At 28.7% G+C, this 144179-nt stretch overlaps 3 protein-coding genes, 1 non-coding gene and 1 pseudogene across 5 annotated transcripts; 3 read left to right on the top strand and 2 right to left on the bottom strand.

Moving 5' to 3' along the window:
• Window positions 1-21668: 21668 nt before the first annotated feature.
• LOC114182588 (trihelix transcription factor GT-2-like) lies at window positions 21669-24612 on the bottom strand. The gene is made up of 2 exons (XM_028069484.2): window positions 24220-24612; window positions 21669-23453 (listed from the first exon to the last, which is right to left on the bottom strand). Exons 1-2 carry the CDS (start codon window positions 24516-24518, stop codon window positions 21935-21937), a joined length of 1818 nt encoding a protein of 605 aa, XP_027925285.2. The 5' UTR covers window positions 24519-24612; the 3' UTR covers window positions 21669-21934.
• Window positions 24613-68071: 43459 nt separating this feature from the next.
• Window positions 68072-107243, top strand: LOC146887156 (uncharacterized). The gene is made up of 4 exons (XM_085672048.1): window positions 68072-68471; window positions 68667-68861; window positions 69993-70360; window positions 107013-107243. The coding sequence occupies exons 1-4, from the start codon at window positions 68072-68074 to the stop codon at window positions 107241-107243; spliced, it is 1194 nt and encodes a 397-aa protein (XP_085528174.1).
• TRNAI-AAU (transfer RNA isoleucine (anticodon AAU)) lies at window positions 72249-72322 on the top strand. Its single transcript has one exon. It is a non-coding gene; the product is annotated as a tRNA-Ile (tRNA).
• A 3342-nt stretch (window positions 107244-110585) lies between the features above and the next one.
• On the top strand, window positions 110586-115388 carry UMAMIT22 (nodulin MtN21 /EamA-like transporter family protein). Its single transcript, XM_028068206.2, has 7 exons — window positions 110586-110862; window positions 110962-111024; window positions 111179-111295; window positions 111405-111648; window positions 112081-112242; window positions 114502-114653; window positions 115121-115388. The coding sequence occupies exons 1-7, from the start codon at window positions 110660-110662 to the stop codon at window positions 115257-115259; spliced, it is 1080 nt and encodes a 359-aa protein (XP_027924007.2). The 5' UTR covers window positions 110586-110659; the 3' UTR covers window positions 115260-115388.
• Window positions 115389-125640: 10252 nt separating this feature from the next.
• LOC114189723 (uncharacterized) lies at window positions 125641-127113 on the bottom strand (annotated as a pseudogene). Its single transcript, XR_014994208.1, has 2 exons — window positions 126177-127113; window positions 125641-126102 (listed from the first exon to the last, which is right to left on the bottom strand). The product of XR_014994208.1 is annotated as an uncharacterized LOC114189723 (transcript).
• Between the last annotated feature and the right edge of the window lie 17066 nt (window positions 127114-144179).

The raw sequence follows: 144179 nt of genomic DNA, 5'->3' as shown, positions 1-144179 counted from the left end.
GTTGTGCCAACATTCATAGGAATAATGGCCAAACTTATCACACATATAGCATTGTACCTTCCTTTTATCATATGGTTTCTTGCCTCTACCTCTACCATGTCTTCCTCCTCCTCTGGTACCATCATTTTGGCTAGTACCAGATTCATCCACTGACTGCTCAGAATACTCTCCAAATCTGCCTCCACTCCTGCCACCCCGTGATCTCGCTCTTCCTCTTCTGCCACCACATCCTCGAAAACGTTGATTATCAACCCTAGTACTGAAGGCTTGATCAGTACTTTTCTCATTGTTCTTTCTTTCAATCAGCCGCTGCTCATGAGCTTCCAAAGAATTTTGCAATTCTTCAAGACTCATCGTCGTAAGATCCTTGCATTCTTCAATGGCGACAACGATGTGATCATACTGGGGTGTAAGTGTTCAAAGGATTTTAGCCACAACCTTGCTGTTCTTCACAGGTTCATCACAGGCTCTCATGGAATTGACCAAAACTTGCAACCTTCCAAGATAGTTTGCAACTGATTCTTGATCTTTCATGCACAGTAATTCATACTGTCGTTGCAGAGACTGTAGTTTAACTGCCTTAATTTTTCCAGCATTACCATATGTTTCTTGCAAGATGTCCCATATCTCCTTGGATGTTGTGGCTTTCGAGATTTTCTGGAAAACAGTGGCAGATACACACTGGTGAAGTAACATCCGAGCTTTGCAATCCAGCCTTCGACTCTCCTTGTATGCATTCTTTGTTTCATCTGTAGCATTCTTGGTTGGTTCTTGCAGTCCTTTCTTTACGATATCATCCACCTCCTGGAAACCAAGAATGGCTTCCATCTTAACACACCAATCACCATAGCTTGTGCCATCGAACACAGGCAAGTTGCCAGAAATCACGCCTCCAGCAGCCATGAAGCTAATACACGCAGCAAGCTTCTATCACACTAAGCCACACCCTCAGATCCTCCTGGGTCAGAAGGGCTCTTGATACCACTGTTAGCAGAGAGAGATGGAGAGAAGAGTATAATGCATACACTGATAGAGAGTTGGAGAAATTAGAATGTATTTCTCATATCACTGAAAGTGGAAGATACAAAGTATTTATACAAAACAGAAACGTAACAGGAACTATTAACTGCCACACTGATTGATTTAAGTGGTTCACTACTACCGCAACGTCTTTATTTATAGTGGAACTCTCAAACCAAAAATTCACTTGTTTTATACTAGATTGAAGAAAATAGTTTGGAGATATATTCATATATTTATGGGATCCAATTTAGTTTATACATCCATTATTACCACTTTATTTCACAGGAAACTTGTTTAATGTATTTTTAATTGAATAATTATTGACCAAATCTTATCCCTTAGAAAATATTTTAAATAACATAATTTTTTTTAAACTAATAACCTATTTTATCTCTTATCATAATCATTAAAATTAAATAATTGATAAACCACATTGGAGATATTTTTCCTAGATACTATAATTTTTTAGGGTCTTACATTCTCCTACCAATACAAAATTTTCGTCATCTAAGATGAAAATTCTATATTAATCGTCTAACTTTACAAATTTTAAAAAAACTCCCTAACAAAATAAAATTGACCTACAACTCAAAAAATTTATTACTCCTTAATAGTAGGTTGAGACGAATCACATGATCTACTAACCATTGTAAAATTAACTAACATAAACTTAACAAATGGAAAACACAAAATCACACAAAATCAATATACAACATAAACACAACAACACATTCCAACTCCGAAAAATGATGCACAACTAACACATTGTAAGCTCACTCCCTACAAATCACCTAGTACTCAACGACTTTACCAAAATGTAACACTACATTTTTTTCGTTGGTTTCCTAAGTTTTATAACTAAATGAATAATCTATTTAAAAAAAATAGTTTTACAACCAAATTATCACCACTTTATTAAAATTCAAAATAAAAAGAAATCCATGTCTTACATCTCAGAATTTTATTAACTTAACAAAATTGTAAAATAAATGTGAAACAAAATTTCTAAGATTGCTCAATATCTATTGGTGTTGACCAACTCATCCTTTAGTATTATTCATCACCACTTGAGATATCATCTAAGATTGCCCAATATCTACTAGTCCAATTCATACTCACAAGAATCCTACAACCTCTCCGACCAATGAAAGAAACTCAAACTCACACAAGGTCTTACAATCTTCTGACCAACAGAATAAACTTAGACTCACAAAGTCCTATCACCTTGTCGACTAATGACACAACTCATACTCATAGAGTTCTACAACCCTGGCTATTTTAGAACAAAATATCACAATACAATATTTATATATTAACACACATGTTTTCGCAAAACTGACATTTATTAATCATGCACCAAAAATATTCATACAAATAATAAAATATAAGTTAAAATACTTTGTTGGTCCTCGTTTTTGTACCAAAGTATCAATTTGGTCCTCATATTTTTATTAGTCTCAATTAGGTTAACATTTTTGTAAATCAGTAACAATTAGGTCCTTTCTGTTAGTATGGAACTAACATCGTTAAGTAGGTGCCACATGTTAACTCCTTGTTTTATTGAATTTTTTGATTTTTTTTCAATTTTTTCAATTTTTTTTGAGTTTTTTTTTTAATTTTTTAATTTAATATATATATATATATATATATATATATATATATATATATATATTTATGCCACGTGTCACGTCTGTAGTGTGCCACTTGTCAATCTAATATGGTGATATGTGTCACATTATTATATGAATCTCAATTAGGTCATCATATTTGTTAATTTAATTTGATTTCAGTCCCAAATATTTTTAAAAATTTTCAATTTCATGTGTTCCAAATTTCAACCAAATTTAATTTTTATATAGATTTTATGATGATACTTTTATTACAAGCGATATTTCTATTACATATTTTAAACAATATTAAATTTATTTAAATTTATATTTTACATTAAACTTTATTTAAATTTTATTTTAAAATTATAAATATATATATTTATAAATTTATATTCAAAATATTTGTATAACATTAAATATCAACTATTTTTTAGAGTTGGCTTAAAAATAAAAATTTTATAAATTCAAATGTAAAATTTTAAAACAATTTTATAACAAGTTAAAATAAATATATTTAAAATTTTAATATTAAATACACTTAATATTATTAAAATATTTAATAAAAATATCAATTTTAATAAAAATAATCATAACATTATATAAAAGTATAATTTGCTCTAAATTTGGAATAAATGAAATTGAAAAGTTTTAAAAAAAATTTGGACTGAAATCATATCAAATTTACAAATATGAGGACCAAATTGAGATTCATACAATAATTTGACATGTGTCACCATATTAGATTGACATGTGGCACACTATAGACATGATATGTGGCATAAATATCTTTTAAAAAAATATAAAAAAAATTCAAAAAAATTCAAAAAATTTAAAAAAACGTGGAGCTAACACGTGACACCTACTTAACGGTGTTAGTTCCATACTAATGGATATAACCTAATTGTTACTGATTTGCAAAAATGTAAACTTAATTGAGACTAATAAAAATATAAGAACTAAATTGAGATTTTAGTATAAAAACAAGCACCAACAAAATATTTTTATCGCAAAATATATCTAAAGTTTTCGTTTATTGTCACGAGTATAGAAGGAACAAGTTATAATAACCCCACAAAACCTACCACCCAATTAAAATCATCATCTTTCCCAATTTTTAAACATATACATTTAAATTGTAAGTACCCCAAATTAGTCATCAAAAACCTCAAAATCTCAACAGATTACACAAAACTTAAACACCATGAAACAATAAAATCAACACTATCAAACTACAAATCAAAATAACTTATCCTATTTCACATAAAGAACCATACTCCACCCACACCTTTACTCAAAACTCTTGAAAATCAAACCAACAACTAGTATTAATAGAGTAATTAAAAAAAAAATTCACTCATCAAGTTTATTGGCCCTTAACTCAAATTTTTAGGAAAAACAAATATTGTTTATTAATTTTTTTTTTTCACTTTTTCTTTTCAATCTTTGTACTTTTTTTTTGATTCAATTATGAAAATATATTTTTAACCCTTGTTTCATGGAAAAATCGTACATTTAAAATTTCTGCAAATTACAAACAGCCAATAGGCACGTAACTTCTAGTAGTAAAAGTTATTTGAAATGAAATCATTATAAATGCTATAATAGAATTCAAAGAGAAATAAATTTTTTAATCGATACAAAATTAAAAAAAAAAGACATAACATCTAAAAACATTTATGATATAATTTTTTGTAAATAATTTATTTTATATTATATAATATAATTTCTAATTTAAATATTTAATTATTTTTTGAAGAAATATTAAATGATAAACAGTTTAAAATTGATAAAAAAAAGAAAAAAAGAGATAAGCCTGCGTGACAGGATTTATCCCCTGCACCTATCCCAAAGAAGCCCACACATCTCTAACCAATCAAAAACATCAAAACTACACTGCATTGTAAACGAAAGTTAAAGGCAAAATAGTAGATTAGAAATATGCAGTTATTGCAAGGTTCCCGAGAAATACCGACATCGATAAATCCGAATCTGAGAGGGAGAAAACGCACAGTAAAAAAGAAACGAGAGTTATATGGAGAGTAAAAGGGTAAATGAATTTGTAAGAAAATAATCTTCTATTATTTTATAATCTATGATAAAATTTATTTATACGGATGTAAAATTAATTCAAACTTTTTAATAAAAAAATAAAAATAAAATCCAAAATTATTCTGATTACAACCATAAAACTAATTTAAATCTTTCTAACATAAAAGAAAATAACACATATTAATAAGAATCCAAATAGAAAGCATCCTTAATTTTGGGAGAGAAAAAGTTATTTAAACCATTTTCTAATTTAGCTTTCATATAAGAAATTTATCTATTTATTGGATAACACCCATCATTAGAATGCATAATTTATGAGTTCACATTAATACCTTTATGCATATCTAGTTAGATAGATAGATATACAAAAATAGAAATAGATAGATAAATGGAGTTGTTTCAAATTTAGTGATGGTGCGGTACAGATACAGAGGATGTAGGTTCAGATTATAGACAAGACATACATAGAATTTAGGTTGTTGCAACAACAGTTCTCTTTTCTTTCACTGTCTCAGAGACCAAGCTAGGTCAAAGTTGGGTGTCTCCAGAAATTCTGGGTTTAATAATTTTTTAGGAAAAAGTCAATTAACATATGATGTGTGTTGCCACTTGGGATGCATCTGAGATTGAAAACGATGTGCATCACTAAACTATCATTGAGGAATTGATTAACTTTTAATGAGTTCGTTATTATGCACTTAAACTATCTTTTTTTGAAAGATGCTGCAAGTTTTACCCGATAATTAAAGCTAGATTGACCAAATCATAGCCATAAGCACACGCGTGCCTTTGACATGTTAATTGCAATTATGCATCAAATAGTATGATCTTGCTTATCATGTGCTTACCACACTGTAAAGGAATTAAAAGATTTTTCTTTATCTAAAATCATATAAGGGTGTATTGAAAACTTTTTTAAAATATAATCGCAACAGAAAAATATATATGGTAACCAATTAATGATTAAAATTATTATAATAACTAATTTAGATACCAATTTATAAAACTCAAAATTATTGGTTATTAAAATAGTTACTATTTTTATAAATAAAAAGTTATAATTGGTTTATAAATTGGTTTCTAAAATTAGTTATCAAGATTTTGGTTACCAAAAGAATTAGTTTCTAAATTAGTTCCTTGATCACTCAATATTTAAGCATTTTCTTTTAAGTTTATGTCATTAAGATTTTGCTAGATGGTGAGCTTGCAAACCTCTACTGGTATCATGGTGATAATGTCGTATGTAAAGTTGAATGGGGATTCTCCTATAGGACAATTGGTATGGGCTTTGTTGAGAGAAGGATGTATGATGACATTATTCAAACTTTGAACAACACTTGGTATATCCTGAAGTTGAAGTAAGACCATATATCCATTAAAGGCATAGATATGAATGATTATAGGTGCCATGTTAAGGGTGGAGTGATGTTGATCAAGAGAAGAATTGGTTTGTTGTTATGCAAGGAGTCGGGGAAGGAAATTATGTTTCCTTTAGGGGTCGTTTGTAGTAATGTTTAAGACTAGAACTATCAATTTGTTTGAAATATTATCTGATACTCGTGTCGAATGATGGAATTGTTTGAGAGGTTAGTGAAAGTGAAATCAGATGTTGTGTTTGATAAAGTCTCAATGATCTAAAGGAATTATGAGGAGATACTAAGGAAGGCATGTGAATAGTTGGAGAGAGTCTAGAAAAATATGGACTTCTCCTTGAAAGATTTCTTCGATAGACTTATGATATCTTTAGATAAGGCACTGAAACATCTAATTCACCAGTGTAATAAGGGCTTTTGGTCTCGGTTATTTTTGTCATTCTGCCTCGATTTTAGAACCGAGGCATATTGGGGTGAGGCCAAAAGGGAGTGTGCCAAAAGGGGGTGCCTTTTGGCCTCGGTTATCACCCGAGGCCGTAAAAACACTTTTCTGCCTCAGTTGCAGAGGGACCGGAGCCATAGGTTCAACAATATTTTTTTTAATTAAAAATTTCGCAAAGCCTTTGGCCTCGGTTATGGTAAGAACCGAGGCCATATAATTGAGATTGATTTGCTTTAGAAGAATGTCCACGCTTTAACCCCGTCAGTACCCATAAGCAACCATCCATCATCAACAAACCCATTCTCTTCAGATTCACCCACTTTCCAGTTCAGAAGCCTCCATTTTATACGAATATTAGACCCAAATTCTAAGCCTTTGTTATTGTATTTCTTTTTTATCAAACTCAAGAGAGGATTTGGAAGATTCTCTTCTCCACGAGCCACCAAATTCACTAAGGTAGTATTAATGTTCTCACATCCTGAACAGCAAAACCAATTCCCTTCTGGTAATTCCTGGAAGAAAACAACACTAGTTAACAAGAATATGAAAAACTGGACCAGGGAGAACCTTCGTGGCTACCTTCACGCTCAACGCACTCGCTGTGGAAGCTGTGTTCGCATCAAGGGAGAACCTTCAGCTTCGCGCCGTCGACAAATGCACCGGAGGCAGATGCAGCACTCCGACTCCTCCGCCGCCGCGCGCTGGTGCAGGATGATCGGTAGGCGCTTGATCGCGTCGGCGTCGAGGCCGTCCTGAGAAGGAAGCATCGGCCTCGCCTGGTGCGGTGGGACGGCGTCGAAGAGGAGGCCGTGGTGGCGGTAGATCTGTCGAGCGAAGATGAAGAGCGCGGTGAAGAGGAAGACGATCGAGAAAATGACGGTGATGAAGAAGAGCTTGTCACGACAGTCACGACCTTGCAAGCTTCCCGGTCCGCCAGAGCCACCGACGACGGCTTGCGGAGACGGTGGCCGGAGCAGCGTAGTGGCAGCACAGCGTGGTTGCAGAGCTTCGCGTGGTGGTGGTGGGTGGCTGGAGCAGCAAGTTGTAGAGAGAGAGAGAGAGGAGAAATGCACCACGGGGAAGAAAATGGGGTTCGCGAATTTTTAACCCTAATTAAACTATATGGCCTCGGTTCAATTAATAATCGAGGCATATAGCCCTATTTGGCCCCGGTTCAATGACACCCGAGGCCAAAGATGTAATGGTGAGTGGCATTTTTGAAATATCCAGCCACATTTTTGGCTTCGGGTCTTTGGAACCGAAGTATATAACCCTCTTTTGGCACCGATTTTTTTGAACCGAAGCATATAACCCTCTTTTGCTTCGGGTTATCGCTGAATCGAGACATAAAAGTTGTCTGAAATTGCAAAAATGCCACCGTGCCATTATATGCTTCGGTTCCTGACCAACCGAGGCATATAAGGCGAGGTAAAAAGCAAAATCTGCACTAGTGATTGTACCATAATAATCATCTAACCCTTAAAACTTTGTTCAAAAGTCTCAAAGGTAGTGAAAATAATCTAAAAGATATGGGATTAATAATATTCTTTCCTATATGCTAGTCACAACAAAAAAGTTTAGTCATTTGATCTAGCTATTTTTCTTATGAGCAATCACTTATCCTAAGGATGATAAGTGAATTGTGTGACTATACATGAATAAAGTCTCTATAGAAGCCACTTAATGGAAAGGAGCATTGTTTGATGCAAGTGGATCTTCAAAGAAAAATAATCTTTGAAGCGTTGAATGTAGGTTATCTAGTGAGGCTATTGGAAGTCCCACATTAGCTAAGGATAAGGTGATTTCATAGTATATAAGTGAGTGCAAACCTCACTTTACAAGCCGATTTTGTAAGGTTGAGTTAAGTTTAAAGTCCATTTCTAATGGATCCCATTCCTCTAATATCAAAGATTTTTTCATATGTTTCTCAACAGGAGAGACAAATGAATGGATATTCTCTTCAGAGTAATTAAAGGGTTAACAACACTAACTCAGTTAATTCCATTGTTTCTCACACTCATGTCCATCAAATAGGCTTTGTAAATATTTACATTGGACAAGGACCGAGGTTGAGTGGTAAGGAACAAGGTAATATGCATTCTGTTAATAATTTTAAACAACATAAAAATAGAGTTTCTTGGATTATTAACTTTATACCAATAGATCATGTTTTATGTTCCTTAAATAATTTTGTAAATTACAGTTCTATTATACCTATTATTATTAAATTGCCTAATGGAAAACATGTAAAGGCCACTCACAAAGGAACCATGAAATTTTCTCGAAACTTGGTCTTGAAAGATGTTCTATATATTCCTGATTTTGATTACAATTTGAATTCCATTTCTAAACTTGCTTTAAGTCACAATCTTGAGCTTATTTTTGTTTCAAATTCTTGTATTATTCAAGATTTAAAGACCAAAGAGAGGATTTGTATAGTTGATGTTAGAAGTGGATTGTATGCTTTGTGTTTGGAAATTGATATTTATTGTTGCGTAAATACCATACATGATTTCTCCACTACACTTGACATGTGGTATTTGAGAATGAGGAATCTTTTAGCTAAAAGACTTGAAATAATGAAAAAGCATTATCCTTGAATCAATAACAAGTGTTTTATTTTCAATACTTGTCACTTAGCTAAACAGAGAAAATTTCCTAATTAGTAGTAAAACTCGTATTGCTTATAGTTTTGATATGCTTCATATTGATATATGGGGTCCCTGTTCCCCTATTTCTATGAATGGAGATAGATATTTTCTTACCATTGTTGATGACCACACTTGTTTTACTTGGCTTTTTCTTATGCATACTAACTTTGAAGCTAGGAAGATTTTTATTGATTTTGTTCAATATGTTGCTACTCAATTCCAGAAAAAACATAAAATGCATAAGAATTGACAATGGTCTAGAATTTAATATGGATAATTTTTATGATTCACACGACATCATTCATCAAACTACATGCATTGAAACATTTGAACAAAATGCCATTGTTGAAAGAAAACATCAATATATCTTAAACGTTGCTAGATCTTTATTATATCAAGCTGATCTTGGTAAGCAATTTTGGTGTTATGTTGTGAAACATGTTATTTTTCTGATAAATAGAATTCCTACACCTTATCTTGATAATATTTCACCTTATGAAAAACTTTATGGAAAATTAAGCAATATTGATAATATAAAAGTGTTTGCATGTCTTTGTTATATAAGTACCATTAATGCTAAAAGGAATAAATTGGACCTGAGAGGTAACCCAACCATATTTTTAGGTTTTGAAAGGAATACTAAAGGTTTTCTAGTGCTTAATTTGACTAATCATAATAGAAGTATCTTGGAATGTGATTTTTTATGAAAATTATTTTCCTTATAAAGAACATCAAGATGAACAGACTAAACATCCCAATCACGCTATGTTTGCCAATTTTGAAAATATTCTCGTTGATGATGATCCTATTTTTCATGTTTATGATACTACTCAAAGTAACAATACATAAACAAATTGTGGTAGAAATGTTCAGAACGATGCTACTAATGCTTAATATGATATTAACACAAATGGTGTTCAGGAGACTAATGATGAGCCTACGCATAACAATACATGTGGCATTTGTGCAAGGCAGCCTCCAACTTATCTCAAGGATTACCATGTCACTATTAATTTCGTAAAAATTAGAAAAGCTTTGAGCAGTAAGTACCCTATCTATACTTTTATGAATTACGGTAGGTTATCTCCTAGTTTCAAACATGTTATGCTTGCTATTGAAAATGTTAAAAGACCAAACTCTTATGGAGAAGCTTGTAAATACTCTCATTGGAGAAAAGCTCTGGATGACGAGATAAGTGCTTTGAAAATAAAAAACCTAGACCCTTAGTAATTTTCTTAGTAATAAAATTGTTACAGGATGTAGATGGATATATAAAATTAAACGTAAAGTTGATGTATAAGGCTATACTTGTTGTAAAAGAATATACTCAATTAGAAGGTTTAGATATTTTTTATACTTTCTCTCTTATAGCTAAACTAACAATTGTGAGATTATTACTTTTTGTTGCCTCTATAAATAATTGGTACCTATAGCAATTAGATGTTAACAATATTTTCTTACATGGTAAGTTGTATGCGGATGTATACATGCAAATACCTCCAAGTGTGCACAATAGTTATTCTGGACAAGTTTGCAGGCTGAATAAATTTTGTATGGGCTTAGACAAGCCAATGGACAATGGTATGGAAAACTATATGCTTTTCTTATTTCACATGGGTATAATCTGTCTGCAGTTGGTCATTCTTTGTTTCTGAAAAATAATTATCATCGTAGGACTATTGTTTTAGTGTATGTGGATGACATCATATTAGTTGAAAAAAATATAACTGAGCTTGAATACATAATTGAAATTCTTGATAAAAGTTTTAAAATAAAATATCTTGGAGATTTAACTTATTTTCTTGGCCTTGAGGTAGTTACAAATAAAACTGAAATACATTTTGTGTGAAAGAAAATATGTGTTACGCCTTCTTGAGGATGGAAGAGTGATGGAATGTGCTTCTACCACTAGTCCTATGAACCATAAGGTCTCTACTAGTTTAGGAGTAGCTATGCTCGAACCTTCTTCTTATAAAAGGCTTATAGGAAGACTCATTTACTTGACCAACACCAGACCAGATATCACTCAAATTGTTCATCACTTGAATAAGTTTGTTTGTACTCTAACCACCTTACGTCATTAAGCTGCATTGAGAATTCTATGCTACCTTAAGCAAACTTCAGGAAAAAGAATATTTCTTGCTGGCAATAGTGAAATCCAACTTAAAGGGTATCACTAGTGCAATTTTGCCATTTTAACTCGTGTTATAAGCCTCGATTATCACTTAACCGAAGCATAAAATGGGACGGTGACATTTTTGCAATTTTTTCCAACTTTTATGCCTCGGTTCTAACATATATCCGAAGCAAAAAATGCCTTTCTGCTTCGGTTCTCAAAAAACCGGTGCCAAAAGGTTTTATATGCCTCAGTTTTGAAGACCTGGAGCCTAAAAGTTGGTTAATATTTCAAAAATGCCACTAGGTAGTGATCTTTGGCATTAGGTGGAATTGTACCCGTGCCAAAAGTGGTGTTCGGGTTTTTCGTGCATGAAGAACATGGAGGTTCCATGGTAGTGGTGTGATTCATGAATTGCTTTTACAATGAAGGAGAAGATTGCAGTGGCTGCGCATCTTTGGTAGTGAGTTTCAGATGTGGCGGTGGCTGACGAAGTTATGGTAGAACCATGGTGGCTGCCTCGAGTTTCTAGTGGAGAAGATGGAAGGTTGAAAATGTAGAAAGGTACATATGGCCTTGGTTCTCAGTAGAACTGAGGAAGAATATGGAGTTTCTGCTTCGGTTGAGACCCGAGACAAAAAATTGACATTTTTTTATCTCGTCATAATATGCCTTAGTTCTAGAATCAGGGCAAAATCACAAAAATAAATGTTGCCAAAAGCCTTTCCTACACTGGTATATAATGATTCTGATTAGGCAAGATGTACAAACACTAGAAAGTTTTTCATGAGATACATCATATACCTTGGAAACTCTCATATTTCTTGGAGTTCCAAGAAGCAACTGTCTGTCTCAAGAAGTTTGTCCGAAGATGAGTACAGAGCATTAGCAACTACTACTTGCGAAATACAATGGTTAACCTTTCTGTTGGATGATTTGAAAGTCATCTACAAAAGACATGCTTTACTCTATTGTGATAATCAATCTGCAATCCAGATGACATCTAACCAAGTTATGCATGAAAGGACCAAGCATGGTGAAATTGACTACCACATTGTTAGAGAAAATATTAGTGTTGGGCATCTTAAACTTCTTGATGTTGCTTCCAACTTGCAACTTGTAGATATTCTTACAAAAATTTTATCTGCAACTATGTTCTAGAATATTTGTTCCAAAAGTTAGGAATGTTTAATTTGTACTTTGAGCTTGAGAAGGGTTGTTAGCTTTTATGTTTTATATTTTATGTTTTTAGTTTTTATTTTTATATATAAGTGGGTCCTTAGGTTTTATTATGTACTGTACACCTTTACCCTTTTCCTCGAAGACATTTTATAATACATGTTTTCTCCTTTGCGTTGTTGGGTTGCTTTCATCTCAGTTTTTTATTTTTATCTTTGTTTGCTTCCATGGCACCACGATTTCATTGTGATTAGTAGATTCTAATTTTGATACGGTATTAAAGCCATGAGTTAGAGCCTATCCTAGCGAGAATTCTTGTTTGTTCGACCTATTGTGTCACCCACTATCGAAATATTTATTGATTGTTAGGCATATTATTCCACCTGTTATTAGACCACCCATTAATGTCTAGTCCCACGGTTGAGATGTATATACCTCGACGTGAGGAGGTATGTTGAAAGTCTCGCATTGACTAAGAATGAAGTGATTTCATAATACATAAGTGGATACAAACTTCGCCTTAAAGTTCACATAAACGCTTATATCATTGTCTAAAGGTAAATCGTATAGTGAATGTCTATGCCATAGTCTAGTCTGATGGTAGGTTCTCTAAAGAACTAATGTCTAAAGGTGAAATATCTAAATAAATCACTCTCTTTCTCAATCATAATAAAAAAAAAAATATTTTAATACAATCATTTAAAAAATTAATATATTTGTTATTATTATTTATTACCATTATTATTATTCGTGAAATAACATTAGTCGAACGAATATAAGAAAGTGATTCTTGCATTTTATTGAAACTAGAAAGTCATTAAAAAAAATAAAGTTAACTCTTATGGTCAATAAATTCCTGTCTATACAAAAAAATAAAAAAAAATTATGTTAGTGGGTTTAGACATATGGTTGAATTTTCTCGGTTCATTTTGTCATTGATAGACACAATTTTATGTGATAAGATAATCCTCTTCAAACCAATGTGATCATTCTCCCATTAATAGTATTTTGTCAGTTTGGGCAAAACGAAAAACCCAACCACCAGTCTTGATGAACTATTACATTTCATTTTGAACTTTTTCACATGTTTTATGTTTTTATACAGTTTTCAGTCACGGGCCTCTCTGCTTTAGGCCTCATTTACTGCAATCTTGTGCAAACTAATGTATAACTCTATCATCAAGCTAGGGCAACCAAGAAATTTTCTTTTTAATTTTATTCTATCTTCTTTTGTTGTCTGGGCTCTGGTGCACTATATAAAGAAGTTTCTCAAATAGTTCAAAAATTGAGCAACATATGTAATGATGAAACTCAAAAATTTATTTTCAGGTTTTGGTTTTGTGGTAGTATCATTCTTTCATGTGGGTTAGATTTAAATAAATATATGAAGCGAGTAACAATTATTTTTACTATAAATACCTAGTTGTTGATTGTGCAATAAGGTGGAATGTCAATGTTTTCAACCTTCCCTATCATCAATAATGAAGTTATTGATCTAGAGAACACCAATACACATAATTGGTATATACAAAAGTCAAAAGAGATGAGCATAGGTAGAATATTGTAATAAAATGGCATAATTTTGTGAAGATACAGGTTTCCTAACAGTGGACCCAGATGGCTTTTGTAAAATTGTCATTTAGTGGCCAATATTTGGACCGTGATAGTTAGGAAGCAATGGTGATAAATCATATTATTTACATTGACCTAAAATTCGTCTCTCATTCACACCTATCGTTTCACATTATTAAACTACATTATTCTTGCTTAACGAATTATAATACAGTATATATCTTAAGTTTAACCTTTAACTGTTATTTTTAAAGCATTATGAATTATAATAAACTTAATTTTAGATCTAAATTTTTTATTATCAATTATTTTTCACAGAAAAAAATGCTTAAAAATAACCAAATTAAAAATAATATATATAAATATAATAAAATTTAGGAATAACAACGTGAACGGGTCATGTAGGCCGGCCCGCAAGCTTATAACAAAAGGTGCGGGGCGAGTTGAGTATTTTAGCTCGCTGGTTCGTTGAGGTCTGTCCGACATAACACACGCAACCCACATGGACAACCAATGGGCTAGCCCACATTTGGTCCATATAGCTTTCATTGACTAATTAAATTCTTAAAATTCAACTGCACGAGCACAACACATTTGTGTGTTTCTTCTAAGCTACTTGCTAATTTATGTTTCTTCTTTAATCCATCCAAAGTAGCCCGTTTATTCGCATCCGGTCCATTTAAAATTAGCTCATCATTCGTGTTTTTTTTTTTTCTTGTTTATGCCTAGTTCAAAATCACTTCTATTTTCAATATGTTTGTACTTAAAAGTTATAAAATATAAAGTTATGAATATTACTTATTTTAAGAATGGACCTATGAAAATTATTATTTCTACTAATTTAATTAAATAAAGATACAATTATTAAAAACTTTATGTGAGCCGTGGGCCAAACATTAAGTCAGGCGAGCTAGAGAAATTAGCTTTCATTTTTTATGCAGTTTGGCTAGCCTGACTTACTTTTTGAAAGCCAAATGTGGGGTGGGCTAAAATGGGATGGGTCGACTCCTATTGTCATCACTAATAAAATAAAGGGTTAAATACGTTCTTGGTCCCTTAACTTTCAGTGCAAATTGGAATTAGTCCATCTTCAAAACTTTGACCTAATTTATTCCCCTAACTTGAAATGTGTGGATTTAATCATTTTAATAAAATTTTGTAAAGTTTATTCGACCTTTCAAATACGATTCATGATAGCATTTGAGTTATTTACAAGGTTTGACACTTTCACTTTAATTTTAGTTGAGAAACCTATTTGAAATGTAAAATAAACTTAATAAAATTTGATTAAAAGAACTAAATTCATGCATTTCTAAAGATGAACGACTAAATTGATCTAAAATTTTGAAGATTGACTAATTTTAATTTATACTAAAGTTAAGAGACAAAAAATATATTTAACCCTGAAATTAAGGATTAGGTATTGTTTAATTTTATGTTATTAATATAGTACTTTACAAAACAGTTACAAAAGATGTTATTTTATCATATTTATTAATATAATATATAATTAATTTTGAGAATATTTCTAGATATCATACTAATTCAATGTAATTTATTTATTCTACCTAAGAAATCTAATAAAAATATATGTATATTAATTAAACATATTATTTTTAAATGAATATATTCATAATGAAAATATAATACCAAATAAAATATTCATTTCTATTATCTTTCCTAAAATAAAAAAGGCACATTGAACATACATACTTAAATATTCATATATTTACATTCATGTACAACTAAAATTACTCATACACGGCTTATAAAATAAAACATAACATAGGTTTATAACAATAAAAAAATAAGAATAAAGTCTTTCATAAACAACCTAATAAAATATGTGTGAGGAGGGCCTCTAGTCAAAAATATGTACTACTACGATCAAAAGATATTCATTATTATCCAAACAAGAGGAACATTAACTAATATTCTTAGGACACTCTTTAAGATATAACTAATAAATATTGAAATTTGTAAAAGTTTATAGGTAATTATAATATTAAATGAATCATAATCTTAGTAATTATTAGTGTACTTTAATTTTATTTAGAAGATAAAAATATACACAAATATTATACATTTGTAATTAGTAATTTATTTGATAAAAAAAAGTTAAAAAATAATTTAACTATATTTTAATGTTTCTAAAAATTAAAATATAATTAAACATAAAAAATTGATAGAAAATAAAATATTTTTTGTTTTTTTAATAGAGACAATATTATGTTAACTAATTTTTATTAAAAAAACAAACAATATTTTATTTTTTGTTAATTTACTTTTTATGTTTAATTATATTTTAATATCTAGTAATATTAAATATAGTTTTTTTTGTGTGTGTAGTAATTAAATTATCAATTATAGATGTATAACATTTATGGACATTTTTATCCTCTAAATTAAGTAAAAGTGTACTAATAATTATTAAGATCAGAATTCATTTAATATTTAAATTATTTATGAATTTTTACAAAATTTAATGTTCATCAGTTATACCTTAAGGGCACCGATTAACATGACCTCGAAACAAGCCTAAAATGCTACACTAATATACATTTAATTATAAAATCTCAAAGATCTTAGATAGTATTACATAATTTATTTAATAGATAAATTAATTAATTACACTTATCCTCGGCCAAAGACATCAAACAACCCTTTAAACATTTACAACATTTGATGATTTCCAAAAAGTTTGTATTAAATTTTAACATTTATGACTAAGATATATCATTTTTATCATGGTTTACTTGCTTAACGAATTATCATATAGTTATAATCTAAACTTGTAATTAACATAGGTTAGTATAGCTTCTCATGCATCTTTATCGAATTTTGGTGATATCAAATAATTGACAAAAAAATATGAGTGATAAAACGGGCCAATCAACTTTTGTTAAAGGGACAGGTAGGGTTGAAGATTTCAACCCATCAGCCCGTTATGGCCTGTCCTGTCCAACCTATCAATTTAACAGGCTAAAATACGGGTCAGCCCATCATGCTCCATTGTCCCGATTTTAAAAGATAAAATAAATTAAAAATAATTAAAAAATTATTTTTTATATTATATTTTTTAAATGTTCAAGTATATAATAATATTGTAATTTAAATAATTAGTACCTACAAATTAAATTTTAATTATTAGTTATAATTGAGTAATTTAACATGTAAATGTAATAATTATTTTCATTTGTCTAATTAAAAACATTAACTAATTAATTAAAAGTTAAAAAAGTATTTTATTTGATTAAATATGCTTTTAATATTAATTTATATGTATATATAAACAAATTTTAAAAATAAAAAATTTAAAAAAATTTGTACAAGGAAGATTATAATTATTGGTCCGTTTTTATTTGACGGGTTAGACCCAATCTGCCTTTATAGGCCACAAATAGGTCAGACAAAAATAGGTTAGACTGATTCGTTTTACCACTCTATACAAAGCACCATTAATTTTAACGTTATCATTAAAATTAAAATATCTCATCAACATGTCACATATCTTACTAATTACATTACAGAACAAGGATATATTAGTCTCCTAATAACCACCTCTAACATATTACACACTGTACATGTTACTTTTATACTAACCTTACATATATTTTCATCAATATCATGCAATCAAACTTTTGCATTAGTAATGATATCAAGTAAATTCTTTAAAAATAAGTTAACCAATCTAAAAAATAATTTATTTAGAACAAGAAAGTGTTATGTCTCCTCACTTGAGAATTTCCTGTTAAGTAAAATTCAATGACTCTCGAGTAGGTCATTTAAGTTAAAGTACTTCTTTTTTGAACGAAAATCACTCCACGGTTGAGTTATGAGTTCATAGATGTAAATGATCTTTATTAGATTTAAATAAATAAAAAAAAGCACGTACTTAGAGTAGAATTTACTTTCATTTTATATTTCTAGTGTTAGAATTTAATTTTATTACAATTTTTTTCATTTGTAAAGTCAAGTGCAGAATGTGTTCTTCACAAAGTTGGTTTTCTTGCAAATTTTTGCAAAAATTTTATGTAGAGATTGAAGGGCTTAAAGATTGAATTAAGTTCATATAATACATTTCTATCTTCTAGTGGTGACAAAATGGTCGGTACGAGCTATTTTGGACCGAAGGGTGGATTAATCCGCTAAATTGAGGTAATGGGTTAGCCCGACTATGGAAAACGGGTTGAAGAGTGTAACTCGTTCCGTCACTAGACAGGCTAGCCGACTGGCCCACCAATCTTTCATTTTTTTTTCTATAGTGTGTTTTTATGATGGAATGAGTTAGCCTTTTTTTTTCTTTTGTGGCTATATTTTTGTTTGAGTGTAGTTTTTTAAATGCCTTAGATATACATTTTGTTCTTTCTAATGGGAGACACTTGTATCCAATCTTCTCCTCCCAAATTCTCATAGTAAAAAAAAAAATAATAATATAAAATTGATTGAAAGGCACCACAATATGGAGTCACGGGCTGACAGGTTGGATTACTTCAGGCTGTTGGGTTCAAAAACCTGTCTCGACCCACCTTAACCGTCGAGCCCAACCCACTTTGATATCGTCAATGTTATCTTGTGCTAAAATGTCTTTTGATCTCATGTAGAATAAAGCCTTAAGAAGATCTATATCTCACAGAAAATTCAACTAAACAAATGGGCTCCATCATGTCAAATGATATGTATAGATGAGGTCTTCTAGATTATACATATAAGATGATATTAGCAGACGATAACATCTGACAATATCATTAGACGAGTTCATCATATGATTTTTTAGACGATTCTGGAAAAATATTAGGTAGATGAGTCTAGCGAAATGCATTAGACAAATCCAACAATGTACTAACTAGATGACTTTAATCACACACTACCTAGACGACTTGTTCTTTATCTTTTTTTCTTCTCTGTCTTCAAGAATACTTTATTTTCTTTATTAAGTTTGCAATTTTAGGTTCTTCTCGACCATTATAAATTCTCTAATTCAATCATGATTGAACCATTTTATGGGGCCATTTGTCATGAGACAATTCATCCCTATATCATTTATAGACAATTTATGAGCTTGATTTCACTTAAGAAAAAAAACACATTAAAATGCTTAAGGAACATATATGCAATTATTTAACATCATTAAAACTCGGTTCATAAATGATTTATCATATCGCTTAGGCAAATTTTAACATATTAGACTCTCTAGTTAGACTCTTCTAGTTAGACCTAGTACAAATTATCTACCTAGAACAACTATCTTTTAGCAAGGCTTAAATGGTTGATTTTGGCACATAACTTATTTTAAAGATCATATTATCTCAATTAGACAAATTTCAGTTAAAACAATATATTTAAATTCAATTAAAGTTCAAGAAAGCTTAGATTAAGTGTTCTAAAAGTACTTAAAAACACAATCATCAATTACATAATATTTTTGTGTTGAAATGTTATATAACATGATGTTGTTCATTTATTGGGTTGTCTCTAGTTTGTCTATCTCTTTAAATCTTGAGTCATTTGCTCATCTACTTCTTCTATAATTTCCAATTTTCTTCTATTCTAATTCTTAAGCATATGTTGTAAAGGAAGATAGCAAACTTTCTATCATACCTTCATAGATTTGCTTCCAATACAAATTTTTGTTAATAGTTTGAATTGATTGATTTACATAATGTGAGTTTTAGAAGGAGGTACACTTAAAGCTCCAACAACTTTACTAGGAGTCACAAAGTGTCAATAGATACTATAAGGCCATGAAATTACCATGTTAAAAACCAACTTGAATGATGAGACTCTTAATGAAACAATTCTAAGTTGTTTTGACACATGCATAAGTGTGTGTGTGTCTACACACACAAGATGTAATAGAGTTACATGAATTCTATGTAAAGTTTTGTTCACCTAAAAGATATACGAAGAAGAATCTTTCGAGGATATTCATTATGATACCAAAATAAAATCCAACACAAAGATCTTTCAACACAAAGATCTTTAGAGGATAATCAAAGTCCTTTTAAGTTCTCTAAAAAGACCTCTTCTAATTTTTCACAAAGATCTACTCTTTAACACTTTCTTTTTCTGAAAAGACAAATTTAATTAGATATTTTAAATGTTAGGAGTATGAACATATTATCTTCAACTATCCTAATATAATAAATATTGTCTTTAGGAAAGGAGAATTAGTTGATAATGAACATTCTTCTTCCTCTTCATCTTAATTATTCACCTTCCTCTAAATATGATGACTATGTTTTCTCATGAGAAGGAAACTTATTAATACTTAGACACATGTTGCACAAATCCAAAAGAACTTTAACGCAACTTAATGAAAATAAATCTGTTTTCACACAATGTGTCCAACCAATAACATGTTTTATTCTCGCAAAGAGAAAACTGCGTTAATGAGACAGTTAAAAATTGGTTGAGAAACTTGGTTTAATTGTTATTCTTCCTATTAAACCATAAGAAAAAATTTACATTGTTATTATTTTTAGCTACTAGTAATTCTTTTTCTTTCATAATAAGATACATAATCATTTTAAATATATTTTGTCAACCACCTTTGATCGGGATGATTTTAAGTCTTAGAACTTCCAACTTTAATAATATTTGTTTAAGTTAGACCAGCTATAAACTTATCTGATAGTTTGATTCTCGACCCAAATAAGTTTTCTGGTACATATTTTTAAATTCAAGAGAAAGATAAACATAATTAAAGATAAATTAATTATACATAATGTTAAATGCATTCTCAGTTATCTAACGTTTAAAATAATATAAATTATCTTCACAAATCTGGCGGCATGTGAAGTCAATGGTGGAAAATTAACCAAGTTTTCCCTTCTCACACGCAATCAAAGCCTCCAAAAACACAGGAAAAAAATGAAAGTACAACTGTGACTCTCTGATAGCTCCCATATATCGCCAACAAACATAGGAAAATGAAAATTACTAGACTTCATGAATGCATGTGACATTAATTTTACAAATAATTCATGAATAATTCTCTTTAAAAAAAACCCTCAATATGAGAAAATTCTGATAGAAAAATGTTAAAATTTCTAGTAAAATTTATTTGTGTAGTATACTCTTAACCTAACACATTCTTAATTTGACTCCTATACATTTTTTTTTTAACTTTGATCTTTGTAAAAATAGATCATATAAATATTAATATAACGAGGATTAATTTAATAGGTTTCTACATATCAAAGTAATGGCAAAAAATATCAAATTTGTAATATTTTTCAGTACAAGAACTAAATTAAAAAATCATGTAGGACGTTCAATTGAAGATAGAAAGAGAACAAAAAATATAGGGTAATATAGGAAACTTAAGAAGAAGAAAAGGGTTAGTGGAAAAAGATGTAAATGAAAGAATTTAAAAAAGAAAGCATTATTGATAATTTATCAATCCAAAACCACATTGCACACACCCACTAGAGTTGCTTTGCTGGCCCATGTGGGTGTTTTTGAGTTAAATCTCTGAATCTAGTTCATGGCGGCAGAACTCTGACCCACTACCCCAATCATCACCTTTTATGATACCCCATGCTCACCAAAAGTCTCTCAGATAGGGTATGTTATGTGAAGCCACTGATGCCCCATGCCTTTAGATCCTCATGGTTCATGATTAAAGAATTGAATTTTCTGGCACAGGTGTTTCTGTCATGCTTTTAATATCAACAAATCTATCACAATTTCTGTTTCTTATCAGTAACATGTTACAACCCCATCACAAAAATTTAAATTGAATCACTATACCCAAGAATTGTTTCCTCAATAAGTAATCACATTTTCAAGTTTGAAAAAAAATGATAAAAAAAAAATAAAGGCTATAAGAAAAAGTAAATTGAACAAACACTTAATATTTCTTCATTCAGAAAATTCCTTATCTTGTCTCCTTCAACTGTGTCCACTGAAGCAGTTTAATCATTTGTCCCAGTCTCACACGCTTCATCTTCCACACCATCTTCATCTTCTTCAACAACAACGTGATCATCATCATCATCATCATCATCGTCGTCACCACCGTTTTCTTCTTCTTTTTCTTGATATTCTTCGCTAGAGTTCTTCTCCATACCCTCTTCCGAGTGAGGTGGAGGCCTCCATTGCTGCTCCGGTTGCACCATCAATGGCTCCATCATCATCATCTCGTTCGGCTTCATGTTCTGGAACACGCCAAAGGGGTTCTGGGATAAGCTCTTTTCCTTGTATATAGCATCAAGCTCGTGAAAATAAGGACATGTTTTGCTATTTTCACGCCTCTCTTTGTTGTTCTCCCTCACTTTTTTGAAGTACTTGTTGATGTTCTCCCACTTTTCCTTGCATCTCTTTGCACTCCGGCTATAACCAAGCCTCTGCATTGCGATCGATATATCTTCCCACAACGGAGCTTTTGGTCCATTTTCTTGATACTTAGTGTCAAGACTCGTCCTCAACCTTATCAAAGCGTGAACTTCAGCCTTTGGCCATCTAGAAGAAGAAGAACTCGCGGGAGAAGTAGTGACAGTAATGGTGCTAGTACTTGTAGCACTGTGGTGACCATTATTCAATTTCTTGATCTCAAAATTATTGTTCAGTGTTGGAGGCTGTGATTGTAGCGTCGTTGTTTGATTTTGTTGTTCTGGTGGCTGTGCTTGAACATGTTGTGTGGTGTTTTGCTGGCCATACATCTTCTGCAATAATGCAATAACTGCAGCATCTTTGGCTGCTGCTGTTGATCTTTCCTGAACAAGAATCTCATGTTCCCTGTTCATCCTTGCCATTTCTTGCATCCTCCAATTGTCTTGTTGTGCCACTCTTTCCCTCTCTCGTTTGTCCATGGCTTCCAAGAACTTCATCTGCATTTCCTCTTGTTTCAAGAGGACCTTCCTAGTGAGCCTCCTGAAGTAGTCCTTCCACTTTCTCTTCCTCCGGTACCTCTCTTCCAAGTCTTCATCAGAAGCTGTGGAAGAAGAGGTGGAGGTGGTGGTGGTGGTGGTGGTTGAGAAAGGGGTGTTCATGTTTGGCAAAGAATATGTGACATTGTCGTTGTTGGTATTGTTGGTGTTGGTGGCGGTGGTTTGTGGTGGTGATGTGTCTCTACGGTTGGTTGTGGATACTGTGGTGGTGTCGGTATTGGGTTGTGGTGAAGGAGAAATGTGTGTAGGGTTTGTGGAAGGAAAAGGTGTGACATAAGAGATAACGTTGTTGTTACCATGATCACTTTGTCTAGCTGGCAACGTTAGTGTGTTTGTTGTTGCCAAAGTAGGTTGTGGTTTTGATGGGTAAGAGATCGTGAACTGGTGATTCTCAAGGGCTTGTAATTGATCAAAGAATTTATAGGTTTTTCCATGTGATTTCCCACTTTTGTTCTCTTTCGTTCTCTTGTTGTACTTGTACACGTTCTCAAACTTTTCCTTGCACTTCTTTGCACTTCGATGATATCCAAGCCCTGCCAGTTTTCTGCGCGCATTCATTTATGCATAAAATTGGAGACAGATGTGTAGAAAGAGAAAGAAAAATCAAAATTCAACATTATCCAATACAAAAATAAAAATACTTGAGATAAATAAAATCATATATAAATAAAAAAATAACGAACTAATGCTTTCAAATAAACAAGGTAGAATCTCAGACAACGAAATGTACTTGCCTCGATGTACTAAACTAACAACAGAAGAGATGGTTTAATATTTCCTAAAGAATCTAACAAATAAGACAAAAGAAACTAAACAAAGATTGAAACGATGAACCTAATTGAATGAAGAGTGGCCTTAAAGGTAGAGAAAGTCACAGGATGATTCATTTCAAACACGGATCCATTTTTTACACATGTCTTTATCTTTAAACAAAAACTGAAACTTAGATATGAAAAACTGAGGTAAATTATGCAGACCAAGTTCATATAGAGAGAGTATTTACTATCTCACTGATACTGAGATACAATTTGGTGCATGAAATAAAATAAAAACAAAGTTTTGGAATAAAGGGAAGTGATATTTAATTGATTGAACTACCAATTGAAAACCAATTCAGAGATCTGCATGCATGATCCGGAGGGAGATATTGAACTTTACAGTCTCTTCAGAAGCAATGAAAGAAAGAATGAAGTGACTTGAAAAAGCAAAAAATGAAAGAGATGAATAGAGAGAAAAGATGTATTGAAATTTGAGTTATATATTTATATAAATATAAAAAGTATATATTTATTATATATAGTTTTATCTACCTTGAAACTTCTTCCCATAGTGGACCTTTAAGACTTGAATCACGAAACACTGCATCCATATCCGACCTTATCTTCAAGAGAGCCAAAGTTTCTTGGCGGGGCCACCGGTTCCCTCCAAAGCTCATCTTATTACCTTCATTTCCTTCACCTGAATTTGCATCCACATCCACCCCAATCATCTCATCATCACCACCGTCGTCCTCGCCGCCGTGAGCAGCTCCTTCCGCCGCCGCCGCCACCGCCATCTCGGGCTCGCTATGGGAGGAGATCTCCAACACACTTGAGTCTCCTAGCTGCATATAGCTACACAGATATTGTGTCCCTATGCAATTACAGCTAGAGCAAAAAAAATGAATAATAGAAGACAGGGTGAATACTATATAAGGGTTTTTATGAGTATGGGATGCTTCAGGTTATTATATATTTTTTTATTTTGTGGAGTTTAATTTATTTCTATTTCATAGCAGAGAAAAAAAAAATGGACTTTAATTAAGGTGAAGCAACTTTCATTCCATGTGATGTACATGGGTGCTGTTTATCTTTTTAATTTTATTATGAGTTTAATTAATATACACCTGTGAAATGCTTTAAAACAGATATTTGATGAATTGTATCACTTGGTTAATATGATAAGAAAAGTAATTTGTTATTATATGTTTAATAAAATTAAATTTTCGGACAATATATATATAATATAATAAATAAATTAAACTCTTTCATTATTAGGGCATGGAATCTTCACTTTTTTTTTATTGGGTTGAAAATAAAAACGACAGAAAAGTCGCTTTGGTTCTCGTATCTGTGTGTCACACGTAAGTGCCAGGAAAAGAAAAAATGAAGGTAATAAAGTATGAGATATTATATATATGATTATAGGAAAAAAAAATATCAGAAACGTAAAAGATTTTTAATTTTTAATTTTTGGTTTTTGCGATAAATATTTTGGAAAAAGAAGATTAACAGTTGTAGTGGGAAATAGACCACAGAAGCGACGATGGAGATAATAAGTGGCCCATTGTTGTAGGTCAGCTTTTGCGTTTGGGGATTTTGGATTTCAGTGGCCGTTTTCACAAATGCCGTTATGGAATTACTAATTTGCCCCTAGGGTTGATATCAATTATCATTGCCTTCTAATAAATTCGTGGAACTCATTCTATCAAGGGAACTCATATAGTTAGACTTTTCCAATATGTGTGACCATGGAAAACATTTTTTTTTTTAATCCTTCAAAATTTTATTTAACATTTTTAAATATTAACCGATTCTTCAAAAATTAGTTAAAATATATAGTAGTAAAAGTTAAGTATATGGTGAGTATGAAATGGTGTAATGTAAGCACATATATATACTTTGGATAATAAATTGGAGGAAACTAGGGTGATAATGCGACCACGTGGTGTGAGAAAGTAGAGTTTGAAGCTTGGTTATGAAAAATAATAATTTGAACCTAATTTGTTGATAATGATGAATTAATGGTTTTTTTGTTAGATATAGGTCACTATGCATAGGCAAAGTCTATTTATGAAATGGAAGTAACCGGTGACAAATTCAGTTATATTCGACCTAACATAATAAATAGAATGAATATTTTGATGGCTAACAACCTTCTAAGGCTTTATGATGACCAATTATTTGAATTTTTATTAGGGACCATTTTGCAATAGTGTGGGTAATGAAGTGACTTGCCGATGAATAACATGCTAGTACAAGTTACAAAGAGTTATTGAGTCGGTTTTTCTGTTTTATTTTTCTCGATGTAAATATCAAATAATTTTCCAATTACATGTGGAAGAGGAGAAAGTGATAAAGTTGCCTTTCGTTTTTCTTATTTTGTACTCTGAATTCAAGAATTCCATTAATTTTTAGTGACCCCACAACGTGCTTCAACGTGACGGACTTTATCAACCAATAATATTATTATTGTATATATGCCCTTTACCAGAGAAAAAGAACACAACATGGCTTTGGGATTTTATTTTAGCTGAGTTTAATTTTTCTTACTTTTTATATGATTCACATGACTTGATTTTCTTTTTCTTTTTCTTTTTTGTCTCGTTTAATTAACCTCAATAATTATCCGGGTTTATATGTGATTCATATAAAAAAGTTGGAGATTATTTTGTAGTTATCTATTCTGACAAAAAGAGAGTTACTGATTAGGGAGATATTTTTAGAGGAATGAGTTTTCAATTCATATTGAAAATATTTCGAAATTTTCAAAGATTGGTATGAGATTGTTTTCGGTTTATAAGAGCGATGGATGGTTGGCTCCTGCCAGTTCATTTACTCCCCTTTTCTATGGTCAAAATATAAACACAAATTTTGGTGTGCTTTTAATATTATGTTTTAATTAAAATTACTTTTGCCTGTAATCGTACTTATATACTTATGATAGCACATAAATCTGAAAATGTGGATATTGACTCAATTATTGACTTTAACGAGAATTATTTGTTTTACTAGGATATAATTATAAGTATAGATAATATACGGAATGAGAATAGTATCCCTATATTTGTAACATATTTGTTTTTGTTTTAAATTGCAAAAACATCATAATTTATTAAGTATTAATTGATATAACTATAAATATAGATATTCAAGTTCATTAGGATATTTAAGGCACTTTTTCTATCAAGACAACATAAATTACATTTTTTTTTCTTTGTGATATTTTTTTTTCAAATGGTGTATTGTATTTCAAGAAATTCAAATCTAAATTCATCGAATTAAATCATTTTTAAGGCACACGCTTCATCGTTTAGACTCATCTTTATTATTTTGATTTGCTTATTTTGTTCTTAAATATGACTATTTGTAAACACAAAACAATGACTATGTAAATTCTTAAATATTCACATTCCAAAGATCTACCAAGAATTGAATCTTCCATTCATGAGTAAACACAGAATTATGAATTCAATTTGTGCAAAACGAACACATAATTTAATTCAATATGTAATTCAATTTTCAGCGAACAATCGATTACAACTTAATAACAATGTAATTTGAACATTTAGAACCATAAAACGCCAAAAATTTGTAACATAATAGAAGAAAATAATATTAAATAAAACATTAAATACTTTAATATAAACAAACAAACATAGAATAGTATACTAGATAACCTATTATAGTTATCCAAATACACAGAAGTATACGTGATAACTACGGGCATAAAACAACCCTAAGAGTAGATTGGGAACATAAACAGCAGAGTTTTTTAAAAAGATGTTAAAAACAATTTATAACCTCTAATCTAAACAACAGCCTCTCCCTCCACCTGATCAGGATCAATAAAAAGTCTCCTCATCTGCTCACTCCAAATTATAGTGATCATAACAAAAGAAAAGACAAACAAGAAAACTGAGACAAAAAGAAAAGGGAAAGTGAATAAATTTAAATTAACAAATACTAATCAAGTCATTGTAACACAAATAACATGTAATACCAAACATAGTAGACACTCTCACTCAATTATCTGGATACATGTAATGAAATCAGATTCACTAGAAACTTGCACTTGTAGTGGCCTCTACTGTTATACAAAGTCATTGCCAATAGGTTTTTCTGTTGGAAATATTTTATTATAATTTAAAAAATAATGGTTAAAATACTCCGTTGGTCCTCATTTTTGTACCAAAATCTCAATTTGGTCGTTATATTTTTATTAGTCTCAATTAGGTCCACATTTTTTTAAATTAGTAACATTATATAAAAGTAAAATTTGGTCTAAATTTGAAGTGCATGAAATTGAAAATTTTAAAAAACAATTGAGACTGAAATCAAATCAAAGTAACAAATATGAGGACCAAACTGAGATTCATACAATAATTTGACATGTGTCACCATATTAGATTGACACGTGTCACCATATTAGATTGACACGTGGCATAAATATTTTTATTAAAAAAAATTCAAAAAAAATTAAAATTCAAAAAATTCAAAAATTCAAAAAAAAAACGAGGAGATGACATGTGAACCTACTTAACAGTGTTAGTTCCATACTAACGGAAATGACCTAATTGTTACTGATTTACAAAAATATGGACATAATTGAGACTAATAAAAATATGATGACCAAATTAAGATTTTGATACAAAAACGAGGACCAACGGAGTATTTTAACCAAAAATAAATAATTAAAATAAAAGTTCTATTGTTACTGAAGTTTTTATGAAATTTAAATCTTATAGGTTAATATTATTTATGATTAACGACTATATTTCTTATTACAATTTACTCTTGTGCCTCCTTTTGCTACCTATAAGTAGGGATGGCAACGGAACAGGGCGGACACGGGTTTCGCTGTCCCATACCCATCCCCGTAAAAAAAATTAATCCCCATCCCCATACCCAAACCCAACGGGTATCAAACTTTTGTCTCATCCCCATCCCCACCGGGTAACGGGTATAATCTCGTACCCATACCCATACCCATTTTCTTATTACTTTAATATTAATTTTAATTATTTTTTATAAAATAATAAAAAATTATGATAAAGGAAACATAATATTATCAAATATTCAATATTAGAATGATGGTTGTTTCTTCGATATCAAATACTTTAAAATAAATTATAATTGTTTACAGTTTAGATTATAATACCAAATAAAATTTTATGAGAACCAAAACAATTATTAAATTTGCAAATATTAATGAAACATAGTTGATAAAATTTAAAAATATTTTTTTAAAAATATAAAAGAAAAACAAATATTCAAATTAAAATATATTTTAAATGTTTGTTTACTTCAATCTTTTAAATTCTAATGAATCTCTTCTTTATACACTAATAAAAGTTATAATACATCATTTGATCAAAATGATACAAAGAACAAATAATAATCATAATAAAAGTTTAAAATAAATTATAATTGTTTACATTTTAGATTATAATACCAAATAAAATTTCATGAGAACCAACACATTTATTAAATTTACAAACATTAATGAAACCTAGTTGATAAGATTTAATAATATATTTTAAAAAATATAAAAAGAAAACAAATATTCAAATTAAAATATATTTTAAATGTTTGTTTACTTCAATCTTTTAAATTCTAATGAATCTCTTTTTTATAGACTAATAAAAGTTATAATACATCATTTGATCAAAATGATACAAAGAACAAATAATAATCATAATAAAAGTTTAAAATAAATTATAATTATTTATATTTTACATTATAATACCAAATAATATTTCATGAGAACTAACACATTTATTAAATTTACAAACATTAATGAAACCTAGTTGATAAAATTTAAAAATATTTTTTAAAAAATATAAAAGGAAAACAAATATTCAAATTAAAATATATTTTAAACGTTTGTTTACATCAATCTTTTAAAATTCTAATGAATCTATTTTTTATACACTAATAAAAGTTATAATACATTACTTGATCAAAATGATACAAAGAACAAATAATAATCATAATAATAAAATTTTAACATAGATCTTGTATCTTTTGAACTTTAATTATGTTGGATGGTGATAAAAAAATATTCATGACAATTACATTAATTTTTTATATTGTAGTAAATAAAAGTTATTTATACAATTATAGTGAAAAAATTACAGTATGATTGGTAATGAGTTAGAAAATAAAAAATAATTAGATAAAATATATCGAAATAGTATTCTACATAATGAAAATAAACAAGAAATAAAAATATTAAAAAATTAACAAATGTTTACAAACAATTTGAGAGACTATTGAAAGAAATCACATAAAGGAAAATAAATGTATAATTAAGGGTACGATAAGTTGAAAAATATCTTAGAGATCTAAGAAAACTTTTCAAATATCAACATATATACTCAGTGGTCGAGAAATAACAAAAAATTGTTTTAGTGAAACAAAAGAGTTTTTCAAATGAAACAAAAACTAATAATAAGAATAATAAGTAAATGATTTTTTTTATATTACCTAGTAAACGAAAGGTTTGTGTTATTAAATACTTAAATTGAGAGTATTAAACATTCTCATGTAAAAAAAATATACAATAAATAAAAATATTAAAAAATAATAGAAATATTCAAATGTGAGATATAAAAATTTTAATTGACATACATCTTTTTAACATAATTAAATAAAGGTTATTATGAGATGAAAAATATATTTTGAAATGCGAATGAGTTTCATGACAAACAAAATAATTAGAAGAAATAAAAAATATTATATATATACATATATATATATGTGTGTGTGTGTGTATTAGTATTAGTATTGCTTTAATAATTATTATTATATTATTTTATATTTTTATTATTAATAGTATTATTTGAGTAATCATTTTTCTAATATTCTTAGATTGAAAAACTCTTATTCTTTTCTAACATTAAACACAATATAAAGGGGAAGACTGAAAACATTTTTTTTATGAACTAATGTGTTATAATTAAATCAGTCTCAACTAAACCTAAAAATGTATGTGTATAATTGTTTTTATTTCTATTGGTAATCATAAATGAAATTATGGATGAATGAAATTCCTGCTTATTGAATAATTTTTTGTGATGTCTAAAGCTAATGTTTTGCTATTATATTAATTTATGATTTAATATCTTATACTCTTTCAATTGATAGAGATGTTCTAGATCATGAATATATTTTAAATTATTTTTATGAAAACAATTATAAAATGTTTGTCATACTAAACCTATTATTGAGTTATGAAATTATGCATTTGCAAAAAAATAAATAAATAAATAATTATCTTGATATTTATATGAAAAAAAAATGACCGATAATAAATCTATTTCTTTATCAGATTTATGAATTTAAAAATATTTTTTATAACATGAAATTAATATGAATTATATTATTAGACATCATGTTTATGATCATGTGTGTGCTGAAAAAAAAAAATCTTCATATCAAAAATTGATGGATGGTCAATTAAACTTATCTTCTAAAAATTATCTTATTTTTGAAAATGAGTTTCTCATGTTTCTAAATTTAGAAACTTCCTTGATGCTCTACAAGGTTATGAATTGATTTTCAAGTGCAATAGGATTATTTCTAGACATGTGTTTTGATTAGTAAATAATATATTTGTGATGGTTTTGTTTGAGTTAAGTATATTTATCTTGTAATAAAATAGTAGTTCTTCTTTGATTATCAGGTATGTTGAAAGTATTGATACATGACATGCTATTATTATAATTGTTGAAAAGTTTGATTAGAGACCATTCAAATTATAAAATTTTGTGGTACAAAATTAATTAAAAAGGGAAGTGATGAATATATTTCTTTAGAAATAAGAATAGAAGTCTTTATATATGGGTATTTTTTTTGTATGAAATTCATGGTATTATTTATTAAATAACATCTTCATATAATATTAATCTAATGGTGCAGCGAAAAGAAAGACAAAAAAAATTCTTTGATATGGTAAATGTTATTCTACAAGTTATAGCTTGTCTAACATTATATTAGTGAAATTTTGTATCCTGCTTACCATATTTTGAACACAAAAGGTTGTGATAAAACATTTTATGAGTTATGAAAGCAAAAAGAACCACATTTAAAATATTTCAAAGCGTGAGGGTGTTTTGTAAAGGTTAATATACCTCTTAATGAGTATAAAAAAAAACTTATTGGTTATATATTCTGAACTGAGTGAAAATATACCTTTAATACTATTTTTCCATCTAGTGATAATATTATTTGTGTTTCTTCTAGTTATGGCAATATGTCCACTTTCTTGAGATTATTGAATGATATTTTAATGCAAATTGGATATTGATTTTGGTGACAAAATCAACTATTGGTTATGGTTATGTTTTAACTTTGGGTGGAGGTACAAATATCATGAAAATCTGCTAAATAAAATGTTGTTTCATGATATACCATGGGAGCAAAGATTCTTGTTGTAAATAATACTAGTGTTGCTCACATAGATATTTATTATCTACATGATTTATCATTATTAAATAAACATATACCTCCTATGACATTGCATTGTGACACTCAAGTTGTTATATATATAAAGCTTATAGCAAAAATTTTATGAAGAGAGTGAGACATAAATGTATTAGAAAGCTATTTTAATTTTCTTGACTTTGTCAAGTCAGAAAAAATTGCAGATCTGCTCACCAAAGGATTGATGCATCAACGAGAATTTGAGTCATTGAGGGGAATGAAACTAAAGCCCATAAATTAGTTGCAACAATGAACACCCATCTCCACATGAATGGCAATCCCATGGAATGGAGTTCAATGGGTAACAACGAAGTTGTTGTTAACTAAAGTACACCAAATAATTTGATTAAATTTTAAGTCTCATTCCTATGGCAAGGTGTACTATAAATTGTGGCAATAATTAGGTTGAGGTATATGCATTATTATGCTTATATATTATTTTTTAAAATATCTCTTAATAAACCCAATGACAATTATTGTAGGGGTGTGAGTCACAAACCACCCTTTGAGGATTTACCTAGTGAGTGTGATGGTGGGGCCGCCATTGTGAGACATGGGCAAGTCTCAAAGTGACACTTACGAAACAAGATATATGCACAAGGCCATAACATCCACCCACTTATTAGAACCTACAATGAACACCAATATTATATGTGTTATTTACTAAAACTCGGTCACAAGGGATGTAGTTCAAGACAATCAAGTCTTTGCATTTTCTCAGGTGGAAGTTTATAAGGACTAGGTGTAAGGCTCAAACCCGAAAATTTCCTTACGCTGAACTACAATATATTTTTTTAAAAAGATAATATATTTTGTTTTATTTTATTTTTTAAATTACGTGGGGGATTGTTGGAAATATTTTATTATAATTTAAAAATGAATAATAAAAATAAAAATTCTACTGTTACTAAAATTTTTATGAACTTTAAATCTTATGGGTTAATGTTATTTATGATTAATGGCTATATTTCTTATTACAATTTACTCTTGTGTCTCCTTTTACTACCTATAAATACCACCTAGGTGCATGGGAAAATACACAACAAAACAACCACAAACACTAGAGTTTCTCCAAAGTGTTCTTCTTTTCTTCTCTATATTATATTTAAGACATTAGTTTTCATAAGATTTGGAGATCTTTCGCTACACTCAATCGATCTGACGGGTTGTTGTATATTGGGAGAGAAACACATATGATTTGAAACACATATGTTTGTGTATTGTGTATTTGTATTGCCTAGTGTAATGAGGGTGTTTTCTCTCTAAGGATAGCGCCATGCATGTCTCAACCCAGGCTTTTTCTATCCTTTCCTCATTTATTTTTTTTTATCTCTTATTGTTATTATAATTTTTGGGTCTTTGATTAATATTCGTTGATTCATATATATGTCTTAGTATTATTATTTCTTTAATTATTATTATTATATTATTTATATTTTTATTATTAATAGAATTATTTGAGTAATCATTTTTCTAACAGTTTCACCCTACCACACACAAGGTTAATTCATGATCATCTAAGGCCATTATCCTGCCTTAGATTAGGACTTCTTATAACTCTAAATGACCATTAGAGTGTCAAGATGTTACCTTACTTGAATCCATATATGTTAGTGAAAAACAGCAAGTGCATCGGTCGTAACGTAGTAAGTAATAAGTATTTTATCATTCTTTCCAAAGGACTTGTGCAACACATGACAACTCTCAGATTAAATAACCCAATTAGCCCACAAAGTTCACAAAAACACAATGGAAACTCCTTTTTTATTTTTATCAAACAATTGGTGTGCAACAAGAATTTAACATAGTGTATTTACAATTTCTCAAGATTAGACTTCAACCACTTCATTCTCATGCATTCTAAATTATCTCAATCTCATATTCATGTTAAAATCAATTCACAAGAATACTCAAATCCTATCTCTAGAGCATTTGAGCTATGATCACTCATCAAGTTTCAATCCCTTGAATCCTCAACAAGTGAAATCATGCATTAGTTTCAAAAGTCTAAGATTACTAATGAACCAAGTTCCATTCCTAGATACAAACATCCATTAGGTATTTAATTTCAAGTATAGACTCTACAGATGTTTCCCAACAACTTAAGAATCATAAATCAAACATGAGAACAATCCACATCAAGCATAAGGCATGGAAATCAAACACTAACTTGAATCGGAAAAGCATATATATTTTAACAACACAATTTTACACAAGAATTCAGTGTTTTACTTCTAATCTCAACAAATAGAATTGCTCTCTACAGTGGAAAACCTAGGGTTTTACAAAATTAAAGAATAGGGAAGAAATTAGAACCATAAAGTAAAAGCAATCCCACTCCTAAGGTTCTTGACAATTACTTCTTGCTCTAATTATGCCTCCCATTCGCATCGCTGCCTTTAATTTCGTAGCCCATCATCCTCTCAAACCTAAAAGGGGTAAAACCTCCATTGATGAAGAAGGAGACCCAAGAAGGAAAAGGAAGAGTTTCCCAACACCCCTAGTAGCCTCCAAGAGTCTCTCCCAATCACCCAAGGTGTTTCTATTCGTGTGAAATGAGAAATGCTCCAAAACTCTCGTAGAAACATGATTAAATAACCATTTATGTATATCAGGGTCGACATTCTCGCCCAGCGGCTTTATTCTCGCCCAACGAGGCCTAAAATCTATGCTCTCTGACTTGTAACTCGCTGGGCGAGTTATATTTTCGTGTAATGACTTGAATACTGTAGTTTTGTGCTATCATTTTTTCTTAATGAGCCACCAGCTCGCCCAGCGAGTCAGCCACTCGCTCAATAGTGGTATTTTGGCCTTTCAGGGGTGGTCTAAGGTATTATATACCTATAGGTGAGTCTTTTCTTCGTTTTTGAAGTGTTGGGCACAATTTTGGTGTCCCCTAACATGGGTATTTGTCTAAAATTCAATCTTTCTTGTCTAATCATGCTTCCTTAAGTTCCAGATTTTTTTCCTCCACTAGAATTGCTTCTTATTGACTTATTTCACACACTCATAATAAATATTAGAAGTAAAAAAGCATAAAAAACTAAAATACAAAACAATGCAAAAACAACATAAACTTGAAGATTTAAACAAGATGAAAGCTATGGAGAAGTTAATTTTATTCACGAAACTTAACACCAATAAAAGGTAGAAAAACAAAATTATCAATTGCATAAACTATAATACAACCATAGGAATTTCTCCATAAAATTCCCTTATCTTTAACATGTTATCTTGAAATCAATCACATATTATATAAAAGCATATCAAATTAAGTCTTAGTATACCAGAATAAATCATACATAACACATCTAACATATTATCATAATATCACAATCAAACACATTTTAAAATACTAAATTTTTAACCACCCATAATTTCGCTTGGGCGAGATCATTGTAGCTTGAGCGATATTTTTACAGAAACTGAAATAAAACTCTATAGCAATCTCCCCTAGGCGATAAGGGTTCTTGCTTGAGCGACAAAGTTGTCGCCTAAGCAAAAATAAATAGAAGCCAATTTAGTTACAATGGCTTTCTCGCCTGAGCGAGGAGCCTGTCGCTTGGGCGAAAAGTTGTCTCTTGAGCGACAACTTGAACAGAGAGCAAAGTGGAATTTTGGCTACTTTCACCTGAGCGAGATTTCTCTAGCTTGAGTGAAAATTGCAAATTTTCACTCATTTCAGCACCCAAAAATCAGAAATAAAACCACCCAATTTCAAGCAAAATCATGGATAAGAACACACATGCAAGACAAATTAATTGAACCAAAACGGAACAACTTCCCTCCTCTAGAATGTAGACCAAGGTTGAAATGAGGCAAACCCCAAAGTAATTTTGGGCCCAAAACCCCAATTCAACCTAAAGAAACCAAAATGAAAGAATCAGAGCCTATAATGAGGCTCTGATTAGAATTTAAGCAGGAACAAACCCAAGACTGAAAAGGAAGAAGAATGTTGGATTTTTATTACACGGACGAAGGAAGTATTCGTTTGAGTGAATTAGAAGAGAGCTTTGTGATGATTTCAAAAGTGGCCTTTGTTTCAAGAAAGGACGAAGATCAGAAAAGAATAAAGAAGTGTTGGGATTTTTAGGGCTTTTGAAAATATGAGAGATATAAGATATATGAGAGATATATGTGATATGTTATACAAAGGAACATGTTTTTGTATTTTATTGATATACTCTACATATAGAGCAAAATATAACAAATATCAAGTATAAAATATTTAGAATATCTCACTCCTAATCTAAAATAATAACAAATTTCTACAACTGACACATATCTCTAAAACTGAAATATTTTCTAAAAACTAATTTAAATAAAAAAGATATTAAGTAATATTCTCAACATTCGTCCTTGCTTAATATCTGTTTATTTTATATCTTCATATTTGATTCTCCATCTTTTGATGCTTGATTTTCTCCTCTTTTTGTGCTTGCAATATTTGTTTTTCTCCTTCTTCCATGGCATCACATCTTTCTTCAATTTTGCATCATCCTTCATATTTCTTCTTATATCGGCATCATCTTCTTTTTCTTTGTTCGGTTTGGATTTCATTGGAGTGGCATTGGACCTTTTGTGAATATTAAAATGTGAACCTCCATCTACTTTCTTCACTTGGACATCTACTTTCTTCCAAAGATATTTATCTTCTAATTTTGATCCTTCTTTCATGCTCACTTTCTTTGTATCAAATTCCTCCTTCATAAAATCCAGCACAAATCTTTTGTCTTTCATGTGGACTTTGAATACCTTTATATTGTTAGTATTTTTTATCACACATACTTTATTTTCAAAGGAGACCTTATAACCTTTCTCTAACAATTGAGCAACACTTAACAAATTCTGGGTAATCTCAGGAACATATAAGACATCAAAAATTAATTTGATACCTGAATGAGTTTTAATTGAAATTGTTCCTGTACCTTTCACAGCAAGTTGTTCTCCATTCTCAATTCTTACCTTGGAAATATTTGATTTATTCAGCTCCTTGAAAATTTCTCTACCATGAGTCATATGGTTTGTGCAACCACTATCTATAATCCAATCTTTTGAAGATTCGTTAATTGACCGCATTTGTGACATTTGATATCTGGTCTCCACCAACACCAGTTGTATTTGTTCCTTCTATTTTTCTTGACTATGAGAGCATTATCTTCCGTGTAAGTAATTAAAATTACCTTCAACCGTCTCATGATCTTCTCTCATTAATCTTCGTTGTTCTTGTGCTTGCAAGGCATGTATCACCTCTGTAAAGGTAATTATAGACAAATCTTTTGTGTTTTCTAAGGAAGCAATAGATGCCTCAAATCTTTTCTTTATGCGCTTTCATTTGAGCCATGGTGGGATTTTCAGATAAGGGAACATCATCTTCCTCCACAACTTCCCATAGATCTAGCCCCTCTAGATATGTTTGCATCCTTACCGCCCATAGATCATAGCTTTCACCATCAAAGAGTGGAATAGCGACGTGTGACATATTTCCTTCCATTCTATCGGCAGTAAGAACAATGGCTCTGATACCAGTTGTTGGGTTTTGTTTCATATGTTATGGTTATATTTTATATGGTTTATGGTCATAGGCATGGTTATGGATATTGAGAGATTGTGGTTCTATATGGTTATATAACATTAGTCTTACACATATAAGACCTTAGACACCACTTTTACACCAAAACCTTAAGGCAATGTTGTTATGGGTCTTTATTCTTATATAGTGTTTAACTTTGTCTTTTCTATCCAATGTGGGACCTTTTGACTCACACTTGGACTATTCCCAACAAGAAGAATTAAGATTGAGCTGAAATGTAGAAAGAAATAGAAGTTGAAAGAATGTCTAGCAGAGGAAACCATGTTCTGATTCTGACATTTTGAATGGCTAGTCTTTGATTCTTTTAATACAACAGATTTTAAAATAAAAAGGGGTTTACAAAATCTCAATCAATGACTTCGGAAAGAAAATAATTAATAACAGTAATATAAATTACATAAGTAGAAAATAAAGAGATTAAAGAGAAGAATGAACCAAAATCAAATTTGAAAATAAGAAGAACAAAACTTAAAATGTTGAATCTCAAAGTACTTCAAACAGTAGATGAAGATTGGTCCTAGGAAAGTTTGAGAGACATAAATTCTAAAGGTTGCAAAATCTCTAAAATTTGAAAACCAACTCCTAACTTTACAAGTTCCTATTTTATAGTATACAATATTATAAATTCTTACAATTCCAATAAAAGGTTCTCGAATAAAAATCTAAAAAGTTATTTCTAACATATTAATGAACTTGTTAGTTTTGCACAAATTAAAAAAATAAATAAATATTAAAATTTAAAAATATTTTAAATGTCTTTTTACTCATTTGTATAAATTAGAATGAAATCTTTTTTCTTACATATTAATAAATTTTATAATGCACTATTTAAATGAAATAACATATAAAAAATATTAAACTAATAATAAATCAAATTTATAACCCACTTACCATTTATTATAACACCCTCTAAATAAAAACAAAAGAAAACTATAACATGATCTAATAAAAGGTCAAAAAAAGAAATATATATATATATATATATATATATATATATATATATGGACCTTGGTTGGTCCTTACTTATTTCACTCTTTTATTAAAAATATGATAATAGATAATATATTTTTATTATTTTGAATGAGTATTAAAAAGAAGTTTTTTACAGATAAAACTCAAACAATTGTTGAATTTGAAAACATTGACAAAATTTATATGATATTAATTTTGTTATTAAGTTTTCAATATCATGTTCAAAAGAAAACTAATTTAAAAATTCAACTTTTATTGTAAATACTTTTAACCATCTAAATTTGAATATTTATCATTCATATTTGAATTATGTCAATTTTTAGTAAGAATAGAAAGTATATCCTACTTAAATATTTTTTTTTTTTCTGAAATGATTTGTACAGGGGAGTTGAGTACATTTCAGTCCCACCTATGGATGAGCACATCCTAGCCTCAACAAGGGGCAGGTACATCTTGGCCTAATCCATCTTTGGGCTTAGGGGTACATACGTACATCCCTGCATACCATACAAACATACATCCCAGTACATATGGACTTAAGCATATATATGTATATCCTATTACATATGGGCTTAGACATACAAGCGTATAAATGATATATCTTTGCATTCATCTTTTACTCACACCGGTATAATTAGTCGCAACGTACCCAGTTTTGTCCCAATGTGTCTAAATGGTACTCGCTTTTAACTTTGCATCTACTTAGTACCCAAATTAGTTAATTTGCATCAATGTGGTTCCTTTTCGTTGACTCCATTAAATAAGATAATGTCTGACTGTGTGGACCAGTTAAGTGAGAAAAAGTGTTATGACGTCGCATGAGAGTGGTGTATGATGTGGAACAATGCAGCGTAAGAGAAAATTGAAAAGAAAAAGGCACGAATTAGGAACAGAATTAGAACGTTTTCTACGATAGAAGAGGGGTTTTCTGGAGTTAGGGTTTACTAAATTTGGGCCATTTCGTGCGTTGTGGACAAAATTGAAGGTGTAATTGACATCAAATTGGCAGCTATTTGGGATTGCAGGTGCGCAAACCAATTTTTTTTGTCGTTGATTGCATTATTTGTTGTTGGGATGATGGAGTTTAGGGTTAGTGGTTGAATGTTTTTCGTGGTTTAATTTAATGGTGTTATATGGTGTTGTTGTAATATTTTTATGATTTCGTTGACGGTGGTGGTCCATAAAGTGTGTTTTTGTTCACGAAAAGTGGTCCTCCATTAGTTATGCTTTTGTCTATTTTGATGCTTTTGTCGGTGTTATGGTGGTATGAAATGTAATATGTGTTTCTTTGTTTGGATAAAATGGTATTTCGCAGGGTAATATAGATATATTATTGTTGGTATGGACGACCATTTCAAAGTCGTTTTTCATCATGGTGGGAGGTTTGAGAGTAATGGATCACTGCAATATGTTGGACAATTTAGTGTTTTGGCATGTGACCTAGATAGATGGAGCTATTTCGAGATTTTGGGTATTTTGAAGGATATGGGTTATGCCAATGTGAAGGAGATGTGGTATGCAGTGGGTGGAGGATATGATTTGGAGGCTAGATTAGTGTTGTTGTCTAATGACCGAGGGGAATGTCATATGGTGAATATTGCCACTCTTAATGTTGAAAGGGGGAGCCTTTCATCCATAAATGAAGAACAATTTTGATGATGTCTACTGATCTGGGATAAAACATAGCTTGGTCCAGTTAGGATATGCATTAGGATATTAGCTTCTCTTTATCAATTGTATTTCAGGCTTGCTGTGTAACTCTGTATATGATTAGCTCCTTGACTAATTGATTAGCTGTGAGTATTGTACTAAGTAAGTGAAAATATACTCACGATAATCGATTAGGTAAATGGCTAATTGAATTAGTGACAGCAAAAACCTTTGTATAAAAGTTGTTTTGTAATCTGTTTTGGGTCTGGAATTTTGGAGAGAGATCACGCAGTCTTCATCTGAGAAAGAGCAATCTGAGAGACAGAAGAGCTTCAGAAGATTCTGCAATAACCCAAGCACAGATCCAAGAATGATTGATGGTTGACTCTACCATGAAGGATCTTGCTTGATTCAAGGAGCATCAAGTCAAATCTGCACAACTTAGGTGTTTTCATTTCTTGTTTTGTTTTCTGTGTCTTTGATTACAGTAGCTTCAGTGGTTGAAGTGTGGACCTAGGTGCAATTGTGTGGATGCATTGCTCCTAGGGGAAGTTCTTGATTGTTGAATCAAGTTCTTGGGTTTTGGGGGTTAGAATTACATAGGTGTGCTTGTAATTCTTGGAACCTTTCTGTTTAATGGAATCCTCCTAAGTGTGTTACTTAGGAGAAGACTGGATGTAGATTCTTTTTGAATCGAACCAGTATAAATTGTGTGTCTTGCTTCTTTCTTCTCTCTTTTAATTCTCCTTGATTGTTTTAAAACAGTCCATTAACCCAGAACTGTGTGATTGATTAACTAAGCTTTAAACCTTAAAGACTCCTTCAAGATACACTTTAAACAAGTGAGAAACTCATTAATCAACACAGATCCCTTTGTGGTTAAGAGTATTAGAAAGATCTATTTTTAACAATTGGCACCAGAGCTGGCTAATCGCACGATAATCGATTAGAAAGATCCTGATATGTCTAATACATCTCAAACCTTTGCTGAAGGGGCATCCATCAACAGGCCACCTCTGTTTACTGGTGAAAACTACCCTTTTTGGAAAATTAGAATGAAAATTTTTCTTGAATCAGTGGACAAAGGGGTCTGGGATGCTGTAGTTAATGGACCTTTTCAACCCATTAAAGTTGTGGAAGGCAAAACTGTTCTTAAAGAATTCTCACAATGGACTCTTGATGAAAATAAAAGGGCACACTATGATGTTAGAGCCAAAAATATTATATCCTCTGCACTAACTTTGGATGAATTTTACAGGGTATCTGTGTGTGAATCCGCCAAAGAGATGTGGGATGTTTTGGAGGTCACCCATGAGGGCACGAATGAAGTCAAAAGGGCAAGGAAGAATACTCTCATTCAAGAGTATGAGATGTTCAGAATGAAGGCTGGAGAAAGCATTTGTGATGTGCAGAAAAGATTTACACATATAGTAAATCACCTTCTAGCTCTTGGCAAGATCTTTGACAAAGAAGAATTGAATATCAAAATCTTGAAGAGCTTAAACAGGACATGGCAGCCTAAAGTCACTGCAATTTCAGAATCCAAAGACCTCACTAGCATGAACATAGCTACACTCTTTGGAAAGCTAAGAGAACACGAACTAGAGCTTGGAAGACTCAAGGAAGAAGAGGATGGAGAAAAGAGGCACACAATAGCCTTGAAGAGTGCTGTAAAATCTGCAGCAAAACTGAAGAAAGCAGAAATTGTAGATGAATCTAATGATGATTACAACTCTGACAGTGAAGCCTTGAGACTAATGGTAAAGGGGTTCTCAAAATTTATAAAATACAAGAACAAAGCTACCAGTAATTCTGCAGAAATTAAAAGATCCTCTAGGAAGCAAGAAAAACATGTTCCAACTTGCTATGAGTGTGGAAAAATGGGACACATCAAACCTGAATGCCCTGTCCTCAAGCTGAAGCAAAAATTAGAAGAGAAAGGTGAGACAGACAAGCACAAGAAGAAAAGGAAAGCTTACAATAGTGACTCCAGCTCATCTAGTGAATCTGATGGAAGCATTGAGGAAGAGACCAACCTCTGTCTTATGGCTGGAACAAGCTCTTCTAAGAGTAGTGTGAGTAGTTTCAACTCCAATGATGATGAAAATAATTACTATGAATTACTTGATGCTTTTAATGAATTGCATAAGGAAGCTACAAAATTGCAAAAGTCAAATAATAAGCGTAGAGGAGAAATTAAATGGCTTGAAGGTAGAGTAAAGCAACTAGAAGAGGAAAATGAAAATCTGATAACAAGTCTTGAAAAACTAGAGAAATCTAAGAAACACTCTAGGTCCAAAGATGACACAAGCTCTCCCCAATGTGAAAAATGCCCAGGACAGCTAGAAAAGATAGATTATCTAATGAAAACTCTCTCAAAATTCACTTTGGGAAGATCAAATCTTGATGCAGTGTTAGGATCTCAAAGGAGTGTGCTTAATAAAGAGGGAATAGGTTACAGTGGCAAATCTAATCCATTAGGCACCAGAAGTTTTCTAGATATGAGTAAACCAACATCTGTCATTTGCTCCTACTGTTCTGAACCTGGCCATTTTTCTAATTCCTGCTACTTTAAAAATTGTGGGGTTCCTAAAGGAGAGTACAGATGGGTACCTAAAGGAACACCTCAAACCACTAACATGAAAGGACCCAAGTTCAATTGGGTACCTGCATCTTCTCTTTAATCTTTGTTTCAGGTGTGTCTTGATGCAAGGAAAACAATGTAGCTTTTATATAATGGATGCTCAAGACACATGAAAGGAGATGTGAAGAAGTTCTGCAAGATATCTTACAAAGCCAATTATTGGTCATGTTACAAGAGGTGTTAATAACAAAGGTCAAATTTTAGGCATTGCCAAGGTGAAAAGTTCCTCTTCTATTGTGATATTGCAACTAATTATGGCTGTCTGCACTCTGATGTTAACCTGCGCTACTGATTTCACCTGCTGCGTTGGTAGTATTGTCATACATTGTATGCCTATTGTGTTCAAACTGTGTAGCTGCTTGCCTAACCTTGGCCTTAATCCATTATCGTGCTCTATCTAAAGTCTAGTCTGTGTTAAGTTCTGCATCACATAGTTGCTACTTAATTTCTCAAAAGGAGCCCGTTAATCCATTATGCGAAATTGCTATGCATTCTGGTTGTTATCCTGTTTGTTATGCATTATCTACTGCTGCATCTTTTACTTTGCTACGCTATTTAGTTTTTTTTTTCCTGTCCCATCTTGAATATGTCTTTTTGCTACTGTCCAAAAAGGGGGAGAATTATTTTGCCACTGCATTGATAGGCTATACTGATAGGGGGAGCATAAAATTAAAGTGATATCTGTTATATGCCTATGCTGTTGTTTGCCTTGCGTGCTTGTACTGCTGTTGTGTTTGCTTAATGTGCTGCAGGCAGGCTTATCTTAGTCCATTTTTGGACATCATCAAAAAGGGGGAGATTGTTGAAAGGGGGAGCCTTTCATCCATAAATGAAGAACAATTTTGATGATGTCTACTGATCTGGGATAAAACATAGCTTGGTCCAGTTAGGATATGCATTAGGATATTAGCTTCTCTTTATCAATTGTATTTCAGGCTTGCTGTGTAACTCTGTATATGATTAGCTCCTTGACTAATTGATTAGCTGTGAGTATTGTACTAAGTAAGTGAAAATATACTCACGATAATCGATTAGGTAAATGGCTAATTGAATTAGTGACAGCAAAAACCTTTGTATAAAAGTTGTTTTGTAATCTGTTTTGGGTCTGGAATTTTGGAGAGAGATCACGCAGTCTTCATCTGAGAAAGAGCAATCTGAGAGACAGAAGAGCTTCAGAAGATTCTGCAATAACCCAAGCACAGATCCAAGAATGATTGATGGTTGACTCTACCATGAAGGATCTGGCTTGATTCAAGGAGCATCAAGTCAAATCTGCACAACTTAGGTGTTTTCGTTTCTTGTTTTGTTTTCTGTGTCTTTGATTACAGTAGCTTCAGTGGTTGAAGTGTGGACCTAGGTGCAATTGTGTGGATGCATTGCTCCTAGGGGAAGTTCTTGATTGTTGAATCAAGTTCTTGGGTTTTGGGGGTTAGAATTACATAGGTGTGCTTGTAATTCTTGGAACCTTTCTGTTTAATGGAATCCTCCTAAGTGTGTTACTTAGGAGAAGACTGGATGTAGATTCTTTTTGAATCGAACCAGTATAAATTGTGTGTCTTGCTTCTTTCTTCTCTCTTTTAATTCTCCTTGATTGTTTTAAAACAGTCCATTAACCCAGAACTGTGTGATTGATTAACTAAGCTTTAAACCTTAAAGACTCCTTCAAGATACACTTTAAACAAGTGAGAAACTCATTAATCAACACAGATCCCTTTGTGGTTAAGAGTATTAGAAAGATCTATTTTTAACACTTAATGGCCAGGTACACTTGTATGTGGTTCATAAAATGGATGAAACTGAGGTAGTGAATCTATTAGAATATCATTCTAGTGTGGAAGACGGTGATGTTCAGGGTGATGCTAAGGGTAATCTTGAGGGTAATGTGAGTGAGGTTGATAGGGGTGTACAATTTCAAAATGAGGATGATGGAGGTGAGGTTCATGGGGTTGTACAGAGTGAAAATGAGGAACATGGAAGGTGGGACTAGAAAGAGGTGTGGGATATGCGGACAAATAGGTCATAGAAGAAATGGTTGTCCACAAGCCCCAAAGGAGCCACCAACTAATCCACAAACTCAGCCACCAATTGGGAGCAGTCAACAAACTTAGTCACCAACACATGGTCATGGAACAGAACCACCAATTCACACCCCAGCTGAGGCACCAACTGAGGATCCTGGAACACAACCACCAATTCATATCACAACTGAAGCAGCAACTGATACACCAATTCAGCCCCCAACAGAAGCTCCTCCTGGATCGCATGCATCAAGTGAACCACAACAACCAATTCAGCAACCAAGTACAACAACCAATCCAACAACTCAAATTGAACCAGGTGCAACACAACAAAGTCAAGCACCACCTGCATGATCCACCAACTGAATGCTTTTTCTTGAAGAATTTGGACTTCCTTTTTAACTTTTTAAAGTGTAATTTGTAATTGACTACTTGCTTTATATTGGGCTTATTTTGGAAGACAGATTATTTTGATATGCCCAGCTTATGTACTCAACACTTGATATTCACTTCTTCTTTAATGAATGCATTTTCATCCATCTTTAGTTCAGAATTTATGAATGTCAAATGAATATGCCACCACATGTTATGGTTCTTCTTCTATGTGCATCCAATTAATTACAGAAGATTAAATTTCAAGATGTAACCACAAATTGAACACACTTTTCATCACCAATAATTTCACTTCCAATTCATTTAATAACCATTAATTATAACTTCATTAAACACAAAATACATACCCAAATACAAACCATATTCAATCATTCATAAACTTAAGCCTTCATGGATTTTACAAAATAAGAACATCAAGCCATATTCACCAATGAACCCTTCATTTATTTTTTTATCAATACACACAAAAGAAGGATGACAATTAAATCCAACAACCCAATTATCCTAAATAAGTACATCAGCCATTTCTTGGAATCAATCAACTCTTTCTCCAGTTGACGTATTCTTTGGCTTTGTCTAGCAATGGTTGCATCTCTTTCATCCCCATTATCTTCAGTGCACCATTTGAAGTAATTGCAACCTTTGAAATCTTCACTCCCAGTCCGTTGTTAAAAAAAATCAAAGCAAACATGATTTTGAACAACAAAAGTCAGCCCAAAAGAAAATAAGAATCACATATCAAACCTTGTAGTGAGGACACCCCTAAAATTTTTTTCCCACCATTCTTCACTGTTCTTGCAACTCTTAACACTGCAATCTCCCCACAATGGCAATGTGGTGTTCCACCCACTGATCCAGATACAGTAGCAGGAGAAGAAACGCTGTGGTTATGTGACCCACACGAACAAGACGACCACGGATGACTAAAATAACATGACATTTCCCACTTCACCAGCCACCTTACCCCTACAGTAAATCAGCTTCCCGACCAAAAAATGAAAAAGAAGATGAAGATGGGAATAGGAAATTAGGGATTTTTGAATGGGGACAATCAATTCAAATAGGGCATGACACGTTATCCATAAATTGCCACTGTACAATTATTTTGACACGTATCCATTCTGCACATCACTGCTCTATTAATGGTGTTTCTGGAAACTTAACGGGATGGACCACATTGATGCAAATTAACTAATTTGGGTATTAAGTAGATGCAAAGTTAAAAGCGGATACCATTTAGACACATTGGGACGAAACTGGGTACATTGCGACTAATTATACCTACTCACACCTAAACTGGAAGTATTACTGAGCATTAGAGTGTTTGCATGTACCCACCCCTCCTGGAACATCGCTAAGTTAAACATAAATTCATTATTTTTGCCCTCATTTTTTATATCTTTTCTTCCATTTTTAAAAGAAAAAAAGGGTAATTTTTTCTTGTATCTCTTGGTAGTGAAATACTTGTTTAATATTTAGTACTATGTTTTTCTCATGACATTTTGTATACTATTTTTTATGAATATAGAAGAGTAAGTAATGTATTATTTGATTTTCTTACAGACAATTTTTAAGTGGACTTGATTATCATAATTTTTTGTTATCTTTAAATTTTTTATCAGATTATGATATATTATTTTTTAGTCTTAAACTTGTTTTTAAATAGGTATGTTGATAAAAAAAGAATAAATTCATTTTTTAAAATTGATAAAATAAAAGTGAAGATCAAAATAGGACAATATCGTTGGTCATCGCATAACAATGAAATAAAATGTTTATGATGACTTTTGAATCGATATGTGTACATTAGTAAAATGAAAAATGAATATTTTGTAAATAATATAGTTATTTATATTGAAAAGAAATAGCTGAAAAATTTAATTATGATTGAATTATTTGAATCTATGTCTCATATTAAATAGAGATGAGAAAGTAAAGTACCATAAAGATTCATAAATTTATTATCTTAAAATTTTGGGTTGACAATGACGTCAATCACGTAATCACTTACATGATTGGACTCAAATTTCATTAGTGTTATTTGTTTCCTTTCGACATTTTACCACCTAATATTTTAATTTATGTAACTTGTTTAGAGAGAGGGAGATAAAAAATTGTAGAGAGAGGAAGAGAAAAAAAAATGAAAAGAGAAGGGAGAGAGAAACAGAAAAGAAGAAATGGGCATTACACTTGTTAACATTTCTAAATTTAAATATTTTTAAAAAGGTTTAGTAATGTATTGTGTTAAGTTCTATTTATTTGTTTATAAATTTTTATGCAATGCAAGATTGAATATGTAATCGTGATTGGACCTGCAGTGCAATTAAGTGTTTATTTATTTAATCAATTCTTAAATTCTTCTAATGTCTTATTATGGAATTTCATAAAGTAATCTAATAGAATGATACACTTTTTGAAATAGTCCCGTGTATAGTCTCGCGACGTGAATGTAAGTTTTTATACTTTAACTTTGCTTAAATTGCATGTTATCATGGTAAGTGATCAATCACTATTAAGTTGAAGTTTTTGCTCTCTGAGGTAGGCACATATATGATTAGACATAGCTCGAAAATACGTAAAAGATGCAAACAAAAGTTTGAGAAAAGGTATAAGTCACCACCTAACTTGATGTTTTGTGTGTGGTTATGTTGAAAAAAAAAAAAGCATTTTAACGTAGTATAGTATTTTATGATAATTTCCTTTTTGTTAACATTTTGATGAAAATTCAAGTGAGTTTCACGTTAGAAAGAGAAAGTTGAGTACCTAGTAAAGATACAATATATAAATTAATTCTCTTAAAAGGTTTTGGGTACTAAAAAACTTAATTGTCAATTTATTGGGGCGTAGGCCCACCTAAAAATTTTTCACTTCTTCTTTAACATATAATAATATATTCTCGTTATTTTTAAATATGAGTATTCAAAAAATTAGTTCTTTTATAGATAAAACTCAGAATTATTAAATTTGAAATCAGGAGAAAAGATGATAACATTTATCATAATTTCTTTACTTGCTTATTTGTTATCGATTAATAATTTTGTTACTAAGTTTTCAATATCATATACAAAACAAAACTATTTTAAAAATCCAACTTCATTATTTTATTATAGATGCTATTAATCATCTAAATTTGAGGAATTTATAATCACATTTGAATTATGTCAATTTTTGTTAAGAATATAAAGTACATCTTACTTAAACAGAAATACTTTTTTTTTTAATGATTTATCAAAACAAGATTGAAAAATAAAATAGAAGATTGTCGACAATATAATTATTTACCTTAAAAAAAAAAACTTTTAGTTAACTTCATCTTCAAATTTAAGCATAATTTTAACATTTTAAGTTTTTTTGTCTGATATTTACTTTTGTGACATTGTTTTAGTTTATGAAAATTTTCTTGAATATAAACTTGGAAAACCCGAAGAATGTTTCTATAGAATTTTTTTTTTTATGATTTTTATTCATAAGATAAAATAATTTTAAAATTGAATATTAAAATATTTTCATCAGAATTTAATATTTATATATATATTAAATTCAGAAAAGGTGTACAAGAAAGTTTCTACGATAGTGTTATATCTGATTGGATGAAATAAACAATAAATGGTAGAATCATTCTACTTAAAGTCATAGGACTGCAATTAGTAATTATGAAGGTACAGAAAAAAGAAATCAATATATTCTCCCAGTACTGATTTTCTGTTGCAGATACACGACTTACGTAAAAGAAAGCCTTTTTGCTTCTGGTTTGGATTCAAAAACTGAAAAACAAGTACAATAGAAATAGAAATACTCTAGTGCAATAGCCACTACTTCAATAACAAGTACAATATGTGAACAAGGTTAAAGATAATAAAAGAATCAAAATAAATATAAATTCAAATGTAAATTCAAATGTAAAAAATAAACAAATTTAAGTTTGAGTTTTAAATAAGTGAGAAAAAACAAAGGCATGATTTTCAGATTTTGGTGCACAGTAATATCAAAAAGGTTTTGTAGTATATTCAGATGATCTTTGACTCAATTTCTATGCTTCATTTAAATGTATCTAACTTAGCTTCAATGGTTTGTTATATTTTATTGGCATTGACTGTTTAGAGTTTTTATGCATATAATTAAGACACCTACAAATTCAGAAGCCATGGTACCTTTCTGAGCTAGCAAAATGGATACAAATATTAACAATTTTTTTAATTTTAGTTTAAATATACATGTTGTGATCCTTATTTTTATTGTGTTTATTTAATTTAGTCTTCATTTTTTATTTGTGTTTAATTAGATTCTTATTTTTGTCAAATTTTATTCAATTTGATTTTTTTTACTAACTATATTTAAATAATTAATGTTTTTAACCGTGTCAATTTGTTTTTAATTTAGAATTTTAACACTAAAGAAAAAAATATAAAAGTTATAGGTTGAAATAAACTAAAAATAGAAGATGGAAGATCATGATCAATTCACGTATTTAATATTCACACAATTCATCTCATCATAATTCTTTAAATAATTAAATTTAATCAAATCAGTGGATAATACAAATAAAAAAAAACATCATTTAATCTAATTTATATTTAATTATCAAATTAAGATTTAATCAATTCTTTATTTTATTTTTAAAATAAAAAATGTAAATTATAATCTTAAATTGGAGAGAAGAAAAATAAATTTAGAGTGTTAAAAGTAACACCCAAAAAAATAATACACCAACACGATCTGACAGTATCTTATATGGTTAGATTATAGGTAAAACTGTAATCAAAACAAGTTTAAATTCAGCCCAAGAACATAAGTTAGAAAGAACGATAACTACAGAGTTTTCAAAAGATAACGAGTAGCAAAATTCAAATTAAAATCTAAATAGTTGTACAGTAATCACCATTGCCATGGGAGCTAACACCTAAATCCTCATATGTTCACACCAAATATTGGTGATCATTGCAAAAGAAGAACAACAGCACAAGAACCACACACAAAAGAGAAGGTAAGGTAATATAAAAACAAATGTTCTATTTATCATAAATTAAATCATATTAGGGAGCTGAGTAATTCACACTGTTATAAGCAACAAGCCATATCATGACCCATTAGGCTCAGTTATCCGGATACCAACATTGAGGTATAACTACTTGGAAATTTTGGCACTTGTGATGAATAACCTCCACCCACAAGGTTAATCATATACAAGTTCCTAAAACTACAAATGGTTCTTCTAACCAGGACCTCCTACTACTCTATACTCCTAATTCATTCTCCTTTACATGAGTTTGAATGATTAGTAAAGTGTCAGGATAAACTTCCACATTTTGAGTCCCTACCTCAATGTACACCAAAACATACATACTTTAAAAAGATTTTCCCTTGAAAATCCATTCTTCATTCTTGATTCACAATTAAACAAGTCTCATACATTATATCATCAATGTACAACACACACATCCATTGGCAAGATCATCATCATCATCATCATCATCACAGTTGCATACATCATTATATTCCAAAAGTTCATATCATTCACACATATTCACATAATCACCAAGTAATTTATATAATAACTTAACAACACATCTGTAAATTGGTTGAGGGTTTTAAAAATAAAACAACTTGTTCAAAGCTCCAAAAATTATGATTTTACAGTCAAATGAAAGATAATTGAATCAAGAACTCAACGCAAAAAGAATCAATCCAATTGGGTACTTATAGAAAATGTTATGCACTAAACAAGTGACAAAGGTCAAAGTTGTCAACAACCTAATCTATAGGAATCTTACAAAAAAAAAAACTATTCTCACTATAGACTTTCAAACAAAGATCACACTAGTCAAAACAAAGCATCATATGTCTAGGAGTTGTTGTAAAAATTTCAACTCGATCTGATGATTAATGAAGCGAGAAATTCAAAATTTAGCAAGATGACTCTGAGTTAGAAAAACCCACTTGCCCAGCGAGAAGGTTGATCACCCAGCAAGTCTGCATAACTCAGAAACGAAAATTCTGCATTTTGACAGTGTTAACTGAACTTAAAACCCTGTTTAAGCCTCATATACGTCAAAAACATTTCAAATTCCATGTTACCATCTCAATTTCCATCGAATTTATCTTAAATCATATGCATTCAACAAAACCTCCAAATTTTTCTAACCCATACATACCCAAACATGAAATTATGGATTTTTTTTCATCTCACACCCACAAAGTACAACATCATCATATCAATTTGAGTTATCAAACGTATCAACACACAACTAGACATTCAAACAAAATCATCATGCAAGAAGTAAGGTTTAGTTCCCTCACCTTCGAAAATAGACTCAAACTCTAAAAACTCTCAAAGCACCTTCGAACTCGCGAAATTTCAACCTCGACTTAAGACAACGAAAAACAATCCAATCATGCCCACACAACCACTGATTAGAAGAGATGCAAGATGGAAACCAAAAAGACATATGTAAGCAAGGAAGACTTGTATGCACTGTAGAAGAATCGAAAAAGGTGAGAAAAATTGATTTATCCCAAAAAAGAAACTAATCGATAGGAATCGAAGGCCTTGCTATGAGAAACGACCCTAAAGGTTTTGGTTATACAAACAAACAGAGAATGAGGAATGGAGGTTTAAAAATGAAGATGGAGGAAATGGAATTGAGAGAAAGAAAGGGATTTCATATGGTTTGTATTTTCATTTTTGGGAATTGAAGATCAAGATTTAATTATGCATGGATGAAGAATGAATAACAAAAGAATGAAAGGTAATCTAAAAGACAATTTCGGAAAATTGAGAAGAAAGGAAAGAAAAAAGACAATTTCTAAAATTGTAAAACCACATTGATGATTTATATTCCTCTGTTCCCTAATTTAAAAAGTATATTTAATATATATATATATATATATATATATATATTCCCTAATTTAACTTAAACATGGGCTTAAATGTAAATTCTAATTAATTTCATATAACTCCAACTAGAGTTGTCAAAATGGATTGAAACTCGCGAGCCAACTCGGCTCACCACGGGTTCGGGCTGGGTTGGGTTGAAATTTTTTTACAAATTTCAATACGGGTTAGTTTTTGACCCAGCTCCCCTAGAACCCGGCTCTCTCGGGTTGAACCCGTGGTGAGCTAGGTTGGCTCACCAACCTACAAATAAAGGGTTACACAGGTGTTTTTTGTTAAGTTGAACTTTGCATTTGGGTCATATTGGTTGTTTTTTTGAGCCAACACATAGATAATTTGTATTTTTGTGATTTTGGTTTGTATTTGGATTGTATTAAAGTTTAATTATATTTCAATTAGAATTGTAATTTAGTTTTTACCGGAAAAAAAATTATATTTTTTTTAATTGAGTGAGTCTGTGAGCCAACCCATTCCACCAACCCGTAGTGGGTCGGCCAGGTTCGAATTTGTTTGGCTCGCTAATAAATGAGCCGGGTTGGATTGGATCACTAAGTAATCAACCTATGGTGGGTCGAGCTGGATTGGGCCGGGTTACCGATTTTGACAACTCTAACTCCAACTCCAATTATAAAAGTCTAAGCTTAAATTTAGCATACATTTCAGCATATTTGTAACAACCTACAAAAATAATGAAACACAGAGGACCCCCAAATTTGCAAACCTATATCCACTTTGAAGTAGGGATGCAATATGGGCCTGATCCGTTGGGCCAGCCCGCGTAAAAAATGCAGGACAGGTAGGGTAGTGAACTCGCAGGTCCGCAGTAGCCTAGCCCGCATAAGCCCGCAACCTGCATAAAGAAAAACTTGCACTTGTGTATATTAGTTACTTTTTTTATGCACTTTTGCATTAACGTTTCAAATTCTTGTATAACTGGAAAAGACTAATATTATGTATTTTTTAATGTGCTAAAATTTAAAGAATACATTGTGTATGTCATAGTATGAATATGAATATGATGGAAATATTGAATTATCAATTTATCATCCAACTCCCTAAAGTCTTTACTTAATTTTGTGAACTTCTTAAAGTTTCCCAATTTTTAAATAATGAAAGTTTTATCATAAAAAAAAAAAAAAAAACGGGTCAGGCCGCGGGCCAAATGATGTGCGGTGAGCCAGTGATTGCAGCCCGCATAAATTGTGCGGACGAGGCAAGCAAGCCCACGATGTGCTGGCCTTATTCGAGTCGGGCCTAAACGAGCTGGACCAGCCCGCATTGCCATCCTTACTTTGAAGCTTGAAAAATTTAGAATCCAAGGTAACTAAGCAAAAATTAATATTTTTAAAAGCAAAATTATGACCAAAATAGTAAACAAATTAGATTATTTGAAAATTCAAAATTGATATTTTTATTAAATATTTTTAACAAGATTAATTTTATTTAAATTTATACTTTACATTTAATTTTATTTAAAATTGTTTTAAAATTATTAATAAAAAGTAATGTTAATAGAAAAAAATTCAAAATTATTAATTTCAACTAACAAATGTTAAACTTGTTTATCACTTACATTTCATAAAATAAAATTAATTTATCAACATTTTCAATTCTTTTAAAAGTTTATATTTTACATTGAACTTTATTTTATTACATTATATTTTAATATTTTTTATTTAATTTTATATTTTAAATAATTTTATATTTTTAAAATGTGTAAAATTAAATAATTTTTATACAAATATTTGAGTTGGTTTAAAAATAAAAATTATATAAATTAAATGAAATTTTTTAAATAATTTTATAACATATTAAATAAATTTTGAAAATAATTTTAAATAAAACTCAATGTGAAATATAAATTTTAAAAAAACTTAATCTTATTAAAAATATTTTATAAAAATATCAATATTAATAAAAGTATCAATTTAATAAAAATATTTATATAAAAATTAAATTTTGTTTCAATTTGGAGAGGGACGTAATTGCTTAATTTAAAAAAATTGAATTAAATTAAGACAAAATAAAAATACATTTACTAAATTAAAACTGAGGCAATGACACCTTACATGACAATGATACCTGACACTACTGCTACAATATCACATCGTCACTACCATGTGGCACCATGTCATCTTAATATATGACACATTTTTAATTTTTTTTAAAAATATATAAAATATAAAAAAAAATATATATGTGGCACTTCTTTGACCTTATTAGTATAATAGTAACGGAAATGACTTAATTGAATCAAATTTTTCAAAATTGGTACCAAATTGAAAAAACACAAAAAAAAAGATCAAATTAATATTTCCCAACAAAAATGTGATCAAAGATATAATTTAATCATTTTTATATTCATAATAATTTTTTTATATTCTAAATTATACATTATGAAATGTAGAATAAAAACATATTGTTCGGATCAGATAATCTGAAATACAGGTATATTTTAAATTGTATAATTCAGAATATAATTTTGTATATTTTTTATTAAACATTTTGAATTAAAAAAATTTATATTTTTTGTTATACATTCTAAATATAAAATAAAAAAATATTTCAGATTATAAATTTAAAACTAAAAAGCTTACATCCCAAATTCTATAATTTATAATATAAAAATTTTTATGAATGCAATAAGAAATACACGAATACGAAGGTGCAGAAAGAAGCTAGATATACCAAGTTGTGAGAGTAAGTTTGAGTCAATGGATCGACCCAAAATATTCATTAAATGAGTTGGGTCAAAAAAATAGTATAAATTTAATTGAATTATTCTTTTTTTATCCGTTTTGCTTGCAATCTAAATAAATTTTGGTCAGCTTGATACATAAATCTATTTTATAAATAATAATTATATTTAAAAAATATTAAATATATATTAATATAATTATATATGTATTATAATTTATATAGCAAGTTATTATATCTTAAATTAAAATTAATTTCATTGGCATAATTTAAATTTTAAAATATGTACTTAATTTATATTTTTTTCACTTTTTTGTAATAGACAACATAGCCCGTTGACCCGACGTAAAATCAATTAGGCTTAAAAATTGCAATATCATGAGAACACGCGTCAAACCATTTTACCACACAAAAACAATTCAATTTAGTTTTTTTTTTATATTTTTTTATTTAAATATTAATATAAAATTATCTTATTTTATATTTTATTATTTTTGCTATTTTTTTTAGTGTTAATATTGCATATAAGCTTCTTTTTGATCATATCATAAAAACAACTTTTTGAAAATTTACCTAATTTTCTTATTGAAATACAATTCTAAAAACAACCTCTAGAATAGGTATATGCTTTCACTACGTAATTCCTTATATTATTATTTTATTACAACTTTATTTTTCATAACCACTAATATCTAATGTGTACATAAGTTATAATGTTAAAACAAAGTATTTTAAACTTAAAACACTATCTTTCGAAAATAACAAAGAGGTTCACTAATTTTGAAGGAATATATAATTGTTTTGAAGGAATAAAAAAATTGAAATGAGAAACTTATTCCATTTCAAAATAATTAGTCTTAACTTTTTTAAAAATATCAAATTGATGACCTTCTTACTTTTTAAACTCTTTTTGTTAGCTCATTTATTTATGGAATAATATTATTTTATTTAAAAAATAAGATATTTATTATTATTTTTAATCTAAGAGAATTAAAGAGCACAGTAATCAATTAATTCATATACCAAATGAAACAGGGAGTGTACTTAATATATGAGAGATGTAAACAGTAAAGAATCACAGATTACTCGAATAATGATCCAACCAATCCATATATGCCGGGCTTTCAATTGTGATGCCTAATTTGTTGGAAACCGTTTTCTCGTAAACAGTTTGAAGCCTTTCAATTTGGACAATCCGGGCTCGGCTTCTTCCTGCACCTACAAAAATTACTTTTTGCACTCCCATAAATTCTCTTATTTCATATTGTGGTATCTAGAATATAAGTTTTATAATCTGAAATATATAATTAAAAAAATATTTTTTATTTCATATTTTAAAATATAAAATCTGAAATATATATATTTTTATTTTGTATTATGAAATATATAATTCAAAATACTAAAATTATATTCTAGGCGGTAATTTCAAAATATATAAATTTATAGAGGTGTAGGTCAAAAATTATGAAGGTGCAAGGAAGAAGTAACCTATTTTTTCGTTGAATTTTGTTCCTTGCACAACTGAAAAACTATTAGAAAAAATCTTAAACAACATTTCTACTTGCTATTGGTAAAAACTCAAGAAAATTTTATTTATTGGTAAAACCTTTGTAATGTTATAAATTTATAGATTTATAGATATCCAATTATATATATATACCCTTCCTCATATTTGTATGGGTATCCGTTATGTGAGGACCCATATGTTTTTTTAATATTCACGGGTATTCATGGATATTTACAAAAAATAATTAAAAATATTTAGCAGCATATTTTAATCATAAATTTAAATAAAATATAATACATAACATTCATAAATTTCAAACAAAGTCTAAATAACCTAATTAATTAGTGTTGAATGACAGTTTACAAAGAGATAAAACTTTTTTAAAACTAATTGATAAAAGAATAACCCAGTCAAAATCAATGTGTTAATATTTTAATAATTTTTTAATTTAATAATTTTTTAATATCCACGGATATCAACGGGTACCTGTAGGTATTTACAAAAAAATAAAAGTAAAATATTTAACAACATTTTAATCGTAAATTCAAATAAAATACAATACATAACATTCATAAATTTCAAACAAAGTCCAAATAACCCATTTAAATAGTGTTGAATGACAGTTTACAAAGAAATGAAATTTTGTTAAAACTAATTAATAAAGAAATAACTTATCCAAAATCAATATGTTAATATTTTAATCATATTTTTTATTTTTTTTCAATTTAAATTAGAGTATAGCGGGTACCAGTATCCACATGTACGGATACTATGATACACGTACCTGCCCCATTAACATGCAGGTATTAAAAATATCCGTACCTGCGGGTATCCATTTACAATATTCATTTCCTATCCATTACGGGTTTTATCCATGGATACCCGCGGGTACTGATTTTTTTTACATTCGTAAGTACGAGTATCATGGGTACTGGCCCTGTTAACATGGTATAAAAAATATTCATACCTATTATATGCGGGTATTCATTTTCGATATCAATTTCTACCTATTGTGAGTTTTATCCTCAGATACTTGTAGGTACAAATGTTTTTGACATCCTTGTAGGGATAGATAAATATATTTGAGGCAATCACAATAATTGTCTATATATTTTGAAAATATGAATGTTATGATCAAATTTCACCAATTTCATCGTCATAAATTTCGTGTTAAATATTTTTTGAGTTCCTGAACTTTTACGCGAAATTGAAATTCATCCTTATTTGAAGCTTTGAAATATTTTGGTCCCCAAACTTTAAAAATGAATCGATATAGTCCTTTTAATCTAATTACGTTAAACACATTTCACAACAGATATTGAAGCGAGAACGTGTTGAACGGTGTAAGCAACTCAAATGCTAGTATAAAACGCGTTTGACACGTCAAAACGATTTTAACGCAATTGGGTTAAAATAACTATATCCAATTATTTTAGAAAGTTAAGGACCAAAATGTATCAATGTTTTAAAAAGGAACAAATTCCAATTTACTTTCAAATTCGGAGAGTAAAAATATACTTAACTCATCTATTAATTGTATAACATATCAATCTCATCAATCAATGTTATAGTTAATACGAAAAATATTAGAAACTGATATCATAATTATTGTATCCTAACTTTCTTTATTCACTATTTTTCTTAAATATTTGGCATGAATGACTTACATTACTTATTGCAACATAAAACAATCAAAAATAAATTTTTACTCCTAAAATTATGAATTTTTAGAGGGTTCACTTCATAGTTAGAAACAATTTTTCAATAATCTCATAATCGCAAGTTATGATTGATTAAATTAAATCACTTACATTGATCAAGGTGAAGTATATATATATATATATATATATATATATATATATATATATATATATATATATATATATATATATATATATATATATATATATATATATATATCCAACGCAAAAGAAGATTATGGTAACCAATCAATCATACCAAATGAATAAAAAACTTCACCAAAGTTTGACATCACAAGCAACGAAATTGAAATAAATGAGCTTTCTTAGTGTTCTTCACGGATTTTCTCCCTTTCAAATTAAAGATTTCTTTTTCTTTTTCATATGATATCCTTTTAAATGATTCTCAAATTTGTGGTTAGAAGACCTGCTTCATCCAAATTTGTGGGTAAAAGAACAGAAACCATACTTAGAGTTATATAGAGAAGAAAAGTTATATTGTTGCATTTTATTATTTTTAATGCAATGGGACAATTATTTGTTTTTGCTTTATCTCTACAGTCGACAAACATTCACAATGTTTTTCATGTATTTCAGTTAAGAAAGTATATCCTTGACTCCAACGATGTCGTAGAAGTGGATGATGTGCAAGTCAAATAGGACTCTTTTGAGGTTAGACCAGTTAAGATTGAGGATCATTAGTCCAAACAGTTCATAGTAAAGTGACAAGTTTGGTGAAAATGTAGTTTTTAGGATATATAATATCAACTAAAAGGATTTTCATGGGTCCTACTAAAGTTGAGGTCGTGCTCAATTAGGAGCATCCCAAGACTACACTTTCCTTAGCCAAAACTTATATTTTGACAGTTTGACATAAAACTTATTTTCTCTCATTATGACCAACACAATCCTCATATGTTCTTCATGTTCATCATAATTCCTGGAATAGATAAGAATGTCATATGTAAAGAACAACAAACTTATCTAAGAAAGGGTTGCTTGAACAATCAAATTGTTCACTTATTGATTAAGACTTTTAAGAAATGGACTTTAAGTTTAATTTAATTCTACAAAATCGGCTTGTAGTTGTATACCCCATTTATATATTGTAAATTTATTTTATCTCTAGTCGATGTGAGATTTTCAAACAATTTCTCATGAGACATATACATCTTAAGCATGAGACTAAACATTAATGATGATCTAATAATATTTCGATAATGGGTGGCACGATAGGTATAACAAATAACAAACCACACTAGCATAAGTTCCGGGTGCCTCTGATATCATATTAAGAAGTTGATTTTAAGCCTAACTCAAGTCTTATAAAACTGACTTGTAGAATAAGATTTCAATCCACTTATATATTATAAATCTGTTTTATTTTTAATCGATGTGAAATCTTCAACAAAATCATATGTTTTTGGAATCTTTAGATTCTTTACAAATCTCCAATTGAATATTATAATTTTAAATTTTTCATATATTATAAACATCTTATATTCATAAAATACTCTACCTAATTATAGAAAACTAAAGTGTAGAAGTTATGATACAACCATATTCTCTTATTTAGTCAGTTGAATGAAGAGTGTGGTTCGATAATGGTTCCAAATCTTTACGTCGACAAATCCCACTTTATTCTTCACATTCAATGTTGCGAACATGAATTTGTTCCAAAAAATTTAATTTATAGGATCAAAGACATGAGAAATAAACACTACGGTAGAGCTCTCTCAAAGATAAGTGTTATGCACATTAGAAGCTTTATCTTAAATTATAACACACTCATGATGAAACAATCAGTGAAAAAAACAAAAAGTTAGACAACATGAAAACAAGAATAAGAAAAAAAAAAGTGTGAAAGCTATTCAATTAAAGAACCCTTCAAAACCCAATAAAAACAAGAAAAAATGTTTGAAACCTTTATACAAGAATAAAACAAAGACAAAAAAAAAAGAAAAAAAAAAGAAAAAAGAAAAGAGAAGAATAAAGGAAAACACATTTTATTTATATCTCGTATATGCTTTAGGAGATAATACAAAATTTTACATATATAACAAAAAGGAACTAATTATAGTTAAGAAAATACGCTTTCAAGTGTAATGAATTATAATTATTTACACAACTAACTAAATATAAAGACAACAAAAAGTGTAAATGAGAAAAGTAGTACACAAGTACCTTGAAATTTAGAATAAAAAGCAAGTATCTTTACTTTTTTTACGAATTCAAATTTGAAATAAAAAAAAAATCATAAACCTAGTTCATTTACCAAATTCACATGTATTATTCTTTTATGTTGGTCCAATTGAACCCTAAATCTATTTATTTATTCGTGAACAAATAGCTTTGTTTAACTAAAATATAAAATTAAACGTAATAAACGTATGAATATTGAATATTCAATCAAACAAATTCAATTCATTCTAATTCTAATACAGCAAGAGAATAAAAATCTAGTGAGTGGCCAAAAAGAACTAAAAAAAGTTGACAAATTTGAAAATCAAAGGTGACATTTAGGTGCAAAGCCAAACAACTTTTGTCTAAAATCTAAATATCAGTCATGAATGCTTCGTTTTAAAGAGGCATTATTTGATACTCATTTGCAGCTTTCGAAAAAGTTCCTGCCAAAATATATTGCATTCTTCGGAAAGTGACGTACATTAATTAAAGCTGCCACGATTCAACACTTTGAATCAAATATATATGAAGATGATCATGAATTGCTCATTAGATTGATTTCGTATAAAATTATAAACATTGAACAACTTACATTTGATTATTTACGTTTATCAAATTGTCACCTACAAGTAAAAGAAATGTGAGAAGAAGAAATATCGATAATTCTTTTAAATGAAAATAATACGTGAGATGCTAAATATAATAAATAATTTAATTCATAAGATAAAATTAGTCATATAAATTTACTTATTTTATAGTACGAGAGTCTATTTTCATCAAGTTTATTGGAACTATTGTGTTACGATTCTTCTTACGACATTAAAAATATATAACTGTATCCGAAGTGAAAGAATTTGTGTGAAATTGAGTTAGATATAATATCATTTACTAACACTAATTAATCTACATTACTATAAAAAGTAATTGGATTGTGATATATGTTTTATGAAACTCAAATTGATTTAATTTAATCATGATTGGACAAGTTCAAATTGGTTTATAGGATAAGTTAAAAAAAAAAAAACAATGGTGTTAAAATGACATGTTTACTCTTTTTTTTGAAAAATTTAACATACTTTTGTTTCATCTTGATAAAGTAAAAAGAGAACTTACCATTTAAAACATAAAATACGTACAATTATGTTTGTTGCATCTACTGAAAAATAATAATAAGAAGAAGAAGAACCCCATGCATATACATAATTGAGGGTTGGTTGTTATTGAGATGGGATAAGTTATTTTTTAGTTAGCAAGGTCCTAACTTATAATATTGGAGGAAATGTTTCAGAGTCTGTGTTTTTTTGTCTTTGTCAAAAATATAAAAGGTGTGCTGTTTTGTTATTTTTTTTTGTATATAGTTAAAATTCAAAAACAATTTTGCACAATTCAGATTTCGATGTACATAATTTGAGTTGTACTTAAACATTGCTTTTTGTGTATTATTTTCATTTACCCGTTTTTTAAAAGTTTAATATGTACAACATTAATTATTAGTTATTATTATTTTTAATTATGCTCTTGGTTTGACCTGATTTTTACATATTCCATCTACTTAATATTATAAATGAGAAAAAAGTGGTCAAGTCACATAAAAATGTTTAGAAATAAAAATAAATACAATTACATTTGATAACATCGTGAGTTATCTTTTAAAATAGATAGATAAAAAGAAAATATTGCTTAAAATATATTTACAGTATAATTTTGTTATACTGCCGTTTAATCATAGACTATTATGTACATAAAAATTATTTGCTTATAAATAATAATTTTAAAATTTATATATAAATATCTTCAAATAATTTACAATTATTTTTTGTTTTGCATCAATAATTATTAAGAAGTGAACTTTAAGTCTAAATCAATCTCTCAAAATATGTTTGTAAGGTGAAATTTGCATCTACGATAAGGGATGCAAATATATATCCAAGAAACACAAATCTAGCTAGGATATACTTTAATAATGACTTTGATATACCATGTTAAAGAGTGGACTTTAACCTTAACTCAACATCACCAAATTAACTTGTAAATTAATGTTTGCACTGATCCATGTATTATGAAATTATCTTACTTTTAGTTGATGTGAAACTTTTTAAACAATAATATATATCAGGAGAAGGAAAATAATATTGTAATCAAGATAAAATTTTAAATATTGAAAATGCTCCATTTTATGATATTTAGTTTTCTTCGTTTATATGAAATAAGTGTTCACAAATATCTTGTCATTTCTTATACGGGGTCTTGGAATAAGGATAATGATTTTGTCCCTTTTTTGTTTGAGAAAAGAATTATTTTGCATAAAATGAAATAATTATCATCATGTTTCATGCTCTCTTCATGGATTAGGGGATAATTGGGTGTGGAAAAGGATTTGTATTCATTTTAAAAAAATATTTATTTTTGATAAAGAAATGAAAATTTGTGTATAATGAATCAGATAAATTTTAGTTTAAATTATAATAAATTAATAAAAAACCATTAATAAATTTTGATCTATAAAAAAGTAATTATAAAAATCTTATTCTTACTCATTTATCATTAATAATCCAATCCATATCATATCTAGATATGAAAGGAAATTCTGTCACATTTATATTTCAATTTTTACCCTTAAATATTTTTTTTTAAATTAAAATAATTATTTTATTAGTTCTATTCTATTCCTTTAAAATTTAAAGAATAAAAAGATTTATATTACTAAAAATTCTTATATTACATGATAATTTCTTACAAATTTGTTAAAAAAAGTCGTAAGAAAAGACTTTTTCCTACTATTTTTTTCTAAGAATTTTAATTAGCAGGTAATTCCTTTGTGAATAATTATTTGCTACAAAATTATAAAATTCACAAATATTTCTACAAAATTTATTACGAAAAGTGTTTTATACAAAATATTTTGTAAAAAAAATTGACAGCAATTTTTTATAAATATTTTTTTATAACAAAATTTATAAGTATTTTCTAAAAGAAAATTTCAAAATAAAATTAACAGGAAATATAAATTTTTTTAGTAGTAGATAAGTAGTGTGAAAGTTTGTGAATAATTTAATAAATATAATAAAATAATGTTTTTAATAAATTAAAATATAAAATTATTATATCGTTTCTATTATTATTTATAATAATAATAATTATTATTATTACTATTATTATTATTATTATTATTATTATTATTATTATACATATAATGAATATTAAATTTAAAAATAGAAGTGGGCTCGTTGTCTTTTTCAACGGTGCGAGTATTTCACTAAAGTGAGTACACTTGAAATATAAAGAAAAAAAACTACATAAGGTCAATTCCACGTCTTTTCCTTTTAATCTTCTCGATCAAGGGAAGATGAAAATTTCGACATCTCCCGTAAATCCATTGTCACGGATGGACGCGTGTATGCAAAAGTGAACACATGACATCCTTACAAATTCATGTGTGTCTACATTATATTTGTAGAAGTGAACACACGCTAAGTAATAATTTCTTTAAATTTAACGGCTTCTTTTAATTTAGCTATTTTTTAAATTAACTAACTGAAAAATAAATAAAAGTTATTTACATTAAAGTTATAAAAATTATTTATGTTTAATTTTATAATTATAACAGTATGCAATACTAATAATAATATTTTTTTATTATTATAAAATAAAGAAATAAACACACATGCGCATGTGTTCTCACTTGTCCATTCAAATAATACATTTTCAAAGTTAAAAGATGTTCGGAATATAAATTTTAAAAATATAAAATCAAATTAAAATAAATGAAAATTTTAAAAAAGTAACTTTAAGAATTTAGTTATAAAGAAATATTAGTTGAATTAAAAATGATGGAAGCTGGCTATTTTTCTGCATACTTTTTCTTCTCTGAACCAAACAAAAGCCTAACATAGTAGAAGATGTTGCACTCTCTTTTGGTAGGTACGCCAATCCACTACTTTTCATTAAGTAGACTATAGACTCACTAATTACTTTTTGTATATAAGTTACAAATCTTTATTATTTTTGTGATTCAACAATAATGACACATAAATCAAAACTCACAGAAAAAAGAAATTGTTTTTTTAACATAAAATTTTAAAACAATGAGTTCATTAATTTTATTTATATATTGTTCAACTTGTGTTATCTCTATTGCACATAAGCTTAAACACAAACTCCCAACATTAACTATATATAGGAAGCTCCATTATTTATTGAAGTAAAAAAGATGGAGTAAAAGAATTGCGTTACAAATGATTGGTGTTTTAATGATATTGAAGTAAAGTAAATGTGGTACGAATTTCTATCATGGGATTCTTTAAGCCATTTTTACTTGAAGAAATTAGACCACCCATGTTAGAGATGGAGAAAGCAAAAGTTATAGTTCAATTGTAGAAACCATTCTATTAATATCTCTTCGAAACTTCTTTTTCCTTCTCCTTAAAGGGCTTTCTCTTTGCTTTGCACAATGTATGTGCACTTTTCTTTATAGTTCATTGACACAAGGTGCTCACTAAAGGAGAAAAACAAGCACATGCACATTCAGTTTTGTCCATATCCACATAACCTTTCTGTCAATAACTATGTCCAAAAATCTTCTACAGTTCCCTACTATTCATCACCATCATCATCATTTATAAATATAAATATAAATATAAATATATATATATATATATATATATATATATAATATTGTTAATAATGATTATTTGCATGACCTAGATATGGTTGTCACTAAGGCTCTTTTCATATCACTAAGTACTCGATGTGTGATCAATATTCGAATATTCGTAGTTGATGTTAGAAAGAACAAGTGGAAAGAAGTTTATGAGATTAATTAGTAAAGACTTAAACACACCAATTTATTCACAAAACATAATTTGTGAAATAATGGTTCAATTATATTTAATATAAGGAAATAATAAACTTACTTAAACACAATAAAATATATTCGTAATTTAAAATTGTCTAAGATTATAAAAGATATAAAAAAAGACAATTGAAATAAATAAAATTGTCAAATATTGTAAATATAAAAAAATATTGTGATAACATATAATCAACTATGAAGTGTAAAAGTTAATTTAATATGTCATCTTTCTTAATGTGGTGTAAAAGTTAATAAAACATTGTCTTTGTGGGTAAGCAATAAAGTTATATATACGGTTATTTATCCATGAAATACAACGATATAAAATAATTTCACATTAATCTAAAAATAAGAAATGTTTAATTTATTAAAGAATTGGTCAAACATAGTGAATTATTCGATTTCAACTTCTTCTAATTTGAGCTTGTACTTATATAATAGTTGGAGTTATAACTTCCTAATTTATTTATTATACTAATTCAATATGAACATATTAACACAATTAATTGACAAATGAAAGTGTTTAAACAATGTATATTTTTGAAGTAGTAAGCACATTCCAAAAAAGGAAATTAAATAAAGAAATCTCACAAACATTTCTAGATATTCTAACAAATAGAAAATAATAACACACATATAACACAAGAAAAAGTTTTCAACGTCACTAATTTCACTCTCACATAAAATATATAGTATATGAAAGTAAAACTCTCCTTTGTTAAGAAGACTTCATACAAATGGAAGATTCATAAGTATATAAATTTCTAAACTATTATGAAGCCAAACTCATTTTACAATACTACTCCTATTGTGTTGAGTCCTTTCTTCTAATAAGAAAACTTTAGTTTATTGTCATTAGTCTTTTAATTGTTTGTAAATTATGGATAATTATGTTAAAATAAAGTCATTGTCAATTGTCAATTGTACACGCATAAAATTTGTAACATCTCAAAATTTATACCACAATGTTTTCAATATAAAAAAAATGGTTAAATAGTTATAATAATATTTCTTTTTTCAGTTATATATATATATATTATTTAATATCATAATGTTATAAATATTATATATCAGTACATATAATATTTAAATGCATATATAAAATATGATAATGTTATAAACATTATATAATAATAGACATGTATAATGCAAGTTTATCTTTAGAATAAATGGTGCAAGTACAACATTCAGAAAGAGATAGAATTTCAATTAATAAGATTTCATTCTTGTACCGTAAATCTAAGAAAGGATTAGATGAATTTAATGAGTGAATCTTCAAGCTTCTATATAAAGAGATGATGCACCGAAAGCCATACAAGGAAAAGAGAGAGAAAAAAAAGAGATCTAAGAGTTAAACCTTTATCAATCTCTAAGGTAGGGGAAAGAGACATTTATCATTCTATCTTTTGACTTTTAATTTTCTTATCTCCTCATAATTATTTTTTTTTTATATTTACCTTTTTAAGTGAAGTGTCCCTAACCTCATTCTAATTTATATTTAGTTCTCATTCCTATTTAATTATTTAATTATATTCATTTCCAGTTATGCGCTGGTCCTATTTATTCAATTTATATTTATTCAATTTATATTTATTCAATTTATATTTATTCTCAATTACTTATTTATATTTATCTCCAGTTTCGTACTGGTCCTTTCTATTTATTTATATTTATTTTAATTATTCATTGATCCTATCTATTTATTTATTTATTTATATAATTATATGGCTTAATATTGAAATAAAATTTATGATAAATAAAAATTTGATTATTGTAGTTGGATGTATGACCTTGGGGATTTAAACGAGTTAGTATTACTCAAGATTAGATGTTCTTGAGTTACTTTGTTGGCTATGAGCTCATTTATCCTTACTAGTCACTACAAAATAAATCAATGTCTTTATAAAGTATGATAAAATCCAGTTTTATGGATTTGGGAGAATTTTCATTTCATTTTATCTTATTATGATATGTTGTATATATTTTTTGTGATCTTTGTCTCACTTCCCTATTTTATGATTATGTGTGAAAAACAAAATGTTATACCATCATCATAGATGGCCACTCCCAACATGTCTTATCCCTTCTTCGTCGACATTGTGGCTGTTTTTTCGGGAAATGCATGGCAAACAAATGCAGTGAATAATTCTGTAACATTTTAGGAAACGGGAAACTCCACCATTACTTTTCTCTCTGCTCCAAACGCGTCGATTGTCATCGAAGGACAAATCAGAGTTACCTTCTATTTACCCCCAACAGTCTAAGTTAACCCCATCCATAACCTTTTCCCTCCACCTGTTTGAAACCCAGTACATGAGGCGAAAACTGTAAATAAATAACACTCTTTCCTCTTCTAGTGTAGGAAATATAGGATGTACTAAATGGTGTAGACATAAGATGCATACAATATTGTAAATATGTATATATATGTGAATATTTTAAGTATAATTAGATATCATCGTATAATTTTGCCTTTAAATTTTATTGTAGGAAATAATAATAATAGTTAAATAAAAAGAATTTTTTTTTCGTCACATTAGATGGTATCAGAGCGACATTTCATGCGAGATCTGTGAAATGTGCTCATTATATTTTTTTTAACTAACTCATACGATTCCAAATGGCAAACAATAGGAGGAACCATGAATTAACTTAAGCAATGCAAGCTATCAGAGACATGGTTGTTGCTCTAATAAGGAATCAAAGACTTGAAGGAAACCCTGAATCACAAGGTTTAACTGAATTTAGGAGAAACAAACCCCCATAATTTTCTTGAGGATATGATCCATAAAAAGTTGAATTATGGATTAAGGAGATGGAGGAAATATTTCAAGTTATGAACTACCGAAAGGTGAATTATGTTGTATTTATGTTAATAGGAGAAGCTGAATATTGGTGGGATGGTACCAGGAGATTACTTGAAGGAGGAAGAATAATTATTACCTGGGATGTATTTAGAACAAAGTTTTTAGAAAAATATTTCCCTAATGATGTGAGGAGAGCAAAAGAAATAGAGTTTATGCAGTTGAAGCAAGGAAGTATGACAGTAGGGGAATATGCTTCCAAGTTTGAAGAATTAGGAAAATACTCTACCTTCTTTTATCACCCAGAGGAAATGATGAAATATATAAAATTTGAAAATGGGCTTAGGGATGAATTGAGAAAAGCAGTAGGAATACTAGAAATTGCTGATTTTCCTACGCTTATTCACAAGTGTAGATTTTTGAAAGATTTTGAGAACAACCAAAATATCAAACCAAAGTATTTTGGACCCCAGAAAAATAAAAATAAACGTATTGAGGGAAAACCTTACAATCGCTCACAATGGAGGACCCAATCCAACCAATCTTCATCAAGAAATTCTAGTAGATCTGTATATGATCATATCATATGCTTTAAATGCGGATAAGGTCATCCTGCTAAAGATTGTCATCTTAAGGAACCAAGCTATTTCAAGTGTGGGAAACCTAGTCACCTATTCTCTGAGTGTGAACAACAGAAGCCACATTTCAATCCAGCTGCAACCAAGACAAGACCTACCACAACAGGAAGAGTGTACACCATGACTGGAGCTGAAGATACTGAAAACCATGATCTAATTCAAGGTATGTATTTTATTATAGGAAAAACTTTAAATGTATTGTATGACTCAGGTGCAACTCACTGATTCATTTGCAATTATTGTGTTCAACATCTTAATATGTCGACCTCTTTTCTAAAAACTAGTTTGGTCGTTTCAACTCCCATAAATGACTCGGTAATTACCAATAGAGTTTGTTTAGACTACCCACTGTTCATTGAGAATAGAAAATTTCTTGTAAATTTAATATGTCTACCTTTATCTCAATTAGATGTAATCTTAGGTATGGACTGGTTATCTTCCAATCAAGTCCTTTTGAATTGTGCTAAAAAATCAGTGATATTTCCAAACTATGTGAATCTTCTAAAATCACCTACCAATTCAAAAAGTGAACCTTTAAGGAATGAAATTCAAGGGTACTTATTATTATCTTCTATGGAAATAAAAAAGGAAGTTGAGTTGAAAAATATAGCAGTTGTTCAAAATTTTCCTGAAGTCTTTCCCAATGATATCCCTAGTTTACCACCTAACAGAGAAATTGATTTTTCCATAGATATGATGCATGGAGTTGGACCAATCTCTATGGCATCATATAGGATGTCACCCTCTGAATTAGCAAAATTGAAGAAACAATTAGAAGAGTTACTTGAAAAATAATTCATTCGTCCTAGTGTGTCACTTTGGGGAGCCCTGATTTTGTTAGTTAAAAAGAAAGATGGAAGTTTTAGGTTGTGCGTAGATTACCGTCGATTAAATAAATTCACCATAAAGAATAAATACCCCCTTCCTATAATAGATGACTTGATGAACCAATTGAGAGGAGTCTCTGTATTTTCTAAGATAGATTTAAGGTCAGGATATCATCAAATTAGAGTAAAAGCAGAAGACATACAAAAAACTGCTTTCAGAACTAGGTATGACCATTTTGAATATCAAGTGATGCCTTTTGGTGTGACCAATGCTTCTGCAATATTTATGGATTATATGAATAGGATCTTCCATCGCCTTTTAGATCAATTTGTGGTTGTTTTTATAGATGACATTCTTATTTATTCTAAGACTCTTGAGGAACATGAGGAACACCTTCAAATTATCTTGCAAATCTTGAGAGAAAAGAAATTGTATGCTAAATTTTCTAAGTGTGAATTCTGGTTAGAGAAAGTAAAATTCTTAGGACATGTGATTTCCAATAAGGGAGTGTCAGTGGATCTGACCAAAGTAGAAGCAGTTCTACAATGGGAGCCACAAAAAACAGTGACTGAGATTCAGAACTTTCTCGGTTTGGCAATATATTATAGAAGATTCATTGAGGGATTTTTTAAAATAGTTGTTCCTTTAACTCAACTCACCAAAAAGGGACAAGCTTTTGTGTGGACAGAAAAATTTGAGAATAGTTTTCAAGAACTCAAGAAAAGATTAACCATTTCTCTTGTTTTAGCATTACCTGATCCTACTGGGCACTTTGTTATATTTCGTGATGCTTCCAAAATGGGATTAGGGTGTGTTCTTATGCAAGATAGAAAGGTAGTGGCATATGCTTCTAGACAATTAAGAACACATGAGAAAAATTACCAAACCCATGATTTAGAACTAGTTGTCATTGTTTTTGCACTTAAAATATGGAGACATTATGTTTATGGTGGTAAGTTTGAAGTTTTTAGTGATCATAAGAGTCTCAAATACTTATTTGACCAAAAGGAATTAAATATGAGATAAATGAGATGATGAAATTTCTGAAAGATTATGATTTTGAATTACAGTATTATCCAAGTAAGGCAAATGTAGTGGCAGATGCTTTAAGGGGAAAATCTTTACATATCTCCTCACTAATGATTCATGAGATGAATTTGTTAGGAAAATTTAGAAACATGAATTTATCGGTCACCCTAAGCCATGATAAAATGCAATTAAACTCCATTCAGATCACTAACAATTTACAAAAGCAAATCCATGAGACACAAGAAAGTGATGAGTTCATTAATAAGAAAAAGAAATTGATAGGTCAAAGGGGTGGGGAGAATTTTGGTATAGATAAAATCGGAAATTTGAGATTTAAGGATAGAATGTGTGTACCAAACAATGAAGGAATTAAGAAAATAATTCTAGAGGAAGCACATAAAAGCAAATTAAGCATGCATCCGGGCATAACAAAAATGTATCAAGATCTCAAGAAAATGTATTGGTGGCCCAAAATGAAAAGGGAAGTGGCACAATATGTAGCAAAATGTCTAGTTTGTCAAAAAGCTAAAATAGAACATCAAAAGCCAGCAGGAATGCTACAATTCTTAAATATACCTGAATGGAAATGGGATAGTATAGCAATGGATTTTGTAGTTGGCTTGCCACGAACCATTCAAAAATTTGATTCCATATGGGTTATCGTGGATAGATTAACCAAGTCTGCTCACTTCTTACCCATTAACATCAGGTATTCATTAGAGAAATTGACTAAATTGTACATAAGAGAAATTGTGAGGTTGCATGGAGTTCCAACAAGTATTGTGTCTGATAGGGATCCTATTTACTTCTAAGTTTTGGGGAAGCTTACATCAGGCCTTGGGGACTAAACTCCATCTTAGCTCAGCATATAATCCTCAAACTGATGGACAATCAGAAAGAACAATCCAATCTTTGGAAGATTTATTGAGAGCTTGTGTATTAGAAGATTCTGGTAGTTGGGATCGATGCCTACCTTTGATTGAGTTCACTTATAATAATAGTTTTCATTCTAGCATAGGTATGGCACCTTATGAGGCATTATATGGGAGAAAATGTAGAACACCTTTGTGTTGGTTTGAGACTGGTGAAAATTTAGTATTAGGTCCTGATACGATTCAACAGACAATAGAGAAAATCAAAATGATCAGGGACAAATTTAGTATTGGTAGTCAAAACCTAATAGCTAATGTTTGTGACCAATTTAGAAACTAACTCATAATTGAAACTATCCTAAATATCAATTTAAAGACCAATTATAATTTTTTGAAACTATTTTAGTTGTCAATTTGGTCACTATATAATGACTAATTATTTTTTGTCACTAAATTTGGTCGTTATTTCAAATATTTTCTTGTAGTATACTACAATTTTATAAATTAGATACTTCATTGATAAGTATTGATAAAATATCCTAAAGTATCGAACACGATACGTGTCAGACACAGATATGTGACCTAAATTAAAGTATCGGTGCATCATAACTTGTCAATAAAAGACAATGGGTAATATAGTAATTTTGGTAATATCTTCTTTTCTTAATATGTAATAGATTAGTCAATATACAATTTTTTGTTTTTTGTTTTTTTTCCTTTTATAATTAGTCAGTATCCAATTATTTTACCGATAAAAAAGTTTACCAGATTATTTTTTTCAATAAAGAAGTTTAACAGGTATTTAGAATAAAGAAATGCATAGCCTATTAGCTCAGTTGGTTAGAGTGTTGTGCTAATAATGCAAAGGTCATAGGTTCGAGACTTGTATAGGCCATCTATTTTTTTTGTATCCAATTATTTTTCCAATAAAAACGTTTATGATTAGAGCTACCATTGTCTTATTTGTTTTCTTTTTTTTCCTTTTGTAATTATTCAATATACAATCTATGATGAACGAATACGATACTAAAGTAAAAAAATATAAATTAAAAGTATCATTACAAGAAAACTTTTAAATAATGACAAATTTTAGTAATCAAAAATATCTTAGAGAACAATTTCCTATTTAGATACCAATTATTTTGGTAGTCAGAATCTTGGTAGCTAATGTTAGTGACCAATTTAGAAATCAATTCATAATAGAAACTATTTTAATTATCAATTTAGAGACCAATTATAAATTTTTGGAATTATTTTAGTTGTCAATAATTTTTAGTTTTTAAATTGGTACCGAAATTGGACACTATATAGTGACTAATTATTTTTTGTTACTAAATTTGGTCGTTATTCAAATATTTTTTTGTAGTGTACTACGACTTTATAAATTAGATACTTCATTGATAAGTATCATAAAATATCATAAAGTATCAGACACAAATATGTGTCAGACAAGGATACGTGACTCAAGTTAAAGTCTCGGTGCATCATAGATTGGGACTAAATTGAGACAAAAATTGAAATACATGGATCAAATTAAGAATAAGGAAATGACACATGGCATAATAGTGACACGTGACATTATCAATGCTACATCACACTATCACTGCCACGTGGCACGATGTCAGCTTGACACGTGGCAATTTTTTTCTAAAAAATTTAAAAAATAAAAATATAAAAAACATAAAAAAAAAATCAAAAAATTCAAGAACTGACATTTTAACGTTGTTACTGCATCACTAACAGAAAGGACTTGATTACATCAAATTTCCCAAAATAAGAACCAAATTGAGATTATAAAAAATAGAGGAATGAAATTGATATTTTGCTACGAAAATGGAGACTAAAGACATAATTTAACCTTATTATTATTATTATTATTATCATCATCATCATCATCATTATTATTATTATTATTATTATTATAGTTATACACACATTCCATTTTTATTTACTATGGGATCATATCTCAATTACTATAATTTTTATTTGTTTTGTTGTTCATTTTATTTTTATATCTGTGTAATTATTTGAATTAAAAAAAGTTAATAAAATTAGTAAATGATAAAACTGACAAATAATTTTTTATTATGAATAATTATTTAAATTTAACAAATAATAATTAAGAGGATAAAATTGTAAAAACAAAAAAAAAGACACAAAAAATGTGTATCTCTTTATATATGCAGTTCTTGTATTATTATTATTATTATTATTATTATTATTATCACTACGAGATATTATTATAATGATATTATTATTATTATTATTATTATTATTATAGTTAGATACACATCTTAATTTTATTTACTACGAATCATATCTCAATTACTTGTCCTTTTTACTTATTTTGTTGTTAAAGTATATCTTTATATATAATTATAGATTATTATCGTTAACATTAACCTTAGTATTAACATTGACATTAATATTTATAGCATAAAATTTATTATTATTATCATTAGTTTGTTAGTATCGGTATCATTATTATTTTTATTATTATTATTATTATTCATAGTGGTGTTATTCTTATAAGTGTTTTTTTAATTATAAAAAACGTTATAATACTAAATACTTTTGCTAAATAGATATTTAATCTTTTAAAAATTTTACAATTTATAATTTATATTAATATTAATATTAGTAATTTTAATGGTTAAATAAATATAATAACAATTATATTATTATTCTAAAAAGATTTGAAATAATAAAAAAAAAACATGTGTACAAATGTGACCTTAAAAATCGATTTTGTGAGGTTAAGTTGGGCTTAAAATTCACTTCTTACATGGTATCACAACCATTGTTTAAAAAAGCTTATTCTAGCAAGATTTTTTTGACATTCTGTTTCATCCACTATTTGACTGCTAACGAACCACCCATTTTTAGATCCACGCACGAGATATATACACCTCAGCATAATGGAGTGTGTGGGAAGTTCCACATTGACTAGAGATAAGGCGGTTTTCTGGGGTTGAGTTAGGCTGAAAATTAACATCTTACCACGCATGTGGGTCATAGGCTAATATAATTATTTCGTAAAATCAATTAACTACATCATATTGTGATATCAATTTTATTTATTATATTTAAAACTGAATTTACTACTTCATTACTTTAATAATAACATTCACAATAGTATAACCTACTTTTCATGATAGTTATTATTCTATTTTTTATATTATTATTGTTATTATCAATTATAACTATAATAATTATATTTTTATCAACTCTAACTAAAATTATTATAATTATAATAATTATTATTATTATTATTAACTATAATTATTATGATCATTATTACTATCAACTATAAGTATTATTATCATAACTATTAACTATAATTATTTCCATTATTATATTACTATTACTATTATTATTACTATTATTATTAATAAGAACTATAATTATTATAATAGTTATTATTATTATTATTATTATTATTATTATTATTATGGTTCGATGCACAATTTACTTTTAGTTACTATGTAGGGATCATGTTTCAGTTACTTGTCATTTTTATTTGTTTTGTTATTCATTTATCTTTATATTTGAACAATTATTTCAATTCAAAAAAATAGTTACTAAAATTAGTAAAATAATATTGAAAAATATTTTTTTATTATAAATAATTATTTAAATTTAAAATATAATAATTATGAGGATACAATTTAAAAAACAAAAAAAGACACAATATCTTTATATATGTAGTTGTATTATTACTTTTTTTTATCATTAGGAGACATTGCTATTATGTTATTATTATTATTATTATTAGTTATATTACTATTATTTTTTTATCACTACGAGATATTGTTATAATGTTATTATTATTATTATTATAGTTAGACACACATTTTATTTTTATTTACTACGCAAACATATATCAATTACTTGTCATTTTTATTTGTTTTGTTGTTCATTTTATCTCTATATCTGTATAATTATTTGAATTAAAAAATAGTTACTAAAATTTAGGGTGACAATATGGGCCCGGCCGTCGGGCCATATTTTATTTTTATTTACTACGCAAACATATACTTGCCATTTTTATTTGTTTTGTTGTTCATTTTATCTCTATATCTGTATAATTATTTGAATTAAAAAATAGTTACTAAAATTTAGGGTGGCAATATGGGCCCGGCCGTCGGGCCAGCATGCAGGCCACAAAGATAACGTAGGGCGGGTCAGGATAGTGAACCCGCAAGTCTGCATTGGCTCGTGGCCCGCGCGAGCTAGCCCGCATAAATAAAAAATAAAAAATTAAAACTTTGCACTTGTTATTATCAGTTACTTTTTTTATGAACTCTTGCATTAACATTTCTCAAATTCTTGTATGATTGATAAAGACAAGTATTATGTATTTTTTACTGTGCTAAAATTTAAATAATAGATTGTGTTTGTCATAGTACGAACATGATAAAAATGTTAAATTATCAATTTATCATCAAACTCCCCAAAGTCTTTGCTTAATTTTGTGAATTTCTTAAAGTTTTCCAATTTTTTGAATATTGAAAGCTTTATCATAAGAATTTAAATAAATTAAAAAAAAGCAGTCTAGCCCACGGGCCCGCAGTTATGCGGGACATGCCAAACATTTTAGCCCACAATTAAAATGCGAGGCAGGGCGGGCCGGGCCTAAACGGTCGAGCCAACCCGCATTGTCACCCTTACTAAAATTAGTAAAATAATAAAACTGACAAATATTTTTTTTATTATGAATAGTTATTTAAATTCAACAAATAATAATTAAGAGGATAAAATTGTAAAAACAAAAAGTGGACACAAAACATGTGTATCTCTTTATATATGTAATTATTGTATTATTATTATTTTTATCACTACGAGATATTATCATATTGGTATTATTATTATAGTTAGATACACATATTAATTTTATTTACTACGACATCATATTTGAATTACTTGTCCTTTTTATTTGTTTTGTTGTTGATATATATCTTTATATATAATTATAGATTATTCTTTTAAAAAATTTATAATTTATAATTTATATTAATATAATTATTAGTATTTTTAATGGTTAAATAAATGTAATAACAATTAGATTATTATTCTGAAAAGATTTGAAATAAAAAAAATGTGCACGTGTCCGGTTTATAGACTATTATAATTATTTCGTAAAATCAATCAATCCTATGTATTGTAATATCAATTCTATTTATTATATTTAAAATTGAAAATATTATCGCATCACTTAGATTTACTACTTCATTACTTTAATAATAAAATTTACAATAATATAACTTAATTTTTATGACATTTTATTACATAATACTTTTACTACTTTATTATTTTAATATAAAATTTAAAAAAATATATAATTCACAGGTCAGTCTACTGGTTTGAATAAAACCAAGCTACAAACTCCACGTCATTCTCTCTATATAAATATATAAATAAGGTGATTATTTTACCCAATATCACATTAATTTTATTGGGTAAATTAATTAACAATTATGAAAATTAAAGACTAACACCATAAACTTATGTAAACATAAATACAAAATTATTGTATTACCATATATATGTTAATGGATAATAGTAACAATAAATAATGGTAAACTTAATTTAACTTTGTGTACAAGTATTTTATTTTATATATATATATATATATATATATATATATATATATATATATATATATATATATATATATAAATGGAAATTAATATAACTTTAATCCACTATCATCGAAATTGCGTATTTAATTCATAACAATTCTATGGATGCAATTCTTTTGAATTGATTTCATTCGTTCTTTCAAAATGGCAATCAAACAACCCAAATTAGGTGAAAGAATAAAGATATATACTCTTTCAAATTGTATTACTCATATTCACATATCAAACAAGGAATCAAACAAGCAAAACAGAATCTTCCACTACTCAATATTCAATCTTACAGAACGTGCCGAATCAGCATTATCTAAATTAATACCACAAAACATCATTTTCATAGAAATAATTTAAGCACGTGGTATATATTGGTGCGACAATGTAGCATAATAGTGCTTTGCGTGGATATATATCACCAAAAAGTACTACAACTCAGCATTAACATGGATCTATATGTAAGTGTATACAACAAAATCACTATTAAGCTTTCTTGTCTTGTTGGTATATGTCATTGAATAGGAACCAGTTAACACAAAGTGCTTGTGTGGTGGAATGTTCTCCCAAATTATCCGATTAGTAAGATTAGTAAGTTAAATTCAGAAAATTATTATGACTCTCCACATATTCACTATTGGAATCATTGACCAAGTAAATAAAATACAATTTTCTAAACCAAAAATTATTGATATGTGAAATAATCATTATCTTCAAATTAAATGTTATTTAATAATTTTCTTTTCATGGAATAACAATATTTTATTTTATCAATATTTATAATAAGTATTTTTCTTTTTATAAATTCATATCAGACATAATTGTGTATTTCAATTATACAGATATTTCAATTAATTTTATTTATATCAGATTAGCCAAAGTTTGATTTACTCAGAGTTTGATTTCATTCACTTTCTCTCCAAAATCTGTCCATCTATTAAACAAAGCATTAAGTCTACCAAAAAAGTGCATAATTTTATTGAAATCAACAAAGAAATGAAATTTATTTCAAGACTAATTACAAAGAAATAATAAAGTGATTGTCTCGTCCTTTTCTCCAAAACCCCTATAGTATGATGACAAAATAAATTAACCCGTCTGACATGAAAGAAATTGAATTTTTTTGTCCTTGAATTTATTTTAAACCAAAGGTGAATGAGTGGGTTATATGACCTCTGATCCACATTTTTAATTAAGAAAATGAAAAACTAAGTAATAATATAAAATATAATATTAAAATGAAAAGATTAAACTTTATTAATATTAAAATATTGAATATAAATAAGTAATAATATTATAATTTAAATAATAAATACATATAAATTTTTTCTCACAAGTCCAACTGTTTTTTCTATGCTCTCCACATTCATGACATATTTTTCTTTTCATTAGTAACATATCAATTAATATTTCAATTCCATTCTTAAATCTACATTACGAGTCCTTTTCTCTATCTCTATCTCTTCCATTTGTTTGTGATATGTGTGGATTTTCAAGAAGAATCCAATGTGATTCTTCACCTACTTTTTTCAATGTAGAATGTCTCATTCTTGAGATTTGATTCTAAAAGAAACAAGTTGTCAATTATATCAAAATTTATTAGTTGCATCTTAACATAATGACTTATGAGTTTAGGCAAATTGTAAAATAATGAACTTATATATCTCCTTTGATTCTTCAGCACGATTAACTAGCATGTTTGCTTATTGTTGTGCATGAATTCTTATTTAAAATCTAGGTATGATGGATGAACTATCTTTAATATAAACACCTTCAATATCTATGCTAGCATCCTTAGTCCAAGAGCGCAAAATAATGATTAGAAATTTCAACAATCCCTTTTTGTCATTATATTGAAGGATTTAATAACCCAATTGTTGGACAATGATATTTTGATTACTAAATTTTGACAATTTTTTCTTACAATATGACGTGTCATTTTCTAAATGGTTTTGAAATATTAAGAATGAAAAAAATAGAAAAATAGAAAACCACTCAAAAAATGCCAACTAAGATTGTAATAAAAAGTTATCAAAATTTAATAGTCAAAAAATCATTTTCCCCAAACCTTTTTGAAAATTTAAGCACTTTCCCCCTTACAAATGTTATCTTGATTTTTTCCATAAATACAATTTTTTTATTTATTTATTGATCTTCAATACGACATACTAAGATAATTGTCCTTTCACTTGATCTCTACAGATGGTTCAATATTAAATTCTTCACCAACATTTGAAGATTGCAGTGACATAACTTCTTCAAAAGAAGTTATTTTATTAGCATACATGAAACTATATAGCAATACGAGGTGCAAAATCATGGAAAATCTATATGTTTGCCTTAAATTTTTATTTTTTCTTTTGCCTTTACATTTTTGTTTTTAGAATTGTTATATATATATAAACATATTTAATTATATAAATTTTTCTAAACTTTTAATTAATTAATGTTTTAATTGGATAAACTAAAACAATTATTACATTTACATATTAAATTACTCTATTATAACTAATAATTAGAATTTAATTTGTAGGTTTTAATGATTTAAGTTACGATACTATTGTATATTTGCATTCTTAAAAAAATATAATATAGAAAAGTTAATCCTTTAAATTACTTTTTATTTTAAGTTTTAATTAAAAAAAAAAAGTCATGGACTAACTTGTCTCACCGTATTTTTGGCTTGTTAATTTGGCGGATTAGGAAGGTCAGATTAGAATAGATTGACATATTGAAAATTATAACCCTACCAGTCATATTTTGTTGGCCTAACGAGCTAACATGCAGATTGTGACCCACTTTGTGATCCATATATATATATATATATATATATATATATATATATATATATATTTATTGGAAATATCAGATGTTTGAATGCAACAAGGACAAATATTGTATTTGGAGTAAGATGGAACAACCACATATGTCATTTGCAAGGTGTTAAAAATATTATGCGATATCAATGATACTTTGAAAGAGAGAGTTTTTTATGCCAATAATAAGAAAAATTATGTTTTGACAAAGTTTTATTAACAAATTATTGACAAAGTACACATGACAATACTTGAATGGATGAAATAAAGGTTTGATATAATTTTGAAAGAGAAGAAAAAATGTTTGGTGTGTTAAAAAGCAAACTTTGTCAAAGATCATAGTCCTACATCAAAATTAAGATTCTACCACAGAGACATTTTGTTAACAAGTCTGCAATTTATGAAAAAATTAAATCTTTAATGGATAGTCAAAATAAATTGATTTCTAATTTCATAATATTAGAGTTGGTTAAGAAGAAGTAGAGATTATATAGTTTCACTTTATCATTAAAGGTTGAGTTACTTTACCAAACAAAGAAATTGGTTGAAAAAAAAAAAATACAAGTTTGATAAGGGAGACACTAATAAAATTGAATAAAATTGGATACTAAGTCTTATAATTTGATGAGGCTTAATTATGTTTGAGTTTTTCATAGATCTAATAAATTTTAATTGAATACCTATTAAATTTCTATGTTATATTGTGATATATTGAGTTTTTAAAATATTAAAACTTTTTTAATTGAGTGTCTACAAATAGATTTTACTATTTATATGACGTGAGAGTTACATAATATTGTTCATCCGTTTAAATGTCGTTATATAATATTAAAAGACTTTGCTGATGAAAATTTCCTTCGAGGATTTACATATTTAACGAAAATTATTTTTGCAGCAAATTAAAATTATAAAATTATAAAATATAATTATTTTTAAAGTAAATTAAAATTATAAAATTATAAAATATAAAATTAAAAGATAAAAAAGTATATAAAATTATAAAATATAAAATTAGATAATAATAAAATTATGAAGTTATTAAATATAAAATAAAAAATATAATTTCATAATTTTTAATTATCTGAATTTATAATCCATATTTTTGTATTCCGTAATTTCATAATTTTATAATATCATAATTTCAAAATTTATATTTTTTTAATAGTAATTTTATTATTTTTGTAATTTTATAATTTTAAAATTTCATAATGATATAATTTTATAATTTTATAATAGGTTAATTATAGAATATAAAAATATTTATTATAAAATTAGATAATTATAAAATTTTGAATTTAAAAAATTAAAAAATTAAATTTTATATTTTATATTTAATAATTTTATTATTACCTAATTATTTAATTTAATATTTAATATATTGTTTATATTTTAGTAATTTTATATTTTTAATTTGTTTTAAGAATAATTTTCCATTAATAAAGTAAACCTTAAAAGAAAATCTTTGTTATTAAAATATTTTATAATAAAATGTTACGTGATAACATACAATTAGAATGACGGAGTAAGGTAATTACTACGTCATGTCATACAATTAACGACCAAAAAATTAATTAAAAAATTTTAAAATTTAAAAGACTCAATCGATTATAAAAATTTAATAGTAAATCAATTGAAAATTTCTGAATTATTTGAGTCTCAAACTATAATTAAACTATTTAAAAAATACTTGATTAATAGTTGATATTAAAACCTAAATCATAAAGTTTGATTTTCAATAAAACAATTGAGATAGTTACAATTAACATCGTTTATCTAGGTTGAAATATCACAAAAAGAAAGTACTCATAATAATATATAATAATATATAAGACTTTAAAATTTTAACTTTTTAAATATTATAATTCAGCACCTAATTTCTTCTGAAATCTTGTCGGGTATAGTGGTATCATTATAGCTTCGAAATCATTAAATGTAATGGAGATGGGATGGGCAATATTGAAATTAATTCGGTTTTTGTATGGTAAAATTCCAATAATCATTGTTACTATAGAATATGATATACACGTCCAGAGGATTTTAGAAAACATTTGGATAGAATGTGAATGTATTTTACTTTTACACTTAGTTAAAGATTTTAACATTATCCCTTCACATTTACAAAATAGACGGAGATATAAAACTTTGAACCTTTCCACATCTTCATGGAAGACAATTTTAATGTGGATTACTTAGCTCATTTTTATTTTTTGTATGAAATTTTCGTTGTCTGGTTTTATGATATATCATATTTTATAAGGATTTTCTTTTCCTAATAGACATTCTTTATCATGATATTATTTCTGCAATTTTTCTCTCTCTCTCTCATATATATATATATATTAATCTTTATTTAATTTCTTGACATGCTTGCATCTATTTTTTTTTTATTAAGAAAAAAAAAAGTCTAAATTATATAACTCAACCTATCACCACAACCACAATAAGTGATTCTCCTAGGTCAAGTTGAAGAAGCATACGTGGGACTAATATGGAAGGTTCTCCCAAAAATCAATGGCTCCATAATGAATATGGAATATTAATCTCCACTTTGAAATTGAAAACCCTAGATATTCAGATTTTGCGTGACTTTGACATGGAAATAGAAGGATTTGAAAAATCAAATTTTAGCTTAAATGTTAGGTTGGATTTATTTCTAGCAACCACTTCAACAAAAATTGAACAAGGTAGCTAGATGACAAGTGACCACGAAAATAAAGCAAAAGTAATGATAGTATTTGGAATAACTATATATGTTTAAACTTTAAAACTAATTATTAATTATAATTTGCAACTTTTTAAAGATAATATTTATGTAAACATGAAAATGATGAGTTATAATTTTTGTATATTTAGAGCTTGAGCCAAGTTATCATATATTAAGAAATTATATGATTAAGTTTTAAGTTACAATATCATTATTTTTAAATTACAGTACCTATATTGAAAAAAAGCGTTTTTAGCTGTTATTATGGTGAGATTTATTTTTAATTTTGCTTTTACTTAGGAGAGTTCTTTTAGCTATTTTTTTTATTATTTACTTTTCGCTTGAATTTCATTTTCTTTTAGAAGATTATTTACAAAAATAATATTGTATCTATGTAAATTATTTATCATAAATCTAAAATACATTTTTACATGTTACAAACATTTATCTATTATAAATGTTAGATAGCATAAACATTTATGTTATGTAATTGCCAAACTAAATTAGTTTTAATAAACTCCTAATACTTTGAACTTCTTAAAGAAAAAAATGTACATAAACAGAAAATGAATAATTTGATTTTAATAATTGATTTGTTATATATCATTTTAATATCTAGATCAAATTTTAAAAAAACTATAACTCTAATCAATGTTATATATAACCAAATGAAAATGTTAATATAATTAAAGTAAATTAATTTAAGAAACTATATAAAATGAATCATAAGTTGATGGACTAAATTATACGCATGTAATTATAAGTCTATATCTTAATCAAAAAGCACATTGCTTGAGCACGTGTAAAATTGTACCAGAAGGTGATGACATTTGCATCGATGCATATGCCACTAAAAAAGTCAAGTAATGACCATATTAGAGACCAAAAAATGTTCCTTAACACAGTAATTATCAGATAAATACAATAAATTGGAAATAGATTTTTGTTATAGTGACAAAATATTGGATGGCTAATTTACAACGTCTTCATGAGCTGTTTTACACTTTTGATAATGCCACATTAATATTTATTATTCCTGTTCTTTTTTTCTAATATTATGTCACATTTTTCATATCTTTTTTTTTCTTCAATCCAAGTGTTCTTTTTCTTTCTTACGTTTATGTTTAAAAATTCATTAGATTCTCTATTTCCTACTTTTCAAAACCAAGTTCACATTATAAAATATGAAAGCAAAATATTTTATAAAGCACAGTGTTTATAGGCACACGCTAGAAAAATGAAATGGTTTAGATTAAAAAAAGAAGTAAAAGAAAATAAAGAAAAAATTATATAATATTGTGAATAATTTAATTAATATATATATATATATATATATATATATATATATATATATATATATATATATATATATATATATAATTTGTTAGGTCTTTCGAGGAAGGAGATTCATATGAAGATAATAGACCTGAGTCCAACCATAAGGCATTGACGTCACTCTCAACTCAAAATTTTAAGATAATAAGTTTATGAGTATTTATCCTTATATAATATTTTACTTTCTGATTTGTATTCAATATAAGACTTTGACTCACAATTAGATTCTTAATAGAATTGGCTTGAGTTTTATTAATATAGAAAATCTTTTTCTTGAATCAAATACGAACTTTTATTGATAATTATGAGATTTTCATTTTTCATTTTCTATGCTAATATTTTGCAAGGATGAAATAACTAAAATATTTAACTATAAGTTAAAATGGAGCTAACTTCTTACCATGATAACATTTCATAACTTCTAAAATATTTAGACATATGAAAAAGTGTCTGCTCGCTATGTGATGGGCCATGCGCTACGCGCAAGAAAAAATGTGAGATGGGTTGAGTATGTTAGTCTGTTGGCATGTTTAAGCATGTCCCACATAATTCATCTAGCAAGTGGGTCAATGATGGCATAATGTAAATTTCTAAAATCTAACAGCTTTAGAACAATACATTTTGTATGTTTCTTCTAAATAATTTGTTTGTTCGCTTTATTCTCCTATCCATTTAAAAGTAGATCAATCATTCGCGTTTGGTCGATCCAAAAGTAACTTACTCATTCACATTTTTTTCCTTATTTTAATCAACTTCAAAACCATTTCTATTTTCAAAAGATTTGTACTTAAAAATTATAAATTATAAAATTATGAATATTACTTATTTTAAGAAATATGTTAATATAACTTATTATTTCTACTAATTTAATTAAATAAAAATCAAGTTATTAAAAATTTTATATGAGCCTTAGACCAAACATTATGTGGGGTAGATCAGAGAAATTAGTCCACATTTTTTATGCCGAACGAGTAGGCCTGACTCGCTCTTTATAGACCAAATGCAGAACGACTCAAAACGAGGTAGGCAAGTCCATATTGCCATCCCTAAAAGGAATCACTCGTTGATTGAATAATTCATATAATTTTAAAAAAATTATATGCAAACAACATATTTTCTCATAAAAACATTTGAAAATTTCTATAAAAATAATTATCTTATAAATTTTTATCGAAAACACATTATAAACGACTTTTGACATATAAAAATCGTAGTGAAGCAAAAACTAACGTGAAGAATAAAAGAGAAAAACGAATAGATATAACTTATTAACTCGAAAAAGAAGATAATAATTTGAGTGATAATTTTTAAAGAGGTGGATGGAAGAAGACATTATCCAAACATTATTGTAGCACACCACACATGTTTAAAATGAGAAGTGGAAGAGAATTTTTGTTGGATAGAGCTGGACAGATGAAGAACGCAGAATGTGCGTTTATGGTTTCTTTTGCTGTCACCATAACTCATAATTTTATCACACAAGAAAAATAGTTCCTCTTTTGCCAGACAGGTTTCTTTCCATGTTTTTTATTTCTGTACCTCTCCTCGGTGTGCCCATTGTTTCAAGACGCCAATGCCTTCGTGGTGGATCCCACCTCTCTCATCCGTCGCCTTCCGTCACAACAGTGTGCCATCTTTGCTTTATCATACTATTTTTTAACTCTTCTCATACACCACGATTCTAGGGTTCAATTTATTTGTGCTCCAACGTGAAACTTTATCTTTGGGAACAAGAACTTCAAGATCTCTTTTACTCACACATGTATAAGGATGAATCTTAATGTCATAAATTTGTTAAGACATTGAGATTTTACTCATCAAGGTCAGCAGACCACCCATTAATATCTAGACTTACGCACGAGATGTATATGCATCGGTGGCGTGAAGAGAGTGTGTTGAAAGTCTCACATCCACATAAAGTCAATTTACAATATATAAGTGAATGCAAACCTCATCTTATAAGCTGATTTTACGATGTTGAGTTAAACTTAAAGTTCGTTTATTAACATTATATATGAATTTCTATTTCTGTGTTTCGATCGGTACTATTAGCCTGTGTATTAATCTGAACACTCGTGTTATTAGTTAGTAGCCTAGTGCTAAATATTTTATGCACCAATGAGTTTACGAGTTTTTGTGAAAATCTTTCAAGTGATCCTAATTTGTTAGCCTTTGTTATGTTATAATGAAAGATGTTTTAATCAAAAATATTTATTAGACCGAAAGTCATAGTTAATAACTAAAATATAACTTTTACTTAATAACATAGAAAGTCAAGTGCAAAAATTCGATTGTGATTTGATTTGTTGGTCTTCATCACAATACAATTGATATTTTTCTATAATAATTTCTTCCTCAACAATTTTACTATTACGAATTGAACTTATCACCTTGACTTCGATAACAATTGTTGGATAAAGTGTTTAAGACTAGGTCAACATAGTTGATAATTAAAGTTAAACTCTTTCTACTTAAAAATATAACAATCTAAGTGGAAAAAAAAAAATTCGATTACAACTTGTCGTATCTAACCTCTATATGATGAGAGTTTCAAAGGAAGATTTATCGGGAAGACAACAAAATTAATGAGACATGAGTTTAATCCACATAAAGGATCGACAACACCTCCAATCTAAATCCTTAAGATTGGATTTATGGTTCTTTTCCTATATATGTTGTTTAATTTTCTCATTTATATCAAACCTGATATTTAAACTTTCACTTGAATTTTTAACACTATCACAGAACAATTAATACTACCTGTAACAATGATAAGTGATTGTAACCTCATATTTGAGATAATATATAACACATCTCTTTTTAGATCATAATTATGACAAGGTTGAGTTTTAAAACAAAAGGTAAGATTTCTTTTTAAAGTTAAATGTAAGTTTTATAACATAAGTCTTTAACGGTTGAGTCTCAAAACAAAAAGAAAGTACACAAAATACAAACGAGCAAAATATGGTAAAAGAAAAACGGTGATGTGGAGTCTTTCTTCGATCTTTGTCAATAATTCAACCATCAATGACTATGTGGCATGAATCCAAGACCGATGTTGAAGGTGGGTAAAAGCACTTTCATTGACGGCTTCATTTGGTAATCTAATTTTTAATTTCTCTTTCAGCACAAGAAAACAGTTTTTTTTCCACTTGCTTGTGATGATCATCATTTTTCTTTTAACTCTTCGAAAGCCGTATTTCTGATTTGGACAATGCATTTTTTTTTCAAATTGTTCACTTATTTTTAGTTGGATGACGTCAAATTATATTAGTTTATGCACTTCATAGACTGGAGGGCTGTTAATATCAAAATTTTATCAACCTTTCAAATAGGAGGTTGGTTAAAGAAAGATATAAAACTATTGATAAAATATTAAAAATATGAAAAATGCAAGCTTAAAGTACCTATAGCAACCAGTTATTATGTCAACTTAATATTTAAGAAGTAAAATAAATTCCTTTACAATCTGTAGGTAACATAATTAATAAACCAAAGATTTATAAACTACGCTTTAACCACATGCAAAAGGAATTGAATCGTGAATACTTCAGTCTATGAGTAATCTTTCTGTTTTAAAAAGTCTACCCGTCGTTATCCGTGATTAGGTATCCATGAAAAAAGATTTATGAATGAGTGTAAAAATATTCATGGATAACTATTAATATTCATGAGTACTTTTATATATATTTTTTTTTAAATTTTAAATAAAATTATTTAAAAATAAATTTTTAAAATATAAACTTAGATAAAAGTAATTAATTTTTAGTATAATTTAAATCAAATTATTTAATAAAATATTAATATAAGTCTTTCTAAAAACTAAATTTAAAGGAGTTATATTAATGTATAAAATAAAATAATTTTAATTTTATAGATTTAAATAAAATATAAAAATAAATAAAGTAAAACTTTAAACTATTATTTCATAGTTAATATTTTTTTCATTAATAACTTTATTTTAAAATCTCAATTAAAAAATTTAAATAAAATTTCCTAATAATTATTAACGGATGATATGTGTTCTTTGGTGGGTTGGATATCATTACTCTAGTATATATTAAAAATATTTATTTAGTAGTTTTTTCACAAAAATATGGATTGTTTTGATCCACTTATTATAAAAGTGGATTAGTTTATTAATTAATTATATCATAACGATAATTTACTAATGATTTGACTTTTTTTTATTTTTATATAATTTTTAAAGTTTTATATACTTTTCTAAAAATAAATTTTTAGTAATTTTATTAAAAATATTTTAAATAAAATTTTATTATTGTAAATTTTATGATAAAATGTAATAATAAAACTTAAAATATTAAGTTTTAAAATATCAAAATTTTAATAAAATTTTATTTAAAATGTTTTTAATAAAATTTATTATTATAAATTTTATAATAAAATTTAAAATATTAAGTTTTAAAATATAAAAATTATAATAAAATTTTATTTAAAATACTTTTAATCAAATTATTAAAAAATCATTTTTAAAAGGATATATAAAACTTTAAAAATTATATAAAAATTAAAAAATAAAAGTAAAAAGAAGTAAAATCGTTAATAAACTATATAATTAATTAGTAAATGTAAGGCCCCATTTTCATAATCTGCCTTAAAGTTGATGGGCCGCCCTTGTGAGTGGGCCTAAGGCCGGCCCAATGTATAAAATTCTTAGGTCTGCCCTAAACCTAGAGTTCCTGGCCATTTTCAGAAAAAGTTTTGCCCTTGCCTTGAGCTGCAGCCGCCACCCCCTTTCCGCTAGGGCTTCTGTTCGACTGTCACGTAAGCTTAAGGAGGCTTCTACTCCATTTCTGCGAGCCATCTTTGAGTTGGTGCATTCCGAGGTCCCGTGTCGAAGTTCTGTTAGCTCTCTTCCAGGTACGGGAAGCTAGAGTTTCTAGTTTTGAGTCATCCTTTGATCTGTGTATGAGTTTACTGTTGGTTGTACGGTTTGATCCTTTGTTTTGATGCGTGTGAATAGCTTGCATGTGTTGTTTGGCCGGAAAACATGGCGGTACGGCGAAGAACAGTGGCGAGACCTGTTAATATCGCCCAAGCGAGTCCATCTCGCCTAGGCGAGGTGAAACAGGGAGCTCGCCTAAGTCTTTTGCGCGAAAAGTCGCCCGGGCGGCTCGCTCAATTTTTGAGCGAGCAGGCAACTCGCCCAAGCGAGAGGGATCTCGCTTAAGCGAGATCCCGTGTTGCCCATGCCCTAGTTTTTGGCGTTCTCGCCTAGGCGAGGGGGAGGCTCGCCTGAGCGAGCACGCCTGAGCGAGACCCCTCAGCCTGAGCGAGATGCTGGGCGAGACAGTGCTGTGATTTGGATGTTTAATGCTTCCCGAGTGATCCATGTTGGTTGAGTATGATTGTATGATGATGAACATGTATGTAATGGAGCATGAGGTATATTTTTTTGGCATGATTCATGAATTGCGGATGAATGGGTTGGTATGAGGCTTAGCGTGAGAAAAGAATGTGTGGTTTGAAATTAAAGGAACATGATATTGACATGAGACTAGGCCTCAGACTCATTGGGGTGGTGATGATCGGAGGTATGGATTTGAGATGTGATTGATATGAGGATTAATTTCAAGGGTTGATATGAAATTGTAAAGTATGATTTAATATTCTCTTATTGTTGAATTATGAATGTTGGTCCGTGTCAGCGTGTAATTCCTTGGGGCCTCTAGGTGAGACCTCCGGGGTCGCACTTCAGTGGTCGGGACGTAATTCCATGGCCCCTGCTAGTGGGTGTCCATGGTGGTGCCCCATCTGTATAACTAGGTAAGGATTCAAGGTAAGGTTGCATCCTGACGCTCCGAGGAGCCAGTTATTCTCACTTAGAGCGGACTGACTCTTGTGGTGGGAGTAGCAGGAGGCCTGAAACTCATTAGTGGCTAACCTTGTGGTGGGAGAGGTTTTGATTCATCATAACACTTGTATCACATAGCTCAGGGATCGAGCAGCTCAGGTTCGAGCAGAGGTATCCACACAAGTGCAAGCATCCGCTGAATCCAACCGAGTTATACATATCCGGATGAGTCGAGTCGAGTCGTAGTGTATTGAATGAAGAGTCATAACATGTTTGGTTGCTATGTGGATGAGATGATGAAAATATATTTGATTGCATGTTGAATATGTTGATTGGCTCTAGCTTACCCGTTTTGTTGCATGGTTGTGTTGTATGTGGCTGTTCTTTCTTGCGATGATCATCGACTTGGTTGATGGGAGCAGATGGGCGAAGTTCTCGTGGTCAGCAAGGGAGCGATGATCCAGCAGCTTAGCCATCCGGGCTAGATTTCGAACGTCTTTCTTTCATGTTTCTTTAGGGCTATGGCCCCTGTATTTTGTTGTTACCGGATTTGTAAACTCTTAGTCAACCGGTTATTCTGTTTTTGTTGGCATCGTGGTGTGCCTGGTTTTGTAGGGGTGATGTTATGAACTCCAGGACTGCATAGTTGATTATCTCTGTGTGACATTTTCTTTAATTTTATGTATTAAATTAAATGGGACGTTACATTAAACTGACTATTTTTATAATAAATAGATCAAAGCGATCACTTTTGTAAAAAACCTATTTAGTATGATTTAGTACGTAACACATATTACTCATAGATATCTGCATCTATTGAATATTATTTTTTCATCCCTACTAACTAGAAAACTTAAACAAACTAAAGCCATATTATTAGTTGAAAAAAAAATGTATATCGAATAATATAAGGCATATTTATCCTATTAGATTATTCCATTTATGGTTCACTATTGATTTTTTTTTGGTTACTTGAAAATTACACAGTTTTAGCTTGTTTAAAAACCTTGTGATACGAAGAAACTAAATTACACTTGTCTTTTCTTTTGGGATCTGACCCAATACCCTTCCTTTTTTAGAAATTTACAGGAATTTTTAATTATTTTGACAAGATTACTTCGAAATCTTTTTGAAAAAAACAAACTAACCCCGTTAGTGTGTTGAAAATATATCAAGTGTGATGATTGTTGTAAACGTAAAAAGTTAAAAATAAAAAATACTGTTTTATTTTCATCGGGTTTGTGTGTATGTATATATGTTTATCATAAGTCATGATGACAGTAAAACTTGTTGTACAAAAGCAAATGAAATTCAACCCTGTTCTAAGCTCAATCCATTTCATATAGGGGATTTGAATTGCGTTCTCCCTTATCTGGTTACTATGTATCAATGACGAAACAATTGCAGACAGTGATAGTGAAACTGTGCATGGGATGAGGAAAAACTCGAAATCAATGGTGATTTCATGGGGGCCATAAGTGTTGCGAGCGAAATACTATGTATGCATCAACCACTATATGCAAGGATGAATTAAAACCTCTAAAAAGAAGCTAAATCTCGTTTGCAATCAGACTCTTCACAATCACACATGCACTGCATATGATGGATTCCTCCACTCCGTATAAAGCTATATCTTGCTTTCATGTCCTCGCAAGAAAAATTCCAAACTTGTATATTTATGATGGGAAATTTAAAGAAGATATACTACGAAAATTTATAAAAGACATGAGTATACAAAATATTAGATATTATTTTTAATATAAAACTCATGAGCTTGGCTCTGAGACTAATTGTTGGATCGAGCGCTTATCACTTGGCCAAAAGCTATAGCTTTTAGTCAAGGTGCAATTCTTTTTACTTAAGAGCATATAATCCCAAGCATCATAATTTGATTGTGACTCGGCCCATCCGGTTTCCGCCACGGGACAATTGCTGCCACCCGTAATAGAAAGGTCCTAGAGTTCTTTGTAATTCTGCTTTTAACTCTCCCTCAATGGAGGTTTGACTCGTCCAACGAGTCTGTATAAAATCGGAAACAAATTATGAATATCAATTTGTTCTAATGAGTGTTCTTATCCCTTATTCTCATTATAATTAGTACCAAACCAATTCAATATGGGCCATTAGAAGCCAATTATACAAACTCATATACTCATTCTTAATATTCCACAAACCAATATCAATTCAACTCATACTTCATGTTTTTCAACACTTAATCAATTTCACTCAAGAATGTGCAACACATGTTAATCTAAATCAAACAATTTAAAATCAAACAATCATTCCATTTCATCAAGGGTCAACACACACATAGGGTAAACAAGTTTAATCAAATGTAAAAGTATTACTACCTTCTCTTACCTGATATAGGTGACTCTTAGTTCTAAGTTGATCCTAGAATTCTATTTCCATAGGATAATTTAAGTGTATAAAAAAAAGAAAGAAATATATGCATATTATTATTATGATCACATACAAATAGAAATTCACTTTAAACTATTTTTAGTCACACATTAAAACATAGGCCACGTGCAACTAAAAATGTTAATTGACTTAAAAAATAACAAGAAGTAAATTTATTATGTTTTTAACTCTAATCGAATAAATGTGTAGAATTCTCAGAATATTATTATTATGATTTTTTATCTTAAAAAAGATAAAGAATGAAATAAAAAATTTATAAATAAGATAGAATAAAATTTTTTAAAAAGATGTAGATGAATAATAACTTTTATAAAATAAACTCGACTGATAAAATTTTTATTTATAATATAACATTTTAAATAATAAAATAATGAAGTTGTCTTTTTAAATTACTATTACACTTAAACTATTTTTTCTAGGTTACACTTTGAATTCTTCTAATCTTCTAAAGTTTGTTTTATAAATAGAACCGTAACAAAAGTTTCAGATTATAATACTTATATATTGACCTAATAATATTATTTAGTGTTATAAGAATGCAAATAACAGTAATTCTAACTTTAAGTTGAAGAGAATCCCAATATTTTAACAAGATATTTTAAGTGTGTATATATAATATATACGTATGCACCATTTCTTTTTGCTCTAATTTTGAACCCCTTATTCTCCTATGTGATATTCTTCTTTTCCTTAACAAGATGAATGTTAGATATTGCACAGACCTAAAGTGTTATAATTAAATAGATACAAAAATTTATTTAAAGAATAAAAATAAGTATAATAATCAACTTTAAAAGAAAATACTTTTATTTATGTTTAGATAGATTTAACTGATTAATCATAAAAATATAACTTTTACATAGGATTTTTGGATCACATTCAAATGAAAGCAAATAATTACGAAAATGTAAGAGCCACGTAAATATTTTTAAACTTTCATGAGAAACAACTTATAACTGCAAGTTTTTATTCAAGAATAATTTGAACATTATTAATTGTAATACCCCATTTAATTGAGTACACGAAATTAAATGAAACGTTACGATAAAAACGCGGTCTGGGAGTTTTTAACTCAACTCCATGCAACCCATGGCACACCACGATGCCCAAAAGAGAACTAGACGAAAAGTAATCAAGGTACATAAACCTAAGGACGAACAAATACGTGGGTCGCAGCCCTAAATAAACTCATACAGAAATATAAACCAGTCCATGCGGACTATGCAGCGGAATCTCCACCCCCTGTTGTCTACGGGTGTTCCACGCATGTGCTCACACCAACAAGTTGATGATCATCGCAAAAGAGAGTATCACACAGCAGATCACACAACAAAGAAAGTAGGGTAAGCTAGAATACAAAGCGTTCATCCATCAGATCAAATAAAATTCCACAATAACATACATTCAAATCAACCAAGCATATTATGACTGTTCACGCAATACACTACGATACGACTCGACTCATTCGGATACATATAACCATGGTCGGATTCAGCGGATGCTTGCACTTGTGGTGGATACCTCTGCTCACCCTCGAGCTATGTGTTGCGAGTGTTACGATAAATCAATTTCCCTCACCACAAGGTTAGCCCTTAGTGAATTTCAGGCCTCCTGCTACTCTCACCACAGGAGTCAGTCTGCTCTATGTGAGACTAACTGACTCCTTAGAGTGTCAGGATGCAACCTTACCTTGAATCCTTACCTAGTTATACAGATGGGACACCACCATGGACACCCACTAACATGGGTCATGGAATTACGTCCCGACCACTGAAGCGCGACCCTGGGAATCTCACCTAGAGAATCCCAAGGAATTACACACTAACACGAACCAAACTTCCTTAATCAACCAAACAGATTCATCATGCATACACACAATTACATACATACACTTTCTCATGATTCATTGCCTTCGTATCCTCAACCAAGCCATGTCAACTCTTTATTCTCGAATCCAGAAAATGGAACTCCATCTTATATCGTTACCGGGTCACATTGATACCAACCCTTTCATGTCTCATGTTGAATTCATACCAAACCCATCATTTCAATTTCATGAATTCATCTCATACCATTCTCATGCTAAAATCGTACCAACCCATTATTCGCAATTCATGATTTACCTCACACATGCATACTCATTTATTTCATACTCTCATCATAATACTTAAATTCAAGCCATACATTCACTAACCAAGTCAAGAAAACAATCACACAGCGCCCTACCTCGCCCAGCACCTCGCTCAGGCCGCAGGATCTCGCTCAGGCGAGACATGTTTGCTCAGGCGAGGGCTCGAAAGGGCATCAGGAAAGCCACGTGGGATCTCGCTTAGGCGAGACCCCTCTCGCTTGGGCGAGATACCCGCTCGCTCAAAAATACTAAGCGGGTCGCCTGGGCGAACTCTCGCGAATTAGGATTTGGGCGAGTCCCCGCTCATCTCGCCTAGGCGAGACTGGCTCGCTTGGGCGAGATTAGCAGGTCTCGCCACTGTTTTTCTGCAACAGTCCCTCGTACCAGCTCAACAATGAAGTCATACAACAGATTTATGCATTCAAGACCAGTATAACATCACACCAACCATACAAACCCGAAATGACAGCCACACCACGAAGAAAACGAGACATATGAGTGAGGTTTTAGCTTCCCTACCTGGAAAAGGCTTGAACGAGACCTCGACACTGGACCACGGAGCACAGCAGCTCGAGAGACGGACCTGGAAACTGGCAGAACAGCGGAACAAAAGGAAAAATAAGGTTATTAACTAACCCTAAACGGTGGAACACGAAAATAACCACAGGGAAGTAAGGGCAGTATGTTTAGGGTCACTTACATGGAGCAGAAAGTAGGACGTGAGCTTTGAGCGGACCAATTCGAGACGGCAAAGCTAACCCTAGCAGAGCTCTAGTGCAGAAAAAGGAGAGGTGACGGCTGCTGAGTTTTCTGCAAGAGTGGGAAGAGTGAGTTAGGGCAACCTGAAGAGGATTTTATCAATTGGGCCAGCCCTAGACCTAAACACAAGAGGGCAGCCCTTAACTTTAGGGCAGAAATGGCTAGCCAAACTTTAATGGCCTTACAGTAACTTGAAATCTGCAAGTTGAATTCAACATATATCAATTAAAAGCATAAAAACAATACTCAAATAATAAACATTTTAATAGAATTTACCAAATAAAAAATTCTAAATAAGATACATGGGACCGGAAGAATTTTAATAATCCACAGAAATTGGTGAATAAAGACATAAATACTTATATTTCATTAGTTTTTTTTTTCTTTTTTAAGTTATAGAAGTTCTCGGTAATGCTATTTATTTACCACTCTAAAATTGATACACAAAAATCTCTTGTAAAACAAATTCCATTGCAATTTTTTTAAGTATTTATTTTTTCAACTTATGTGATTTCATCAAACTCATAATTGTGCCCATCACTTCTTTAATTATAATATTTTGTTATCTTAGTCTTTCTTTTTGATTACTTCTAATGACTAATTTGTAACTACCATCATCTACGTCTTAAATGTAAAAGGGATACAGAAAACTCTCTCCAAGGTTCAATGAACCTAATAATGTTTTAATGGTTAACTTCTTCTTCCCTTGAAACATGATTAAAAAAAAAAATCAAATGAATGAACGAAAACTTTGATTAAAGGTAAAATTAATTTATAATAAAAAAATGGAGGAAAACCTCAACTTAAATTCATTTCTTTAATACTTTGTACGTTTAATATATTAATCCAATGCCTTTCTTTTACGTTTGGACGAGACATTTTAATAATTATAAAAGGTATATATTAAAATATAAGAACAATTTATTAAAAAAATTATTTATGATTAATGAATAAATAATTTTTTATCTCATATTCAATAAATCTAATTATAACAAATTCTAATTAAAATAATATTTTTAAGTACAAAAATCAATTAATAATATAAGATTAAAAACTAAATAATGAAATAAATATACACTTAAAGTATAGCAATCCAAATTTTACGATTTAATTGTGACTTGATCTACCTAGTCTAAACGGAACTAGAAAATTATATAAAAGTTTGCCTTAAGAGTAATATCAATATATTGTATGGTTCTTTTGCCAGGACTTTTGTATGAAAGGTAAATTTGTTAATATCGTAACAAGTCCAATTATGACATCAAAGTTAGGTCTACATGCTAACCATTTTAATTGTTCAACTTTTGGGTATTCTTGAGAAATTGTTTTCAAACCATTTAAAAAGCGTTTTTCTATGCTCATTCAACAATAATTTTGTATTCATTCGAGGAGTTATTATCATCAACAATGTTTTATTTTGAGACTATGTAAGGAAGACAATCATTAATGTTGTTAATATATAAAAATGTGCTTGAAGGATTTTATCTCAATCCTTTGGAAATACCTTAACACCATGTGGACCTACCTTTACTCATTTCTTCATGTGGAGACTTTGACTTTGACTTCTTGCATATACTCTTTAAGAAAATTCATTTGGTTTCTTGACCATGTACCTCTCAATAATAAATACTTTTGGTTGATATGAATTCTTCATATAACCTTTCCGTATCTTTGTGTACCTATTAATTGGGTACATCTACCACAAAAATACAAGGCAACATATTCTAATATTGAGAGGAACTATTAAATGTACCATCAAAAGTGTAATATCCCAACTTTATACTATCTCGTTACCATAATACCTAAAATTTTATGATATATTACTTTTCATAAATAATATATTAAAGTAATAATTAAAACTACATAACATAACATAATATAATATAATATGATATAATATAATATAATATAATATAATATAATATAATATAATATAATAATATAATATAATATAATATAATATAATATAATATATATAATCAATAAATACATTTTAAAAATAAAATAAAATAAGTTTAATAAAAATAGTAAAATAAAAAATATTAATATTATAAAAATAAAATATATACCATCAAAATGACAATAATATTATAAAATAATATAATTATAAATATATTAACGAATACATATCCAGTTAATTTATATATATATATATATATATATATATATATATATATATATATATATTTGATCTCTTATACGAAGAGATAGAAAACTCAGAATTTAGCATATAAGAATTTATTTAATGAAATTCTTTTGATTGTAAATTTTTGGATAGGATTAGTGTAATTAATGAAAGAATCTTTATCACTTACCGCATGATGCCTCCGTATAAAGAGTGATGGTGTAGTGAAAGCAACGAACACAAAAAAAGGAGAAAAGAAGATTAGATAAAAGAAAAATGATAAATAACCATAAAAGAAAAGAAAAGTAACAGTAAGAAGCAAAAGAAAATAAGAGTGAAACATGCATTTATTCATATATTTTCTAATCGAGGTAAGAGAACCAGAGATTTATTATTTTATTATTTTATTTTTATTATTTTTTCATCTCATCATAATTATTTTTATAATTACTTTCTCTAATTTCATTCTAATTTATATTTAGTTCTCATTTTTATTTATTTATTTATTTATATTCATTTTCAGTTGGACAAGATCCTATTTATTTAATTTATATTTACTTTCATTTATTTATTTATATTTATCTTAAGTCACCTACTTATCTTCTTTAATTATTTATATTTACTTTCAGTTACGTACTGGTCCTCGTTATTTATTTATATTTGTTTTCAGTTATGCACTAGTCCTATTTATTTATTTATACAATTATATGATTTAATATGAAAATAAAATTTATAATAAATAAAGATTTGATTATTGTACTTGGAGGTATGACCTTGAAGATTTAAATGAGTGGATATTACTTAAGATAAGATGTTCTTGGGTTAAGTTGTTTGCAATTATGAGACTCATTTATCCTGACTAGTCACTACAAAATTAATTAAAATCTTTATAAAGTATAAAGTACGATTAAAATACAGTTTAATGAATTTGAAAGAGTTTTCATTTCATTTTATTTTATTAAGAAATGTTATATTTGTTTCACTTCCCTATTTTTTGATTATGTATTAAAAAATATATCTTATAATTTTATCGTAGATAATTGCCCTTAACATGTCCGACCCATTCTTTGCAGATATCATAGCAGTCTTTCTCAGAAACGCATGGCAAACCAATGCGGTAAATAATTCAATAACATTTTAAGGAACGGGAAATTCTACCATTACCTTCCTAAATCCTCCAAATGCATCGGTTATCCTTGAAAGACAAATTAGAGTCACCTTTTATTTACCCCAATAGTCAAAGTAAATTCTATCCATGATATTTTTCCTCCACATCCTTGAAGGTCAATTTTTTTTGTGAGAAAAACTGTAAATAAATAATACTCCTTCGTCTTTTAGTGTAGAAAATATAATATGTACTAAATGATGTAAATCCAAGATGCATATAAGACCATAAAATATATAAATATATGTATACGTGAATATTTTAAGTATGTTATTGTAGAATTATGTGTTAGAATTTTATAAGTGTAATATAGAAAATAACTTTTACAAAAAAAAATTTGGTCGTCCCAAAGAGGAAAATACACCTCTAATTATATAAGAACATGATAATTTTATATTCGAATACATCCAACTTGATTGTTTAATTACTTTCCTACAAATAACATTTAAGAGCAAGAACATTTAAGAACAAGAAAAGATAAGTGATGATTTATTTGACTTTTTAGGTAACATGTAACAAATAACTATTGGGAGAATTTCTTACAAGAGAACGTGAAAATATTAAGATTGTAAGCTATTAAGTTTATGAATTCCCTTTGACACCATATTCTTAATTTTTTTAAAGTATCTTTGTGATACTCTTACAACCCATAGACACCCGAATTTTTTTTCTCATTTATGTATGACATGTTGGGGGCAAACATGTTTATTTATCATAATCTTGTAGTCGTAACTTCCAACATTCATCCATCTCAAACAAACATTTACACCATCGTTCATTTTCCCTTTAAAGTTCAACATTGTTTCAATTTTGCTATCATAGATATCTTTTCACATTCATTACTTTTATACAATGTATTTTTATAGTAAATTTCGGTTTTACTTCATTAAATAACACGTTACCTTGTGTTGCTAACATCCCTTAAAAGTCTTTTTTACATTTTACATTATTTTGATGGCCAATGTAAAATACTTTCTCCCTTATGTTTTAGTTCATGATTACTTGTATTTTCTTTCTTTAGTATTATAATTCCTCATTGATGGTGCAAAATAAAAATAATAATGCACGCCGATTGATTGAAGTTGTCATCCGAGATAAAAAAAAAAATCATAGAATACTTCAGAAACAACAGTCTCCCAAGTCTTCAACCAACAAAATTAAATACTAAATATTATAATATAGAGTTACAAAAGCACATCCATAAAATATTATATATATATATATATATATATATGTATATATATATATATATATATATATATATATATATATAATGCAGAGGTATAAAAGATGAATTATAATATTAATTTTTTTAATATCTTTATCTTTAATAATTTATCGTACGCTATGTTTTTTATTTATTTATTTTGTTTGAATCTTTGCACAAAATATATAAATATTTGAGGTATAATTAAAATTTCTCAAAATGAATTACTATTTTTTTATATCATATAAGAACAAAATAGTCTAAAATATTTAAAAGTAGAAAGTGACCTTTAATATTGGAACAATTATAGATTATGAATATGAATAACGCAATCCATTATTTTTTTTAACCAATATATTCTCTAAATATATATACTGTTTACTTTATATTAGTGAAATTGAAAAGGAAAACGGAGTTGTAGTGCATATCGACTCAACTATCATAGTGCTTTCCAAATAGTGCCAAAATTGATGGGATTGGATTGTCCTTGCCAAGGACAGTAATGCAACTCCTAGTGGCATACATGCTACTCAGCCAAAAAAAAAATCTAATTCACCACACAAGTCATATAGGGAAAATGACTTTTGGAAAAGAAAATAAGAAAAGTTATACATTTATTAGTTTTTATATTAATTTTCTAAAATATGATTTTAATCTATGTATAATAGTTTATGAAAAAAATATTTTATTTTTTTCTTCTATTGAGCATTTTGAAAACAAAATTAAACACGTCTTTCATATAATGATGATCACTAACCCCAGAAATATTTAGAATAAATAGTATATATATATATATATATATATATATATAATTCTTACAGTTTTAAAATTATAAATTAACTTGTTTTGTAAGTTTATTATTTTTAGTAATAAATACTATCAAATACAGTAAAAAATAGGATTCATGTAATATAAAGATGTTTACGTTCAAAATATGTCTATTACAGTCAAATCTTTAAATATGAAAATAAAAATAATGAAAGGGTTAGTTATCATTATGTTCCTAAAAGTATATGGCATTTAGTGCTAAAGTTACAAAAAGTGTTTAAAATATTAGATTTATTTATCTAATCAATTAAAATTAACTGTTTAATTATTATCATTTTTTATTTTTAAACGTATATTAATATTATTAGTAAGGTACATTTACTTTTAAATTTAAAGTAAAGTGATATAACTCCAACATTTGGGTCCATTCGCATGCACAAAGTTAACTCCCTTTTTGTTTATTCTCAATAAAGAAAAAACCGTCACTATATATATATATATATATATATATATATATATATATTTTTTTTTTAATTATAGTGACTTTTAATTTAAACAAATTATTTTTAATTTTGAAAGTCTATTCAAAATAGTTTGTGCATATCTTTTGATTTTACAAACTTTTACAATATACTATTATTTTACTAGAAACTTCATTTTGATACTTCTTCCCACTATTTTACTTATTTATATATATATATATATATATATATATATATATATATATATATATATATATATATATATATATATATATATATATATATATATATATATATATAATATGTTGAAAGGGAAAGTACATATTGAAAATTGTATGGGGAGCTGAATTGTATAAAACTAACGATATTATAAAATTATATAATTTACTAATTATATTAATAATTTATTTTCATCCACTCACACCTAAGACACGTTCTCACACATGCACACCATTTTATGGTCTGGTGTTTTAGAAATGTGAATGGTAATTTTTGTGTTTTTTTATTTACATTTTTTTTATTATTTCTCTTAATTGTTGTGTTTCTCTTCCTTTAATTGCATTTTGTTTTTAATGTGTATAAATGTAATTGATTATGTATTTAATAGATTACTTTATACGATAGTCATTAATGTAATTATTTATTGTAAATAGGAAATATTTTATAATCTTTCTCTTTATTACATATATCTTCTCATATTAATAATGTAAAGATATGCTATGTCACCTATTTAAGAGAATAGGAATATAGAGTACAAGCAAACTTTTCAAATTGTTTGGTATAGTATGTTTTGTGAATTTCTTTTGAGTTTTAGTCTTGTATTCTTGTGAGTGTCTTAAGGTTAGAGTAAACACTTACTTTGGGTGGTCGAGATTTGCCACAATCATCTTCTTTGTGAGTTTTGTCTTGATTCAAAAAGTTTCGTTCTTCTTGGTGAGTTTCGTCTTGATTTGAAAAGTTTCATATATTTGTTGCAAATTGCAAGTACCGGAACACACACAACAATTTGAAAAGCAGCAAATCAAAAATCTTAATTGGAGGTTTTTTTCTTCTTCATTATGTCTTATGATAAATATGAATAGTATCTTATTCGATTTAATGACAAAAATAATTTTACTTGAGAATTTCAATTTAAACTATTTGTTAATGCAAAGATTTATGGTGTCATATTGATGGCAAAATTCCAGCACCTACAAGTGCATTGGATTGGGCAAAATGGGAAACCAAAATGTCCAAATTATGACCTGGATACTTAACTCTGTTGAGCCTCATTTTATTATTAAGTTGCGACCTTATAACATTGCTAAGGACATGTGGGATTATTTGAAAAAGATTTATCATAGGACAACACAACTCGAAGGTTTCAATTGGTGTTTGAGATGGCTAAATATACACAAGAAAGTCTATAAATTAAGGAATATTTTTCTGGATTTCAGGATCTATAGGTTGAATATTCCAATATTATTACTGTTGATATTTCTGGTGCAACCCTCTTTGTTGTCCAAACAATGCACGAGACCAACAAGAGATATCAAATTTTGATGAAGATGCGATATGATTTTGAAGCCACTTGTTCTAATTTGAAGCCACTAGTTCTATTACTCCTATTAATATGGCCTATACAGCACAAGGGAAGAATAAAACTATAGATATGTGATATGTTCAATGCTATAGTTGCAAAGGATTTGGTCATATTGTGAAGGCTTGCACACAAAATTTCTGTAACTATTACAAGTAGCAAAGGAATATTATCACAGCATGTCCAATTCTTCCTCAAAAAAAGCAAGGAACTGCTTATCATGTCTCTATTGGTGCTTCAAGTTGCTCCACCTTTTGTTCCTACACCTCCTGCAAATACACTTACTCTGAAAATGGTACAACAAATGATTATGTCTGCTTTTTCTGCCTTTAGTTTATCAGGTAATATTCACCTTTCTTCTCAAGCTTGGTACCTTGATTCTGGTGTGTCTAATATGAAAAATTCTTCTATGTCTGTATCCAATGTGAAAACTTATGATGGCAATCAAAAAATTCTCACAACACCTCCTTACCTATAGTGCTATTGGTGATATTTCCTCTTCTTTTCCTAATGTTTGTGTGTCTCCTAGTGTTTCTACAAATCTTATTTCTGTTGGCTAATTGGTTGATCACAATTATAATGTCCAATTTTCTTGTTAAAGTTGTGTTCTGTAGGATCAAGTATTTGTGTGCCTCCTAGTCTTTCTACAAATCTTATTTATGTTGGCTAGTTGGTTGATCAAATTGTAATGTCCAATTTTCTCGTTCTGGTTGTGTTGTGTAGGATCAAGTGTTCGTGAAGATCATTCTGGAGGGACCTAAAGTGGAACGACTCTTTCCATTATGGTTATCTTCTTCCACATGTTGTCATATGTTTTCTCTAGTTTGCTTAAATGATAGACAACTAAATAAAATACGGCATAATCGTTCGGATCATCAAAATTTTCATATACTTAGTACCTTGTTTAAATCTGTTCTTTTAAGCAATAAAAGTTCATTTGTTTCTTTTTGATTTTACGATGCAAAGTTGGTAAAAGTAAAAGTTTACTATTTTTGGTAAAAGTAAAACTTTACTATTTTCCCATAATGCATCTCGTGCAAATTATTATTTTGACATTATTCATAGTGATGTTTAGGGAATTTCCCGATTATTTCTCATGTAGGTTATAAGTATTTTGTTACGTTTATAAATGACTACATTAGATTTACTTTGGTATATTTTTTTCGGTCCAAGGCAAAAATTTTCTGTGTTTTTCAATGTTTTGTTTCATTTATTAAGATTTAATTCTTTGCTCACATAAAAATCTTAAGATGAGATTCTGGAGGAGAATATATGTCTAATGTTTTTCATAATTTTCTTCAAAAAATCCAATCCAAATTTTCAATCTAAATTTATAGTTGGGTTAGGCTAAAGATCGAGATGGACTAGTCCAAATTTGGTCGTATTTACATTTTATATATTTTATAGATTGGATATCCATTCTCTAAATCCATATTTTCAAATATGGATAATCCAAAAAATCCAATCCAAATTTTCAATCTAAATTTTTAGTTGGGTTAGGCTAAAGGTCGAGATGGACTAGTCCAAATTTGGCCGTATTCGACAGAGTCGGTCCTGTACAAAATTTGACCGTATTCGGCCAAATTTAGTTGGGTTGGTCCTAATCAAAATTTGGCCATTCGGACATGGATCAATTTTGGTCGTATTCGGTTGAGTCAACCCCGACCCAAATTTGACCGCATTGGGTTGAGTCGGCCTTGGACAAAAATTTTTCATATTCGGCTAAGTCGACCGCGATCATAATTTGGTCGTATTCAACCTAGTCGACTCTAGTCAAAATTCGGTGAAACTAGTTGAGTTGACTACAATGGAAATTTGACCGAGTCGACCTTAGCCCAAATACTAACCAATCTTTGTATTAACCAATATTCTCATAATCACTTTACATTATCTAAATAAATATAAGAAAGGATATACTACTTCTTTCCTAAACGTTTATTAAATATTTTCCAAACACGCGCACATTTTACATTGAAATACATTAAGTTATTTAATATGAGAAAAAAGTATTACGTAAAAATAATGAAAAAATAATAATTTTAGTAAATAATAAAAACAAAATTTAATCCACTCTAAATTTGTAGAAACAAAATAACTATTATAAATACGATTAGGTGTTATGTTTGTCTTGCCATATCGTTTCATTTTGAACAAGTGAGTAATGTGAAATCATTTTATTAAAACTCTCAATAAATGGTACCCATAACTTCCACGTACTTTAATTTTTATTTAATTTTGATATGAATGACAAACAAACATGTATGTATGAGTATTATTTGAACTTATTTCAATTTTGGTGAAGAACCATTGTACTAATATGTTGTATAAGTATGAATATGAATAATGTTGGGCTAATGAAAATAATATGTTTTGAAAAGTCCCACATCATCTAAGATAAGCAAGGTAAGGAGTGGAAAGTCCTACATTACCAAAGACATAAGTCAAATACACTTTAAGCTTGTATTTGACTTTTCTTATACTCTTGCATTAGAGTGTTATGAGGTTTGAGTTAAATTCTTGCATGACATGTGAGAGTTGTCTATGCGTTGTCCAAATTTTCACCTAGTACTATTATTTGATTGTCTTTAGACAATGGTCGTGGTTTTTTCTTAATTTTTTGTGTTTCCACGTTATATTCATGTTCACTACTAAAAAAACTCATATTTCCTACCAATTTTCTTTTGAAAATTTTTTCATAGGAAATACTTACAATTTTTGTTGTGAAAAAAAATTGTAGAAAATTGCTACCAATTTTTTTGCAAAATATTTTGTATAAACACTTTTCGTAACAAATTTTGTAGGAAATCTTTGCAAATTTTATAATTTTATAAGAAATAATTATCCACGAATGAATTACCTGCCAATTAAGATTCTTAGAAAAAATGGCAGAAGAAAGTCTTTTCTAGCAAGTTTTTTTAACAAATTTGTAAGAAAAATCCTATGTAATATGAGAATATCTAGTAGTGATTTTTACATTATATTCATGTGTTCCTTGTGTTAATCTTATTTCTCAAAATGTAGGGTGATTGGTAATGTTCTTCATTGATGAGATATTTTTTCCAACAGATAATACTTAATTTTTTAAATTGAATTTGAGTCCAAAAATGATTACGTACATATCGATGTACTTATATTCGCCCTCTTTTAAATTACTAAAGTATGTTTAGTTTATTAGGTAACTAAAAAAATTATATTATTTTTTCAATTTTTTAATTTATTTTGAAGATACACTTTTGATTATTTTTATCTTCTTTAATTTGAGATTAATGTAATTATAATTTCTTATAACATTGGAAAGAGAAAATTTCATATCTATGACAATAATGATGAATGTTTTACTTTGAAACGAGAATGAAAGAATGTATTCGTACCTGAGAGAGGGAGAGAGAGAGACCGAGAGAGTGTGTGTGTGTTTAAGAGTGAGAAATTTTAAAAGTAAAAGATGTTATAGGTAATCATAAATAGATGTTTGATATGTGAGAGAGTCTTCTGACAACAAATATTTATATTAAATAAATAATAAAATATGAAAAATAAAAAATAATATATATATATATATATATCGTTATTTTATACAACTTGTAAAATAAAAATAAAAATAAAATAATCTTTATAACTTTTTAATAACATAACTTGACAAAACTCCGAAACAATTATTTAAAGAAAGTTAAAATAAGCCCATAATCCATGTATCCTATCATCTATAACAAGCACATCTTACACAATAAAGATAGCGAAAGTGTAAGTTTTATTATCCAATATTTTTTCGATGTTCACTTATAAGAGCATTTACTTCAAATAAGAATGAGAAATATATCTCACATATGCTTAAAGTTGTCAATTTGACTTATGGTCATGGGTCATCCTTATCCCACACTTGAATAAGTCCTCTTTTAGGGTGTCACCAAATGAGGTGCCCAAAAAAAAATGTAATCCCCAAAATTCCTTCTCAAAGTGAGCTAGGGTCAAGGTCAAGGTCAAGGTAGGTTTGGTCACACTACAAGACATTAATTAAATCTTAAAAGCAATACCTTCAGACTCAGTTAAAAGTCGAGTCGAGTCGTCTTGGGTTGAAGGTCAAGACTGGTCGGTCCAAACTAAAGGCCAAGGCGATTCAGTCCAGACCGAAGGCCAAGGAGGGCCACCCAGGCTGAAGGTTGAGATGGGTCATTCCAGACCTAAATTTGATACAAATTGTCCCAAGTAGAAGGTCGAGACGGGCCAACTCACCCTGAAGGTCGAGATGGGTTGGCTTAAGATGAAGGTCAAGACAACTCGTCAAGGGTCAATAGTCGTGACAGGTCATCTAAGGTTGAAATTCGTGATGGGTCGTCTCGGGACGAAAGTCGAGACATGTCGTCTCGTTTAGAAGGCGATGGGTAAACCCAGTTTGAAGGTTGAGAAAAACTGTTATAGGTCAAAATTTTATATCAACCATCTCGGGATGAAGATGAGACGAGCATTCTGAGTCAAAATTTGATCTTAGGCAAAAGGTCAAAGTGGGACAGTTCATGTTGAAGGTCGAGAGGGGCAGTCCTATATAAAAGGTCGAGGGTTGACTTGGATGGGAAGTTGAGATGAGCCAACACGGGCAAAATGTCGAGATGGTTCGACCCAAGCTAAAGGTCTATATGGGTCGTTCTAGACCGAAAGTCGAGACAAGCTGGTCCGGGCCGAAACTAGTGATGGGCCAACTCGGGTTGAAGTTCAAAATGGGTTTACTTGTGCTAATGGTCGAGACGGGCCATCTCGGGCCGAAAGTCAGGACGAGTCGTCTCATTCTGAAGGTCGAGATGGGTCATTCGAGGTTGAGATCAGCTTTCTTGGGTTGAAGGTCGAGAAGTGGCGACCCAATCCGAAAGTCGAGACAAACTAACTAGGACCGGAGATTGAGATGGGATGACTAGGACCAAAGGTCAAGACCAGTCGGGCCATACCAAATGTCGAGATGGGTTGGTCCGGATCGAAGGTCAAGACGAGCTTTCTTAGGTTGAAGGTCGAGACAAATCATCCCGAACTAAAGGTCTAAATAGGTCATCCACGATCAAAGTTCATGACGTGTCGTCTTGGGCCAACAACTGTAGCGGGATGTCACATACTGAAAGTTCCTCAAAGTTTGACAAGTGTTTCGATGTCTTATGATATAATGATAATACTTTGACAAATGTACCAAATTGTCATAAGCAATAAATGAACTAGAGTTTAAGTATCGAAATCAATTATATAATTATTTATAAAAAAAATAAAACAAAAAAAAGTTGTGGTTTGAAAATGAGATTGAAAGCAATAATTTGAAATATTAGAATTAAAATAATAAATATAAAAGTAATGGTAGAGATAGTTCACATATGAACACTACAAGAAAATACCTCATTAACAATCAATTTTAGTGATTAAAAGTTGTTAGTTATTATAATGACCAATTTAGATACCAATATACAAAATAAAAAATTATTGGTTAATAAAATAATTATTATTATAAATAAAAAATTATAATTGATTTCTAAATTGGTTTCTAAAATTTTTCTACAAAAAAAAATAGTCACTAAATATTAGCTACTGAGGTCTTTACTACTAAAGGAATTGATTTTTAAATTAGTCTCTAATTGATTAGTGACCAACAACTATAGTAATTTTGTAAATTAATATCTAAATTGGTCACTATAATAACTAACAACTTTTGATCATTAAAATGAGTTATTAATAAGATATTTTTTTCTCGCGGAAAAAATTATCAAAGGTTGATTTTCCTTACCTTTTCCACGCACTTCACTCCAATTGTTATCTTAAAAAATTTGATTACTAAGTTAATTCAGCAATCTACAAATTTACTTAAGTCTTAGTCCATTAGTGAAAATATTCTAAATTTTTTATGTAAGATCTCAATTCCTTGTTAAAATTTGATACACAATCAACTTTAAGATTGAGGGCTTAAAATTAACTAATATATCTTACACCTATTCTTGAGAGGATAAGCAGCACTACTTTTATCCAAATCCTAATTAAAATAGGGTTCCATACTTTAATTAAAAATATGAAACCATGATTCATATGATCAAGGCCTTAACGGAAAGGAGAAGAAGAACTACATGAGTTGGATGATTACATCAACTTATTTAGCCCCTCGTGACTTACCATTAAATCAATCACCCTATTAATCTCTCTAAATATTCTCAATGTTGTGTCAATGACTAAAATAAGAACATTAATATATATATATATATATATATATATATATATATATATATATATATATATAATGATGACAACTAAACCTGCACTGACAATATCCTTAAATATGAGTATATCCACTACCTAATGAAAACGAGGATGGGCAAAAATTTACTTCAAAGACGAGAATGGGTATAGTTTAACTTGCATCGCATGTGGTCCATTATCCCGCCATAATAGAATTTTTTATTTGGAGGTGGATTGATAATTTATAACTTTAATTTATCTATTAAACATTTTAAAAACTTTTCTTGAAACAATTTATTTAGAAGATGAGAATCTTAAGAATAATGAATATAATCAAGAAATATAAAAGATAAGAGAAGAGGGAGATGCACATTGAGATTTTTAAATTGATTCGAATAAAAAAAAGGCATTTAGTAAATATCATCTAAATTTGTGATGAATGCTCAAAATATTAGAATGCATAAGTATAGGAGCAATTTCACAGCACTTGCGGTTAATAGATGAGTTTTTTAAACAATATAATATCTTAAAGTCTTTTACTTCTTGAAAGTATGAAATTAGTATTGTAGAAAGCAATTGAAAGATATCAAAACCAATTAATTGCACAACCTAAGATATACTATTAATTATATAGAACATAATTAATTATATGCATAGATATATTTTTCAAAATACTTTAAATTAGTCAAATATTATGATAATTAATTATATTATATAAAATAACTAATTTTGTTGAGTAATAATCAGTTAATATGTTCTTATAACAATTTTAAACTATCTTTTAATGTATTTAAGTCTTAATCTAAAATAAATTATTCTCATATGTATGATTTACAAACATTAAAATGCAAAAGCTGTAAGCATTCTATTGTTTCATTGTCAAAACACAATCTAAAGAAAAAAAAATAGTCAATGTACAATATCTTATTCATTTATATATATATATATATATATATATATATATATATATATATATATATATATATATATATATATATATATATATATATATATATAAAAGCACGACCATTTTTTTTCGCAAAATTATGTACTAAAATGAAGTAATCAAAATAATTGTAACAAAAAATTGTCTATTTTTCAAATATGGACCAAAATAAAACAATACAAAATAAAAGTATTTGCTCATTTTAAGTCAAGATAAACAAATTAAGGATTTTGTTGCAGCTCCTTAAAGATATATTTTAGAACACTTTATCGTATTAATTTTTTTATTGATAACTATACACTAGATAAATTTATAATTTTGAAATGATGAATTTCTTAACTAATTTAGCACATTGTAGTTAATATTTGCTACGAATTAAATTTAGACTTGAATAGGTTTTCAATCAACAAAATATCAGTTTTATCCAATCCCTAGATCTAATATAATTTTAGTTAGTCTCTTAGAAAAACATACAAATTATTTTAATTTCTTTTTAACGTAAATAACATTTTCATAAAAGTAAAACTAAAAAGGGTCATATTTTGAAGAAATAAAAAGCCATTTCTAAACCTTAACTTTATATGGTATAAAAGTTTACTAAAACATAAAGACACTACGAATAACTTGAACTGTTTTGGAATAGTTTATTCCTTACAAATAAAGCCTAATTAAGGATAAGATTTGATCCCTTAAACTTATTCTGAGTACAAAATAACATGCGTCTGTTCACTCTTTAAGGTCAATAACATGGGTTTGGGGGTCCTATTAAAGATAAAACAAGCAAAGTGACGATAATACTGAATGATTGGTTCATTAGCATCACTTTGTGGTATAGTGGTTGCAAAAAGCTTCCTCTTAATTCTGCAAATAGTTAACATAACAGTAACCGTGTTGCTTCCTTTGCTATGCAAAGGTACAATAATCTTAGCATGCGCCAGTGAGCCATGCTGAAAACGATGCTAGTGCCTGCTGATATAACTTTTCATTTGTATGGGCCAAATTCATGCCACTTTGATGTCAAAATATATAAAAGCACAATGCCAATAACAAAAGCATAAAGCCAAAACATATTTCATATATTGACTCCAAAATCTCTATATATATTCAACAAGTTTCCTTGCTTCAAGGCCATTCATACGTTCCTCAAAATGAAGAGTTTTCTGTTTCGGTGTGTGGCCATTGTGGAGAAAAATAAACCTTATGTTGCAATGCTTTTTGTTCAGTTTGTGTATGCAGGAATGGCTTTGTTGTCCAAAGCTGCAATTTCCAAGGGAATGAGCCCTTATGTGTTTGTTGTTTATAGACAAGCCTTTGCATCAGTTGCTCTCTCTCCCTTTGCTTTCTTTGACAGGTTCCAAACATCATCACTCTTCTTAATCCTTACCATAAACATGGCTCATAAAAAACCTTTTTTGTTTCTTAACTTTACACATATTTCATGATTCTGCAGTAAGCAACCAGCTCCTTTGTCATGCAACTTGTTGTGCAAATTGTTCCTAGTTTCTCTTGTTGGGTAAGGATATGTCTCTTTCCTGACCCCATTTAACATTGTCAATTCAAGGATTTAAGTTTAAAACTATAAATTATACTCTCTGACAGTGACATGACATGCATCTTAACAACTTTCTTTTTTTTTTTTCTTTTGGTTTCTGCTCTGATATGTGTAGGTTAACTCTGAGTTCAAACCTTTACTATGTTTCAATCAACTACACCACTGCAACATTTGCTGCAGCCTCCTCAAACACTGTCCCTGCCATTACCTTCATCATGGCTCTTTTAATTAGGTAAAATCAAAAACAAACCACCCCTTTCTTTTTTTCTGAAAAAGGGCCATGACCAAGAGAAAAAAGTCAAAGTTTTGATATGGTGAAAACTCGGTTCTGCAAATTTCAGGGTGGAAACCATTTCCATAAAACGTGCACACGGTATAGCAAAGATTTTGGGGTCTATTCTAAGCCTTTCTGGGGCAATTACATTTGCTTTAGTGAAGGGACCTCCACTGAGTTTTATGAAATGGTATCAACAAAACCAGAACCAAACTCCTTCAACAGTTGTTCATTACAAAGTTGACATCATCAAAGGCCCTCTTATGATGCTTTTAGCAAACACTACATGGTCCTTGTGGCTTATCTTGCAGGTAGGTACCTCATCTCTCTGTTCCTTCTGGTAGAAAATAAAGAAATATATGAAGAAAAAGATAATATATTATTGAGTCTAAAAAATGTTAAGAGATATGTTATATAATACACATAAAAAGTTCAAGAAACAATGAGCCTAAAACATAACCTACGGTAACAATTATAACGATGAAGTTCTAGACTATGGTTTATTTCCTAAGTTATATTATATTCTTCTTCTTACATGTACTTTTTCAAAACAAAGTTTTTCCCCTTTTGATCACATTTCTCTTTCTTCTGTTACCTCCCTTACTAAATTTAGAAAAAGGTGTGCAAAAAAGTTGTGGAAATAGAAATTCTCGCCCCCATTTTCTTTTTGATTAGCACTTTGCTTGATCTAAAATTTTCCACTAATATATATATAAACAAAATGTCTATTTTTTTTTTCTCAGGGATTTGTTGTGAAGCAGTACCCTGCAAAACTTCGTCTCACAGCTCTGCAATGCTTCTTCAGCTTCATGCAGTCTACTGTTGTGGCTGTTGCAGTTGAGAGGCACAATCCTTCGGCATGGAAGCTTGGATGGGATATTCATCTTCTTTCTGTGGCATACTGTGTATGTTTTTACTCTCTAATAATGCATTCTTATACATGCATAGATAGATCTGAAACTGCAGCAATTAATTAAATGGTAAGATTTATGAAAAAATTACAGAGGTTAACGAATCTGAATTCCAGTGATTAATGAATGAATAAGTAAAGGTTCAAAAGTCGTACAATGTGACTTGTGGATGAAGAGCTTTGATTAAGAAAAAAGAACGCCATGTTTCAAATAAAATACTTTGTCCCCTTATTTAGGCACATATAGAAAAGACTTTGATGTTTTTCTTTGTTTTACAACAAAGTTATGTTTTTCTTTTCCACGTCTTTCAAGTACTCTTTTACACTTTCATAAAAACATAATTATATTTTGATCCATTTTTTTATCCACTTTTTAATCCATCATTCTAATCACTCTTCAATTATCTATTTTAATTTTTTTTAGTAGTGTAATGTGATGATCTAAGTGTGATTAAAGTGATGGGTTAAAAATGAGTCAAAATATCATTATTTTTTAGAAAAAGAAAAAAAATACATAAAAATAATTAATATAATTAATAATGCTATGAGGAAAAACAAATAAAAATCAGGGTGGGAAGAAAGTTTAATTTTTTATTAATTTTTCTAAGGTATATTTCAATATCATTTTAGTTTCTAATAAACATATGCTATCGTTGTTACATAAATCTAAAAAAAAAAAATCCTATTTAAGTTTTTCTTAGTTGTAATGCATGAGCACTACTTACTTGGTCAATGAACGTTTGATGCCCTTAAGGAATTGAAGCATATTTGTGCCCTAAAGTAATGTTTCTTTATAGAAACCTAGTTGTTTTGATGTCGCGAGGGAAGTAGAAAATGTATTAAACTTTTGAAGTAGTGGAGAAACATAGATAATCATAGAATTTTGGAGTGCTCTAAGTATTCATTCCTTTGAATGGAATTTGGAAGTGCTCCATTTTAAGAAATAGATGGTAGTGGAAGTCTTGGTCCAAAAATGTGGTTGCATTTCTCTTCTAAGAGATAGGGAAATCTTCCATTCACCACACATACCCATTGTGAATGGAAAATCATTTCCCCATCAAATCCTATGAGAAACCACGTATGAGAGATTTTAATGGATCACACTTTGATTTTCAAAGTTATGACCAACTTCATCACACAAGTAACTTCAAAAGTTTTTTACTTTTACTATTTAATTTCACTCTTTGATTTGTATGTGAGATGATAATAATTGATAAAAACTATTCATCATTTAATGATTTCTAAAACATACTATATTGGTATCTTTTAGAGTTTAGCGTAGATTTTATATTGGCATCAACATTATTGGTTCAAAGTTAGATAAATTTGATGTTAATAAAATTAATCATAAATTTTTATTATTATTATTGAAAATACGTGTGCTACATATATATGTGTGTATTTACTTTTTTATCATAGTAAAAAATAACAAAATTAATAATAATATTTTTATTATTATAATTATAAAATTAAATATAAATTATTTTTATAATTTTATTATAAAGAATTTTTATTTATAATTTATTAAAAAATTATTAAGTTAAAAAAAATGTCAAATAGAGAAAAACTTTTAAATTAAAAAAAAAACGGTTATTTGGAGTAAAATAATAATTTTAATTTTAAAGAAATTTTGGACACCAAAAAGATAACTCTTTTATATACAGAGTTATAGATTAGAAACTGAGATGTGTTTTCAAATTAATTGGAATCTTTTTGTGAGTGTGTGGAGATGTATATTTTTCTTATCAGAAATATGGGGAAAAGTTCTAAATTAAATGAAGACAAAAACAAGGAGAGGATTATGATATGAATCGGATATTTTTGGCTTATCTTTTAACTTTATGCAACATCTTTCCATATATTTGTTCACATCATAATTTGTTAATATTCTATGATGTGAATATATTTTTTAAATATAAGTGTAGTTATATAAAAGTGGTATTTATGTCATTCTCTTCTCTCTATTTTGTTTTTGTGACATTTAGTACTTAAGTTTTTCCATTAACTGTTTTAATTTTATATTTTCTTACCAAATTAAGTTCTGTTATAGGAAATGTTAATTATATTTTTTTTAATCTTTTATGGTAAAAGAACCGTATAAATCACTTAGAAGATTCTACAAGAAAATTTACCCAATAACAAAAATTAATATTATAGTATTTGTTTTGTTTCAAACTAGTAAATTATTTTTTCTTTTACTTTAACAATTTGCATTCGATGTTTGTAATCATCACTAACAGTGTTTTGTTGGCAGGGTATAGTTGTAACAGGCATTTGTTATTGGCTGCAAGTCTGCACAATAGAAACTAAAGGCCCAGTTTTCACAGCAATGTTCACTCCTCTGGCTCTTATAATCACAGCAATATTCTCAGCATTATTGTGGAAAGAAACACTTTACTTGGGAAGGTGCATATTCTACTTTATCAATCTAAAAACAAGCACAAATTGTAAAAAATAAATAACTAGTTAATTTTATAAAAATCACTTTCTTTTATCACATAACTTTTTCTGTTTTTATTTATGAAATCAAAGAATTTTCATCTTTCTCCTTAATCAGTTAATAAATTATGTTTGATTAGCCCATAGTTTCTTATAGACTTTTCTACTTTAAATTTTTATCATCAAACAGCCTATATGTTTAATTTTTAAAATATTCATTTTGCTAATATTTGCATAACAATCACTTAGGATGAAAGATATTAAAATGAAATTTTAAATTTCAGATACTTTAAACATTTATTTTAAATTGAAAAGAGATAAAACAGTGTTAACCTAAATTTTAGAAATCAAACACATATTTGTCCGTTTTTAATTTGCATATTATTCGGAAAATAACTAGGGTTTGTGTTTGTTCTTTCTTTTAATTATGGCAGTGTTGGTGGCACTATTTTACTAGTGGTTGGACTCTATAGTGTCCTATGGGGGAAGAGCAAGGAGAGTGTAAAAGTTGAAAACCTACAACCTCAGCAAACAAAAGAGGAAACAAGATTGGAGTGCATTGTACAGCATTGATTACACTAAAATTCTGCAAATAAATGTATGATCGCACTTAAAATTTGACAAAACATGTCCTCTCAAGTTGAATGTCTTTTCTTATGTTTCTGTGTTATGTGTATATATTTTGATTATCTTTTGATCTCATGTACTTTTCTCTTTTTCTTTGTCTTAGGAATAACAAATATCTTATTAAATATATAATACTTTGTTTGGTTGCTAACCAGAGTATATTTCATCTTTTGTTTTCTTCTATTGGCATGATGCAACATAGTTCATAAATAATTGTTTCTTTTTAGTAAATGATATAGTTTGATTTCTAAAAGTGTGTATGGGAAACTTTTGTTACGGGAAATCAATTTTCTGTTTTTCATTTCTTCAATTTGTTATATGATTTAATTTAATTCCGCTCAATGTTAATGGTGGTGGGTATGTTGAATTGAATCTAGGTTAAGGTTACTTTAAAAAAGGACTTTGAGTTTAAATGAGATGTGTAAGGCATGAACCATTCTTTATTTTTATTTTCTTTGAATTAGTCCAATTGACATCGTCATTTATACATGAAAATATTATTATAAATATAAATATTTCTTACTAGAATATTTGTGCATGAAACAAATACTAAAATTTGTAGTGATTTTGTGACTGTGTGGATAAATATTTTTGAATTTTAATATGGATAGTAACTATTAATCCATGTTTGAGAATACAACTTTATTTGTTATTAAAAAATAATATAATATTGTTCATGAAGCACTCAATTCAATGAGTGTGCTATGTGTGTTGTGTTTAGGAATTTACAAATATATGTAAGTGTGTAACATGTTTTGATCCTATTCTTCATGGTTGCTTTTTGATCTCCATTCCAGCCTCTTTCTTTTGTTGTTCCCCATGCTTAGCCCGTCATGTTCATCGGGCTTGCTCGACTTGTCCTGGTCGTCAGGATTGTTCAACTCATTTGGGTCTTTAGATTCGTACGACCCACCCTAGTCATGCGCTTGACCTGACTCATCCGGGTTGTCGGGCCGACTAGACTTGTCCAGGTCATTGGATCGGATCATATTGTCTCGGTTGTCGGCTCGGGCCGACCGTGTGGGTTGTCAGTCCATCCTACAAAAATAACAAATATATATATATATATATATATATATATATATATATATATATATATATATATATATATATGAACTAAATTGAACAAAAGGAAATAAAACTACCACGAACTAACACATGTCACAATGCTAATTTGACACATGAAAATTTTTTTAAATTAAAAAAATAAAAATTATAAAAATTTAATAAAATAAAAAATAAAGAAAATCACAAACTAACATGTAATATGCATTGTTCACGTACATTAACTATTTAAATACAATTAACAAAAAAATCAAATTGATGAAAATTAAGACCTAATTAAACACTGAAATAAAATAAAGACTAAATTAAATAAACCTAACAAAAATAGAGAAAAGAGTGATTGACTAAGTAAAAGAGAAAACACAAATTTTTATCTTGACTAAAGTAGTCTTTGATAAACACCAAGACTACCTGTGTAAGAGAACTCTCCATTAAAGAGTTTGCCATATGACACATGTAGGATGTTCTTCTTAAGCAAGCATGATTAACATAATTAAACATCATAGAGTTGCTTAAGTAGACGCATATGATGCTTCCTACTTAAGCAAAATTGTTTTTAAAACCTTACACTACTTGGCCCTTTATACAAGGTCTAGAAGAAACCTACACTACTTGACCTTTAATACAAGGTCTAAATATTCATAATCTACTAAAGATTCTCCATTGTGACCTAAAAAAAAAGAGCTTTGTTTTACTTTGCAAAGATGACTCTATCTCTTCATGAAAGTGTTTAGTCATGCTAGAAGGTGTGCCATCAAAGATATCTTCTGTTAGGTCTAAATGAAATAAATAGTAATTTAAAAGGTCTTGGCGTATTTACAAAAAATTACAAATAACATTTTTCAAATGATTGAAAGTAATGAGCTTGCAAATTCTTTAATATCTCAAATCTTTATGACTTATTGAACTCTTGATACTTAATATACCATTTTAAAACTAGTCATTGTGATCTGTGATACATTTTCTTCTTGTTAAAAAATGAACGAGCAGGTAAATTAAATGTCGCACTAAATATTCTTAGTAGAAGCTGTCAAATATGTCCATAAATCATTCAACTTTCTTTCCAACTTTGTCTTGTCTACTTATGTTTTTGTATTGTTGCAGTGAAACAAAGCCACAAACTTTTTTCTTTCTTTCTTTCAAAATATCAATAAAGTGGTGATATTGAAGCCTGATGGATGGAATAATTGCCTTATATTACTAAGATTTCTTGAATATTGTGAAAATAATATTAGTTATTACTTTTTGATATCTGTAATATTTATTTTCTAAAAAAACACTAATATATTAAAATTTAAAATCCCATTACACGTTAATTTTCCCATTATATATTTCTAATAATTATAATATTAATAATGTATCATAAAGCCAAAAATTCGAAGAAGCGTAGTGATCAACCCAAGCTTGAACCGTTACCTTGTGCTCTTTCTGGATGAAGTCGAATCCACTCTTTCATTCTTTTTCTTTCGATTTTAGGTTTATAATACTTTCAAACATTGAGTAAAGGGCAAATGATTCATCTTTGAATGTATATGTGATACGTTGTTAATGCAGTGCTTAAAAGAAAGTAACGCACCCCACCTTCATTTTCTTTTTTCTCTCCCAGTCTCTCACAAAAGCATTTCTCACTTTAGCTTTTCTTCAATTTCATCTCTTCATACTCCATTTTTTTAGAATTGAGTCGCTTGTGAAAGAATAAAAATCATTCCTATTTGATAAAATTTTTAAATAGAATAAATTCTCTTGTAAAGATTCATTGGTCTCATATATTTTTATAATCTTGTCATCAACCGTAATGACACTACAGTACAAGAATGCATTCGATTAGCAACGAGATAAAATAACATCGGTATCTATTTTACTTTTTAAAATAATTTTCTGCTTTCTAAATTATTTTTATCTTAGTTAGGGTTTTGCCTTATCTTTATATTACTTTTTGAATTAGTTTTAGCTCAGCGAGGATCTAACCCTCTCTATACATTATTTTTTAAAATGATACTCTACATCAGCAAATTCTTTGTAGTTTTTTATTTAAATTAAATAGTTTAAGCATATCACTACAAGGAAAATCTTAAATAATAATTAATTTTAATAATAAAAAATTGTTACTCATCTATAATGACTTTAGATATCAATTTACAAAATAAAAAATTATCGGTTACTAAAATAATCACTATCATGAATAAAAAATTATAATTTGTAACTAAATTTGTCACTAATTAATTAGATATTAATATAATAACTAATTTGATAAGTTTGTTACTGTGACAATGATCATAATGTGATATATTTTTTTTGAAACCTTCTTTTGTATTATTTTGGATGTTTAAGTCACTATTTGATTGTTTGTTGATTATGTGAGGAATAAAAACTAATTTGTTGTAGTAAAAAGGAGGTTTCCTCTACAAGAAGGTTTGTCTATTCTTGTTTTCACTCAAGTGACATTTTTTCCTCAAACGAAAGTATGATTGTCTTAATATGTCTTAAAGTGGTGTAATTTTCGTTCAAGCGATAGTGTGGTGTTGCTTATGTAATCTAAGATGACAAGATTTTTGCTCAAGCAAAAGTGTGGTGGTGCTTATGTAACCCAAGATGACAAAATTTTTGCTTATGTAAAACATCTTTCGCTCAAACAAAAGTTTTGGTGATTCAATTTTTCCAAGTGAAATTAACAATAGAATTTTCTATTAACCAGCAAAATGTGGCTCAAGTGAAAGAAAGCAAAATCTCACTTTTACTTATTTATTTGTTATAGTCATTTTTCACTCTATGATTTCTCTTCAAACAAACTAAGCTAATAGGATGAACATTAAGTTGCCATGTTGCATAAAGTTACAAATTTAGAGAAAGTAAACAAAAATTTAAAAATTAAAGAACCAAAACAAAATCACTATAAAAATATAAGACATAAAAAGATATTTTGTCTTACAAGAAAAGAAATTAAAAATTATCACAACATTGCTAATGGTGTCATGTCATAAACCTACGCCATTAAACATGACTTAATACCATTTGGTGGTTCTAAAGGTTGGTGCAACGTAATTCGGTCTTATTGCTTTTCTTTTAAAGAATTACATTTTTCTCCAGAAAGTTAGTAATTGTACAAATTATAATGGTAAATTTCCTTTCTTAGAAACTTTTATTAGAAGAGTTAAATTGTAATTAACAACTTGTTTAAATAATTAAATAATTCATATTTTAAATGAAAATTGTTTTATTATATATTAAAATATTTATCTAATATTTTGTTTTTATGATGAATTATTGCTAAAACAGTTATTCAAAAATATATAACAAAAAAAATAGTAATACTATTTTCAAAATATTAAAGAATTAGTTTCTGTGTCGAATTCTGATTAGTCTAAGTCAAGTTTGATAACACTGATTTTATCTGTAAAAAATAGAGTTTGTAAACTTTTACACCTTGAAGAGTGTGAATCACACAATAGCAATAGCAATAGCAAAGGTAAGCAAGACAAAGTTAAAAAAGTATAATGATAAAGTATACTTATAACCTAGGCAAAACACAAAAAATAGAAGATAAAGTTATACTTTATAGAAATATCCGCATCATATATAATGTGAAAAATAGATATTATGAGATTTAATTCAAGAGACTAGGTTTTAAAGTGGTGTATGAAAGTTTTAGTATTACAGAGATTAATTATGAATTCACATTATTATCTTCAACAGTTAGTGAAGTTTTCACTTTTATCTAACTTTTATCTCGGTTTTGTTCTCATCTCCAAGAGATAGACGTGAAACCTTATTTTAGAGGATTAACACGAATATCACTATGATAAATACTAAAAGTGTCACTATTTTGAGGTTAAATATATTTTTACATACTTGATTTAAAATTAGAATTTGATCTTATTCCAAACTTTCATACATTTTGATCTTTAAACTATAAAAATAAGTAGATATAATCTTTTTAATTCAATTGTGTTAAAATTTTTTGATGTATCAAACGTGTTTTGGGATGACGTTTAAATTGTTTTCACTGTTTCGACATTTTCCAACTCACATGACAACCTGGAACATCGGTTAATAAGCACAACAAAAAAAGTAATGTTATTAAATTAAAATAACTATATTTATTCACTTTCAAAGTATAAGAATTAAAATATATCAAATTTTTTTACAAAAACTAATCTCAATTCGCGTATAATTTTAAAAATTAAAAACATATTTAATTATTATTTTTATTATGAAAATAATATTCCTCGGTCTTAAAATCGTTAAATATCAAAATTTAAAATAACAAGATCAAAATGTCATGAAATTTAATCTTAAGAATATTAACTATAAAAGTGAAATAAACGTTATTAAAAAGTTATAGATAATTATTATAAGAGATGTTATGAATAGTATATTTGTATTTTATAATAAAAATTACAAGTTGTTTATGGGTCTATGAGTTATTATATTATTTTATTGGAACCATTTCTATTTGAATATTTTATTTATTTTTATAATATATTTACTTTAGACATTTTTTTTTCTTATTTCGAGCAAGATCTTTATTTTTAAAGATGTTTGTAAATATCTAATTTATGAAAATTTTACATAAACATAATAGAAAAACTAAGAAAAATGAAATGTCTATAAAAGAAAATATTAAATATTTATAGAACTATATTTAAAAAAAATACCAAAAAGATGTAGTAAGACAAGATGAAAGAAATCAAGTCAACCACAACTAAAACATTCTCAACTAACCTCAACCACAACATTTGGTAGATCATCTTTCAACTATTTATGAATCAAGACATTTTTCAGTTACAAAATCTTAAAGCCTCTTTATGATATATTTCATATATTTATCAAGATATGTTACATATTTATCCACGTAAAATTATTAATAAGATGAATGAATGAAAGAACTTTTCATTAGTGGGTCAAAATGGAATAACTTTAAAAAAAAATAGCGAATCAAAATCAATTGATAAATTATTTATTATCAAATCAATTAATTAAAATTTATGAAACATGTACTTTGTCACCCTATAATTTTAAATTTTTAGTATGAGGTCATAGTTTTACTTCATATAAATTTATTTTCTCCAAAAGCTTATGTGTAAGAAGTATCATATTCTACTCGTCGTTATTGAAGATAAAGCTTCTTTTACAAAATAAAATTTTTATGAGCCACTAATCTTCTTCCACCATTCTTCTTTATGTAACTTGTCTTCATCAATGGATCTTACTAATCTATTTACCTAAGCACATATCTCGAACAACATTTTTATGTTAATATAATATTTTGAGGGAACAATACGATATGGACACGTGAGAATGGGTAAATATATCTATAACCTTTACCTTTTGATGGGGTTACATATCTTATTTAACATTAGTTTTATATATTTGTTGACGTTTGCATGCAACAAAGAAAAAATATAGGTTACGTCGACTACAAGAAAAAAAATACTATAAGGAATTATTTGTTACCTTATAACTTTTTCATAACGAATTTCATATATATATATATATATATATATATATATATATATATATATATATATATATATATGGTTACCTATAATTTTATTTAATCATTGTATTAAAAAATGAACTTTAAGCTTAATTCAAGCATCGGTTTATAATAAAACGAGGTTTACACTCATTTATATGCTAAGAAATCATATTATTTCTAGTCGGCATGGGATCTCTATCACACATCTCCTCACACTAAGATATATATATATATCGAGCATAAAACTAGACATTAAATAGTGATCTCGTAATAGTCTGATAGTGGGTGGAATAATAAATCGAACAAATAACAAATCTCATTGTAACAATAAGTTCAACAAACAAATATTGCTACGATAGACTTTAACTCATAATTCTGATACCATATTAAAAAGTGAATTTTAAATCTAACTCAATCCTACAAAATTGACTTGTAAAGTAAGGTTTGCACCTATTTATACGACATAAAATCATCTTATTTCTAGTGCACGTGCACGTGAATCTCTACGACATTGACACTTTAATATATTCATTTTTTAGTAACAAACATAGGCTTTATTTTGTTATAGATGAAATGAGTGTAGTTTACAAGGAAAAATATTATGATAACTCATTTACTTTGCTTATTCTTAAATGCTAGCTAGATAGATAAAATAGTTAAAAGTATAATAAATAAGTGGATATGATCCCATAATTTGGTTAGTTAGGCTTTTTGGTTAGATATGGATATAGAAAAAATAAATGGAAAAAAGATTGTATATGTTGCAACAACATAAAATAATTAATTACGTATATTCGATTGACACAAAGCTTGGAATGAGGTTTCATAGTCTATTAGGTCATGAACAATATTTGACACATTATTAAACAAAATCAAGTTAATGTATGACAAAATTTTAAAAATATAAGTAAATGTTAATTATAAAATTACCCAAATATAACTACGTAGTTTATTTAAAATTTGATCACATACCAGAATATTGACTTAATATTAAAATATTCAATTATAAAATTAATTACACATAAATGGTTATTGAATAGAATAGTTATAACTACTCATTATGCAATTTGTGTGTCCTATAGGTTGATTACGTATTATTTTGGCATACAATATATCGTTTTTTTATCAATAAAATGTATCTTTTATTGTGGTTTGATGTGGTGAGTTATCAAGTATAATTAGGCATGTTCTTAAATTTCCTTAATCATGTGTTAATAATATTTATTTTTTTTAAAAGAAGCAAAGGGAATAACTCATTTGATTCTCACATTTCTTCTTCTTCTTATTTTATTCTATTACCCTTAGTAACTAGACATTTTCCGTATCTGAATAACAATGACAAATGAATGACAAACTTACACAATAGCAATTTTAACATTTAACTAAAATATTAATGTGTCAAAATGGTCTCTAACGCCAACCTTTTATTTAATGTCAATTATTCGTAAGAACTTAAAAAACATATTTAATCTTGGTTGAAAATAATAATACAAAATTCAAAAAAATTTACTATATTTAAAAGTTTAACGAGACACAAAACGTCTTTTATATCCTTCAATAAATAATGATTGATTAGAAGTTACGGGACCTAATTATATTTGGTGACATAGCACTCCCAAGTGGGGACACTGGTTAAAGGATTAATGGTTTCTAGAGAACGAGATGGGAATGAAAGGGTTGTGTCATCATGATCACATCTTTATTATTAGCATTTCTTCATTAAAACCCATAGCAAAATGTTCTTAATTGTTTGACATATTAAAGAAATCAAAGAAATATTCTAATTTTTAATATTTTTATTTCTTCAACCCTTTTGAATTACTATAGTGTCAATGTAAAATATTTGTTGATTTTGTTAATAATTTATTTTCAGGAATCTAGTTGACTATTATTAATTAATGATTTTTTGTAACTATATATTCTTTTTCATCTACAAAATTTTAACATGAAAAACTTTCTTCACGAGATTTAACAAATGGGTAAAGTCAATAAGTTAATTATTAACTTATTTAAATAATTTGTAAGTTAGTTTGACCAATTCAAAAATAAGTAATAAATACCTTAAACTTATTTTTGAAGCTTCTACTTTATAAGCCATAAATTACATGAATTTGCTTTTAACTTCTGGTTTGATCCTTTTATTCATGTCTTTTGTATTCAAATACATTTTTCTAGATTATTTTTGGTGTGTGTTAGGTCAATTTTTAGTGTTTTAGGTGATTCAAATTAAAATAATAATAATAATAAAGTAATATTATAAAGTTTTAATTTTTTAATTCTCTTGCATTTAATTTCCGAAAGCAAGTATCATGGTCATCCAAACTTATATAAACTTATATGTACTCGACGAATTACTGAAATTTAGTGTTTTTTGTAATAATATTTCACCATCTCTTAGTGTTATCCAATTTGATTTTCCTTTATGTAAACTTAGTAAAAGTAAACTCTTCTCATTTTTTATTCATTAATCAAATGAAAATCCGTCATTTTTAGAAAATATTATCTAGGGTTAACTATGTTTTACGTCTTCAAACTATTGAGCGTTTTTGGTTTTGCTCCCTCCTTCAAACTTTAATCTATTTTGGTCCCTCATCTTCTGAAACTCGTGGAATTGGTCCCTATTTTAGCATGCCGTTAGATTTTTTTTTTGAGCTAGCAAACGGAGTTCCATGTCACCCGTTATTTTAAGGGTCAATTAAGCTACAGTGAAACGTGGCAAAATAAAAGTTAATTACTTTATTTTACTCATAAGCTTCTTATACAGGATTTGAACCCTAATATTGCGATTGGAGGATTGGAACGGGATTGGAACAGTGGTAATGTGCTAAAGAGTGTGACTGAAGAGGAAGATTGGTTCGTGTTGGGGAAACTAAGGCAACAACAATCGTCTGGAGTCAGTTATGAAGAGTGGTAGCAAAGGTTTCAATTTTACGCAGAGGAAGATTGGTTCGAAAATGTCGTAGAGTTGTGGCTCGTCTTCGGAAATAGCATCAAAAGTATGTGGGTGTGGGGAAAGATTGTTGCTCCTAAAGGCAACTACTGTGAAGAATAAGGGCAGATTGTTTTGGAGATGTAGAAATTGGGCTGTAAGTATATCAATTTCCATCACTTTTGCTTGTTATTTATGTACGGAAATGCTATAATATTTTCGTTTTGCAGTCCAATTCACACTACAACTATTTTGAGTGGGTTAAAGAAGATGAATCTGAATTCGAAGGTAAAAAATCTGAAATTGAAGCGAACAGCGGAAAAATAGTAGAGGAAGATGAAGTTTGCTTAGATAGGGACAAAGTTATCCTGGAATTGACAAAAAGAAATGAGAAGTTGAAGAAGAAATTGCAAACAGAGAGAAGATTAGAGAAATTCCTGCAATTTTTATTTCTTATGTCGTGGGCGTTTACAGTTTTATTTGTGGTTATGTTCTTGTTGAAGGTGAATTGTAATTAGGTTAGGTATGGAGTTGTGAGCTGTGGCAGTGAAGGTTTTTATGTTTTAGGGGTTGTTTTAGATAGGTATTGTATTCGTGGGAATTTGCTATTAATGAAAGAATTGGTGTTCCATTTTACTTCGTTTAATTGGTGTTCTATTACCCTTGTGGTATTAACAATCTGTTGGCCATTTTTTTATCCATTTTGGTAGCTTTATTTACATACTGGTTAGTTTTCAATATGCCTTAAACAAACATATAATTATTTACATATTGGTTACTTCTTTACTAATTTGAAATTTTTGACAGTTTGAACCAAACATATATTTTGAATTGATGAAAATGTGGTCCCTGCATCATATGAATTAAACAACTGCTAAGTCATTACAAAAAGCCATATAAAGTGGACATTGATCAAAATGTGGTCCATGCATCAAAAGTGGTGCCTATAACAAAAGATGGTCCACCACATGCCTACCCACCGCTATGGTGTTTCATTAGTGGGGGACAATAATCCATTCATGTACACAAAAAAAAACAAAGTTTTCACTTAATCCAACAAACCAACTACAAAGTTACAATGAATCAAATCACGTGGGTTGTCCAGTGGGTGCAGTGCTACTTGCTTGGGACCCTATAACTTGTGGAGTTGAGTTTGTTGTTATTGTAGTTGCTCGTTGCCTGCTCGTGCCAGCCAAAGATGATGATCTCTCCCTCCTACGAGGCATCTGCCTTCTTGCTTGTGCAGAATTGCTACATCCAGCTTCAGTTGCTGCTGCTGCAGGGATGTTCCTCTGTGTGTTCCTTTGTGTGTTACTCTGTGAAATGGGTATTGTAATTATTTTGAATATTGTATAACATAATAAAGATAGAAAACTGGATTAAATGTTACCTGTTTGGTTGTTCTGGTTGTGTTTCTCTTTCTGCAGGTCCTGATATTATGGCCAAACTGATTACATCTTGTACACTTCATGGCAATATTTTTCTTACTTATCTTTGAGTGACTAACATGTTCATCTGCTTCCCTCCTACGTAGTTTCTTGGGTCGTCCTGGTGGTGTTTTGTAGATAGGTGGTAGCAGCTCTTGGAAATCACTTTTAGGCCACATTTGTTGTCCATTTATGGGGGTTATTTCAGGTCCATAACAAGCCAGATATGCATTTTTCTTGTAATAGGGATGAACATAATCCTCAGGATTTTCTATCTTGTAGTGAATTGCAGCCACTGCATGCCTACATGGAATCCCAACCAAATCCCAGAAATAACAACTACAACTATGTTCAGTTAGGTCGACAATAAATTTTTCCATGGTGAACCCCTGAGTCACTTCAAACTTTGCCCCCCTGCCCAGACTGGAATCCAATTTGCACTTTTTTCAATTTCCTTATCTAGTCTTTTTTGAGGTTTAGGCATCACATTTGCAGTATATAAGCTACATTTGTGTCTTAGGGATGCAAACCTTCCCATGATGTATGATCTAATCCACTCCATCATAGTTATGATAGGTTTATCTCTAGCAATCAGAATTGAACTATTGAAGGATTCCGATAAATTATTCATCAACACATCACACCTAGGATACATACTAAATTCATGTTTGCACTAACATTTCCTAGGTATTTGAAGTAACCAGTTATAAGCATCAGGATTAATTTTCTGCAACTCACCCATTTTTTTTCCCAAGCTTGATAGAAGGTAGCCTTTGCAGCCCCCATCATAAGGTCTCGGATGACAACTCCTCCACCAAATCTCTTTTTAAAATTACTGTAAAGGTGTCTCAAACAGAACCTATGCTCCACTCCTTCCAATATCTCATCAAAAACTGTCATTAGTCCCTGCAAAGAATACAATAATATTGCTATCATGTCAATTAAGATGTATGAAACAATAAAATTAAAATTGTTTCAGATTATGTTTACCTTTTGTTGATCCGAAATGAAAACCCAACGATTGGATTGGATGTCCCCAATATCTTCCAATAATAATGATAGAAACCATCTCCAGGTTTCTTTGCATTCATTTTCCACCACTGCAAAGGCTAATGGAAAGTACTGATCATTCGGGTCTCTACCAACTGCAACCAATAATTGTCCACCATAGGTTGTCTTTAAATGACAACCATCTACACCAATGAAAGGCCTACATCCAGCCAAGAACCCCTGCTTACAGCCATCTAAACAGATGTAAAAAGATCCAAATCTTGGTTGCAAAGTGGGAGTGGATTGGTTAATTTTGATTTTAAAGGTTCCAGCCTTTACTCTTAATAACTCAGCCACATAATCATAAAGCAGAGCATACTGTCGTTGACCATCTCCCACCATGCAGTCCATTGCAATATCCTTTGCTTTGGCAGCTCTCCAAGGTGTTACCCCAACACTATAATTCTTTCTAACTTCATCAATTATTTGATTTACAGTCATGTTCCCCACATCTAAAAATTTGTCCAGCAATACCTGTGCAATCCAATCTTTATTTGCATTCTTGTTGAACATAACCCTCCCACATCTATGACTGCCAACAAGTGTCTTCACTCTAAAGGTTTGGCTACCACCAACCTTGCTCACCATTATTAGAAAGCCACATTTCTTTTTACAAACAGCCCTTACTCTTCTAACATCATTCTTCACAAATTTAATTTCCTTCCCATTCAATACACTATGCTCCATAAGGGCATGCTTGAAATCCTTCAAGGAACAAAATTCCATGCCTAATCTGAATTTGAAGTTCTTGTTCATATCTTCAGCATTATACTTCACAAATTTTGGCACTTTATCACTAGCACCTTCGTCACTATCAACATCAGAGCATAGTTGCTCACTATCGTATTCTTCATTGATCTCATGTTGTCTAACGCAGTCATTAGTCACAAATGACCCTTCACCAACATTTCTCTTTTTCCTACCTGAATTGGACTTTGCTTTCAATCTATTCCACCTCTCCAAAACCTCCTGAAAATTTCTTCGTGGCACATTATCCATGCCAAACCCATCATCATCATCAGCAACCCTTTCTTCTTCACTCTCATCAAGTCTATCTCGAACCTCTTCTTCCCTACCATCTTCTCCCCTCACCTCTTCTCCCCTCAGTTCCTGTCCCCTAACCTCTTCTTCCCTCACCTCTTCTCCCCTCAGTTCCTGTCCCCTAACCTCTTCTTCCATAACCTCTTCTCCCTCAACCTCTTCTTCCCTAACTTCTTCCATAACCTCTTCTTCCCTAACCTCTTCTTCGTCCCCCATTACCACTTTATCAGCAATCACTTCCTCGACAACCTCTGGCTGTACAACCTGTTCTTGTCCCGCCTCTTCGCCCACTCCTTCAATACACTTAATAATTTCTGGCATACTAGGAAGATGCTCCACGTACAGTTCAACTTCTTCTTCATTATCATCTGCATACTTAGCTAGGTTCAATGCTTCCTTATCATCATTCAGTAGCCTCAGATTGTTGTATATGCTTTCGGATGAACCCTTCCACCATAGTCTAACTTCACCACCGTACTTGAATTCTTTGACTATACCCAATGCTTCGAAATACGACCAACGATCAGGATCAATGCACTTAACAACATGTATTTCTCCACCAACATACTTCACACCCCTCTTCTTTTCAAACCTTCCCATATGATACAAAATGAGATCAAAACCCATCTCGAACCCTACATTGCAAACCAAGAGTAAAATCACTTCGATTAAAACCAAATGGAACTACACAGAGAAAAGAAAAAACGAAACCAAAAAATAACCACTTACCTCGTCAAAGAAATACGCGACACGAACCCACCAATCTGTCTTCGAGTTGCAAACCAAAACCCCCAATTTTGTTTTCGAAATCAAAACCCTATTCCAATTCGCAGTCACACTTTAAAGCTTCTTTTCCAAAAGATCAGTTCCACTACCACTATCATGCAAGGCAACCTGGGTATCGGAAGGGTCGTTTCCAATCTTTTGTATACTTTCTGATTAACAAAACCAAAGCTTCACACTCACTCAAGTTTACTTTTCGTCGTCCACGTTTGCACTGTAGCTCAAATTTGTCTTAAGGATAACGTGTGACCTGGAACTCCGTCTGCCAGCTCAATAAAAAACTAACGGCGTGCTAAAATAGGGACCAATTCCACAAGTTTCAGAAGATGGGGGACCAAAATAGATTAAAGTTTGAAGGAGGGACCAAAACCAAAAACGCTCAATAGTTTGAGGACGTAAAACATAGTTAACCCTATTATCTATTATATTTCATTTTAATTATAAATATTTTATCACATTTATTGAATATTATAGTCGGATCACATGAATCTATTTTTAAGATCTAAAGGTAAAGTATTCCTTATCTTTAATTTTCTTTCATGTTTATGTTCAGACTCAATTTTCTTCCAAAATTAAAATTTTGCTTTCTTGTAGGAGAATAGACTTCCAACTTATTTCAGAAGCTCTTAAAAGGGAAATAGAATTTTTATCTTAAAGGTTTTATCCTTTTACACCTAACAAGATAGAGTAATTGAAAAAAAAAATTGTCATCTTCTTGATGTTTGAAACAAACACCTAGTATATGGTTTGAAACAAACATCTAGAATATGGTTTGAAAGTTCCATAGCACATTGCTTGGCTTTTCATTCATACAAAGCAAGTATGATATGTCACTTTTTATACAAAAGACCTCAAAATGAATTGTCATATTTCTTGTTTATGTGGATGATAATATGGTTACTAGATCATATCAAAAAGTTGTCTCTAATATAAAAAAAAAATTGTTACATTCAACCTTCCATGTGTAATATCTTGGCCAACTTACTCCTTGAGATTATAAGTACATTTCTATCAAAGAGACATTTATGTCAATCAACACAACTATATCCAAGATTTAATCTTAGTTTACCTCACCAATGCATCTCCGATGGACACTCCCATGGAAATTAGTGTAAAATTAAGACGAGTTGAAGGGGAACTTCTATTGGACCCTACTTTCTAGTGAAAGTTGGTTGGAAGTCTTATCTACCTAACTATCACCATACTTAACATCTATTTTGTTGTCCATACAATCAGCATATTCATGCTAACTCTTAGGCGCTTACATGTTTCAACAATACACCGTATTATTAGATATTTACTTTGCAATACCAGTCATGGTCTTTTCTTCCCTTTAGTGCATCATCACACTTAAAGTCCACAATGTTGCTAATTGGGTTGGATGCCTTAACACACACAAATCTACTACTAGTTGGTGCATGTTTTTAGGTGATTATATGATCTCTTAGAAATACAGGAAGCAAGACTTAGTCTTTAAACCTTCTATTGAAGTAGAATATTATGTTGTTATGAGATTATTTGGTTATGTGGACTTTTTTCAAAATTTGGTTTCTTACAAAATAAAGACCAACTCCACTTCATGTTGACAACCATAAAAGAACTATATTTACCATAAAAGAACTAAACACATAGAGATAGATTGTTAATCAATTAAGAAATCTTATCATTGTTAAATTATCACTTTATCACAGGTCTCTACATCAGTTTAAATTGCTAACACATTCACCAAATCTCTGCCACGTCAACATCATAATTTCTTAATTAGCAAATTGTTGCTTTTTGACTTACAAACATCAATTTAAGGAAAGATGTCAACAAATTTGATTAAGTTGAATATCTGAAATTTATTGATAAAATATTATTTATTATTAGTGTATATTTGTTTATAACTTTACAATTACGATTAGGTTATAGTTTAATTATAGAATTAGCATTTATAGCATATGAATTGTTATGATAATATAAAAATTGTATAATGAGAATTCTCCATAAGGAAAAACATGATTTCCAATCTATTTTCTTAACATAAGTAAGAAAAACACAACTTAAAACTTCAAAGTTAATTAAATAATTACTATTTCAACTTCCACATTCAAAAATATGGATTCTAGAAGAAAATATATTGTATTTCTAAAATTTGAATTATAGTGGGAAAACTTCTAGCTTCTCTTTGCTACATTAGGTCTTTAAAAGGAGTGAAGTAAGAATGCCATGGTAGCATTCTAATATATAATACCCCACGTCTTACTATATTTACTTATTGACTCTCGCTCAGACCCAAAATCCAAAACAAAGTCCAAACTATTTAAACCTTTCTACTCTTTGCACCCCTCTCTTAACCCATATATCATTCACTCAAAGAATAAGATAATCAAACAATTTAATTTACTGAGTACAATAAATTTCGTATAAAGAAATTGTATCTATACAAAATTTATACTTATATAAAATTATTTTATATTTCATTTATATAAACCAAAGTTCACGTATCATATTTTTCTAGATACTAAAATATGAATGATTCTATCACTTGTTATTTATTTCAATGTATACTTTGATTAAAATTATACTTTATATAATTTTTTAATGATGCAATATTATTTGGTGTAAGTTATATATATATATATATATATATATATATATATATATATGAATTGATACTAATTAATAAATTTATATAAAAGGTGTATATTCTTGATCAAATTATTAAATTATAATTTTTATAACATCATAAATATTCATGTTAGATTTTGTTACAATTAAATAATAATAAAACTGTGATTAAATTTTTCATATTTTAGTATATTTTGAAAATATATATATATATATATATATATATATATTATGTTTGTTTTATTTACATAAATTATGTATAAAATAATTTGACATAAATATTATTTTGTATATATGGTTTATGTTCAATTCATACATGAACTTTAAAAAATTATAATACTTTTGAAGTTATTAATTGATGTAGTACTGTTAAAAGTTATACTGGTGTAGTTAACTTCATCTAACTAATCAAATATATATTTTTATTTAAATATATTGAGAAACAATCTTTTTTGAGACGTTTACTGCACTATATTCTTGAAGTTTGCTTGAGTTGTATTTTCGAAAACACAAACCTCAATTTCGTTCAATCAAATAATTTTTTGAACCATTAAATTATTTCTGCTCATTTTTAATATTTTTATTTATTATTTAATTTTTCAAATCAAAAGTTTTGATTTTTAATTTCATGCGTTCAATTATATAAATTTTAATTTATTTGAAATCTTATACTTTATATTATGTTTGAGTCTCTGTTTTATTTTAATTTTTAAAATAATTCATTAAAAAAAAACCATTCTTTCTCAACAATTCGACTCATTCAATATCTACCGAGTCTACTAAAATCTCTAAGATATTTTTTTCTCATCAAAACTTTAACTTATTCAAACACTAAAAGAAAATTTCTAAATAGTAACAAATTTTAATGATTAATAATTATTAGTAACTATAATGATCAATTTAAATATTTATTTACAAAACAAAAAATTATTATTGATTACTAAAATAGTCATTATTATAAATAAAAAATCATAATTGGTTATTAAAATTAACTACTAAGATTTTGACTATAAAAAATTGATCACAAAAAATTAGTTACCAAGATTTTTACTACTAAATAAAATAGTTTTTAAATTAATATCTAATTAATTAGTAATCAATTATAATTTTTTATTCATAATAGTAATTATTTTAGTAACCAATATTTTTAGTTTTGTAAATTGGTATCTAAATTGATCAGATTAATTATTTTTAGTTTCTAAAATTAGTTTATAATTGAAAATTTTCTTGTAATGAAATGGTTATATTTACGAAATGAAATCTTCAATTTCACCAAATCAACCCATTTTATTATTTTACTATTTTTTATAAATATTTAATCTTTATCTAATTGTTGTTTGATTATCTTATTTTCTATTTACCCAATTATAATTTATATCTAGATATTTGATATTGAATAAAATAACATGCGTATCATTTTCACATTAAATCTTTAATAACATCATATTTACTCCGGTGAGGTTTTTATTTTTTGTAAAATAAAAATTAATTAATATTTAAAATGACAAAAATTCATATACATATGTAATATCTGATTAGAATGAAAATGAGACAAATATTTCGTACTTATTATAAATATAAATTTATAAATTTATAAATTCTTACTTGAAAAACAAGGACAAGATAATAAAACTCGTACATGTTCGATCTCTAAACATGAAAATCCATTCCTTGAGGCAACTATTGGAACACTTTTCGATTGAAAGTCATTGTGATCTTTGAAAGAAGTAATGGAAAAGAAATAAACAAAGCATTCCCTTTATGTTATTACTATCAACATCTTTATTACATATATCAATTTCTCTGAATTGAAAACATTGAAATCGGTATATTCTACTGTGTTATACAAAACATGTATAGAAAATACTTTCTCTTTATTTTATTATTAAATATTAGGCTTATTTTAACTTAATTCAACATGCAAAATAAACTAAAAATATTTATAAACCAAGCCGCATCAAATTAATCGGACCAAAATGTTATTTACTTTAATTTTATCACTACAATAAAAATCACTTAGACAACATCATAAAATTGTGATCTAAATTACAAAGATTGTGGTCTAAAGATTAGACTACAGTTTTTAAACGTGATATAGGTGAGTGTAGCTATAGGTAATAGACAACGGTTTTTAGTACGACAATATTTTTAACGCCGTTGCATCAAATCCTCACAAATAGACAACAACTTTTTAAGTTGATTTTAAACATCATCTATATTTTTAGATCACATTTTTACTAGTTTTGCCCACATAGTTTAACGTAACAGTTATATAATTATGGAGTATATTTATACAACATTTGTAAAAATATTATTTATTATATGTTTATGATACATTTATTTAATGGTTGTCTAATATAGTATTGTCTAAAACTACGAAATGTTGTAGTTTATTAATCCAACTTGCTTTCCAAACAAAACAAAAAAATTCAACTTGCTTATAATTAATCAAAATCAATGTATCTTGTGAACATAATCTATGTGGCATCCTATTGAAGTTTAAAAGAGTGAACTTTACGTGTGTCCTTCAGCCATATGCTCCAAATCAAATTGGTGCAATATGTTTGTCATAATTTTTCAGTAATAATTTAAAACTCTCTTCTAACCTTTTCAACCAGTCATTTGCAATCATCAAATAATAGGAACTGTGATGAATGAAGAGGAGATAATGAACTCTCACAAGTAAATTATTTCATTAGAAGAGGAGCTCTCATGTTTAGTTTCCAACAATGTATAATTAATATATTAATTTTATAACGTGTATTAAAAGATTTATTTTTATAAATTAAAATAAAAATTACAACAAATTTATTTTTATAGAATAATTCATACTAATATTTCTAAAATACAGTTTTAAATTTTTTATATAAATTCATTTTATAGAAAATAATTACTTTTTTCTTTATAAGTAATTGTTGAAATTTTGATTTAACTATAGTCTAAAAAACCTATGACTAAATTATATTTTTAGTTTCTAAGTAGTTGAAATTTAAATCTTTAGTATTTTCTTTAAATTTTATTTTATTTTCTTCTATATATATATATATATATATATATATATATATATATATATATATATAACACCTTATGTATATCACGATTTATCTCATCAATATATATATCAACATAAATATAATACAATAGTCATATGTACTAACGTATTAAATATCATTGTTAACTCATTAACAAGTATACCAAATTGTTCAAGTAATAATTTGAAAACTTTAAGTATCATTTCCCAAAAAAATTGTGTGTGTTTAATTAACATACATTCTTACTAATTGAGACTAACAATATATATAGGCTTAATTACCATTTTGGTCCTTTAATTTATTGGGTTGATTTATTTTGGTCCCCTTATTACTTCTTGGTTCAATTTGGTCATCTAACTCTTGAAGAAGGTTCAATTTGGTCTCTGCTGTTAAGTCTACGTTAACGCCGTCTTCGTACATGCTACGTGTCATTTTGTGGAATTTTAAATTTTTTAAAATTTTTTTAAAATTTTTTAATTATTTTTTAAAAAAAAATTAAAGTGCCACATGTCACCTTATGATTGTGACACATATCAAATTGAGATTTTTTTATTTAAAAAATTATACTGCCACGTGGCAGGTCACGATTGTGTCACGTGTCAAGCTAACATTGGTTGTTTCAATTTAATCCCTCTATCTACAATTTTGATTCAATTTAGTCCCCTAATTTTTTAAAATGATTCAATTTTGTCCTCTCTAATTTGATACCAAATTAGTAATTAAGCTTAATTATATCTTATATATACATATTAAAATAATTTTTACTATATTTATAGATTAAATTACTCCATCTAATTATTCAAATTATTTTTTTTTACATGTATAGAAAATTTCAAGTGTAAAAAAATTACAAGTGAAAAATGTAAGAAATGAAATCATTTTAACATGAATATATAAATTGATGTATAAATGGTAACAATTTTTTTTTAACATGAATATATAAATTGTAATTAAGCTTAATTATTAATTTGGTCTCAAATTGGAGAGGATAAAATTGAATCATTTTAAAAAATTGGGGGACTAAATTGAATCAAAATTTCAAATAGAGGGACTAAATTGAAAACAACGAATGTTAGCTTGACACGTGGCACAATCGTGACTTGCCACATGGCAGTAATTTTTTTAATAAAAGATCTCAAATTGACACGTGTCACAACCATAAAGTGACACGTGGTAGTTTAATTTTTTTTAAAAATAATTAAAAAAATAAAAAAAATAAAAAATTGAAAATTCCACAAAATGACATGTGGCATGTACGGAGACGGTGTTAACATTGACTTAACAGCAGGGACCAAATTGAACCTTTTAAAGAATTAGAGGACCAAATTGAACCAAAAAATAATAAGGGGACCAAAATGAACTAACCCAACAAATTAGTGGATCAAAATGATAATTAAGCCTATATATATATATATATATATATATATATATATATATATATATATATATATATTTAAGGGGGAGATTATTAGGAATCCAAGTGCAAAGTTTAAGTTTGAGTAAAAATGAGAAAGTTGAGCACCATATAAGGATTAAGGCCAACCCATTTCCTTAAGGTTTTGGGTTGAGAGTGCACTAACACAAAAAAGCCCTTTAACGTCACCCCAATAACGTCTGCCTAAAAAAAGCCCAACGTTAAAAATGACTGGTGACATTTTTGTAAATAACGGGAACTTTTTAACGTCTGCTCGCTCCATGTCAGACGTCACTTAACGTCTGTTAAAAAATACCCCGACGTCATTTAAAAAAGGACGTTAGACCCCTTTGCGCCAGACGTCCCTTAACGTCGGACTGTCACGCGTCAAACGTCCCTTGACGTCGCCCCCCCACCCCCGACGTCACTTAACGTCAGATACCCCACCCCCGACGTTAAGCTTTGTTTATCTCTACGCGAAGCGTAGAAACCCTTACGTTGTTCATCGTTTCCGCGTGAGTTCCCGTCGACGACGCCATTTCCGACCTCCTCCAGGTGAGTTTCAAAAGGTTTTCGCCATCAAACTTGTTGGAATTTTATTATGAGTTGATTTTACGTGTTTTGAACCAATTATTTTGCGTTTTCATCCCCTTTTGCAGTGTTTTGAGATTCGTCCCACTTGCTCTTCGTTCCCATTTGGCCAACAGTGTGCGGAGACCCTAGACTCCCTCTCAAAGTTCGTCTTTCAATTAGAAGAGGTTAGTTTTTCATTATATGTATATAATTGTTCGTTGTATGTATATAATTGCTTGTATTTTTTTTATAAACGTCATTATAGTTTTAGTTTTAGACTATTCTTTTTTTCTTAATTTTTTTTGGCCTATTTCTTTTTTTATTTAAAAATTTATAATAATATTTGTAAAATTACGAAATAAAATTATATTTATTATTAGATATATGCATGTTTAAATAATTCTAATTGCATTTTATTTTTAAATATTATTGTTGTAGTGTTATTTTATATATGTAGATTTATTATACTTATAGTATACACTGAGCAAAACTTAGTTTCCGTTTGAGATTTAAATCAAATAATTAAATTTAATCGTTTGTATTAAATCTTGAATTGTGCAATTGGGCAGTTTGAAAAAATTATTTTTCATAATTTGCTACAATGTGTACATTAAGGTTTATGCATAAATTTCATAAAATTTCGATTGAGGCTAATTTGTGTTGTTCTCTGGATGCATACTTGATTGTGATCATGACCAATCACTTTCATTAATGCGAAATGCTGTCAAAATTTTGTGAAGTTTATGATGTTTGACTTCTTTGTATATGTGTTAGAAAATTATGAAAAATAATTTTTTCGAATGGGTAGGGCCTCACCTTGTGAGAGTTAAAAGTTTGAGATTGATTGAGTTTTTTTACGAACATAGTATGGATCGAAGTTGGATGAATGAGCGTCGCATTAGTGAAGAGTATGAAAAGAGGGTTTCTGAGTTTTTGCAATATGTTCAAGAACACGCAATCTCAAGTAACGGGACATATTTTTGTCCTTGTGTTCGTTGTCTTAATCAAATACGTCAAGACTTGGGAACAATGTGTGATCATCTATTCATCTTTGGTATAATGAGAAGTTATACACTTTGGACTTGGCATGGAGAAGTATTAGACAAGCCTACAATGTCACGAGGAACAGATTATGTAGACGACTGGATGAATGATCATTTAGAAGATATGGTACGTGATGTTGGGGAGGAGAATTTTGGAAAAGTTCATTTATATGATTCTCTTAAGTCCGATTCAGAGGCAGAATTGTACCCAGGATGCACTAACTTTACACGATTGTCAGCAACTTTGAAATTATTCAGTTTAAAAGCAAGGCATGGATGCACGGATACAAGTTTCACAAAACTGTTGGAGTTGTTAAAGGAGATGCTTCCAGAAAATAACACGTTACCTATCCGTAATTACGAGGCAAAGAAAGTTTTATGTCCAATGGGTTTGCCTAGAGGCCAACAACTTAAAATATTATATCCAAAGGTTAGAACTCATTCATTTTAAAGTTATTAATTTCTGTATGTCAACTTATGACTTTGATGTGTTTATTTTATTTGTAATGTTCAATGTAACAAGCAAGAAGATTCATGAGAATGTGGATATTATGTCATGTCTTGGATAAGAACAATCATTCGAGCTGCAATTAAAGATGAATGGATAAAGGTAACTATATATATCTTTCACATATTATAAATCATATCAAACTTTAAAGAATGATATTCATACATAATGAAATTGTATTACTTTTTCAGCGATTCAAGAATCCATCACCTCTACCAGATGACATTATCCACACACTAAGACAGGAGTGGGCAACATATCTATTGGAAAGATGGAGTTGATACCACATGAATTAGAACTCCTTTCAAAAACTTTGTTGTACAAGAATTTCATGTTGAAACTTTTAGTTTGTTGTTATTTATATTAGTTTAGAATATATGTTGAAACTTAAGTTTTATTATATATAACTGCAACTCCAGAATTGTGTTGAAAGTATTATGAAATTGTTCTGAGAATTTTCTGATTTTCAGGTGTAGGAATGTTGTAAAAACAACTAAATTTAAAAAAAAAAACAGAGCAGTTTAACGTCTGTTGATGCTTTGATAGGCGTTATTTAATGTTTGACCATACCAGGGCCAACGTTATTTAACGTCTAGCAGGCACTGACAGACGTCAAATTGCTCTCGTTTTTTCCTCCATTCAGCGCAAAAATTAACGTCTGCTGCTTGTGGCCCCGACGTTGGATAACGTCGGACCCCTAATGCACCGACGTCAATTGACTTCTGCTAATTTTCTGACGTTATTTTGATGTCACCCAATACGATGTCGGTGTTTGGGCAGACGTCAAAGATCGAAAATATCGGACATTAAAAGGCTTTTTTGTGTTAGTGGTGGTGTCAATGTCTTATGTGGTTGGGTTCAGGTCTCATTGGTGTTGTATCTCCCTAGTGAAACTGCTTCTATAAACCTAACAAGTGGTATCAGAGTCGATGGTTAAAACCAGTAAAACTCCCTCTATAAACCTAACAAATAGCTTAGACAAATTAAATCGAGGTTTTGTCTAACATATTCTGAAGAAAACTTGAAAAAAGACAAGTTGGATTTGAGGAAATAACTCATGCACAACAAATTTGTGATGAGGACAAAGGATCTACATGGATAAAATGAAAACTGTACGAAACACATGCAAGGATTATTGCCTAAGTTTATTTTAACTAAATATTCATGAGAAGTTGTACCAAAGCTCATATCAGTTAAAGAAAACTATTCAAAGTGTTAATTATATCCTTTACAAAACTACCTATCATAAGACTAATTGGAGTCTCGGTAGATGGAAAGGCAAAGTTAAACATAATAGCGAATGATTTGATTTTGAAAACTTTTTGAAAAGATTTATATTTTCCTAAACTCTTTGGAAAATTGTTCTTTATAAAATTGAATATGCAATAGAAGTTTATATTGGTTTAGATGGCAACTAATCCTAAGTCTAGTTTCAGTTATTAAACCTTAGAATGATTGGAGTCAACTATATTTATATCTTCAGGATAAGCATTTAATACATGTAAAACATATATAAAAACCGAAACAAAATTGGATCAACTCCTAAATACAATCAAAAGGATATGTTCAACGCTTGGATCACACCGATAGAAAACCAACCAATTTAACTGTTGAACACCGAAGAGGAAACAAACTAAAAAGACTCCAACAACATAGACAAGGAAATAAAAAAAACACAACAAAAGTAGCAGAAGAGTAATTTAGTAGAATTGCATAACCTTTTGAAAGTAATCTTGAAAACATGTTTACAAATGAAAATAGTTTAGATCGATCTGTATAAAACGTTTGTGATTTCACTTTTCATGGTATTACGAGTTGTATAAAAGAGTGACTCAAAGGTTCTATTTATAGAATTATGAAAAAACTTATTAAAAAAAAATTATTTGGTACATATTTAATTCATTATCTTAAGTTGGTAAAGGTTGAAAACCTATTAAAATGCTATTTGAATTAATTGGTTATTACACTTGTTAATCAATTATTTTTGCTTTTCATTTATTTCATAAAAAGAAAAACTTAAAACAATGTTAATTGATTATTTTATGAGACTAATTAAAAACATAGTTTGGTGTTCTCCCTTTCAATTGGTTAACAAATTGGATAATCAAGTGAAACATATCAAGAATAGTTTAATCAATTTCATAAATCTCAATTGATTAAAAGCAAACTTAAAATCTTTTTCATGTGTTTTAACCTTTTAAAAACAATTTTTATTAATTAGTTTTAAGAATTTTGTTGTGTCCTAAACTAGAACTCCAGTGTGATTACCTTGAATGTAAGACTCTCAAACACATGTAATGAAAGATATAATACACAATACATCTTTAGTATCATCATCATCAAAATAACTTTTCTTGAAACTTGACTTTACTATTCAAGTCTACATATTTAGGTCTCTTTCTTACAAACAGTGACAGAGCTCTTAAGGAGTAGGCGGGCCACGACCCCAAACTTTTTCAATTTTTTTAAATTATATGTGTTTAAAATTTTATAAATTTTGTATTTTTTTAAATTTTTTAAAATTATATGTATCTTTTTTAAATTAGCCAGTAGTAAATTGAAAAATTAATGAAAATTAAATTAGGTATTCTTTTATTTATTTTATAAATTAAAATATTTAATGTTAATAAAAGGTAAAATATAAAATGAAATATAATAAAGAAAAAAATTAAGATAATTTTCATTTTCTCTTCTCATTATTTTTGAGTTTTTTATATGTTGTATTTATCTTTCACCCTTACCTAATTTCTTTTGTTACCGAAGAAAGAAACAAGTTAAACAAAAACTGATTATTTTTACTCTCATTTTTTATATCTTTTCTTCTATTTTAAAGGAAAAAAAATGTAATTTTCTCTTGTCTCACTTGGTAGTGAAATACTTGTTTAATATTTAACACTATTTTTTTATCTCATGGCATTTTGTATATTATTTTTTATGAATATAGAGGAGTAAGTAATGTATTATGTGAATTTCTATAGACAATTTTTAAGTGGACTTGATTATCATACTTTTTTTTAGTAGTTATGTCTCTCAATTTTTGGTTAGATTATGATAAATTACTTTTTAGTCTTAAACTTGTTTTTTAAATAGGTATATTGATGAAAAACAAAAGAATAAATTAAATTTTTAAAATTGACAAAAGAAAAGTGAAGATCAAAACATGAAAATATTGTTGCTCATCGCATAACAATGAAATGAAATACTTGTGATGACTTTTGAATCGATATGTGCACATTAATAAAATGAAAAATGAATATTTGGCAAATAATATAGTTATTTATATTGAAAACAAAAATAGCTAAAAACTTTAATTATGATTGACTTATTTCATACGTTCAAGAATATGAAAAAAAATGATGGATAATCCTTTAGATATGACAATAATATTAAATATATAAATTTTAAGTATATTATTTTGACTTCTCAAAAAATTTTGGTTAAGATTTGCCGCTAGTTACAGAACTTTTAACGAGATAAAAACAACATTCTTTATCAAATGATGAATTTAATACAATAGATAAGCTTGATTAGAATTTAATGCAAATTTAAATCGCTAAATTAAATTTTTTTCAAATCACCTGAAAAATTCATGATTTTTCATCTCTTACAAACTAATCATTAAACTTCAATTCATTCGAACTAAATTATCAAATTAGAGTTTGAATCGAGAGAAATACAATCATTACAAATTCTAATATGAATAATCATCTTATAGTGAGATGAAAACTCACACTCATGAAAGAAAGAAACAACAAACCGAAAGAAGGTAGAAAAAAATTTATTATATTAATAATTATAAGTAATAATAATAATAAAAAATAAAATAAAAAAAATTAATATAAATAATATATATATATATATATATATATATATATATATATATTTAAATTTATATCATATTTATTATTAAGAATAAAATAATAATCATCTAATTTTATTCATTAAAATATATATTTTTTTAATTTATCATACCTATGATATCATATACAAACTTTCATGAATTTTCTATTCATATCATATTATCTTTCTTTTAATATCCAAACAATTCTAACTTCACCTCTTTTCCTTTCAAATCTATTTGAATATACCCCTCAAATCCATCTTCAATTCCAAACACACTAGTCTCATTCACTATATAGATAATTTAAATATATACATTTAAAACAAATATATTGATACAAATTATATATATATATATATATATATATATATATATATATATATATAATTGTAGCATTTGAATTATACAAATTATATGATTTTTGTTCTTCCTTAACTTTTTTTTTTCATGTTTATTGTCTCCTCTTCTTGATGAAAATGATAGAAATTTTGTTACACAATACAATGACCTTCAGATGAGAAGGGTCATCCTTGATAACACTACTAGATGAAACCACACATATTTCTATTTCTATTGTGAAATTAATTACTATCACCTTTACCATTCTAACAACTACAAAACATTTTAATCCATTTTATATTATACCAGCAGATTAAATCTTGTAGTGATGATTTAATTAAACTATACATTTTATAAATATATTTGGCTTGATAAATTTTGATCAATTTACTTAAAATGTTGTTATGTTGAATTAACTAGACCATGCTATTATATTATTTTATTCTCTCGGATAGATTGAAAAGAGATTATGACATCTTGATTCAATGATGAAAATTGAATTTGTTTCTATTAATTATGTTTCACAAAATAGACGTGATAGTATGTCAACTCCTAAGCCATATATTGTTAGAGAACAGAATTCACAAACAACATAAAATACCAACTACGAGTTTAACATCCATAATGTGTTCACATCCTTCCAAAACCATCAATTATATTGGTAATCATCTCCATACTAAGCATTAATTACACTCTTAATTTTATATATATATATATATATATATATATATATATATATATATATTATATACCCTCCACAAATTTATAAATTCAATTAATAACATCTTTCAGATGTTTAAACAAACATTCAATTAAATATAATATAAGAAAATCATTCGATAGCAATCAATTTTAAAGACTAACAATACCTAATCACATTATTATTATTCTCAATTAGTTTGTAATTTAAAATTGAAGATTAATTTAGGCATTAATTCATAAAATAGATGTGATAGTATGCCAATTCATAAATCATATTGTTAAAGAATAAAATTCATAAACTACCAACTACGAGAGTTTAACATCCATAATATATGCTCACATCCTTCCAAACCATCAATTATATTGACCATCATCTTCATAATCATCTCCATACTAAACATTAATTACACACACACACACACACACACACACACACACACACACACACACACACACACACACACACACACACACACACACACACACACACACACACACACACACACACACACACACACACACACACACACACACACACACACACACACACACACACACACACACACACACACACACACACACACACACACACACACACACACACACACACACACACACACACACACACACACACACACACACACACACACACACACACACACACACACACACACACACACACACACACACACACACACACACACACACACACACACACACACACACATATATATATATATATATGTAAACAATCATTCAATTAAATATATTAACATTAACTCTTCTTACTTATGAGGTATGGTGTTTATACCAAAACTATTTCTCCTTTACAAAGGAAATTTGATTGTCTAAATATTTAAATAGATTTATTGAATAATATTGTACACTTTCTAATTTTGAAATACATTTATTGATTAATATTGTATAGCAAATAGTAATTTAGATTGTGTTTGATAAAATAAAAATAACACACTTTAAAATCAAATTAGAATGACTTAAAACAAATCAGAGTTAAAATCAGACTTAA

This window comes from Vigna unguiculata, chromosome 4 (assembly GCF_037176805.1).
Source record: "Vigna unguiculata cultivar grain cowpea cultivar isolate G323 ecotype 2 chromosome 4, ASM3717680v1, whole genome shotgun sequence".
NCBI classification, from domain to species: domain Eukaryota; kingdom Viridiplantae; phylum Streptophyta; class Magnoliopsida; order Fabales; family Fabaceae; genus Vigna; species Vigna unguiculata.
Note: the sequence above shows the minus strand (reverse complement) of the source record. Positions and strands in the feature narration are given on the sequence as shown.

What these genes read in the sequence shown, in the direction of transcription:
- LOC114182588 (XM_028069484.2), bottom strand. Translation starts at nt 24,518, where the DNA reads ATGCAGCTAGGAGACTCAAGTGTGTTGGAGATCTCCTCCCATAGCGAG. An exon ending in CTATGGGAAGAAGTTTCAAG is followed by an intron (nt 23,454 to 24,219) that starts GTAGATAAAACT and finishes GAATGCGCGCAG; the next exon opens with AAAACTGGCAGGGCTTGGAT.
- LOC146887156 (XM_085672048.1), top strand. Translation starts at nt 68,072, where the DNA reads ATGGAGGAAATATTTCAAGTTATGAACTACCGAAAGGTGAATTATGTT. An exon ending in AAACCATGATCTAATTCAAG is followed by an intron (nt 68,862 to 69,992) that starts GTATGTATTTTA and finishes AATTCTGGTTAG; the next exon opens with AGAAAGTAAAATTCTTAGGA. An exon ending in TTCTTATGCAAGATAGAAAG is followed by an intron (nt 70,361 to 107,012) that starts GTAGTGGCATAT and finishes GGGTCGTTCTAG; the next exon opens with ACCGAAAGTCGAGACAAGCT.
- UMAMIT22 (XM_028068206.2), top strand. Translation starts at nt 110,660, where the DNA reads ATGAAGAGTTTTCTGTTTCGGTGTGTGGCCATTGTGGAGAAAAATAAA. An exon ending in CCCTTTGCTTTCTTTGACAG is followed by an intron (nt 110,863 to 110,961) that starts GTTCCAAACATC and finishes ATGATTCTGCAG; the next exon opens with TAAGCAACCAGCTCCTTTGT. An exon ending in CCTTGTGGCTTATCTTGCAG is followed by an intron (nt 111,649 to 112,080) that starts GTAGGTACCTCA and finishes TTTTTTTCTCAG; the next exon opens with GGATTTGTTGTGAAGCAGTA.